The 144179-nt window shown below is 31.0% G+C and overlaps 11 protein-coding genes across 29 annotated transcripts in view; 4 read left to right on the top strand and 7 right to left on the bottom strand.

The window, feature by feature from the left end:
• Positions 1-13453: 13453 nt before the first annotated feature.
• On the bottom strand, positions 13454-16230 carry LOC109791770 (UDP-glucose 6-dehydrogenase 4). The gene is made up of 2 exons (XM_020351119.3): positions 15989-16230; positions 13454-15203 (listed from the first exon to the last, which is right to left on the bottom strand). Exon 2 carries the CDS (start codon positions 15173-15175, stop codon positions 13730-13732), a length of 1446 nt encoding a protein of 481 aa, XP_020206708.1. The 5' UTR covers positions 15176-15203; positions 15989-16230; the 3' UTR covers positions 13454-13729.
• A 24342-nt stretch (positions 16231-40572) lies between these two features.
• LOC109791772 (beta-glucosidase 40) lies at positions 40573-53698 on the bottom strand. Its single transcript, XM_020351121.3, has 13 exons — positions 53546-53698; positions 51132-51198; positions 48969-49027; positions 48445-48520; positions 47257-47328; positions 46769-46856; positions 46395-46650; positions 45802-45917; positions 45399-45622; positions 45249-45280; positions 42524-42626; positions 41816-41924; positions 40573-41715 (listed from the first exon to the last, which is right to left on the bottom strand). The coding sequence occupies exons 1-13, from the start codon at positions 53696-53698 to the stop codon at positions 41541-41543; spliced, it is 1530 nt and encodes a 509-aa protein (XP_020206710.1). The 3' UTR covers positions 40573-41540.
• A 4056-nt stretch (positions 53699-57754) lies between these two features.
• LOC109791771 (Cobalamin biosynthesis CobW-like protein) lies at positions 57755-61657 on the top strand. Its single transcript, XM_020351120.3, has 9 exons — positions 57755-57935; positions 58204-58421; positions 58659-58773; positions 58911-59000; positions 59279-59449; positions 59539-59658; positions 60328-60438; positions 61146-61227; positions 61314-61657. The coding sequence occupies exons 1-9, from the start codon at positions 57807-57809 to the stop codon at positions 61370-61372; spliced, it is 1095 nt and encodes a 364-aa protein (XP_020206709.1). The 5' UTR covers positions 57755-57806; the 3' UTR covers positions 61373-61657.
• Positions 61658-67849: 6192 nt separating this feature from the next.
• LOC109791773 (putative methyltransferase PMT4) lies at positions 67850-72656 on the top strand. 3 transcript variants are annotated; one of them, XM_083066353.1, is made up of 10 exons: positions 67850-67867; positions 68251-69060; positions 69238-69373; positions 69531-69771; positions 69978-70203; positions 70352-70514; positions 70632-70933; positions 71035-71167; positions 71500-71704; positions 72348-72656. In XM_083066353.1, exons 2-9 carry the CDS (start codon positions 68549-68551, stop codon positions 71647-71649), a joined length of 1863 nt encoding a protein of 620 aa, XP_082922479.1. In that variant the 5' UTR covers positions 67850-67867; positions 68251-68548; the 3' UTR covers positions 71650-71704; positions 72348-72656. The 3 variants fall into 3 exon arrangements, with proteins under 3 accessions (XP_082922479.1, XP_082922478.1, XP_082922480.1); XM_083066352.1 differs by lacking the exon at positions 67850-67867 and adding an exon at positions 67884-68042; XM_083066354.1 differs by lacking the exons at positions 67850-67867; positions 71500-71704 and adding an exon at positions 67884-68042.
• A 1635-nt stretch (positions 72657-74291) lies between these two features.
• On the bottom strand, positions 74292-77758 carry LOC145953019 (homeobox-DDT domain protein RLT3). 6 transcript variants are annotated; one of them, XR_014430541.1, is made up of 7 exons: positions 77623-77758; positions 77314-77520; positions 76753-76839; positions 76484-76615; positions 76181-76327; positions 75321-75645; positions 74292-74519 (listed from the first exon to the last, which is right to left on the bottom strand). XR_014430541.1 is itself a non-coding variant. In XM_083066355.1 (7 exons), the coding sequence occupies exons 2-7, from the start codon at positions 77422-77424 to the stop codon at positions 74313-74315; spliced, it is 795 nt and encodes a 264-aa protein (XP_082922481.1). In that variant the 5' UTR covers positions 77425-77520; positions 77623-77758; the 3' UTR covers positions 74292-74312. The 6 variants fall into 6 exon arrangements, 5 of the variants coding, with proteins under 5 accessions (XP_082922481.1, XP_082922482.1, XP_082922484.1 ...); XM_083066355.1 differs by having other exon boundaries at positions 75535-75645; XM_083066356.1 differs by lacking the exon at positions 75321-75645.
• Positions 77623-92769, bottom strand: LOC109800645 (Pentatricopeptide repeat (PPR) superfamily protein). 9 transcript variants are annotated; one of them, XM_083066346.1, is made up of 9 exons: positions 90006-90329; positions 89252-89362; positions 88470-88551; positions 88304-88385; positions 87960-88037; positions 82851-82923; positions 78052-81768; positions 77852-77966; positions 77623-77764 (listed from the first exon to the last, which is right to left on the bottom strand). In XM_083066346.1, exons 7-8 carry the CDS (start codon positions 80195-80197, stop codon positions 77869-77871), a joined length of 2244 nt encoding a protein of 747 aa, XP_082922472.1. In that variant the 5' UTR covers positions 80198-81768; positions 82851-82923; positions 87960-88037; positions 88304-88385; positions 88470-88551; positions 89252-89362; positions 90006-90329; the 3' UTR covers positions 77623-77764; positions 77852-77868. The 9 variants fall into 9 exon arrangements, with proteins under 9 accessions (XP_082922472.1, XP_082922470.1, XP_082922473.1 ...); XM_083066344.1 differs by having other exon boundaries at positions 87960-88017; XM_083066347.1 differs by lacking the exon at positions 82851-82923.
• LOC109800321 (transposon Tf2-1 polyprotein) lies at positions 81697-90827 on the bottom strand. The gene is made up of 7 exons (XM_083067436.1): positions 90822-90827; positions 90611-90670; positions 90161-90331; positions 89252-89362; positions 88646-88656; positions 83329-87661; positions 81697-81768 (listed from the first exon to the last, which is right to left on the bottom strand). Exons 1-7 carry the CDS (start codon positions 90825-90827, stop codon positions 81697-81699), a joined length of 4764 nt encoding a protein of 1587 aa, XP_082923562.1.
• A 14192-nt stretch (positions 92770-106961) lies between the features above and the next one.
• Positions 106962-110516, top strand: LOC109800789 (14-3-3-like protein GF14 iota). The gene is made up of 7 exons (XM_020361664.3): positions 106962-107202; positions 108309-108615; positions 109002-109089; positions 109204-109313; positions 109405-109553; positions 109944-109990; positions 110230-110516. The coding sequence occupies exons 1-7, from the start codon at positions 107130-107132 to the stop codon at positions 110233-110235; spliced, it is 780 nt and encodes a 259-aa protein (XP_020217253.1). The 5' UTR covers positions 106962-107129; the 3' UTR covers positions 110236-110516.
• Positions 110517-117921: 7405 nt separating this feature from the next.
• On the bottom strand, positions 117922-123618 carry LOC109801095 (Tetratricopeptide repeat (TPR)-like superfamily protein). Of its 2 annotated transcripts, none has more exons than XM_020362084.3 (7): positions 122951-123618; positions 121173-121395; positions 120588-121067; positions 119829-120035; positions 118958-119095; positions 118689-118876; positions 117922-118195 (listed from the first exon to the last, which is right to left on the bottom strand). In XM_020362084.3, exons 1-6 carry the CDS (start codon positions 123496-123498, stop codon positions 118691-118693), a joined length of 1782 nt encoding a protein of 593 aa, XP_020217673.1. In that variant the 5' UTR covers positions 123499-123618; the 3' UTR covers positions 117922-118195; positions 118689-118690. The 2 variants fall into 2 exon arrangements, with proteins under 2 accessions (XP_020217673.1, XP_020217672.1); XM_020362083.3 differs by having other exon boundaries at positions 117922-118237; positions 122951-123617.
• Positions 123619-130559: 6941 nt separating this feature from the next.
• Positions 130560-132896, top strand: LOC109800695 (PLASMODESMATA CALLOSE-BINDING PROTEIN 2). The gene is made up of 4 exons (XM_020361526.3): positions 130560-130859; positions 131164-131403; positions 131516-131552; positions 132265-132896. The coding sequence occupies exons 1-4, from the start codon at positions 130808-130810 to the stop codon at positions 132557-132559; spliced, it is 624 nt and encodes a 207-aa protein (XP_020217115.1). The 5' UTR covers positions 130560-130807; the 3' UTR covers positions 132560-132896.
• A 3255-nt stretch (positions 132897-136151) lies between these two features.
• Positions 136152-144179, bottom strand: part of LOC109800921 (alpha/beta hydrolase domain-containing protein VTE7) — an 8255-nt gene continuing 227 nt past the window's right edge. Inside the window, exons 1-10 of one of the 3 annotated variants that reach the window (XM_020361845.3) lie at positions 144012-144179; positions 142548-142642; positions 142363-142460; positions 142212-142261; positions 139913-140008; positions 139705-139794; positions 139150-139242; positions 138079-138174; positions 136986-137051; positions 136152-136790 (exon numbers count right to left, since the gene is read on the bottom strand). The exon at positions 144012-144179 is cut by the window's right edge and continues 210 nt beyond it. In XM_020361845.3, coding sequence (XP_020217434.1) covers positions 136635-136790; positions 136986-137051; positions 138079-138174; positions 139150-139242; positions 139705-139794; positions 139913-140008; positions 142212-142261; positions 142363-142460; positions 142548-142642; positions 144012-144179 — 1008 coding nt within the window. In that variant the 3' untranslated portion in view covers positions 136152-136634. Of the gene's footprint in view, positions 136791-136985; positions 137052-138078; positions 138175-139149; positions 139243-139704; positions 139795-139912; positions 140009-142211; positions 142262-142362; positions 142461-142547; positions 142643-142727; positions 143977-144011 lie in introns of those variants that run through there. The other 2 variants (XM_020361848.3, XM_020361846.3) reach the window with 2 other exon arrangements.

The following is a 144179-nucleotide window of genomic DNA, read 5'->3' as shown; positions in this document are numbered from 1 at the left end:
CTTAACATCACAATTTCAAAGGTCAATTTTATTATTTTTTGTCTCACGTTAAACGTGTAATTTGAGATATTTTTTTCTTATATGATTCCATCTCTCATTTAGAATAGCGATCCTTTCTATAAGTTAGGTAATTCTTCTCATTTTAAGAACATCTATTTACTGACTTTGTATTATAACATTACAAGAGAAAAATAAATATATAAAATAAGTACAACATTTTTAATTCTAAACATCCTTAAAAAATAATATTATTCTATATTTAAATAATATCTTAAAATTTTGAGATTAAAAATTTGAATTGTCATCTCAACAACTCTTTCCTCTATTAAAATATTCGAATTCATTAACTTTTGTTGTCATGGATTTTCGTTACAACCATATTGAATCGTATTTCTAAACATTTGAGTTTCCTTTACCTCTATATCGTGAGTATTTGATGAACTTGCACGATTGTTGGCTACCACCAACAAAATACGTTGCTTGCTTTCCATATCATTAAGAAGACTTTTGACATTACGAACCACCATTAGCTTCATCAAGCTTAAAAACTTGTGTGATAGTTCACCATGCTAAATGAACCATGAGCTTTGATACCATTATCAGGAACAATAGGACTTGTTTTTTTTACGTACAATGATGACATAATACACAAATTAAAACGCCATAAAGAAATAGAGAAATAAAACACAATATGTTCACTACAACATCTTAATGAATGTTTATTATTTTAAATAAATTGTACTACAAGTTTTCTGGTGAAACTTGATAAATCTTTTCAAAAAAAATTTGGTAAAACTTGAGAAACCTTATCTTGATATGACCTTCTCTCTTATTTAGGGTGATGACATCCTATATAGGTTGAGTGATTATTCTTATCTTAAGAACATTTGTTAACATAAAAATTAATTATTAACATTTGCTTATAAATAAATAAAAACATCTATTTATTAACCTTGCATCATAACACTATCACACAGAAAATAAGTATCTAAAGTAAGTACAATAATTTTGACGAATAAAAATAACATTCCCTTTTCAATTTATTCTTTTCTGATGATTGAGTTAATTATGTAACTTATTTTCAATAGTTTGAGAATGAAAAGTCCTATGAGAAATTGACCTCAAATATGTAACAAGAATTTTAATCAATGAAAGAGAATATGTCTAGTAAAGAATAGTATTAAAAAAAATGTATCGTTAGAATTTCTACCTTACAAAATCACACCAGTAATACATGAAAAAGCAAAAGCATATGTTTGTTACTTTAGTTCTACCGTAAGAAGTTAATAGATATTTTTTCTTGCCAAGAAGTTGTTCCAAACATAATAATTGTACTTTTAACATTCATGTATGTTATTAACATGTGAGGAACTTTATCTACCAACCATGATAAAACATATCCACATTGGTCTGACACTCAAAAAAGATACATGGTAGTTACCCTGCCCTACAAAATCTTCCTTGAGAATCCTAAAATCTGTAAGTTAACCTTGCATTTAATGTTCTTTTTCAATGTCACCTTCTTCTTCAATGGTGTTTCCCTGTAATATCAAACACCACCAAGATACTGTTGTCGTCATTCATCATCAACACCACTCTTCATATCATGATCTGCACTAAGCTATTTTCCTCTCAAGCATAAATATACAATTAAATAGTGGCTTTCAATTTCTTTTTTGGTTCAATAAGGAAAATGATGCTGTTAAAAGCTTCCAAAAATCTCTTCTCGAGTTACATTCTTTCTGCCTTCTCCAATTTTTCTATTCTTTTTCTTCTCTTATAATATACATCTTCGAGTCAAAGAATAATCTCGCTTATAATACTATAATTTTATTATAATGAAAGGTGTTTTCCTTTTATATATTTGTTGATTTTATAATAATTATCTTAAAATCTATTCTCATAATAATTTATGATTGATTAAGCATTTTATATCAACTATATGTAATTATTAAACCCTACTTTTGTAAATTTAGATAAGTTCTTTCATTTATATCAAGCACTTAGTTATGAACTTAAGATAAGAAAAAGAAAAAATTAGGGTTAAATATCAACATGGTAGGCATTAGTTAGGACTTCTTTTATCTCACCATGCCTCACTAGATGTGAAGGTATGCAAGCTGCCAAAGAAAAGCTTTGAACCAAGTCTCATAAATTATGATGATGACAAGTCCTCTGTTTTTACCATTCAAACCTTTTTTTATCCAAAATATAAATAAAAAATAATAATTTGGTAAAAGCTACCCTTCACACTCATTGTGTTTAACATCCTAACTTTTAGAGTTTTTTTTTTTTTTCTCTTTTTAAAGCTCAACTTTTGTCCCCAAACAACTATTTTAAAAAAATAAAATTGTCATTCTTTAATTGTTTATTGTGGATCTATTTTAAATACTCTGCTCTTTACTTTTCTTAAAATATCCTTACAACAAATGATAATTTTTAGAATAATATTAAATATAAAAGTATTTTTGTAATTCATCGTGAATGTGTAGTAAGAAAAATAATTGTAACATCAATATTGATCACGCAACAGTGGATCAATTGAGTTGAAAAGTAATGAATTAGCAGTCCTACATAAAAGACCTAAAAGAATTACTTGAATGATATTTCACTACATAGTTTTGAACAAATTATCCGAGAAATTGTATGTATGTGTATCATGCTCCTAAATTTTAGTGTTCAAACTTCAAATGTTTCTGTCAAATTAGAAACCGACAAATATAAAGTCTGGCCATTCTGAACACTATATTGTGCAACAATGCCAAATGCATAATTTATACAGTAAATTTGTAATATAAAACAAAGGCAAATTTTTTACACATCATGGCTTTCCTAGATTCTCAATTCAGCTATTTTTTTAATACAGAACTAACTTTCTATTCAGCGACAATTTTTCTTTTCATAGATGGAGAAAAATTTTAAAGACTTAAAACCAAGTAAAATTTGCTTAAAAATTAAAAATGAAGATTGATATAAAGCTCAGGACTAAAAACATTTCATTTTAATTAATTTTCTAATCAAACTTTGATCAAATTTCTTCATACAAGATTAGATAAGATACCTATGACAAGTAAGAAATATATGCAACTGATTTTTTATTTGGGTGAAATGAAAGGGCTAGAGCCCAATAAATTACATGGAATACCAATTGAAGAACTAGCAGAATCTACCAGAGGGCATAGGAGGCACGTTATGAAATTCATGTACCCCTAATGTAAGGATATGACCTAAAATTTGCCAACTTATCCTAAAAAATATAAGAAGCTGAAATAAAGAATGAGATTTGTCTCTGAAAATATTCACAAGAGGAAGAAAATAAAAGTAAAAAAAAAATTATCTATAACTACAATTAACTAATATTGAAGTTAAAAATAAATCTTTAGAAAAGTTGGTATGAGAATTTTTACAAATTAACTTATGCATGAATTAATTATAATTTATAAATAAATAAATAAAGAAAAAGTTAATTTCTTTTTTTTCTTATTTTTTTTTTATATATATACAAGTATTTTTCTAGAAAAATTTATCTACGTACTAAATATAACAGATCAGTGGAAATAGCACACTTGAAATGAAATTGCACAAACACTCCGAGCAATGGTTAAAGCATGAATATTCCAATCATTCTTATTGTATCTTCTAATTTCCATGCATGAATTCCACTCCAACCAAGGTTGCAAATCTTTTGCAAATGAATCACTTGTGGTTTGAAAAGGAAGAAATGAACTTTTCCCAAATGATAGTTGCCCCTACACAATGCCTGGGCCCATGTATATAATTCAGAGGCAGCCCTATAGATACTCAAGAGTAGCTATCATATGCCTCTTGAATCTCTCCACGTTAATAAGCAAAACCCCTTTTGCAACCTTCCACATAAACTTGCATGTTCTTTGTCCAAGTCCAAATCAAGATAGCAAAGTTATTCATATCTAAAATGATATTTTGTTAATTTCGTAAGTAGAATCTTAATTCTTCATATTATATATATATATATATATATAAGAGGGTTCAAACGACACCGATGTAACTTTTAATAAGTGTTACATCGCTCAATAACTTTAAATTAAATGTAAATTGTAAATTCAACCGTTAGATTGAAATTTCTTTACTCTTAGATCATATATAACAAATTTTATATTAATCCAAGATGATTTGATACTTCATTCTTATAAAACAAAATTAACGTAATATATTTATTTTCAAATATACTAAAATATGAACACTTTAATTACCCTCAAGTTGTTGTTCAATTTTAACAAAATTTGATATACATATATAAAGTGATATGAATTTTCAATCTAACGGTTAGATTTACAAAATTCACATTTAATTTAAAGTTATTGAGCGGTGTAACACTTAGTAAAAGTTACACCGGTGTCATTTGAATCCTCCTCATATATATATATATATATATATATATATAGAGAGAGAGAGAGAGAGAGAGAGAGAGAAAGGGAGGAGAAATTCGTTTACTCTAGAAGTAAGTTTACCTAAACTTATTTCATTCAATAACTCATATTTTATATTAAATATCAACAATTCAATCGTTGAATTTAAAGTTTTTAATGCATATAGATCAAACTTATAAATTTTTAAAAATTTTGAAATCTATTTAATATTTCGTTTCATTAATTTAAATTAACGGATAATCATAAAAACATGTTATCCGTTAATTTGAATTAATGAAATAAAGTGTCAAATGATTTTTAAATTTTTTAAAAATTTACAAATTTGATCTGTGAATTAAGAACTTTAAATTCAATAGTTGGATCGTTGAAATTTAATATATAGAGCATGAATTATTGAACGGAGTAAACAAATCTTTCCTCATATATATATATATTTATATTAATTTATCGTTAATCTGAATTTTAAAATATTTATGAAATGTATAGATACTTGCAAGTTGTGCATAATATTGTATACCATGAGTTCTCACATCATATCTTTACATTGATATAATATTATCTATTTTAAACTTGAATTCTCATGGATATGTTTTTGGTCATACACCTTTTATAAGAGCACAAAGTCTCCATTATTACGAAGTCTTCTAGGTTCCAAAAGAAAATTCATGAGAGTACGTAAAGTGAATAATATCACGTCAATGTGGATATATGTGTTTGACAACTCCAAGCTCACAATAACAAATAATATTAGAGTCAATGGTTCAACCACATCACTAACTCATGGGAGTCTGATGGTATTGGAAGTGGCTCCAAACATAGGATTATTTGTATTGAAAATCTTTCTAATAATGAGTCTATGTATGGAGAGTCTTCCTAATGATAGCTCCAGACATATACCATTATCATGAGCTAACAGTATATGATGTGTTGTTATCATTAGGTGATTTACTTAATTTATTGTTGCATGTGTTGCTTTTTGTTGCAAATGTGTTGTGTATTATGTATATATAAGGTTTGTTGTAATGCATATAGGTGGTTTTCCAATTTTCAAGTGCTTGGGGCAATTTCATGATTTGGATTGTGTAGAAATCACAATCATGTTGGGCATGCCTTCATGGTGTCGAGTGCAGTTAGAGGCCTCTGTCTCGATCACACCAGGTGGAGGATCGGTTGCATCGAGTGTGAGGTGAGAGACTCGTCTTAGGTTGAGATAGTGTTGGGCATAGTTTGAATGGCATCGGGCATGCAAGTAAAGGAAAGTCTCTGACTTAGTGATGTTGGACGATGTTGAGGTGATGTCAAGTGTGAGTTAGGTAGAGACTCTCTACCTGATATAAGACCTGGTGTTGGTTTTGCCACATTAGACACGAGGTCCCAGGGAATCTGTAACGCCTAGTCGTATTAATATTAATCTCAGTAATATACGTATATATATATATAAATAATATTTCTAGCTAGAAAACACATGTATAGTAATAATATTATACATCATATCATACCATAAATATTTACCACTACGTGCGTAGTTGCTTACTTTTACATATATATTACATATTATTGAAAACATTTACAATACGTGCCTATTTACATATCATAGTTTCTTTTTCTACTCCTATTATAATATTTACATGGGTGGTTGAAACAAATTTACAATAGGATTCACATGATTTGCTGGAGGTAAGTAAAAAGTAACAACTATGGGTCCATCTATCACGGTTGGAATTTCTTGATTTGGAGAAAAAGTGAATGAAGATACAGTTACTCCATTAAAAGCAACTGAGTTGGCTACAGCATCAACACTCCATGTTGTGCCAGAGAAGACTGCAGAAATTACTGATGGAAAAGGAGCTGGAATTGCTGGAACATCCATCTATATTTATTTAATTAGTTTTATGATTATATTACACAAGAAACATAAGGAGTGAGAACAATTTTCAAATAAATATTTATAAAATCACATAACATGCGTAGCAATAATTAATACTAAAAAAAATATTAATGATAATTAACATTAAAATTTGAATTATACTTGTAGTGACTAGTCAGGATAAATGAGCATTATTATAATATCTACCAACAAAAGGATATTTCACCTTAACCAACAATAAGATATTTCACCTTCATTCTTTACTCATTTAAATCCCCAAGGTCAAACCTCCAGCTACAAATAATTCAAATTTTATCTTGCCATAGAATAATATTTATCTTCATAAATACATGAAGAAATACCAACAAGACGAGTCAAAGATATAAAAATTATATTATAGTTGATGATAAAATATATTTACGTAAAAAGAATATATTAAAAGTATCAGTCATATAAATAAAAATGACAATCATTATAAAATAATTAAACAACATAAAATATGAACACCTTAATAATTATTATGAAAAAAAAAAATCATAGATTAAGCAAATAAATGAGGTTAGGAACACCTCACTAACTAAATATACATAAAATATAACATAAATAAATAAATATAGTAGTATATAAAATTTTAAAAAGATAAAGTTCTCCTCCCGCTTACCTTAGTAGAGATATAAAATTCTTTCTAAAATAGTGTCTTTCTTTTTCACGTACTTCTCTTTTTACGTTCTCGCTTCCTTTCACAATGCTCGAACGTTTCAATAGTTACTCCTATTTATAGAGGTGTAATACCCCCTGGATTACGTAAGATCATGCGTAACCTCTGTGCTGTTCAATAATTACTCTACACATTTATACATTATGCATTATCTACTGCTGTACTTATTTATATTCATATTTATCTTATTCATCATTTCACTGCCCTCATATTCTTATTTATTTATTCCTATTCACATGTCACATACACGTATACCATTCTCCACCCATCTTTCACTGCACACATATTACACGTACACCATTCATATTATCTACACCTAAGCACATACGTCATACGTAATACCTCACTTTCATTATTTAATTATACAAATATATTTAATTACTTATTAAAATATATAAGTTATTATATACATTATAATAGATAGTTTTTTATATAATTATAATATTATAAATATTTATAATATTATTGGATGTCATATATATATATATATATATATATATATTTATATATATGTTTATTTAAATATAATTATATATATATTTATTTATTTATTTATTTATTTATTTATATATACATGATGATTAAAATATTATTCTAAAAATGTGAACTATAACTATAATATAGCCAATTTTATTTATTTTAAATAAGGTAACTAAAATTTAAAAGAAATATTATTTTTTAAAAATATATATATATATATAATATTAAATTGAGAATGTTATATCATAAATTTAGAATATTACAGAATCTCCACCTCAATCACATCATGCACAATTTGGATGGCATCGAGCGAGAGCGAGACAAAGAGCTTCTTGCCTCATTGGCACTAGGCATGAGGTATGTTGCACCCAGGCACGAGATGTTTGAATGATAAAGGGTGTTTTGGTGAATTTGTATGATCAACATGAGTAAATTATCATATTTTATTGCATGTTGTATGGTGTATGATGATTGTTCTACATATGTTGATTGAATATGACATATGGGGATGATTGTATGGTGTTGGATGATGGTGAGCATATGTATGTTATATAATTGTATGATGTATAAGTTGGAGAGCAATGATATGCTATGTATGGATGATGTTGTTGTTGATCTCTATATGCATTGACTGGATGTGATGTATATAGTTAATGTATGCATGAGGTGTGGATGTTGTTAATGCGGTATGACATTAAAGCATGTTGGCTACCTTAGAACTTGAGGAGAGGAAATTGTTTTGAAAACTAAAGATCCCACATAGGGAATCTTGGAGTAGTGCTCGGGCAAGCCACTGTTGGAAAACTCTCCTTGAGTAGGTGTGACTCTTGGAGTGGGTTTTTAAAGTGTGTTGAATCTCCTCTAGGTCCTTAGTTAGTGGTTGAGTAAGGTAGAGGTCAAAGGCTACAACCCTTAACCAAGTACCAGGAAAGGTTTCGTGGTTCCTTGAGGATAATCAGTGGGCGAATTTCATGTTACTTGGTAATGCATGCTAAGGTTGTGGTAAGCCTATACCCAGTTGTACTATTCTTAATGGTGAAATTGGACTTTCCTAATGTAAGTGATAAAACCCAAGAAATTAGAGGAGGGATTGGTATCCCATTTTGTTGTGATTGAGCCAACGCTTCAAGCGTAAAAACGATTGGGTTGGTTTGGTAGGTTGGAAATCACTTAGATTGTTCATGTTGTTAGGAGATCTCCATAGGTGAATGTGTGACGATGCATTGGTTGATGTATTTGCATATGATGAGTGTCAAGGTGTGTGTTCATATGCATGGTTGATGTCTTGTGTAACATGATTTTGGGTGAGATACATATTTGTTTGAAGTGATGTAGCCTTCATGTATGGTTGTGGTGTGATGTTGTATATTATAAAATTATTTTCTATACTTACATATATTTGAACTCTAGCTTACCCTTTGTTTTCATTGTGATTTGGACTACAATGATTATGTTATATGGCAGTAGATTAGGATTAGGCTTGAGGAATTGTTGTTGACAGGTGGTGTGATCTTTTGTTGATGGCGGGACTACTACATTTAACTTGTATAGTTGTGTTCGACCGGCACCAGGACATAAGATTATTTTAGAATTACTATATACTTTTGTATATATCTTGTTTATATTAGTGTAAGTGTTTTACTTTTATATTCACATATATATATATATATATATATATATATATATATATATATATGTCTGTGTGTGTGTGTGTGTGTGTGTGTGTCTCTGTATAACATGTTCTCTCATTTTATCTTCAATGCTCTAGTTTCCACTACTAGTGGTAGGGATTCCGTTGAATGTAGCGGTTATGACAAGTCGTTACATACTCAACTCAAAACATTAACATAAGAAGCATCTATCATCATGATCCGACATTTTATATAAACTAAACTAAGATTTTCATTCATCAAAGCCACACTCGATGCTATTTAGTCAACGTCCAGCGTTGAGGAGGCAGAGAGTCTTTGGCTCGTCGTCCACACCCAACACCATTTCACTTACACTCAGTATGAACGTGACAAGGTGTGTCTAAGTACCCCATGTTGAGCATCGAAAAATTCATGCCTGATGTCATTTAGGCAAAAAACCTATACTTGACCCATACTCGGTAATACAAATCTATGCTTAGTGTTGTCTAGAAAAAGAGCTAGTGACCTAATAATGCTCAATGCCGCTCATCTTAGGCCAATGTCACCAAGTTCGAGAGCTCAGAATAAATCATGTTTGACACCATTCAATCCACACTCAATGTGGACAAGTCAGAGAGCTCTTAATTGACTCACCCTTGGTACTACCAATCTTGTGCCTAACATTAATGAGATAGAGAGCTATTGCTTTGTCTAATAGTTGATGCCATGAAATTGCCCTCCCGACGTGATGGCAATTTTGCACTTAGTAGAATCACAATTTGGCTCCCATCACCTAAATATCGGCCTCAACTGTAATATTCTAAATTTCTGATACAATATTATAATATTCTCAATTTTATTATTATTATCGTATTCTTAAAATAGTTGTTTAAATTTTTACTTACCATATTTTAAAACAAATAGAGATTAAGTACAAATTTTTTATATAATTTTAATATATTAAAATTTTTATTACAATATTTTCAATGAACTAAAATTGAATTATATAATATTTAATTACATTATAAAAATTTTAAAATCTTATTCATAATATTTTTCAGAATAATATTTTAATTATGTTAAATGTTTGATATAAGTAATAATAATAATAATAATAATAATAATAATAATTTTATTTTAAAAAAAGCTGCAACAGATAAAATCTGTTGCATTGTGCGAACCTTATCCTCTAATTGGTGTTTATCTCTTAGTAACTAGAAATATAATGGTATAATTGAGATCAAATGAAAAAGGGAAAAAAGTTTTTATTAAAAATTAATTAGGTAATCATTACAAAATTTGCCTATAAATAGGCCAAAAGGGGGACCATCAGTAAGAAAAGAGAGAGAGAGAGTTTTGATAAGAAAGAAAAGAAAAAAGAAAGAGAGAATAGGAAAGTGAGAAGAAAAAAATTTAGCCGTTAACTCTCGATAATTCTACATTTCTAAGGTAAGGGGGAAGAGACTTTTATCTTTTTAGATTTTATGTACTATTATATTTGTTTATTTTATGTAATATTTATGTATTTTTACTTAGTGAGGTGTCTTTACCCTCATTTACTTATTTAATCTATAATACCTTTTACTCTAAATAATTAATGAGGTGTTTCTAGTTTATGTTATTTAATTATTTTATGATGTTTATAACTATCATTTACTGGATTAATATTCTTTAATACATCCCATTTTGTAAACTGTTATAATAAAATCTAAATAATTAAAAATATTTTAATTTATTTAACTTAATTATTTTCTTTCTCTAACTATAATCTAGTATTGTTAAATTTTTCTTAATCTTATCTTATATCATTATTCATTATAAAGATAGTGTTAATCTATGGTCATAAGAATAAAAATTTGAATTAATTTGTAGTTGAATGTTTGACTCTGGGGATTTAAATGAGTAAAGAACTTAAGGTAAAATATCATTTTGTTATTTTGATATTATGATAATGTTTATTTATCCTGACTAGTCACTACTAAAATAATTCAAATTTTTATTATAACAAGAAGGACTAATATATTCACTTAATATTGGTTAAAAATATTTCTATGTATTTTATTTAATTACTGATAATTATTGGATAATTGTTCTCACTCCTTATTTTTCTTTGTTTTAAAATTAAATACCATATCCTTTTATAGTTGTCATTTCTACTGTCTTTCCTGGAGAGAATTGGAATGTGGTTTCCTAGAGAGAATTGGAATGTGAATGTTGTTTACAATTCTGTCATGTTTCAAGACATAGGATTATCTTCATTTATTTATTTTTTTCTGGCCAAGAATATCCATTGATAGGCCTATTATAGTAACTTTCTTTTTACCACTCGCCAACCATGTTAATCCAATTGTAAATTTATTTCCATCACCAATGTAAATATTAAAGTAGAAGTAGAAAATATATAGTATGTAGATAAGTATGTTATTGTAAATATTTTAGAATGGTATGTGATGTAAACATGAGCTAACTATATATATATAAGTTCACAAAATCTTCTTTGTCTTTATGTAAAATATTATTAATGTTATAATTTTGTTAATAATTTATAAGAAATATATATTTCGTATTAAATTTAAGAACTGTAAAAATAGGTGTTACATCAACCCAGCATACAACATAAGGAAACATAACTACACATCACTACTAGTTCCATTTCAGCAATATAATCAATATGCAATCATTAAAAGGGTCAAAGATCACCATTTTCTTCTGAGAGAGCATAAACATCCAAAACTCAAAACTCAACTTCATTTCACCTCTCAATTCAAGATAAAGTTATAAAATGATGAATTCAAGCAGAGAAACAATAGCAACAATTCAAAAATTATCAAACAATAAACTTCCCTTAACTCCAATCACAAGGGAAAAGGTAGAAGATGGAAGAAAGTCTAACAACGCCAAACTCTTGTGCGACAACTTCTTACTCTGATTTTTAGCTTTAGAAGCTTTGAATCTTGATGTAGCTATTCAATTACTCTAGGGAAAGATTCTATAACACTCTTGTGGAATTAGAAGAAGAAAATTTTTTTCGCTCTAAGACTTCTCCCTCTAACTTCTTTCTAATTTTCTTAAGAAAATAAATTTATAAAGTTTAATTAACTTTAACCTAAGATCTAAACAATCCTTAAACATCTAAACTCATAAAAAAAATTTAATTTTTGAAATTTTATAACAATTAAATAATAATCACAATCAATTAAATTAGTAAAATTAACGAATTTCAATGAAATTTCAGTGTTACAAGAAGTTAACTTTTGCTTATTATTTCTTTCATCTTCTCTTTAATTAAAAGAATTCATTATCTGAATTTTTTAAAAAATAAATCATACATTTTAAGACCAGCAAAGAAATGAGCAAATGAAGAAACTCTTTATTCTAAAGAAAAGAAAAGGACAAAATATCTCCCATCATTTCCCTAAGATATTTTTAAAGTACTCGTTGTGTAATAAAAATAAAACTAAAACTAAAGAGTTTCTATGAAAGGAATGTATGGGAAAAAAGAGGGTACGGTGACTCTGAAATTCACGACATTCCTCAATCATCACAACGAAAATATTATAAAAACCCACAAGCCACACGTGGTCTATTAATATAATTTAGTTTCTAGAGATTCATCTCTCTATAGCTCCCAACGACAAAAACCTGATCTAGACAACATTTTTCATTTCTCAAGAGAATTTTATTGATATAATGTTAGAATATAAGAGTAATAACGAAAAGCCAAACGAATGTAAAATGGTTATATTACCGCCATGTTTGAAACTGCAAAAGCTAGAATATATAGGTTATATTTGAATAATGTTTTTAATAAATGTTTATAAAAAGCATAAGATAATAAAATAAATCAAGCTTTTCTATGCACTAAAGTTAATTTACACATAAGTTAATTTATAAAATTTTTCTCGTTTAACTTCTTTAAAATTAATTTTAATTTATAAAAAATAGTTCATTTATCCCTTCAATATTTCTTAAGAAATTTATCCAAATAATCATAGGTTATGATAAAGACTCAATTATCACGGAAGACTAGTGTTACTACAAAAACTACAAGTTTAAAAATTAAGAAGTTTGTACTGGAGCATAAAAAATTGTGTTCATTTTGTGCAACTAAACATGATATACAAATACAATGTGTAACATATATATGCAACAAGTATAATGTTCTTAATAAATTTCTACCAAGCTTTTCTTACCTTGGATAGATTCTTTATTTATGCACTACTACGTCTTTCGAAGCAAGAGGATGTTCAGAAGTATTTGAGTGTGAATATTAAATAGATAGAAAAAACGAAGGCAGAGAGAGTGAATAAAAAAACATTGTAGTCCATAGAAAGTAACAAAAGGAACATAAAAGAAATGATATCCGTCGTATAAAATTTCCCTCAGTACTCATTTATTACATTAAACCAGGTCAACAAATAAGGATTCTTAGCGAGCTAAAGACAACACTTAGGCAATGAAGCTCTCTAACTTGGGATAAAACCTGATCAAATAAAAGTAACATTTAAAAGAAAACAGCAACAGAAATCTAAACTATATTAAGAATAGCATGATAATATATGAGGATGGGTGCATTCTCTCTGAAAAACCAACAAATTCAACTCTAGCTTGTGCTTCTTTTCCTTTATGCCACTGCAGGCATGTCCTTGAGCCATGCATCTAGAGGCTTGCCAATGGAGTAAACAATGAAACCAATTTCCCTCAGCTTTTTAACATCCACAACATTGCGGCCATCAAAAACGAATGCAGGCTTCTGCATGTTGTCATAAACCTTTTTGTAATCAAGGTTCTTGAACTCATCCCACTCAGTCATAATGCAAATACCATGTGCATCCTTGATTGCCTCATATGCATCCCAAACCACAGATATTTGTTGCTTGTTGGAAGTTGGACTCAATGGCTGAAGATGTGCAGGGTGGTCCCAATCAAACTTCTTCATTGCAAGATCCCTCAAGATTTGATCTTCAGAAACCTGAGGATCATATATGCTCAACTTAGCCTTGTCCCCCAAAAGCCCCTTGCACACATCAATTGCTGGGGTTTCCCTAGTGTCACCAGTGTCCTTCTTGAAAGCAAACCCCAGAATTGCAATCTTCTTCCCTGAGACTGTGTTGAACATGGACGACACCACCCGGTTCACAAACCGGTTTTTCTGGTAGTCATTCACCTTGATCACCTGTTTCCAGTAATTGGCCACCTCAGGAAGGCCATTGCACTCACAGATATAGACCAGGTTCAATATGTCCTTCTGGAAGCATGATCCACCAAAACCAACACTAGCATTCAAGAACTTTGGTCCAATTCTTGAGTCTGTGCCAATTGAGTGGGAAACCTGTGAGACATCAGCACCAGTTGCCTCACAAAGTGCTGACATGGCATTCACAGAGGAGATCCTCTGAGCCAAGAAAGCATTGGCAGCAAGCTTTGAGAGTTCAGCAGACCACAAATTGGTGCAAAGGATTCTGTCCACAGGAACCCAATGAGCATAAACATCTCTCAAAGCATGAATAGCCTTTTGACCCTCTGGGGTTTCCCTGCCTCCAATGAGGACTCTATCAGGCTTAAACAAATCTGCAATTGCTGTACCCTCAGCAAGGAACTCTGGGTTTGATAGAATTGTGAAATTGATGCCCTTCCTATTGTGAGTCAGAATCCTCTCAATTGCCTCGGCTGTTTTCACCGGCACCGTTGATTTCTCAACCACGATCTTGTCTGACTTGGAAACATCAGCGATCATCCTGGCAGCACTCTCCCAGTATGTTAGATCGGCAGCCTTGCCGGCTCCAAGGCCCTGAGTCTTTGTCGGCGTGTTCACCGACACAAAGACTATGTCAGCCTCGGCAACATGCTTCTCCACATCAGTGCTGAAGAACAGATTCTTCCCCCTACACTGCTTCACCACATCATCAAGGCCAGGCTCGTATATAGGGAGGTGGTCACTGTTCCACGCACTGATTCGCGGCGTGGAAATGTCCACCACAGCCACCTCAATCTCAGGACACTTCAAGGCAATCACGGCCATGGTTGGACCACCAACATAGCCAGCTCCAATGCAGCAAATCTTCACCATATTTTTTTTTTAATTTCTCACAAGCACCCTGCGTCACACAAAATTCCCAAACTCAAAACAACACATAAACAACGCATATTGCCAAATTCAATCTCAAAACATTCGTTACCACTACCAGTCAACAACGCAACCAACCACACCACACCATTTTTTTTATCCATCACAATTTCAATGAATACATCAGATTTCAAACATAAGATCCCAAGACCCCAAGCATTCTGCTCCAACTCAACTACTAGACCCACCTTAGTAGTTACCATACCATACCAAGATCCAAACCTAAAAAATCAAAAACACCACACAAAAATCCATCCAAAGTCCTCACATACATAACATTACACAACACGCGAATTTTGAGAAATCACAAGTATAATCACCGCAGAAAAAGATCTATAATTTTCAACAAAAAAAAAAGAATCATGGAAAGGCAAACAGATCCAGATAATATTAGCAAGGAAAATACAAATGGCTAAATATAAATTATTGAAACACTAGTTCAGACAAGCACACACAAAACATACGAAACAATAGACAAATCACGTAAGCCGAATCCCCGCATAATAAATTCAGGCACCAGATCTAACAGCATGATTCACACGAAAGCAGCCAAAACAAGAGATCCACCCACTCAGAGTCCGCAAACAAACATGCAGGAATGATAAAAAAAAAATAATAATAATAATAAATAAAAAAAAAGACCCAGAAGGGGAAAGCGAAGGAGAAGGACGAAAGGTAAAATGGGTAAGCAGAAAAAAGAAAAATTGAAAGGGGGAAAGGGCAGAAGAAGAGAAAGAGAGTGTTTGTGAAATTTACCTGGTTAGAGAGATTGAGGGGAAGAGAGAGAGATCTGAGAGGAATGAGAGAAGAGAAGGGACTTATATAGAGAAAGAGAGAGAGAGGGAACGTAGCAATAGCATTCACAAACAATCACAATTCACAAGGCAGTGAGTGACCAAGATCTAACCCGCCCCATAGACCATAGTTTCCGTGACAAAACCATTACATTACTACCGCCACACTGCCATTGTGCCTTACACGTTTTCCCTTTTCACTTTTTTTTTGCTTACCCGCTAATTATTTCTTTCTTTTTTCTTACCACTATTTCTTCCTAAACTTCATCGCTCACCTTTCCCTTTATGCTTCTTTTTAACCTTTTATTTTTCGTTTCTAAATTCATTTCCAATCTCAATAAATATTAAATACCTATGTGGGCCCTAAACTTTGCTTTTACAAAATAAGATTTTATCTTCTTCTTTAAAATAATTAATTTTATATCGATATATAAAAGGAAAACCTTCTTTTAACTGTTTTATTTTTTTCTATTTTAAGTTGAATTATTATACCTTTTAATTCTTTTAAGAAAAATTAGAAAGTTTAAATCTTTTTAATATCTTTTCTCTAGCTATTAGTAACATTTTTACACTCTTTTAATAACTAACCAATACCTACTTTATTATTTTTTATTTTTAAAAATTAAAAGGCAATAAATATTTCTTTCCCTACATGATATATAGACATTATTTCTCACATTTAACTTTTTAAGTAATTATATTATATTCTAGATAAAATAAGAAATGAAAAGTTAGTCAAAGAAATAATTATAATTATATATATATATATATAATCCAAAAAATAATATATTTTTACAAATAAAAGTTATATTCTAATAAAATAAATAAATATATTTAAGTTATCATATGTATAAAATATTAATTTAAAAAAGGTGTTTATTTATTTGATATTTATCAAATTTTTGAAGGAGATTAGTTCTCATATGTGATAAAGAATATTTCTTAATAATGAATTAATTTTTTAAAAAAGTTTATAAAATTTACAGCATATATGTTACCTTTTGTGCTTTTTATTTATGTATACATTGATTAAAAAAAAATTAAAATAGTAAAGATTGTAAGATTGTATATGTTGATTAAAAAATCAAAATGGGAAAGATTGAAAGATTTATGTTCTATTTAGAGTTTTTATTATAAAATATATTTTGAAATAAATTATCATCTAAAATATTATATTAGATATTGAAAATATGTTTATATTATAAATAAATTAAACTTAATTTTTCATTTAATATATTTATTTTTATATTTTTATTAGTATTAAATTATTATAAAGTATATTTTTAGGATTTGTACTTCTAACCAAACATTTAAAAAATGTCTTTGATAGATAAATAAGTTATATTTAAGATATGTATTTTAAAAAAAGGTTTGGTTCAAACATACTAAATTATAATATAACATAGTTTGACTGAAGTTATTTTCATCCTTAATCGTAATCATAAATATAAAAGCTTGTAAAAAATAATTATGATAAAATATTTATACTTTTAAAAGTTATATATAAAATTTTTAATACTATAAATATATAAATAATTATTACTTTTACTATCTGAAATTTTTAGATCCGTCACTGTCATATTATTAGTATATTCTTTTTTTATTGGATCATATTTGTTTGTTGGTAACATCAATTGTCTCATGACGAAGACTTAGGTAAATTGAATCATAATCGATACACATGGTGCTTGGACTGCTACACTTAAAGTAGAAAAAGTTGCATCCTAACTAGCTTATGGCCTAATAATAAGTGCTCGTGTGTTCCATTTTCAGTGAGAACAATTGTTAAGGGGGAGATTATTTGTTGAGTAACATTAATTATCCCGTGACAGAAACTTAGGTGAGTCGAGTCACAAGCAAGACACGTAGTGTTTGGCTTTTGCCCTAATGATAAGCATTCATAATGTTCTTTTCTTTGCAATGTTTTGTTGAGAATTTAATTTTAATATCGTTTCAAGTTAGAAAATTTTACACTTTTATCTAATTACATATTTATAGATAATTAATCACATTAAATACTATAATGATAAATAATTAAATTATAATCACTTCTTCTCACGGTAAAGCTTTAACATTTAAAAAATGTTGTAAGAAGAAATGATATTTTTTCACTTTTTAATATATTATTAATTAAAAAATTATAACTTATCTTTTCATAAATTATTTAATTATCACAATTAAAAATAATGATAGCAGTGACTAATTTTCTCATTACGTTGGAGACACCTCAAATGGTGGGATAGTTGGCCTCAAGATTTAACGCGGCTACATACACAAGGCATGACTCGAACCCCTGATCTTGCTTAAGCGTGAATCAATCTCTACCGCTAAACCACACGCTTGGGGTTATTAAAAATAATGTGTTTATTGATGAAATGAATTATTTTAATAAAATTTTAACAAAAAGTGATACATTTATAGTATTTCTTAATCTATGTATAAAAATATTAAAATATAATCATTAAGAGACAGAGATAATAATATAATAATATTTATTGTGAAAATGATTACGTATTAAATTATTTTCAATAAACTTCCGTTATATTTCATATGATTTAATATATTTTTAGTATTTAAAGCACTACTGTTTTTGTTTTAGTTTTATAAAAATATTTATTTTAATTTCTATATTTAAAAAATGTTGTAACTTTAGTTTTCCGCATTGATTTAAGACACAATTTTGTTTGTAAGTTTGAAAAATTAAAAATGAATAAAATTTTATAAAATTCAAAACTAAAAGATATCATATTTTTAAAGGAATAAAAACTTATTTAAAACTCCTATATCTATAAAAAATATATATATATAAAAACAATAGTATATTTTTATGTACACAACTTTTTTGGAGTATCTTATTCTTTTAATAATTACTTTACATTATTTTTCTAATTATCTTTATTTTTAAATTTTTATTCTTTTTTTACTCTTACATGAATCTCTGATTAACTACTCATTTTGATTATCTCTTTTACTTTTTTAATAATAAAATACGGAATATCTCTTTATCACTATATATTATGATATAAAATTGATTGCCTTTAATTTTTCACGTAAATTATGGACATCTCATTGCATTTAAGTATTTGTAATTAACCAAATATGATATGAGTTCATTGGCATTAGCAATAGCAAGTAGTAAATCCTTGCTCTGTCAAAAATATATTCCATGCATTCAATATTTACTTAAAAGAGGAATCTATATAGTTATATAAAAAATATTCCTTTTTGTAACGCTTCGATCTCCATTTTTATCATGTTTTATTTTATTCATATGTTTAAACTATTCTTCTCTCTCAATGTACTTTCTTTTTTTCTTCGAATCACTTATTTATTTTAAGACTTAAGTAACCACTTTATGATTTATTTTTATTTATTTTAAAAAAATAAATAGTTACAAAGTGTCTCTTTCTTCTTAGTAATAATAATATATAAAAAGAAAAACATCAATTCATGCTTCTTTCTTTATGTAAAGAAATACAGTACAGTTCGTATTAAATGGATTTCATTTCTTTTTTGCATTAAAATCAACTGGTAAAAATCAATATTACATAAACTATTTACAGCGGAATGTCTTTTAAAGTTAATATTATTTATTCTTACCAAGAACAAAAAATGTATAAGCTTTTATATGTTTTTTTTTTTAATGAAACTTTGAACTTGAGAAAAGTGAGTATAATCACATTCACATGACACATGGAAAGAGAAATTGAGTACCGTGGAAGGTAGTTGTGCACAACCAAAATGACAGTTGCAAACCCATGTACAAGCAACGTTGCTAGTTTAAATTTAATAATAAAAGAAAATAAACCCAAAGATTGTTACGTTATTATATTATTCATTATACTTTGTACCCTATAGTCTACAATATTTATAAAAGAATGCGACTTTACACACTTATATATATATATATATATATATATATATATAATTCTAACATGAAATAGTATAAAATGTGATATATGGATGAAATATTAATTTTTTATTATTGAATTTAATAATATAACTTGTTTCGAGTTCTAAAGAGGATTCTGATGTGGAGAGTGAGATCATTGATCTTGAGGGCATTGTTGGTAAAGCTCCTTCACAGAAGTTGGTGACTAATAGAGAGGAGAGTAATGGGAAGGGTCACTTAACATGAGTATATTTGGTATTGCAAAATTAGGAATAATTTATATTATTTAAAACTATTAAATATAAGGACTATTTTGTAATTATAAACAAGTTACAGAACTTACTACTCATCAATATATGTATAGGACAAAAAACATAAAAACAATTCCTACTCATCAACTAGAAAACATAAATCTCCTTGCGAGGTTACATACATATATATATATATATATATATATATATATATATATATATATATATGAGGGGATTATAATAACACCGGTGTAACTTTTACTAAGTGTTACACTACTCAATAACTTTATATTAAATGCGAATTTTGTAAATCCAACCGTTAGATTGAAAGTTCATATCACTTAGATTATATATACAAAATTTAATATTAATCCAAGATGATTTGATACTTCATTTTTATAAAAACAAAATTGACGTAATATATTCATTTCAAAATATACTAAAATATGAACACTTTGATCACCTTCAAATTATTGTTCAATTTTAACAAAATTTGATATACACATATAAAGTGATATGAACTTTCAATTTAACAGTTGGATTTACAAAATTCACATTTAATATAAAGTTATTGAGTGGTGTAGCACTTGGTAAAAGTTATACCGGCGTAATTATAACCCATATATATATATATATATATTACACAAATAAACAATTGTATGAAAAATATTTGTAATTGTCAGTCAAACATACATACAACAATTATGCTACATCGGAGTAACATCACCAAAACTAGGTTATCACCAAGATGACCTTCTCCAGGCTAACCAAACAACCTATTAATCTTGTCATCCTCTCATATTAAGTATGATCATTACAGTTTCAACTACAAGGGAAAGAAAGGATAAACTTGTGAAATATACAACTTAACAGTTCAATAGCAATTAATTGAAGAAAACATCAACTGAAATCACTCACCGATGATTTAAAGAAAACAACTGAGTTTTATCAACTAGTAGTTGATCATCATACAAACACCTTCAAATACATCTCAACACTTTCACAACTTTCAACATTTCAAATACAAGTCACACAATGGAGCAATTTAGAAATCATCATTAATAATTGCTAAACAACTTAACAACAAATGTGACATCACGCATAACATCTATTAGAAATCTCCTATAAATTAGAAACAACAGTTGATGTAAATCAAAAACAACGACTGGCACTACGGTCTGAAATAATGGCTAGCATAGAGCTAGAAACAACAATTAGCATAAGCTAGATCAACTTTAGTTTCACCATTTAAACTAGAAAATTTTCTTACTAATGTCAAGGTAGAATAGCTAGGGCATGAGCCTATCATGACCTTGACATGCTTAAAATAAGCCACCTATGGGATTAACCCACCAGTTATCCTCTAAATACTATGCATCATTTCAATAATCGAGTAAGGATTTTAACCTTCGACATCATACCTTACTCAATAGGTCACTTCAACTACAATAAGAATCGACCAAACCTCCATATTGTTCCACATAAGTCCTAGATGAGACACCTTAAACTAATTGACCATTCAAGAGCCACCTCACTCACAAAAGGTTTTCAACTTTGGCCTTTTTGAGTGCCACAATTGATATCCATACAATCTGATATGAAAACTTTTGAAAGCAATTATTTCTTTCCTCTAGTCTTTATGCATCTCAATAGAGATATGTATCACAACACCATATGTCTAAACAACTCAACACCAAATCAATTATCAACACAATTCCAACTGAAACGTACATCACCATCTCACATGTTTAAAATACTTAATCAACTCAATTTAATCATCATCTCAACACCTTATTATACATCATAGATCAATGCATAATGAATCATAAACCATGCAATATCATATGATAAGTAAGACAATATTACACGTCATATGACCTTCAAGACTTAGTCAAATATCACTAAGTTTCATCATACAACTCATGTTCGACGCTATTCTTTGTGTTAACACAAATCCACATGCGCCTGGCGTGGATGAGGTAGAGAGCCTTTGAGTCTCTCACATCTAGCATGATAAAACCCACGCCCAACCTCATTTCAAGTAAAGACGATTCTCTTTCCTCACTAACTTCACTCCATTGGTTATCAACATCACTCCATTAGTGCGACAGTGCTTTACGTCACTCAAGAAGAAAGCTCTCTCTTAGTCACCCTGGGCACCACACAACTACGGTTCGGTGTCACCAAGTTAGAGACAAATCTCTCACCTCACACCCCCAGTGTCATTCAAACCACGTCTAGTGTGACTAAGTCAGAAGTTTTTCTCTCACCTCACACTTGATGTCACCAATCTCATGTCTGACATAAGTGAGACAAAAGATCCCTAATTTGAGCCATGTCCAACGCAATGGTGATTTCTACACATAGCAAAATCACAAATTGGCTCAAAACTTGCAATCAAACCAAGCCCAACAACATGCAATCAAACAAATAACACACATACATAAAAAAAAAACCAAAACTAGCTTAAACAACACATGCAACCATCAAACACCAAATTCACCATCATCATTATGAGACACCTTTGAAAATCATTACTCAAACAATTCCATTGAATCATGAATTCACTCGGTACAACCACCATTACATAAGAATATTGGCATGTTTCAACATCTAGAAATCAATAAGTTCATTCCACAAAGTTTTCCTTACCTCTAGTCGATCAATCGAGAATTAGAGAAAGAGAAGAAAACTCTACACAACTCCGACTCATTCTTATTCCGAAAGCTCAAAATCTCCAACAATCACCTTGATTCAGCTATTGTCAAGGAAGAAGGAAGGTTTTCAATAGAACAAGATGAAGAGAATTTCTTTGGGTTTCAAAGAACTTCTCTCTAACTTTTTCTCTAATTTTTCTTAAAACTTGAACGTATAGGGTTCATGTATTAAAAAAAACTTATATACTATTCTTTAAATTGAACCAATTTAATTCTATATGAGAAAATCTCATAGACAACTCAACTCTTTAAGATCCGTAACTCTTAAAACCCTAAAACATCATTTATAACAATCAATTCAACATTTTAATCATATAACCCATAATTAAATAAAACACATAAAGAAATACAAATGTTACAAGATGAATGCCCGTCCAGCGCCGTGAAGGTGTGTCTGACATAAATTCATATAGTGGCACTCCAACTTCGGAAATTTGCACAAAGACATGCAATTTCAACAGCACCAATCACATGCAATCCATATACTCCAACAAAAATACCTCATACAATCCAAAAGTACCTTCAAAATCAACATGCATTCATCAAATGCACCAAAATCACCAAAATCTCGTTTTAGCTCGAAAATGCTAAAAACCCCAATCCAACAGGAAAATCCTCAAATCATGCATCAATTGAGTCTCTAAACTCACATGAAACCAATCAACAACATCCTAGCTTCTCTCACCAAGATTGGCTCAAAATCAACTAAGAAAAGAAAAAAGGAGAAGAATTCTCGAAGCTCGACCTATGAACTCCAATCAGTCAAAATCAAGCTTCATAGCCTGAATTCAAAGAAAAGACAGAAGGGATTAGTGATATAGAGAAGAATAAGAATCAAACAGAGAAATTTGAGAAAGAAAAGAGTTCACAGACCTAGAATCATTCTCTCTAAAACTTCTCTATAAGTTTTCTTAAGAATGAGCTTATGAGACTCTATTCTTAAAAAAAATCTTATATACTCTTCTCTCTAACTTCTATTAAATCCTAAACAATTAACTTACAACGTACAATGTTACTATTTGTAATAAATTTTAATCGATAGTAAAAAAAGTCTTAGAAATCCTTTCTTTCAAAAACAAAATAAAATTAAGTGGTCCTCGTATACCTACATTATGCTAAAGATGACATGTTTTATGATAATTAATCAATTATTTTAGTTTGAAGCAATTAATTAATTCATTTGACGAATTAACTTACTATATACTTGACTAATAAAAATATATTTGAATATATTATTTATAAAATTTGTAAATAAATAAAAATTATGTATAATTACATATTTTTCTTCATATTTCATGGTGTTTGATCATTTTTTTTTATAAATTGCATCAGAAAATTAATCATTTATTTTTGTAATAAAGGTTATCAATGTAAGCAATTCGTCACTTGCGATCTTTAACAAATAATAAGTACTCCATGTGTTCTCTTTATGAGCAAAAAAAAAATGCTAATTTTATACATATTAAAATAATTAGTTATTTACTTTTAATTTTACTATTCTCATAACTTTTTTCTCAAATTATCTTTGTCATAAATGTAAAAAAAAAAAATAGTGCAATTAAAAATTTATATATTAAATTAAGGAGAAATATTTTAGAGAATATCATTAAATGAAGTAAAAATAATTAATTTTATTTATATTTAAAAAAAAACTTGTTTGTCTTTTTTTTTACTTATAATAAAGAATAAAGAGATGTAAAAAGGATATAGATTCAATCTTTGATATAGACATGAAATTGTGATAAAAATATCAAATTACACTAATAAAAGCCAACAATATCAGAAAAAGTTATAGTTTATTATTAAAAAAAGACAATTAAATTACTGATTTAATTTATTACTTGATTAATTGAGGTGTTTTGTTTATGAAAATTGTTAATATAATAATCTTCTAACGAATATATTTAGCATAATTAGTAATGCACTACAAAAAATAAGGTAATTATTGGGGGTTATTTTCTGGCGGTCTCAATAAACCGCCAGAAAATGTTAACTTTATGAAACCAATATTAATCGTCACAAGTTATCACATTTTCTAGCGGTTTGAAACCGTCAATATTCAATTCCTTTTTAATCTTGTCACCGTCAGCTATCTTCCACGTGACGAATGTGTTCCTTTGATTAAATTAAAAATTAAAAGAAAACTAATAAGTTAATTTGAAAGAAAATTAATATAAAAAAAATTCCTTAAAAAATTATTTACCCTATAACGAAATTAAAACACATTTTGTGAACCTACACACATTCCATTTTCCACTGAGAAATCGCTAACGAGACATGATGAAAAATATTTGAAGCTCGCTTGTAAAACTCATACGCGTAGTTTCTGGTCATTCCATTTTCAATATTCATGTGTGCATTTGTTCAAAAATTCATTGAAAGTGAATTTTCAAATTTCTAATTGGATTGAGTTTGCTCTGTTTTCATTGATTTCATTTTGTGCAGGTTTTAAATTTTTTACAGATCCTATTAATATTTTCAAAGCTTTATTTAGGTTCAATAACAAATGCTTCTGCACTTGCAGGAATCCAATTAGCATCAAGAGCGGGATCGTGGCTGCGTAGGGCACCGACGATGTCTGGAACAGCGTCGTTGTCAAACTCGGCACCGACGCACTGTACCCCATCGCGAGAGGGGTGCAATCGACGGCGGTGGCGGTTGTCGTCGATGGCGTCATGGTTGGAGATGCTGTTATGACGAAGCAGGCGCTGAAACGCCACATACCAATGTGAGGAAGCACTTTATGTGAGCTCTTAATATTTTTTTTTGTTGTGTTACTATCAATTTTGAGCAATTGTTGGTGTATATATAACTTATAAGAACTGTTGTTGCAAACAATTGATTTTTATTATTACGCATATTTTTCTAGTTTGATAATGGCTAACCTTTCAAACGTAATTTGTCGAATCATCTTGCATGAATAATTGGGACAACTTCAGTGCTGGATATATAGTATTTAGTATATGAAATTTTGTTCCTCTATCACTGCATAGAAATGGAAGATTGTGTAAATGAGGTCACAGAAGATGTTGTGGTACATGGTTTGACAAAAGTGGAGTGGTTAGTTAACTTTCCATTGTTATATTTGTGTTCTTAGAAGTTAGAATTAATGAATTCAAGGAATTTGTGTTGTGGACTACACTATGTTCTATGATATTAGACTTTGCGTTTAAAAAATAAACACTTTGCAGCAAGTTCAATCCCTAAAAGGATTCATTGTTTGTCTTTGCGTTTGACTGGAGTATTTGTCAAATGCTCATGCCAGTAAACAACTGCCTCCTCCAGAGTTACTACCCACACTGTCGGACAACTCTTACCATAATTTTATTGTTTCAACTGATAACATCTTGGTTGCTTCAGTAGTTGTTACTTCTACTGGGCAGTCATCTCAGAAACCTGAGAATATAGTCTTCCATGTCATCATTGACAAAAAAAATTACGCTGGTATCACTCATGGTTTACACTAAATCCTGCCTCTCCTACTATAGTTCAAGTTAAAGGCATTTCCTAGTTTGACTGGTTGACTAGAGAAAATGTTCCAGTGCTTGAAGCCGTAGAAAATCAAAATGGGATCAAGAATTACTACCATAGGAATCATTTTTCTGAAACCAATCTCAATGATACCAATCCACGTCAATTTGCCTCCGCGTTGCAGGCTAAAAGTCCAAAGTATATATCTTTACTCAATTATCTTTGCATTTACATACCTGGGGTAAGTTGGATTCAATAATTATCGCTCATTGTCTTCTTTCTCAATCTGTTTGTTCTCTTTCTCTAAATATTGGTAAAATTAAAATTTTTCAAGTGATAATTCACCAAAAAAAATGGGAATAATACATTTTTATTAGGTTTGGCAAAGAATCTTGTATTGTATGTGATTTTTATATTTTATAGTGTATAGTGAGTGAATGAAACTTGAAATGAATGATTGACCTAAGACCTTAGAACATGGCTTCTATACTGGCCCAGTCCAAGCTAAATATTATCTGTTAATAGATTCTACATTTTAAGCTCATAAAAGCTTCTTAACTGAATTTGTAGTGGCAAAAGTGGCTTATAAGATCTATGAGTTCTCACAAATTACAATAATTAAAGAAAGTGGTGTTTTATGGAATATTTACATTGTTTTATTAGCATTTAGCACTTATGTACCAATCTTATGAGCCAATTTGACATAGAAACATTTTACATTTTGAAGAAATTTTTCCTTCTCTTGTTTGTGCTGATTATGTTTGCCCCAATATTATTACTAATTTAATGCTTTCCCCGTCTCTGTTTCTTGCATCATTGCATGAAGATTTATATTTATGGCATGTGCTGGCATAAATTGCAAGTGGTTTCTCTTTTACACTCTGATCTTAGATTCTGTTTTCATGCATTTCTTTAGGATATAGAGTACCTAAGATTGTATGCTTCATAGCCAGAAGTGTATCGTGTTCTTTTTGAAGTCTTTGGAATGGATCCAGATGCCGAGGATTGCCAGCCCAAATTGCGAAGGCAACTTGAAGATATAGATCATGTATCTGCCAAATTTGAAGGCAAGATAAGCTGGCAAGATATGGTTGCATATAAGGCAAGCTCCTCACATCTTCTGTTATTGTATTATTTGTATCAGAAAAGCTAGCGCATGAAGAACCAAGTATTATGGACTATGGTTGTCAAACTTAACTTGTTTCATTATAACTTCAAAATCATTATTTTGCTCTATAATTTACATGTGTTATTATTTGGAGAAAAGCAATGATGTTACTTCCTTTAACATTATTTTATTTGATGTACTTCCTTTTCTCAATATTTAACAAGATGTGGTGTGCCTCTTTTTGGTTAACAAGTATCATGTACATGGAAATGGTTTGATTGAATTTCCATTACCATTCAATGAAATCTGTGAAAGTATCATGTTTATGTTTCTCCTTTAAATACTTTTTATTTTTTTTAAACATTTTATGTATGAAATATTTTCTTGTTTGTGTTGAGAAAAATATAAAACTGTCCAAGTGCTTTTAAAATAATTTTCAATCTATTTTTAAAATAATAAAAATGCATTAGTTGATGATTTAAAACTGGCAGAAAATGTGAGAAAAAAAAATAATTTTGTGGCCGTTAAAAACACCCAGAAATGTTAAATTAAGAAAAACTTAGATGAATTTTGTGGCGGTTTTAAACCGCCACAAAATGTAAAATGAGTGACATTAAGATGCATTTTGTGGCAGTTTTAAACTGCCACAAAGTGATTGAATTTTCTAGCGCCCAAAACCAGCGTTTACAATATATACGCCACAAACCGTTTTTGGCGACCGTAGACCTGGCGGTCGTTGATGACGCCGGTAATGCAATGTGTGGCGGTTTTTAACCGCCCAAAACTCCCAAAATAACCGCCACAAATCACATATTTTTTTGTAGTGATGTATTAGTTACTTATAGTTTTTTTACTTGAATCAATTAATTAAATTATAAGTGTGTATTTATAACCAATTCCAGAATATAAATTATCATTGTCTTTCCAGTTTCCACATCCAACACAAACAATAAATAACAATTTCCCTATCAATGACATGTATAAATTTTAGGTGTGCATCTACACATTCTCCAAATGAATTAATTAATTACACATCTAATTTGGTGTTCGCATCATCTAGATTCTAGAGTTCGTTTGATTTGAGTGGTTCCTAAGACATGGATCAATTCTCTCTACAATAAAGTCGCTACAAAGCATCATAAATTTCAAGTGGTTAATTCATTATAAAGGAAATAATGTAACTCTAAGCAAGTGTTTTAATTTTGACCAAATATTATGACCTCTCCAATTCTAAAATATGAAACATGTGAATAAATTAAAAGCTCTCGATGATGCTGTTGTGTCATTATTCTAACTATACCGGCTAATTGAATTTTTTTTTATATATAAAAAGGTATATTTTTTTATTTGGTTGGTTTAGTGATAGATCTACACACTCCATCATTTTAATTAAATAATTAATATATATTTAAAAATATTATATTTTGTATTCGTCATTTTATATATTGAATCTATTTGATAATTTTTTTATATTTATATCTTTCTTTTATATATGATAATGCTTATTATTAATTTTTATTTACAAAAAAAAACAGTTTCACTAATCTAGGATCTTGGATCCGTCACTTCATTAATCTAATAGAAATAAAGTAATATTTTTAATTGTGGTATCATATTCAAGATGGAAATAAAACTTTGATATTTAATTAAAAGATACAAGTATCGAATAACTATATATTAAAAAATAATAAAACTATAAAAGTTTGTTATTTAATTTTGGTATATGAAAAATAATTTTGAGAGAGATAAAACTCATTTTCATGATTTTATGGTTTCAAAGGAATTAGTCTTCGACTGTAAATTGAAAGATATTTTTAATAATAAAAAATCTTATATGTTTCCTAAAGAAATTAAAGAAAAAGGTAGTCTCGTATTTGTGGACCGGTTTTTATTTTTATTTTATCAAGATTGTTTCTATAGGAATTGCTTTTTTAAAATAATTTTTTGAGTAATATTTGTGTTTAATTTAACTTATTTTTAAACTTACACCAAAAAAAACTTATTTTTAAACAATAATTGCTTCTTCTATTAACTTAATTTGTGAGAGAACTTTTATTTATTTATTTGTATATAATTAATATTTTTCTATGTTAAACTAAATAATCTTACACATGATTAATGAATTATAACTCAATTGATTGAGTAGAATATGTGAGTTGTTGTAAATATCTTAATATAAGATTTAATTTATATAAATAAAAAATCTAATACATAAAATGAAGGCTATATGCATATAAACTAAGTTGAAAGTTGAAAATATTGATATTTAAAACTACATTGATTGAAAAATAAAATAAAATAAGCATCAATGAATATGCGCATATCTTGTTTTGAAGTAAAGCTGCTGGCCAACAACTCATTCACGGAAATGGTCTCTGGAATCGCCTTTTCTTCTTTTATACTCTTCCTAAATCACATTCATTAGGTCATTATTTGTTTATAGAAATCGTAGAAAATAATATATCATAAGGTATATTAATTATATATAATACATCTTAAAGTTACACATCTTGATTGCTATAGAAGACCCTTTTGGTTCGTGCAAGAGCTCGTGTTCCAACTAATAATGTAGGTAGTTGTTCATGTTAGTAATGATAATGATTACATAGATTCATACTTAAGAACAATCTTGTCAAGGATCAAATATCTAATAGTTTAATAGTGTAAGTCCTAGGTAGGACCTCAATATGTACTTTATATTTTTACGCACCACATTATATCATTACTTAAAAAAAAACACTTCTATATATAAGGGATTTTTTTACTCTAGGAGTAAGTTTATCTAAACTTACTCTATTCATTAACTCATGTTCTACATCAAAGTTCAACGATCCAACTGTTCAATTTCAAGTTCTTAATGCATAGATCAAATCTGCAAATTTTTAGAAAATTTGAAAATTATTTGATACTTCGTTTCATTAATTCAAATTGACAAGTAATCATAAAATCATTTTATAAATTGATTCAAATTAATTAAACGAAGTATCAAATGATTTTCAAATTTTCTAAAAATTTACAGATTTGATCTATGCATTAAGAACTTGAAATTGAACGGTTGGATCGTTGAAATTTGATGTAGAACATGAGTTATTGAACTGAGTAAGTCTACGAAGACCTACTCTTGGAGTAAAAGGATCCCTCCTCATATATATATTCTACATCAAATTTTAATGATCTAACTGTTGAATTTAAAATTCTTAATGCATAGATCCAATCTACAATTTAAAAAAAATGAAAATCATTTAATACTTCGTTTCATTAATTTAAATTAATGTATAAAATAATTTTATGATTATATGAAGTATCAAATAGTTTTCAAATTTTTTAAAAATTTGCAAACTTGATTTGGGCATTAATAACTTTAAATTCAACGATTGAATCGTTAAGATTTGATATAAAACACAAGTTATTGAACGAAATAAGTTTAAGTAGACTTACTCTTGAAATAAACGGGTCCCTCCTCTCTCTCTCTCTCTCTCTCTATATATATATATCTCTATATATATATATATATATATATATAGAGAGAGAGAGAGAGAGAGGGGTTACAATAACACCGGTGCAACTTTTACTAAGTATTAAACCACTCAATAACTTTATATTAAATGTGAATTTTGTAAATTTAACCGTTAGATTAAAAGTTCATATCACTTTATATGTTTGTATCAAATTTTGTTAAAATTGAACAACAACTTGAAGGTAATCAAAGTGTTCATATTTTAATATATTTTAAAATATATATTATATTATTTTGTTTTATAAGAATGAAATATCAAATCATCTTGGATTAATATAAAATTTTGTATATATGATCTAAGAGTAAAGAACTTTCAATCTAAAAGTTAGATTTATAAAATTCATATTTAATATAAAATTATTGAACGATGTAATTATAACCTCCTCATAATATATATATATATATATATATATATATATATATATATATATATATTAATGATTTATCATTAGATTAACTTTTCTTGGTAACTTGCTAAAAGTATTTTTTTTTCTTCTTCTTTTAGAGAACTTGCTAAAAGTATGGAACATCGTATTAATTAGAGATTTTTATTAATATAAAAAATTGATATATACTTTTTAAAAAAAATAATATTAGTTTAATATATGATATTATTAATATATTTTAATATACGATATACTTATATTAATAGTTTAATTTTAATTAAATAAATGTTATATCAATAAATATAAGTTAATAAATAATTTATGCATGAAAAATATAAAATAATAAAAATACATTATCTCAAACATCTTTTTTTCCAACACTCAAATATCAACTGATATTTTAATTACATATTTTTTCATAAATCTAGCGATTCATTTAATATAAGTACGTCTCTCTTAATTTAGTATTTGTCCTCATCAAAATTTGTAATTTTTAATAAATGTTAGCTATAATTAAAAAAAAATGTTGGAGACAATATACAATAGTAATGAGATAAATAAATACATTATTTACATAATTAAAGAATTAATAAAATAATAAAAAAATTAAATTTCTGTGATAAATTAAGTTATAACATTAGATTAAAAAAATGAGCCTATAACATTTTCTGTATAATTTATCAACACATTTAATTATATTTTGTATTATTGAATGCAGCATCATTAAAAAATAGAAATATATTCAATATATTATCTTTAATATATTTTATTTAAAACCATAACTTCATTTAAAGGTTAAAGAATCATATTTATGATTTTAATAAACAAATAACGTATCTTACTAAAGAATTCCATCTATATATGAATCGTTTATAATAAATTATAAATTATTAAGAATATTATTTTTCAACATATTCGTTTATATGAATTTAATTAAAATGGATTAACAAGGTAAATACTTTTTATAGTGTTGTCTAATAAGGAATTGTGAAGCTATAATAAAGTCCTTGGCTATTCATATAAAAGATTATTTCTAATTAATTGACATTATAAGAATTTTATACCTATAATATTTGTAAATTAAACTCTAGCTTTATATAATTATTAAAATTATATTATTTCCATATTTATAATTATTTATTATCGTGTGTGGGGAGTGTTGTTGAGAGGTTTCAAGAGTTAAGAAACTCTTAAAGAGTTTTTAATTAGGTGTTTAAAGGGTTTTTATGGATAAAGGTATAGTTTGACCTTAAGAGAAGAAATATATAAGGTTTATTTTGATATTTAAACCTCATAAGCTCATTCATTAAAGATATAAAGAAGGACTGTAAAACTCAATCATCATTTCTTCTTTCTAGACTCCCCGGGTCTGTAGAAGATCTTTATTGAGCATCTAGTTGGTGATTCAAGGTTGTTGGAGTCGAGAATCAACATTGGTGCCAAGTCTTGGAGTTTCTCAAGGCTCGGCTTCTACTACTAATACTTCTTCTTCTTTTTAGATTCTTTGAGGGAGTAGAAGATCTTTGTTGGGCATCTAGTTAGTGATTCAAGGTTGTTGGAGTTGAGAATTAGTGCTGATGCGAAGTCTCAAAGTTGTTGGTAGTATGTAGATATGGATTGTTGCATTGCATGCTTGTTTGTCTGATTTTTAGGTGAAAGGAAAGAAAATTCATGATCCACTGAGTGTAGAACTCATCATTATCTCGAACGTGCCTTTACGGAACCAAACATGGCTAAAATCAGTGGGCCTCTATCTTGCTCATGTCGAACTCGAGATTGGTGGCATCGAATGTGAGAAGGGAGATAACCTATAACTTGGTCACGTTGGGCCTGGTTTGAATGGTGTCATATGTGAGGTGAGAGAATTGACTTTGTCTAAATTGACACCAGGTGTTAAAGGAGTGACGTTGGGCATGAGGAGAGAGAACCATCTCTACTTGAAATGAGTTCGGTGTGGATTTTTCTACACCAGTCGTGAGGGCCTAGGAGTTCTCTACCTCATCTGCACCAAGTGTGGATTGAACGATGTCAGGAGTGGGCGAGGCATAGTTCTCCCTACCTCAATTGCATCAATTGTAAGGTGGATAACACCGAGCACAGTTTACTTTGGAGAATCCTGTTGTTTGATTAATTATATGATGAATATGAATAAGTTAGATGAATATATTGCATGTTGTATGTTGGTGGATGCTGTTGGATTTATGTATATTGATCTGAGATAATATATATAGATGTTTATGATTATTAAGCTATTGAGGTGTTGATGTTAATAATATTTTAGGTATTTAGGCATGATGTGTTGAATAATTGTTGAGCTATTGAAGTGTTGATGTTAGGAATGCTATAGGCATTTAGGCATGTTAATCGACTTAGGATTAGAGAAGAGAGTGTTTTCGAAAGTTGGATATCCCATAGTGTGGATATTGGTGTGGTATTCTATGAGTCTAGTTGTTGGGAAACCCTCCTTAAGTAAACGTTGTCTCTTATAATGGATTGTTGAGTCTCTTTTAGATCCTTAATCGATGTTTGAGTAAGGTTTGAGTCAATGGCTAAAACCCTTAATTGATTACTAGAGATGAGCGTGGTATATCACGAGAATAGTTAATGGGCTAAAACCATAGATGACTTGGTTAATGCATGCTGAGGTCGTAGTATGCTTATACCCAAGCTATGTTATATCTAACATTGGTATTGAAATTTTCTAGTTTAAGTGACGATATCCAAGAAATCATGTGTATGGATTTGTATCCCAATTGATTGTTGATATAATAGATGTAAAAAGATCGGTTGGTTTGATAGAGTTAAGTTACTTAGACTGCTCAGCTTGATTATAAGAGATCTTCGTAGGTGAATGCAAGACGACACATTAGCTGAGGTGTTATGCATATGATGTGGGATGATTTGGTGTTGCTCATAAGCTTGGTTGAGGTTGTTGTTGAATGACATTGGTGTGGTAAATTATGAACTTTCATATGTTGTTGAGTTACTTACTTTTGTAATATTGTTGAATGTCATGTTGAGTCATTTCGTATGTTGGTGTGGATAGTACAGTTGTGTTAGTTTTGTACTTGTTTATGTTCATTCTTTTAAATACTAGCTTATCCTTGCATGTTTTCTAATGGTTGAACTACGATGATCATATTTACATGGGAGTACAGTACAGTTAGGTTGGAGGCTTTTGGGATGTTGAGAGTCATGCATGTTGTTGGTGTGTAGCTTGATGCTACTTTTGGTGGCCTTGTTGTAGTTATTTGATCGACAACCTAGACTTGTATATTATAATTTTAAATTAATATATATATATATATATATATATATATATATATATATATTTATAGTAATTCAAGTGTAGTTGTAAAATTTTATTATATATATATATATTATCATTGTGTTTTTCAAGAACTATACATATGAACCTTAGACAATTGTTTATTTTCGTTACTAGGTAGTTGAATTGTTAAGTATAAAGATCATAACGAATCATTACACATATAAGATATTATAACTAATTTTATGTATTTATTTTAATTATTGAAACCAAAACTACATTTGTCCTTTTTTAATAATTAGAGGGTATAATTTCATACCTTCACATTAGTTTATCTAAAGAATAAAATTATACTTTTAATTACGAGTTTATATCAAGGAAGAAACCAAACATCAATGATTAAAAAACACAAACGTTAAATCGGTTGTGTTAATAATTTTCTAGTCCATGTTTGATAAAAAAAATGACTATATGTTTCAAAATTTCAATATATAAATTAATCTATTAAGTGTATTTAATATTTTTTGAATGCCTTTTTATATTTAACAAATTCTATCTTACGCTGTCAAAAGAAAACAAATTCCATCTTATAGAGGATGGAAAATGACTGAAATGATACACATGCATATCACAAACTCCTTAATTACATAACTAAGAGTAAATGAGAAACTACAACCGTGTAAAGCAATCAACAAGCTAGGTGATCATTTTCTCCTCCAATCATTAATTTATTGTTCTGTGGCTATTGAATGTGAGAGCTTCACTTTTTTGTTTTTGTTTTTTTTGAAAATGTAAAATTTCATTTAACAAGTAAATACCCTTTTAGTCACAAGGAGTGGTCAAATGAGCTTACAATATTATCAGTAAAGATTAGAGCATTTATAATACAAAGCAAAACATAATGAATAATATAGAAAAAGAACCTCACCCCAAATATTGCAAAAAGATAAGCTATTAGAGATTAAAATTTCCTTATCCTTAGCAGACTTTTGATACAATAATTTGGTTGCATAATCCACTCATAAAAAAATAAAGTTGAATTTTTGTAGAAACCTCAGATCCATGATCAAGATTTTTGCAAAGTATCTTGCCACACTAACTCCACATGGAATAATCTTCCTTTTAAACACTTTTTTGTTATGTTCTGTTATTTTTCTGCTTATATAAATATAAAAAAATAAGCAAAATAAGAAGAAAGGTTCACTTTGTATTGTTTTCGAATTCTATGGTTTTAGAATTGTCAGAATATTTGGATGTTTAATGCAGTACTGCCTAATGACTCATTTGTATTATGTACATGTGTTGAATATTTGCATGGTTTAGTGACATACCCACGAAACCTAAAATCAAGTCGCAAAACACGCGGTGCTCCGCTGACTGAGTTCAATAACAAACAGTAACGATTTCAGGAGACTTACGGTTAGAATGTTACTAACTGTTTATATTTGGATGTGTGGGACTTTAAGGCATACCGGAATAAGTCCCCAGTCCTAGCGCTAATGTTCCTATTGTAAGTCCGCTGTCATTGTTAGGGTCAACGTATCCGAGGTATTGTCCGTTTTGGCGGACGTTGGGCCGTCACGGTTTTGTCCTTGAAAAGGCGTCCGCTGTCATTGTTAGGGTCAACGTATCCGAGGTATTGTCCGCTTTGGCGGACGTTGGGCCGTCACGGTTTTGTCCTTGAAAAGGCGTCTCAGTGGATTAAGGAGGAAAAGTGTTTATAAACTACTCTTAGCCTCGACTCCTAAGCGATGTGGGACTTTTAGGCATACTGGAACAAACATTAATACTAAAATTAAAAAAAGTCCATGTCATTTTGAGTCTTTAAATTTGACAAAGTTATCATAAAAATCATTACATTCAAGATATTATACAATTTTGTACTCATTAGATTGCCACAATTTTAATTTTGAAAATATATTTTAATATGTTATGGAATAATAACATGTACATGATCTTAAGTTCGAAACTGAATCCTAATTTCAATGATAAAAATAAAATAGTATATTAAATAAAAGTTAATGAAATAGTTATTAATTTTTAATTATATTATATGTACAAAATATATACTAACTTTACCAAAGCTTAACTAACCATTTTCAGTGAAATCTTATTATAATTTTTATTATTCACAATTAAAGTATTTGTTCGTACTAAGAAATTATTAAAAAATAGTTTGGTAGAAATTCAAAGACTTGGGTAGAAAAGAGAAAAAAAGGGTTTTTCATCTTTCTCTTTCTCTATATCTTTGCTCATCCATTTATTCCGTAAGTGTTGGCTAGATTAACGTAATGCTAACAAGTCATGTGAGGTTGGTGATGTATCACTTAACCATTGCAAAGACCTCTTTTCATGGAATATGCCACTACCCTTTTTTGACCCTTTTTGTTTTTTCTACTCAATGTGACCTCTTGGAAAGTTTCTAAGAAACGTAAAGAGCCTAAACTCAAGTTTAATTTCCAATCTTTTAGTCAAACCAATTAAATAATTCCATAAATAAAATGATTCCGCTATTTAAACCAATTCAAGGAAAACCCAACCCGTTGACCTTATCATTTTCCTCTTGTGCATGTCTACGTATACTTTGAGTTCCAATTGACACATTACATATCCACACTCCCAACCAAATTGTTTCAAACCTTGCTCGCGCAATGATAGTGAGGATAGAACTTTGGGATTCATACAATTTATCAAAACTCTTTATTATTAGATTAACTCTAATCATAAATAAAAGAATAAAAAAAAGTCATATGACCTCCCTCAAACAAGTTGTTTAACTTCGTTCATACCGTTAGAAAAACTTTTAACACAAGAAAATTTTATAGTTAGATTCATTGCCTCTTATTATTAAATATTTATTTAAGATTTTGAGTCGATTGTCTGATTGACTATCAATTATGATATGATTAATGAGTGTTAACGGTTCACACACATGTCTTTTCATTAATATGATATTTGTCTATTTTGAACTTAAGTTTTTATAATTTTTGTTTTTGATTATTTCTCAAAAGATTTTATACTATTAATGACGGTCTATATTTTATAAATTTTATTTCTCATCATCTTCTAATGATATTAAACTTGGTTTGTATCCAACAATAAATACATTATAAATATGTATAGGCCATAGCTTGGTAATAAAGTAACTAGCCCTTGTGTGCCCTAGCTTGACATCCCCATTTCATGTCCCCATGCTTAAATCTTAGCTTGAACCTATATAATATTGAGTTACGATTTTTCTAATTTTCTCGGCACCAAGTTTCGTTTGTTTGTTGATTGATTGTGACATAACATTGTTGTATGGTTTGGCAAAAACATTTACCAAAGTAAACTAAATCATACCTAATGATTTTAATCACTTTGAAGTCCTTTTTCCTTTTCAAATCCGAGCTAAACCGGCACTTGTTTGTTCACCCTTTTTCCACTTGAAGTTTCACTTGGATTTTAGTCAAATGAAGGTACAATATTATTGAGCCAAATGGTTGGTGTGTCATTTCACGTTTCGTAAATTAAAGGAAAAAACGTAGACAAAAGCACGAGATTTGCTGCGTTTGAGAAACATGACATGCTTGTATCTTAAGGGAACCATAGGTTGTTTTCTGATCAATATTAGATGTAATAGAGTACAAATTAAAGTGCGTTAGTATAGCTAATTTATCACGTCATGAATGCATAACAAATGGAAAACCCTTATTAATTGTCCACTTTTAATTTTGACCCACTAATTTATTATTTATGATTCTTTGAGAAAAAATAAGTATTTCTCCTATTTGTTTTGTAGATTGACATTGACTTCCCTGTATTTTATTTTATGGTGACATAAGAGAAAGTATGGTTATAAATGAAATGGAGAAAAATCAGATGTCAAACATGATAGCCATTTTGTGTGATAAAAGTTGTTGAAATTTTCCATTTGGAGACACGGATTTTGAGTTTCAAACTTGATGAGATAAGGAGACTTTTTATGCTCCTGCGTTTTGAAAAGAAATTCCCTAATTAAATTGGTTAATAGAAAGAAGAAAAGAAACTTTCTTTCTTTGAAGTGAAAAAAATTCAGAATCAAATAGTTGTTACTTTTTGTAGAAAGTGAGATATTTCAATCCGTAAAATAAATAAGAGATAAAAAAACTCATGGTTATTTGTTAGTCAAAATTAATTTAAAATAGATAATTAATAAAATTTAACCTATGCAATATAGAAAATTTGAAGGAAAAATTATTGTAATCCCCTACACAAATAGGCTTCAATGAAAGAATAACGTAATTAATTAGGTGATGCTTATTTCAAAGTTTTTCATAGTATAAGAAAAACATAAGCAACCAAGTTATCTCGAAAAAGTTACCCGCAGAGGAATATTTTTAAATGTAAATAAAATTTAAAATATATATTGATTGTATAAAAATTGATAAAAATATTATTAATATTTTTATAATAATAGTGAAATTATATATTTTAAGACATAATTAACATAATAAGAAACGTGTTAATTATAACTAATGAAGATTTCAGCTTATGTATTGTATATATAATAATAAATTAAAAACACAAAATTTTAAAATTAATAGACAAATTATATAAATTATTTAAATATATGCACATAATCTTTATGTTTACCGTTTTTTTTCCCATCATATTATAGGTATATAAAGTATCAATTTGTTTTATCTATGACTAATTTGCATTGAGAAATATAAACAGTCTCATTGATTTGTTACCAATAGAATGTATCAAATTTAAAATATAAAATCAATTCAAATTAGGATTAAATATAGGTAATTATTATTGGATATTATATTGAATTAAAATTTTAATTCATACACATTATACGATATTTCATTTTAATCCTTAAATAAAACACTCTTACATTTTGATCCCTACTTAAAAAACATTTAAGAATTGGTTCTAGCATTTGTCAATATATTCGTATTATATTTTTTATTTAATAAAAAAAAACATAACTTTTTTTTCACCTGTCTATTTCTATAGAAACATTACATTTTATCATTATACATAACATTTTTTTTTATCAGTTTATACATGATTCTTTTACAATTTATATCCTATAAGAAAATTTTATTTGTTAGTTCTTATATTTGACACACCTTTTTCTTGCTTTGGACAGAAAAATAAAACATTTAAATACCATTATAAGTATAACTTTGATAAATAGTTATCAGTGTGTTGGCATTAAATTAAATTGGAGTGTTTCTTTCTTAATTTTGGACCAGGTGGGTATTAAGGTAAATCCATTTTGGGCCTAAACATGCATATTTAGAATTTTGGGTCTGATTGGTTGTGTGGATCAAGCATGTTTCAGCATTGTTGCATATAATTAGAGGATTTGGTTTGGCTTTTTGCTGCTATATAGACTAAAAATTGCTAATAATGAAGAGGCCACAGTTGCTCATGATGGATTTATACAAACTAGACATGTTTCTGTAGTAGAATGGTCGGTTTTCAAGAGAAAAATCAATTTGATTCAATTATTTTGATTTTCTTAATTTATTATTCAATTATTTTGGTTCAACTAAATTCACTATCATCCGATTCAATTTAAAACTGAATCGAATTTTAAGTTTATTTTTAGTTTTTTTTCCAGATAAAGTATTAAATAAATAGTGAGACATATATTAAACATAATTAAAATATCAAATTTCTCATCTATAAATTATTATATAGCCAATAAGAGTATAACTATTTAAATATAGACAATTGAAAACAAATTTATCCAACATTATAATGGGTATTTTAATTTGTAAATTTCACATGCTAATATTTATTATATATAAAATTTATAATGAATTATATATAAATAATATTATATTTGAATATATAAATTATGTTTGAATTTATATAAAATTATTTTGAAATTTGAGATAAATAATTTATATAATAACACAATATTATTAAGCAAATGAGGTTGATACAAATAGTTAAGATTTTGGACCAAACTTTCATCTTCCTTATGGTGGGATTCAAATCCCCTTGATGTCACTTTCCTACCTAAATTTGACCATGTGCCTCGGTTGGCAACCCTAGCATCCCATTAGCACCCTATTATCTAGTATTTTGAGTGTCTTCATTTTTCTACTATTTTATTTCACAAAAAAAATTATTTTTAATTATTGATAATTCATTTTAATTCTTGTTCATTAGGTCAACTCTTATAAAAATAAAGTGATACTTTTAGTTGCAACTCTATATCCTAAATAGGAATTAAAACCCTATTTCTTGATTAAGAAAGGAGCATAAGTGTCAAATTAGTTGAATTCACAATTTTTAATATTGTTAGCATTTATTATAGGTGTTTATTACATATACCTTTATTCAAATAGTTAATATTTAATTAAATAGTTTTTAAAGATAAATAAAAATTATGTGATAATTTAAAAAAACTATAAAAAAAATTAAAATGTAAAAATATGAGTGATATCATAAATTTATAAATAAAAATATACGCGTATAAATAAATTCGGTTTGGATTGGAGTAGATAAATTTTCAAAATCAAATCCAAAATCTGATCTAATTTTATTATTATTATTTAGTTTTTGGGGTTTTCAGTTTCAATTTTTGATTTTTTTTTTTTGATCAATTATTTTAATGGATTGATCGGTTTATTAACACCCTAAATGGAAACATGGGGGAATGATTTTTGGGTAATGGGCTAATACTTTTCTTTCAAATGTAAAGTATAAATAAATAGGGGAAATTGGAAAGACCCATTTGTAAGAGGTCCAATACGATCAATGACAAAAACAAAACTCTCATACGAGTTAACCCAATAGAAAGACTTTTGTTTCAATTTCTTTAGGCCCATTATTACAAAGAAGTCATCACAAACTCTAGGAATCAAAGATCATGTTACATTCCCCATTTCCTATTACATGTAAACCATGTTTGTCATCAAGTTGAATTCAAAAACTTCTTGAACCATTCAACAGAATGTTTTGGGTATCTCTTCAAGTTGTCTTTGTAATCAATGAAATATAGACCAAATCTTGAAGTGAATCCAGATTGCCATTCCCAATTGTCTAGTAGTGACCACACAAAGTAGCCTGTTACGTTGCATCCATCTTCACTGTGAGCAATCACATTAAAACTCTATTAGCTTGATAAATTATAGTAAATATTAACCTATGGTACTAAAATATATACAAAGAATAAAAGATGTTACGTACATAATGGATGCTCGTAAGTTAGTTAAATAATCATTGTGGTATTTAATTCTTTTCTCATCCTTCAAAGCATCTTTGATGGAGATAGATGGATCATTTGGATCATCCATACCTGTGTTAAGTGAGAAAGTGTGAGTATGTGATTGATTAAATAAAAGGGTATGATACATGATCAAATTCATTTTACATTATGGGATGTAGAAATTATGTATATATATACTATATTTCAAAGTAAATAAAATGGTATAAAAAAAACTTGATTCAACTGACAAATAGATGAACCAACCTAATGGTGATTCTAGCTAAGCGACATTTTAAATCAATCATGCATTCAAACTAGTCCAACCCAATTTTGTTTAATCAAGTAACCTTTATATTTCTTATCTTCACCCTTAGTTGTAAACGTGCTTATTTTTAGAAGTCAAACAAATTGTATAGTAGAAAAAGAAGTGGCAGCATAGAGGAAAATCTTATTATAGGACAAAGAAAGTATTTTTTTTACTTATTAATTTTTGTAGATCTATATAAAATAACTATCACAACACTTATTATAGGACAAAGAGAGTATAATAAAACCAATTATGCCTCGATGCATGCTTTTCTACATATATATTATATTACGTCTAAAATGTAATTTTTTTATAGTAGCTACAAATGCAACTTTTGAGGGTTAAGGTAAACTAAAATTTGCTCTATAGTTTTTATAATTACCATTTTCTGTGACAATGATCAGAGGATTTCCATACTTATGTTTGATATAATTCATTGTGTTTCTCATCCCGTGTGGTACTATATACAACCATATAGAATTTGCCTGCAAGTCATAATTCAAATTTCATTACCATGATTGATAAATATTAGAGTTTAAATTGTCTAATTATGTAATTTTGATGAAGATAAACAGTTGATTTTGATGAATTAAAAATAAACTACTTATGTAACTTTACTAAGTCACTACTAGAAAAATGTTATTTTCTTGCAAGAAAATATTAGTAGAAATTTTTTGTGATTTTTCCTGTAAAAAGTATTTGCAAAAATTTTTTGCGAAAAATAATTTACAAATATTCCTTACAAATTTTTATGAAAAATAATCTACAAGAAATTTTTGTAAATTTTGCTACAATTTTAATGATTATAGAAATTTTTTTCCATGGTAAAAATTTTATTTTGTTTCTTGCAGATTTTCTTGCAAAAAAAAAATAGCAAGTAATGTTTATTAAATGGTAGAAAAATTTTGCAGGTAACTTTTCTTGCAGATTTTTCTGCCAATTTTAATCCGCAGGAAAAATTAAAAAAATATTTAAATTTATAAGTTTAATATTTTAAAAAAACTTCAAGTCCCACATCGATTGAAAATAAAACAATTAAAGAGTATATAAGTTGGGACAACACTTAACTTACAAGTTGATTTGTATGGTTGAGTGTTAGGCTTATACTCTACAATCTTAGAATTTAAAAGATTATGTATCACATGTTGGAAGCGTGGAAACAAATGTTTCAGATGAATTCATTGTGAACATTTAAAAGTTGAAGAATTATTGATATAATTTATAGTAATATCTTAAATTTTTTTCGTAAAAAATATTCCTGCAGAATTTATTGCGAAAAAATTCACAGGAAACTTTCTTGCGAATTTTTTTTTTAAAGAAACTTTCCTGCAAATTTTTTTCGTAAGAAATTTCGCAGGAAAATTTCTTGCGAATTTTAAAATTCGCAAAAACATATTATCCACGAAGGTATTACCTGCAGATAAAATTTCGCAGAAAAATTTGTAGGAACATTTCCTGCGAATTTTTTTAAAAAATTTACAGGAAAAATCGCATGTAATAAGAAAAATTATAGTAGTAAGTCTACATAAGTTACAACGGTTTGATATTTATATTTTTCAAATAATTTGAAAGTATAAAGTGGATAATATCATCATAAGAAATGTTACATATAATAATGTATAAAAAATATTATTATAAATACAATATATATAAACATAAATCTATTTAATATATATTTACATAATAATTTTAATATTAATTTTGAATGAGATTCGACAATATGTATTATATGTTATTATAGTTTATACTTACACTTTTTAACAATATATTAACATAAATTGTATCTATAATGTAGGTAAAAGTAATTTTTAATGACAAATAATGTGTTCTTATTGAATATGTGTCATGCATGACAATTTTTTTTTTGTAGTGAATAAAGTGTTTGATATTTAATCCTTTTAAATAATTTGAAAGAAAATCGATCAATTGAATATCAAGATTTTAAGAATATGTCTCAATCTATTTTAAGTCAAATTTAGTAAATAAATAATACTTCTCAATTTTAAACTTGACATGTAAAAAGGAGACATCACAAAAAAAGTATTTTGTTTAAAGTATCTTTTATCTAAGCTAATTAATAAACTTCCTAACAAAGTACATTGCTATCTTTATTTCTTGACCTAGTTAAAATAATTTTTCTATTTGGAAATATGATCTTGTTAATATGCATTAAATTCATAGAGTTTATGTTCAAATTTTAAGATGTTACACCTCTCAAAAATATGCAATGAATCTCAAAAAATTGTTGCTGGAAATTATAAAATCATATACATTAATTCTTCTGTTTTTATTCTTTCATTTTTGTATAAATATTTTGAGAGTGAGTTTTAATTATGATTATATAAATTATAACATCTTAAAAGATTGCATTTTGTTTCCTGGGTAACAGGGATTGTGTGAAGGTTGAAAAAAGAGACTTATATTAAAGACTAAATTTTATTTTAATTGAAAGATGTCTATAAAAGAATACTTGAGAATTAAGGATATTTCTTTGTAACTCAAATCATCAACAAAGTGAAAAATTTTAACAATATATAAAAAGAATTTATCTCAAAACTTTTGTCTAAATTTTCAAACAATTGATCATGTTTTAATCGATTCTTTTGTGTAGTTTTGTTTTTATAGTGTTTGTGAAAAAAAAATAAAGTCTATATGATTAAAAAATATCAATATAAAACAATTCAATCTATCTTCTTATATTTTATAATTTTACTTTTTAATAAATAAAAAATACTTTTATACCAATACCAAGTATTGGCTACTCAAAGAGAATATCACATTTATGACTCATTCAATTCATATAAACCTAATACAAATAAAATAACATAAAATTGAAGACAAAACATAAACTTTTTATTTATAAGGTATGGAAGCGGTTAGAACACTATGCACAGAGTATTATATTGGAATTTTATTGTTGTCATTTAAATTATAATTTCTATTAATAAAAAAGAAAACATGAATCTTTGATATAACTTATTAGGGTTGTTGTTTTTGTTCTATTGTTGTTGCCTTCCTTCATTATTAATAGTAAAAGGTCATTTGTGAGTCAAATAACATCACATTAACTTAAAGCATAAAAATATATTCTCACTTATAAAGATTACCTTATCTCCTATAACATTGGTACCATTAAATGCTGAAAGGAGTAAAAACCACAAACAAAACAATCTTCAATTAGGTGCATTAATCAAACACTAGTTCAAATAACATATAAAATTAAAGGGATGGATTAATAAGCTTTAGTTTTAACTTACGAAGAGTAAAGGCACCAGAGTCTGCAATGTAGTCATTAAGTAAAACTCCAAGAATATTAGAAGTATTGTGCATTGCATAAAATGTAGTGTAGTGATTGATGCCCACAAAATCTAGTGAACCTTTAAGAAGACTAGCTTGAGATTTAGAAAATTTTGGTAGCCTTTTCCCAACTCTACTTCTCATGGAGGTTGGATAATCTCCAAAAACCAATGGGTCTAGAAACCTAAGAAGAATTCAACCACTTAGAGTTATATATGAAAGGCCTTAAGATCAAGTGTCAACAAAAGCAAAATCAAGAATATACCTTAAAAAATGTTATTTTGAAATATATTTTTTCTTCTAAAAGTTATTTAATCTACACTAAATAATATAAAAATGTATGAGGTTTTGCAAAATATTTACCAGCCCAATTGAAAATCTAAAGCTCGTTGAGTTGCTTGAATGTCTTCTTCTAAATTTGTTGCTGACTCAAACCAAATCACATCTAGAGATATCCCAATAGACCCACCTTGTATTTTCTATAGAAGAATATCATTAGTTAGTATTGTACATTAAATATGAAGAAAATACAAACATGAAAATTTACATTAATTTGCACATACCTAAAAGGATAATGTAATGTTTTGTTTTAAATTTTCTTAATTAGTTTTGTGAAGAAAACAATGAAAATAATAAAAATATAAATTTTAAAAATAAGAATAAAATTGAAAATAAGATTTAACATAAATATATTTGTAATTTTATAAATAAAAATATATTAAAAATAAATATTTTATTATTTCATGAATCTTCAAAATGTATTGATAGCCCAATTTGAAATTTTAAATTTTACAAATATTTTTTCTATTTGATAAATTTCATTCTTCTCGTTGCATTTTTAACAATGCCTCAATTATATTATAATTATAAAATCCAAATTAATTAAATTCATCACTCTCTTCATTTCATTCTCTAAATATTTATTATATTTGAGTTTTTTTTCTTTTTTACTTTACCTTGTATTTTTTCCTATAAGTATCTACTACTATTGCATGAGAATTAAGGACATTATGAGCCACGATGTAGGGTTCAGTAGCAGAGTTCCCATTCCTACATAACTGATGAAGTAGAATAGAGCATCTTCCAGGAGCCTCAAATCCAAGATCATATCCCATCATAGCAAATGTATGAGGTTCATTAAAAGTGATCCAATGTTTCACTCTATCTCCAAAATTTTTAAAGCATATTTCAGCATACGTTGCAAAGTCTTTTCTGTTGATACATATATATGAAAGAAAAAAAATCAAATATCACTTCTATGTATTACTATAATCATAATAACACTGTGAAGTTAAAGATAAGTTAATAATATGTAAATTAAACTTCATACATAATCATAGGACTAAGCCATCCCTTATACTTCTTTTCCAAGGCTTGGGGTAGGTCCCAGTGGTAGAGAGTCACATATGGTTCAATTCCTACAAATATGTATATATTATGGTTCATAACAATTAGACTCTCAAAAGGTGTACATGTATGTATACAAATAAATCCATATTTTCAATATAATAATGATATGCTCACTCCTACTAATATTGTATTCTGATATCAATTTTTCTTTATGTATTTTTTTTAAGGAGTGACAAAGATCTTTGGATCTTCAATTAATATATCAGTAATATGTTTAGTATAGATTATGAAAGAATCCTTTGACAGCATGTTTTGGACATATATAGGTAAAGTAAGCATAGATTATGCAAGAGTCATTTGACAACATGTTTTGGACATATACAGGTAAAGCACATATGTATGAATTAATACGTATTAACTTCTAAAAAAATATTATTAGTGATCATATATTAAAACAAAAAATATTACCTTTGGCTAATAAAGAATTGATGAGTTTGTTGTAATGATCTATTCCAGCTTGGTTAATTTCACCAGATCCATCTGACACATTAAAATCTATAATTAGAATGTTTCTTTATTATGTTTTTGTTTGAATTCAATGCTTAGAATAATCATAATTTCAAGGTTAATGACAAATATTAAACTTAAACAATTTAACATTGTATAATAGCAAAATAAAATATTTGCTTAAGTGTTAATTGAAGATGGAAATGGTAACATGATTGATAAAGGAATGAGAATGAGAAATGTTTTTCCTTGTTATAATTTTTCCATTTGATTCTTTCACTAGAGAAGTTTTTGTTGGCATTGATGGATGTATAGGAATGATTGTAGGCCAATTTTTACTTATGCATCTTGATGCATTGACTCATGACTTTGTATTTTGGGGAGTTAGCTAGTGGGTTGAGTACATATCTTTTTGGATTTAGGCGGTTTTACTTATGGAGATCCTTGTTTTACTTTGTGTAAAACTTTTGTATAATTTCTTTCTTTTATTTTATTAATATATGAGATGTTCTTTTAAAAAAAAACATGATTTTTTATTTCATGAATGATAGACTTAAAATATAAATAAATCTCAACTATATCTTAACTCAAATTTAATGAATGGTAAATATAAGTAAGTCGTAACTAATCACACATGCACACACTAAATATAGAGAGGAGAAATATTCTACTAGACTCAAATATAAATAAATTTTAATTTTTACCTTGTTCAATGACATCATCTCTAAAATATATTCCATTTTTATTTTTAATAACAAGTTCAATGAATAACAGTTTAGTAAAAAAAAATAAGTGAGATTATTAAAAATAAATGATGTTAACTAACATTTTAATAAACATATAACTTAGTTAATTTTGTTATATATATATATATATATATATATATATATATATATATATATATATATATATCCTACCTTGTATAAAGAAAATGATCACATTTGGTGTCCACATTTTTTGACAATTTTACATTTATAACTATCTTTTATAAATTACAAAAAAAAAAAAAAATTATTAATTTCATTCTATAATATCAGGCATTTATTGTTTTTCATTTTTTCACGAAGACAAAAAAAAAAAAAGTATTTTCTACGCTAGTAATGTATAACATAAATATTAAATAATTAGTATGCTTGTACTAAGTCTTACCCGGTAAAATTCGAGACCAAGAAATTGAAAACCTATATGCATCCATTCCCATGTCTTTCATGAGTTGTACATCTTCCTAATAACAAAACGATCCAAAATTTACAAGTAAAATATGTTAAACAAATATTAATTAAAAATATAGTTGAGATGCATGAATTCCTTTGATGTTGTTTTAGCTCCTTTATTGAGGGATCTAGAGTTTAGAATAGTGACTTCTACAATATAGTTATGTCTAGGGTCAATTATGACATTTAGTCTAACTAAATTGGTAAATTTATATGTTGATTCTTTTATAACATTAGATTTTCTTAAATATCAATATGGAAATAACAAGATACAAAATGTAAACTTAGTCATGTTTTTGTTTTTCTTATAAACATAGTATATGTAATATTTTAACAATCAATAATTAATTTAAGACTAGACTTAGTCATGTTTGAAGTGATTATGATTAAAATTATTTTTTAAAAAAAACTACATAATATTACATAGTAATTTAACCACCAACTAACTCATATTCTTACTTCATAACGATGATATTGATCCACTGCAACATCAGCATTGCTTCCATCCAGTATCTTTCCTGTAACAAATGCAAGAGAAATTTTAATAACAATATATAGGACACTTGTGCTTCCTACCTTTGAAATTAGTTGCATTTACAACTTTGTTACTATATCTTTCAAATTAAAATTAAATACTGATATTGTTTAAACATAAAAAATATATTTTATTATCTTATTGCACCATTTTCTTATTACTTTTTTATTCCTTTTCATAGGTTCACAAATTTTTATTCATATGATTTTTTTAATAAAAAAATATTTTATTAATTTGATCGTTATAACAATAAAATGATATGTACTTCTGGTCATTACTTCATCCTCAAGTCAAAAATTGAATTTCAATTTTTAGTTAAAAAAATATAAATGTTGGACTATTTATACTAACTAACTTTGGTGATTCAAGTGTTTTAAAACAGTATTAAAAATTAGTTCAGACCGATCGATTTAATCGAGAATCGACGGTCCAACAAGTTTGAGTCTCTTTTTTGATTGTTTGTATACTTGACTTAACTAGTTAGCTGGTCAAACCATCAAACCAATGAGTTATGGTTAGACTAGTTCATCAATTTTAAAACTTCTTTTTTTTTTTTTAGTAAAATATAGTAAAAATTATCATAATGTTAAATTAAAAGTTTTTAATGTATACATCAAATTTATAAAAAAAAATATATATATAAAAAATATTTGATACTTAGTTTCATTAATTCAAATTAACGTATAAAATATTTTTATGATTATTTATTGCTTTGCATCAAGTAATGGAGTATCAAATAGTTTTTAAATTTTTAATATGCATTAATAACTTTTAATTTAATGGTTAAATCATTAAAATTTGATATAAAATATGAGTTATTGAGTGAAATAAGTCTAGATAGACTTATTATTAGATTAAGTAGATCCCTCCTCATATATATATATATATATATATATATATATATATATATATGAGGAGAGATTCGTTTCTTCTATGAGTAAGTCTATCTAGACTTATTCCATTTAATAATTTATGTTCTACATCAAATTTCAACGATCTAATTGTTGAATTTAAAGTTCTTGATGCATAAATCAAGTATGCAAATTTTTTAAAAAAATTGAAAATCATTTGATACTTCATTTCATTAATTCAAATTGACAAATAATCATAAAATCATTTTATACATTAATTTAAATAATGAAACGAAGTATCAAATAGTGTTCAATTTTTTTTAAAATTTACATATTTGATCTATGCATTAAAAACTTTAAATTCAATAGTTGGATTGTTAAAATTTGATATAGATCATGAGTTATTGAATAGAGTAAGTCTAGATAGACTTATTATTAGAGTAAATGAATATCTCCTTCTCTTTATATATATATATATATATATATATATATATATATATATATATATATATATAATATATGAAGAGAGTTCAAACAATATTAGTATAACTTTTACTAAGTATTATATTGCTCAATAACTTTATATTAAATGTGAATTTTGTAAATCCAACCATTGAATCATAACTTCACATCACTTTATATTTTATTATATTTTGAAATGTATATATTACATTAATTTTGTTTTATAAGAATGAAGTATCAAATCATCTAGAATTAATATAAAATTTTGTATATATGATCTAAGAGTAAAGAACTTTCAATCTAACAGTTGATTATAAAATTCACATTTAATATAAAGTTATTGAGCGGTGTAATACCTATAGTAAAAGTTACACTTAAGGGTGTAATCAACATACCCTATTGTTATGTAATTAACTTAAACAATTCACATGGTATGTTTTTATTTTAAAATTATATATTAATCTATGTGATTTAATCCTTTTATGATTTTGTTGCGTGTCTGTATTTTATTGATTCTAATTTTTTTAAAACTTCTTTAATACATAATATGAATTTAATTAAAATTTATAAATAAGGTATATATATAACATGATTTTTTAAAAAATAAATTTAAAAGAGATTAATATATGTTCAGTGACCCACCAATTTAATCCTTAACTCACTAATCTAGGATTTTGATCGATTTAATAATTAATCTAATTTTTAAAATATCGATTTAAATATACATTAGAAAATTTGATATTTTTTACTCAGAGTCTTGTTATAATAACTTACCTGGTGTGTGAGAAAAAGTATCCCACACAGATGGCCCTCTTCCATCTTCTTTGACTGCCCCTTCATACTATTACAAAATCAAACAATATTATTAATTCAACCTAAATGTAAAAATATGTAAAATAATAATAATAATACTTTATGCAAATAATTATAACATTTTGATTTTAATTTCAAAACTTGAAACTCGCACTATACAAAAATAATACTATAAGTGTTTGACCTGACATCATTAATGCAAAACAAAATTTGGGATAGGGTTGTTTGTCCCCTAATTCTTCCTTTTTTCTTTTGGGCCCTTTTGTCCCCATTTCTTCCGGTTAAGTAATTGACTTAGGTTCATGATATATACACCTCCTTTTTTTTATAAGTACATCTCCTTTTAAAAAAATCATTAAAATTTTAAAATATTCTTAATTTTTTGTTTTAAATTTTTTAATTTTATATCCACAACATTTAATTTATTACTTTTTTTTTCACACATCTTTCCTCCTTTTTTCAATTTTTACATGCATCCCCTTATTTTTCCTTTACTTCACCTATTTTAGTAACATGTGAAAATTGAAAGAGAAAAAAAAAAGTGTGTAAATAAAAAGAAGAAAGTAGCAAATTAAAAGTTGAAAGTGTAAAATTAAATTCTTTTAAAAAAATTATAATATTTTATAAATTTTTTTTTAAAAAAGAAGTATACTTATAAAAAAAAAGAGGTGTATATATCATGAGCCATTGACTTAAGCTTACTAGCTCGGGCTTGGCCCGTTAAAGCTCAATCGTTAATGGACCCTTTTTTTGTCACAATTGGACTGAATTAAAAAAGAAACATGGGTTGAAATTTGGCTGAGATATACACCTCCTTTTTATATAAGTACACCTTCTTTATTTTTTTTAAAAAAATTATAAAACATTATAGTTTAATTTTTTTAATTTTTCTAATTTTACACCTCTAATCTTCAATTTTTTACTTTTTTCTTCTTCTTCATAATTTTTTTTTCTTTCAATTTTTACATGTTACCAAAATAGGTGGGGTGAAAGAAAGGTAAGGAGGTGCATGTAAAAATTGAAAAAAAAAAAAAAAGAAGATGTGTGAACAAAAATACTAAATTAAATGTTGTGGATGTAAAATTAAAAAATTAAAAATTAAAAGTTAAGAATATTTTAGAAATTTAATTATTTTTTCTAAAAAATGAGGTGTACTTATAAAAAAAAGGGGAGTGTATATATCATGAACCTTGAAATTTTCTTTATTGAATCATGAATATTCGTATTTATACTACGACTATACGTATGTTTGGACATAATTATTGACATCATGTTTTGTGGACAAAAACAACTTTAGACCTTATACATATTTCATTATCATTAAGCTGATAAAAGATGACTCAAAATTAATAAACTTTTAATATATCTTTTGTAATATTAATTCAGAAAAAAAATTCAAATATAATTCAAAGAAATAATTATAAAAGTATATAAATTTGTTATATATAATTATAAAAATTTACACCGTCAATATATTTTTAATTAAATTCTTACTTATATACACACATTTTTGTGTGTTTAAAAACTTACTTAATTAATGTAGTTTTTAATTGAATTTTATTTAAAAATAATTTTTCTCTAAAAGTCAAACTAAATGTAAACAAGTGATTCAAATTTAATTAGAAGTAAAAAATATTGGTATTAAAAATATAGTTATTTAAAATTTGGTAATGAGAGTTTTACCTCCCTTATTAATTCTGTCTAGCTAGAACCGAAGTGGAGTAGGTTAAAATAAAATGGAAAGAAAAGTATCTTAGTAATTAATAATAATAATAATAATAATAAATAGACTAAATTAAATTAATTAGATAAAATTAGGAATAAAAGAGTAATTTAACTTTATGTTTATATTAAAAATTTGATTCTTAATTTTGAATGAAAGAATTTGTATTCAAGTGTTTTAACAGTTTTTCTTAAAAAGAATTTTGTTTGGAGTAGTTATTACAACTCTGTCAAGTCATGTGTCTTATTCTAATCTCATAAAATGATCATTCATTTTTTTTTTTTATAACTTTTTAGTTTTTTTCAAATAGACTTATTTATTTTTTATTTTAATCCGATTTAATAATTAGTTCAAAAGAAATTTGTCTCAGCTATTTTAAATTATTCTCTTTCTTATCTTTATAAATACACTTATTTTTTTTCAATTGTTTGTCCCTTTCAATCGATCATTTTCTTCCATAAATTAAATTTTAATATTTTAAAATAAATCATTATGTCACAAAATAACTTATTTATCGTAAATTTAAAATATAATATACAAAATATTTATAATAAAATTTAATTATAGAAAATAAATATTTATCTTATAATTAAAATACTTAGAAGTAGAGTTAATGTGAATATTAAAGAGAAAGATACTAAAGTAAAGTAACCTGAAAAGCTGAAGCAGCAGTGCCAAAAACAAAACCCTTTGGAAAGCTATGCCTATTGATGAGTGACACTGAGATGCATATTTGAGTATGAAAAATCACATTCACAACCACTCTTATTGCTATTGCAATAATAATGCTTCTTCTCAACACCATGGTTTCTATTATGAGCCAACTAATTTATACTCATTCTTTCTTTATATACTAAATTAACTTGTCTCATATTGCTTTGCCGCCCTATATATTCCCTCTTAACTATTTCCCCAACATAACCCACCTTAGTGTCTTGTATAATATATTCACTATGTCATAAAAATATTACATCCCACAACAATAATCTCTTCTTGGAATGACCTTCTTATTCGTGCATTGTTTGCATCGATCCAATGCAATAAACTCGTAAATGCATTTTTGTGAAAGAAAAAACAAAAAGGCTATGTACTGTTTGTATAAAACAATTTTAGATTGTTATCAAATTATAAAACATCATGTATGACATGTTTATTGATTGGTCAATAGTGAATTTTTTTTTTACATTGACAATGCATAATGTAACACGAGGCTTGGAGGGTTCCATGAGTTTATTCTTGAAATAGTGAAGTTAGAGTAAGAGAAGCTGACTTTTTGCTCTTTATTTCTAAGATCTTCTTTCTTCTTGGTATAGTTGATTAGTGTCTAAGGAGGGTCTAGGGTGTAGGTGAAGTTTTTATGACTCAAGCTTGGATTCGTGCGAAGCATCTTCTTCCTTTTCTCCTTAACAAATTTTGATCCTCCAAAGAAGTAAGGGAAGTTTGCATTGTTCCTATGCTGCAATTGAAGTTGTTAAGTTGAGGTTGATGTTGGTTCAATTGTTAAGTTATTTAGTTATTTATAGTAGAAAGTTGTAAAGATGTATGTTACGTAAAATGGTAAAGTTGTGAACATGTGGTTAAGATACATGTCTAAATTGAGATACATAGATGCTAGAGGTGAATTAAGTTGTTTCCCTCTAGGGTCTATGTGCTTTTGGTATAATAGTAGTTAAACCATATCTTAGTTGAATGATTAATTGGGTAAAGTACGAAGTCAACGGTTAAAATCTTTGACCTAGTATCAGAGGATTGTGGTATTTAGAGGGTAGCCTATGGGCTAATCTCATAGGTGTCTTAGTTAAACTAGCTAATATCGTGATAAACTCATACTCAAATTGTTCTACCTTGATATAGTACTATATTTCCTTGTTTAAGTGACAAAACTTGAGAAATCAACTAAGTTTTCTATATTTGGCTCTCTGTGAGGCCTAATGTTGTACTATATCTGACTTAGTTGAGATGGATCTAACGCTTGGTTCGGTAGAGATAAGTCACTTAAATTGTTCATCTATGTTTTAAAAGATCTCCTTAGTTGACATATGTGACGATACATTAGTTGCTAATATTATACATTAAGATGTTAATTATAATAAAGTTGATAAATGTTGAATAAGTTATTAAGTGTGAGTTGTACTATTATTGATACATGTGTTTTGTTGCCTTTGTCATACTTTTGTATGATATTTTTACTGTAAGTTTACCCTTCGTTTTCTTGTGGTGGGACTATGATGATCATACTTGATATATAAGAAGGAAAAGATTAAGTGGTTAGCATGCGAGATGATAGCTATTTGATATAACTCTTTTGGTGGAGTCATATTTTGAAACCCTCAACTGACAGTGTAGAGCACATTTCATAGTTGTCTAGTTATGATGTATATAGTATATGTACTAGATTTTATATGTTGTGTATATTCCATATATTTTACTTTATGCATGTTTTTTATTTTATTTAATGTCGATTTTCTATAGTAAATGCAGTGATTTATCAGATAATTATGCATAACCATTATTTATATTTAGTAGTTGATTTTATTTTATATAAAATTACAAAGGAAGAAAAATATTTGTGAAAAATAGTATGCCAAAAAAAAAGAACTTACTGAAGACACGAAAAAAAAAACCAATTACATTTTTTTAGTGACAATTAAATTTGAAAGAATCCTTCTAAATCCATTTTTAATTAAACAGTTTTTTATACAAAATAATTTAATCTAATTTAAACATTCACGTAAATTGTGAAGTTGCTTAGTTTTTTTTAATTTAAAGTATAATTTATTCCTTCGTTATAAACTACATTATTTTTTATTTATTATTCTTATAATATTTATTTAACTGTTAACCCCTACTCATTTATTTATTCAACTAGTTTGAGTTTTGTTTATTATAACTATAACTATAACTATATATATATATATATATATATATATATATATATATATATATATATATATATATTCACAACCACGGATTTATTATTATTATTTTTATTTATCTATTACCACATATATCTTATATGAGAGAAAATTTTGTTCGAATCGTTAAGACCATTATGAGAAGTAAAGCTTATCTTCCGATACAACTGTATATTCAGAATTTAAATTTGATACCAACAATGTCAATCAGTTCATTTTTAATGACAAAGCATATAATTAATCTAATAGGTTAATTTTCTTAGTAATTTTTTCGTAATTTTTTTAAGGAATGAGTAATTATGTCATAGTTGTCTTAAGGTGTCATGACAACCAACATTGGTTAGCAGTGCTATCGATTGTATTTCTTAAACAAATTGTTTAGGAATTTTAATTTTAACTATAAATATAAAATAAATTATGTTAAAAGAAAATATAGTCTCATGGTTCTAAGTGAAAATTAGTCAACAATAAATACTTTATAATAATATTACAATTTCTAAAAAAAAACCACAAAAATTGTCATGACAAAAATCGAAGCTAAATTCAAAAACTTTATGGATGGTTACTAAACTTTATAAACCCTAAATATATTATACTTGGGGTGGGGTTACTATAAAGGCTCTTGTACTTCCAAAGTTAGTATTTTGTCCCATATGAAATTGATCCAAGAAAAAATTATATATAAATTCAGTATAAAACCGGTGCATTGGGTAAATCATAAATGATATTTTAAAAAAAATTATATGATTAAAATTTTAATCAAAATATACTAATTCAATAACAATTTATTATGTATATAATAAGTTTAGTAATTTTTATAATTATTATTTTAAAAATCATATTAAGATTTTTAAGTTTTAATGTTGGTTAAAATAAATATTCTATGTTAATCATGAACACCCAATATAAAATGTGTCTCTACTATGTTGAGTATCACACCTGTCATAACAGGAGTACAAAATTTGGTATAAACTTATTTTTGTCTATAACTTTGGAGGCATGTTTATCTATATTTTGCATCTCTCCATAGTAGTATTGTTATTGCTAAAGTCTAAAATACTACTTAATTCATCCTCTATTCTCTTCATCTTTCTCTTTATATATATAAAAACAATTGGCTCATGGTTTCAAATTATCTATTATCAGATCAAGTACATAAAATTGCATACAATTCTAAAACTATTTAGTAGTTCATCATATTATTTTATTTAATGTATAAAATGATATTCAAAATACATGCAAAATTTTATGTTAAATAACATGTCTAGAAAACACCAAATCAATTAAAATTTAATATGCATAATCATAAGTTAATATCATTAAATATATTAGTTATATTAATTAAATTTATATTTTATAAAAAATATTAAATATGACATTTTATTAATTTGATAACATGATGTCAACAAATCCTAACTCATAGTGAGTCAGTTGAAATTTAATATATAATATAAGTTATTAAATGATATAATTTTTCCAAAAACACTAAAGAGTAATTTGATTCCATGTGTGGGAGGATGTGGATGTACACATATGTGTATATTATAATACATGAGAGCGTATATCATGAGAATGACATTTTTAATATATATTTTTAAAAAAATATTATTTTTTAACAATATTTGATCACAATATAAATTATTTTTTATAAATTTAAAATATAAATTATATATTAAAAATAATTAGTTATTATAGATTTTAATTATAATATTTTATATTTAAAATGATTTTTTTTATAAAAAAATAATTTACTTATTATAAATCCATACCAAGATATTAAAACTACCGCAACACTAATAATAAATGTAAAAACTTAAAGAAGTTTTATGGATTCTAACAACTAAAATTTGTGATATAAATATTTTAAAGATTGTAAAAACATATTCAACCCTTTTTAAATAGTCACTCAAATATGATAATTGATGAGGAATATAAATTCCGAATTTCTCTGAAACCCAAATATTCTTACAATTTCATTTACAGCACAAACTGTTGAAGATGGAGCACGACGAAGATGGAGAGCCACCTCTTGCTGTTCAGATTCAAGGGAATGATGAATCCATTTCTCACCAATCTTCTGTTGGGGTCACTCTCATAACCGGTTATCTTGGTGCGGGCAAGTCCACTGTAAGCTTTTTAAACCCTTTTTCATTTCTATGCCATCGTGTCAAACAGTCCATCATTTTTCTGCTCATGATTCTCTCTAAATTTTCCATTTTTCTTATTTTTGGCCAATTGGGTAGTTTAAAGTTGTGTGCTTTTTCACTTTGGTAGCGTTGTTGTTGTTGTTGCTGCTGCTTGTTTGAACTAGTTTTTTGTAATGGTGGTGGTGTTTTAGTGATTTGCGGTGTGGAATTGTGATCTTGTAAGTTGTAACTGAGGCATTGGCTTTCAGCTGGTGAATCATATTTTGAATTCGCAACATGGGAAGAGGATTGCAGTCATATTGAATGAGTTTGGTGAGGAAATTGGCGTGGAAAGAGCGATGATCAATGAAGGGGATAAAGGTGCACTGGTTGAAGAATGGGTTGAGCTTGCCAATGGGTGTATATGTTGCACAGTCAAGCATAGTTTGGTTCAAGCACTTGAGCAGCTTGTTCAGAGAAAGGAAAGGTAAAAACAAGAAAACACTTTAAATTTTGTGGTCAATTTGAGGCATGGAAAGTTGAAGCAACATACTTGTGACACTTAATGTTGCAGTTCACTTTCATCTAGCCCAACTTTCATTTTATCATGAATTGATGTCGTGTCAATAAAGTGTGTCTTTAGGCACATTTTTGGCACAATTATCATGAAATGCGACATATTTTAGCACAATTAAATAGCTTTTTATGTGTTGTGTGTCTTTAGGCTTGACCATATATTGCTGGAAACCACTGGACTGGCAAATCCAGCTCCTTTGGCATCTGTTCTTTGGTTAGATGAACAGTTGGAATCAGAAGTGAAGCTTGATTCTATCGTCACAGTGAGTATATTTTTTGGGTGAAACTTTTGTGGCTCTTCTACTTATATGATGATATAGATGTTGTTTCTTTCCTTGGTATATAAGAGCATAGCTTGTGAATCATGGCCACTTTTCTGATTGAGTTTCTGCTCAAGTAGGTGGTGGATGCTAAAAATCTGCGCTTCCAGCTTGATGAGCATCGTGGCTCATCTTCATTTCCAGAAGCATATTTTCAGATAGCATTTGCGGTAATTGTTTATTACATTAACTGGATATTGGATTATCAGTTGTTATTGATAACATGTTTCTGCCAGAATTTCAAAGACTGACGAAAAAGGGATAAAAATAGAGGGAACAGTAAAAATATATTGCACCACTGAGACTCTTAGTAATTGTTATGTATAACACTGAGCTTATACCCTTATTTATATTGATAATTTTGTCAGGTATTAGCGTAGCACAACTAGTACAAGCAGTTAGTGGAATTGGATGCTGAAGAGCTAATAATTTTTTCTGTTTGTTTCAGGACATTATAATTCTTAACAAGGTTGATTTGGTATCTGCAGAGAGCTCTGGAGCCCTGAAGGAACTTGAGGAGGAAATACATAACATAAACTCTCTTGCAGAGATAATTCATTCTGTCCGATGTGAAATTGACTTGTCTAAGATATTGAACCGCCAAGCTTATGATACTGCAGTAAATCATACATATTTTTGCTCTTAAAGCATAGTTTTTCTTCCCACTTCCATGTGACAACTACTTACCTTTGTTGTCTCTCTTTTCAGCGTGCCACACATTTAGAGACATTGTTAGAAGAAAGTCGTTCTTTGTCTACCAAAAAGGTTCATGATAGTGGCGTGAGAACCATATGCATTTGTGAGACACAGACGATTGATATTGATAAGGTATATATACATACATACATGTATGAGACACATCAATGATATTTATTTTTGTGTGTGTGAGAGCAACAGGAACAAGTATTGGCCATTAAATCTTTATTATGAGTGATTAAGTTTAAATTGTAAAAATCATGTATTTTTTGGGATGATCATGTGAAACTATTAATCTCAATCATCCATTTGTAGTTGTTTGGTCAAGATTTGTTTCTCTCACTAGTCAAAATAACTTTTTCATTAGATACATCCTCACACATATAGTTTTCCTTTTTTCTATAGCTTTGAGTTGAGTATCATCGTAGTTTATTCTACAACTAGCAGTTGCATTATGTGCTTGTTTGTGATAGCATAAATTTAGAAAACTGCTATTTTTTGAAGTTCTCTCATAAAGCTAGCAAAGTTAAGCGATTATTTCTTCAAAGTGGAAAACTGAACAAGACAGTGTTTCCCTCTTTATATGTCCACTAGCTCCATCAAAGGCTTCCAGGCATAAATATGCAGCCGGAGTTCTCAGTTTTCCTCCACTTAATCTCAGTCCATTGTTCGTTTCTGTATTGCAACAGTGAAAATTGTCTTTTGTTAATTCACCTTTTCTCAAGTCAGTGTTTTGGATACACCTTTATGTGTCTTGTATTCATATATTTATATATTGTTTACAAATTATAACCATGACAGACTCGAATATGGCTCGAGGAAATTCTCTGGGAGAAGAAATATGATATGGATGTATACCGTTGCAAAGGAGTGTTAAGTGTTCAAAATTCTGATCAACTGCATACATTGCAGGTAAATTATACTTGACACCATTAAGATTTTTCCACTGGTTTTCTTGTGCTGCTACAATGTGTAAGATTTGGGCATTTAAAATTTTGTTTATATTTTATAACTAAGTGTACCATTTCATTCACTATTACTTTTTGATACAATATTTAGTATATAAAACACCACTTCCATGTTTTAAACTGACAAGTAAACTTTGACACATCACCAACTACCAATCTAGGATGCCATCTACCTCAATCCCTTATTTGTAGATTCTGCAAAAGTTAACTCACTTATTGTTCTGGTCTGGTAGACTGGTACCAACTACTAATGCAGGTTGATTTTAATTTGTCATAGTATTAAGGAAAGTTTCACATCCAAAACTAAATTGCTAACTCCTGGATTTACATATTTGAATTTGAAAAAAAAAAAAAAAATCTGTGAGAGAAAATAAGTTGAATTTTATTTATATTTTGCAATTGTCTAGATTCTGAAACACCAGATCCTAACCTGATTAAGAGGGTTTGTATTGTCCATAACTGCCTTTGAAGATTTGATAGTTAATTTATTTAATATCATTATAGACTTGTATCTGATATTTTAATTATGAGATGGTTATGCAGAATTTGGCATGGTAATGGAGTTACTTTGTCTAATTTGTTCTTCTATTTGTTTGTTTATTTAGTTATGATGTATTATTGTGAAATAATTTATTAATGAAAATCTTGCAGGCAGTGAGAGAACTCTATGAAATTGTTCCAGCTAGGATGTGGGAAAAGGAAGAGAAGCGCATAAATAAGATAGTCTTTATTGGTAAGTAAGTTGATGAACTTTTAATTTGAGGAGTGAAAAAGGCCTTCTTCAACTTATTAACATATCATTTGTTTTGTGATTGACAGGTCATAATCTGAAAGAAGATATTCTAATTAACTCCTTTAGAGATTGTGCAACCTGCTAAGCTGTTTTGCTCCCTTTCTGTGGGTATTAGTTCAATAATCAATTGTTTGCTCATGATTTTTAGTTTCAACTAAATCACAGTATTTTTGGATCATAGGAGTTTTTTAAATCATAGGCCAGGTTCTGGAGTGTTATCTTGCTCTCTATTCATAAAGAGTTTTAGTTAACTAATATTCATAGAGACTTCTAGGACAAATTCACAATAACTAATATATAGATTTTAAGAAAAAATGCTTGTCTTTATTTTCTTTTTGAATTATAAAAATACTATCTTGTTTTTACTCTATTTCATTTTTTTTATAAATTTATATAATAAACAAGAGAATTGCTATCTTAAAGCTTTTCTATTTTTTTTTTATTTAAGATATATATATATATATATATATATATATATATATATATATATTTATATAAAGTAGTGTAAAATAAACACTCCGTGCCTCCGAGGGATTTTTTAAAATACAAAAACAATTGCTTGAATCAATCTTACTTTCTTCATCAACTTTGAAAGAAAATAAGAAATAAAAATAATAAAATGTTACAAAATAGTTGGTGGTTTATAAGAAGTGAGTAATTTGAGAGTAGTTATGTGAATAAAAATGTCATAAAAAATGTGTATACGAAATATTGTGTTGTTTTTATATATTATTATAGATTAAAATGACAAAACATAGGTATATTTCATTAGGTGTGCATGTGCGGTTGGTGTAGGTCTTCAATCAAAGTTGTAGTTTTATTTTGGTATTATTCATTTGTATTTAATATAAGTCTCATTAATATACATTTGTATATATTATCGATATAAAATTTCAACTTTAATGGAAGAATAACATTAATCACACTTAAGAAATTGTAAGTTTTATTTATTTAATGAGAGCGATATTATTAGGAGCAATTTACTTAAGCATTTTTAAGAGTTTATTTTAGAGATGATATATTTAGAAATTTTTCTTAACTTCTTAATTCTTTTAATTTATTTTGTTCATTTGAATTTCAATGTTTTTTTATAAAAGAAATTATATTACTTGAAAATAATCTTGTATCAATATAAATTAATTACCATAAATTAAAAATGTAATTTTTATGTGCAAAAATAACTTTATTATAAATTTTGATTACAATGTAATTTAAACATTATAAAGTATTTATTATGAATTTTACTTATATAAAATAAATATTTATTTTGTGCATTATATAATCTAAAATGTTAATAAAAAATAAAAATATAAAATACAATCCAAATGGCCCCTAGACTTAGTTGAATCCTCCATAATTTATATAAAAAATGTTTAAAAGCTATTAAAGGATGACCAAAAATATAGAACATTTAACCATAACTTTATTTAATCAGTTTTTTTTTTTAAATGGTTAATTAAATTTGGTTATAATTTTTAACTATTTTATGTTTTAATTTAAAATTTGGTTAGTTATTTTTTAAAAATAGTTGAATATGGTTAGATATCTATTTCATAATGAATTAACTAAATTGGTTATAAAATTTAACTACTTTAATCATGTACAACTTGGACAAATGTATCTTTTAACCCCAACTCACAATTTTTACTCGATCATCATTGATGCATCTTTGGCTTAACTTCATTTGGAGTATCTTCAACTTGGTCTCATAGAGCATTTTTGTTGGTTATCTTTAATTAGGTCTTAATTAGAACATTTTTAACTTAACTCCAAATGAAACATCTTCAACTCAATTTTGACTGAAGCATCTTTGACCAGAGCTCAAGTTAAATTTTAGAAAAATCTTTTTTGTTTAAATTTTAAAAATTGCTCTCAGGCTATAACGAATTACATAATCAATTTTGACTGTAATTAGTTATATAACTACTTCTTCCTTGTATTTGTATCGTGCACCACCCCTTCTTCTTTTTAAAGTCATTGTGTTTTCTGAACCCCACTTAATAGCAACAATTTGGATTTGGCGAATCTTAGCTTTTAGATTCTACAATGAACAACCACTACCTACAACATGAAGTGAGAATCAAGTAATGCACCTATACAACAGTACCAAGCACCACTTTTACTTTATGTCACACGCACCGTTCAAAATAGTTTAATCAAATTTAAACATCTTTAACTTTCACAAATCTAACTCTTAAGGGTACACCAACCTTTAGTTAAATGAGGAGTCACATAATAACATAAAGTATGTTCAAAGTACAAAGTACATCACTTGAATCTCTAACGATCTTGAAGTCATATGAATTATTGTTAAGGTAGTGTTATACTAGATCATTTAGTTTAACTTATTTTGGAAAAAAAAAAAAAAAGAATAGTTGTTTTTGATTGACACAGAATAATAATAACTATCTCGTGCTATTGGGGAAGTTTCATGAAGCTTGTTTGCCAATCTCTTATTCTTGTATTTGTAAAAGTAAATAAATCAAACAATGATCATATAAATAGCCTCTAGCATTTGTTGAAATAAAAGTAGCCAATTGTTGGCAAAAGTAATAATACTAGTCATCAAGAATATCTTTTTTTTTTATTACTTTTTTTCCCTTCTTTCTTTTCTCTTTTCATTCCTAAATCAAACATTTCATTAATAATTAATTAAAAGAAGCATTTGGTGGGTGCTATTTTATTTGTTAATTTGCAAAAGTGGTTGCCCCTTTTTGTTTGAAAAAGAGAGAAGTGAAAATGTGAATAAATTGTTGAACAAAAGGCAATATTTTTCCCTGTGAATAAAATTAGTTATTATCTTTTAATCTCAATTCATAATCACATTCTTTTTATATGCAAGATTTAAATTTAAAATATTGATTAAAAATTAAGTCTAATTTCACTCAAACATATTACATATTGATAATATAATCTTCTTTAACAATATCATATGTATATTTCAGTTAAAAGATAAAAGAAAGTTTTGAATATATTTTTAATCCTTACAAAATTGCTAAGTTTTGATTTTAGTTCTTGTAAAAAAAATTTCTTTCTTTTTCATTCATATAAAATTCATAACTATATTTTTAGTCTCTATTATTTTTAAATACTTATTATTAGAAGGTCAAATGGTCATATTTGATGCACTCATAAATGCCTATGATACTTTATTAATATATGACATCTTTAAATTTTTTTTAATAGATTTTTAAAATAATTGCTATTTATATATTTTAAAATAAATAAAAATAGTAACTTTAGATTTTAGAGAGATAGAAATCAAAGAAAAATATTTTACAAAACCAAAATCAATTTATGCCCATCTTATAGGGATCAAAAATTATATTTACAAATTTATAAGATAAAAAATAAAATAAAAATTTACAATAACCAAAATCAAATTTTATTTATTTTCTAAGTAAAAGCGTATTTAAGTCTAAAAAAACACTACGATTTTAATAACATAACGTAACAAGAAGGCGAAAGGTCAAATTTACACATTTTAATCAAATTACAAAGAGTATAGTGCCATTTATATATAAAAAAGTTCCCACGAATTTAAATCAATTCAAACGATAGTCTTAGAGTTGATAATTCATTACGTTTGATTTTCCTTCAAACTAAAATTTTCAAACATGCAAATAAAAAATAGTGATTAATTATTTTCTAACAAGCATAAGTTAGAATGACAAATGAATACACAAGAATTTGAAATAGGAGCATGTCCATTAAGGTGAGATGTAACTATTCCAAATAAGGATAATGAGTCATATTTTATTGACTAGGTGAAAAAGGAAGAAAATGGGTGAAATGTGAGGATCCAATGTATGTGATTGGATGACATAAAGTGATTGTCCCCATTTAAGCCAACATGTACACATATTTTTTATTAAGTGTCCGTTACTTGATCACCAAATGCACTAAAATCAAGACACCATTGTATTTGTTGCCATACCATGCCAACTTGGTTTTTATGTACCATTCATGTTTAATACCATAGCTAGGAAGGCTTTGTCGTTACCCCCACTTTGTAAGTATTTTAAAATTTAAAATATGGCTTTTGAAAAATCAACATAATTTTATTACAACTTTATAAAGTATTTTTTTAATTATGTTATTAATGTAAATTATTGAGTAATTTTAGTAATAATTAGCATTTATTAAAAAAATGTGGCTATTTACTTATAATTTTTTTTTGAATCATTAGAATTTACTTAATAGTGGAAGTTGATCTAATATATGTAAAGTTCTATGTTTCAACTTTATAATTATCTTTATAGTTCCTTTGAATAAAAGAAAAATCTGTTTTCTTAATCATGTTTTATTTTATTCGCAAATTTCTAATGAAGACTTTGTTTAAGAAATTCAAGCACAATTATATATAAATTAATAACTTGTTGATATTTCAAAGTGTTTATTATCTCTTAATTGTTGTTCAAATAGTATTTATTATCTTTTAATTGTTGTTTAAATATTTGAAGAATTGTTTTTGTTTCTTCTCAAAGATAGTGTGATACGTGTGATCAATATAAAAAAAATAATTATGGTTAGTGATAAAGTTGAGAGGCCGTTTACAAAAAAATATATATGAAAATTTAAGGAAAAAGAAAAAAATTTATATACTATAACTATTTTAACAAATATTATAAAAGTCAACGAAATAACTATATATGATGATTTTTATAATATTCGTTAAAATAGTCTTATAATATATAATTTTTTGTAATGTCATTATATATGATTCATTTTTTTTTTGTATATTAAACTCTTTTTTGTCATGTTGGTTAACATAAATGGTGATGAATTTGAATACTTATTATGGTGTACCCTATGGTGTACACTTATTATGACTTCGTATACCGATAAAAAGCGGAATGTAATACTTAGTTTGAGGATTCTTATCATGTCATTTGTTTCTTGCCTAATAATTAAGGGATGTCATTTCTTATTTACTATTTTGAATGATAAAAAAATTAAACTCTTTTAAGTAACAAAAACAAAATTAAACCTTATATTATTTATGCTACTCCTAGAATTTTATCATTTTTTTTGTCTGTAGATATAGTCTAGGCAGTATCCTAAAGTTAACAATTAAAAATTAATTTGTATTTACAAAACATAGTTTCTAATGGTTAAGCATTATTTTAACACAAACAAAAGTAATTTTATCAATGAAACAAAAAATAATCGGTAATAAAAAATTAAATGAATTTAATATAAAAACTATAATTAATAATGTATAGTTAAATTAATGAAAAGTGCATAGTGAATATGCTTAATTAAATTACTCTTTCAGTCATATATTTTCTTAATTAGTTGAATTTGATTTATCTATTGAATAAAAATTAATGTTAGTCCTAATTAAAAAAAAATATATCATATTACATCATTTTTAAAATTTAAATGAATAAATTAAAAATTTTAATGATAAAGAAACCAAATTAAACTAATTATATAAAATAAAGATCAAAAGAGTAATTTAGCTTAAAAATAGATAAACAAATTATTAAATTGAAAAGTGCATATTTTTTTATTCATCAAAATTACAGTAATGACATCATGGTTAAAATTAGGACCTTGTACATACTATTTGGTTCTTTAATTTTTTAAAATGTTCCATATTGCCTTTCCATCTAAATTAACATAAACATTAATGAAATCAAATAAAAAGGCAATATTGAACATTTTTAAAAAATAAAATAGAGAACTAAATTGACCATTTTAAAAATAATGGGATAATTAAACATTTTAAAAATAGTGGATTCAAATTGAACATATTAAAAAAAGAGTGACCAAACTGATTAAAATTACCTTTAATCTTAATTATAAGTAACAAATTAATTTTTTTTGTCCTAATTATAAGTAAGAATTATTAATTTTTAAAGTTGTTCAAGGTCAAACTTCTTTTATAAATTTTATTTCCTATGTATTCACTTATAACTATCATTAAATATGTCAATCATTTAAAGTAAAGGGTGTATTTGAAATAAAACTTAAATTTGTGATAGAAATAATTAAAAATAACATATTAATTACTTTTCTTAATCTTAATTTATTCTATATTACTTATAATTACAATAAAATATAGTAATTAACAAAATAGGTAAAAAAAATTCAAAATTGATCTAGTTAAAAAATAATGTTAGATAAATTATTATTCAAATTAATCCATTTGTTTTTAGAATATTTAATTTGAATTATTTTTTTAAAATATTCAATTTGGTCATTTACCTTTAAAAAATGTTTGACATTATCTTTTCGTCCAATTTCATTAATATCAATTTAGACAGAAGAATAATATTAAATATTCTTTAAAATTAAAAAATTAAATTAAACTATTTAATAATAACGAGAATAAATTAAATTTTGAAATAAAAAAAGACAAAAAAACATAATTTTACTAATTTTTAATATAACTATTATGATTATTTAATAAATAAAAATATCTTCAAAATTCATTTTACCTTAAAATATTAAGTTATTTTGATTAACAAATCCAATACGTCACTTTTAAAAAAAAAGATATATATGTAATGTGTTCCCAAACGTTGAAGGTACGCAGTGGGAGAAAACAATCATTAAAGAGCAATTATTCGTTGTTCGTTTTCGTTTACCCAAAACATTTAAGAATGTTTATTGTTTTATTACTCTTATGAATCATTGTTGCTATATAAATGCCATAAGTTTGCAAACATGACATCACAACAAAACTCCACTCACTTCCCAATTGCTCTATCAATCTCACTCTCTTCTTAACTAACTCAACTTCCTTGGTACCAACCAAAACCCTGATTCTCCATTTCCCTCTCTCTTTTATGTTTCTCCTGTTATTTTGCACTTAATTAACACCTTTGATTTGATCTGTGTTGGTATTCAATTTTTGTTTTTTTTTCTTGTATGGATTTGTTCCCTGTTTGGTTGCTGGAAAATGAGAAATGGGTACATTGATTGATGGGGTGAATCTCTTGAATTGCGTTGCAGGTGATCTGATTGGTTCTGTGGGAATTGCGCTGGATTCAAAATTGGAACTTTTTTCCATCTCTCTTTTGCAGCATATTTGGGGGTTTGGGTGAATCCATTGAGATTCCTTTGTTATTGGGGAAACAATGTGAGCTATTGTTTCGATGCTTTCAGGGACAGTGAGGGTTTCATAGAATCCTGTGTTATGTTATGATAGGTTGTGGGTTTTCACTTTGCTTGCTGCTCTTGGAATTCTGGGTTGGAGGAATTTAGTGTGGGTTTTGAATCTGTTTGTCAAAGGTAGTTCAAGGATTTGGACATGAGAAGCTCCTGGTTCAATAAATTGTCAATAATTATTGGCCCTAAACCCCCTGTGAACTGGTTATTCTTGTGCCTAATCAGCCTGCTTGTGCTGATTGTTGTTCTAGGTTCATCTTCTTCTAATACTGTTGATACGGCACCTCATATTCCGGTGTCTCTTATATACACAAACTATAGGAGAATTAAGGAGCAAGCGGCGGTTGATTATTTAGAGTTAAGGTCTGTGGCTCGGGGTGTGCCTAGACAAAGAGAATTTGACCTTTGTGGCAAGGAAAGCGAGAATTTTGTGCCTTGTTACAATGTTTCAGCCAATTTGTTGGCAGGGTTTAAAGAAGGAGAGGAGTTTGACCGGCATTGTGAACTGCTAGTTGAAGCAGAGAGGTGTTTGGTTCGCCCTCCTAAGGAATATAAAATTCCCTTGCAATGGCCAACTGGAAGGGATATTATATGGAGTGGAAATGTGAAGATAACCAAAAACCAATTTCTTTCATCTGGAAGTATGACCAAAAGGTACTTCTTTCTCTATGTTAATTGATAGAGTGGAGTTGACCCTCCTTTGGCTATAATAGTGTTTAGACTATAACATTTGACTGCTTAAAGAAAAGTACTACAGCTTTTGGGAGGAGTTAATTGATTCATTATTAATACGGTTTTTCTATTTCTATAATTTTGCAATGAATTATCTAGGTTAATGTTTCTAGAAGAGAACCAAATTGCTTTCCATTTAGAGGAGGGACTGATCTATGATGGTGTGAAAGATTACTCTCGCCAACTTGCAGAGATGATAGGGTTGGGAAGTGACAATGAGCTTCCTCAAGCTGGGGTAGGTCTTCCATTAATCATCACTCACAAGTTCTTCTTCCATTTATCATCTCTTTTTGTATATTGTCTAGTAAAGTCTCGTTTTTGATTTTCGTTAAGAATTTTTGTTTTTGTTGCATAATATATGTGACTGCTCTATGTTTATCACTTTATGGCAGGTTCACAATATACTAGACATTAATTGTGGATTTGGTAGCTTTGCAGCCCATTTGGCATCACTGAATATAATGACAGTTTGTGTTGCTTCATATGAGGCAACAGGTAGCCAGGTTCAGTTGGCCCTTGAGAGAGGCATTCCTGCTGTGATTGGTAACTTCATTTCAAGACAGCTTCCATATCCTTCATTATCATATGACATGGTTCATTGTGCTCAATGTGGCATCATTTGGGATGGAAAAGGTAATCATATTATTGTTAATGGGTATTAATGAATCGTCTTTGCTTCCTAGGTAGTAGTAGACTTCTCTGGATTTTTTGTTTAGGTGTTCTCTGTTAATGAGCATTAATGAATCATATGACATGATTTTCTGCCCTATACCATAGCTACTAACATTTATCTTCTTTATGAACTTCTTTTTGCTCTCTAACATTTACATGTTCAACAGATGGAATGTTTCTTATAGAAGTTGACCGTGTTCTTAAACCTGGAGGATACTTTGTGTTAACCTCGCCCACAAGCAGGTCACAGGGAAGTTCATCACAGATGAAAAGGAAGAACATGTTGTTGCCAATGGAAGAGCTGACCCAGCAACTGTGTTGGACTCTTCTAGCTCAGCAAGATGAGACATTCATCTGGCAGAAGACTGCTGATGTTAATTGTTATGCATCTCGGTAAGGGTAGTTGATAATCTTGTATATAGGCTGTTTATTTGACATTACTAATATCAACTATTAGCTCTGCAAAAGGCTTGCTACATGGTTCTCTTGAAGTAGTATACATCCATAATTCTTTTAGTGACATTGTTCCCTTTCACTGTAGAAAGAAGCATGCTATACCGCTGTGCAAAGAAGATGATGATGCTCAGTCATATTATCATCCTCTTCAACAATGTATAAGTGGAACCTCTAGTAAGCGCTGGATTGCAATACAGAACAGATCCTCTGGATCTGAATTGGGTTCAGCTGAGCTTAAAATTCATGGAAAGTATTGTTTGTAAATGCTTTCAGATTATTTTCTTTATCTCTTTCTAACCTTCATTCCCATTTTGTACTGCTTTTGCCTTTTCATTGACATCTTTCTGATCTCTATTAGAGCAGGAGTTCAGCCTGAAGATTTTTTTGAAGACCTACAGTTCTGGAGATCAGTTCTCAAGAACTATTGGTCTTTGCTTACACCTCTAATTTTCTCCGATCATCCAAAGAGACCAGGAGATGAAGATCCATTACCTCCATTTAACATGATAAGAAATGTGATGGATATGAATACTAAATATGGGGGCCTGAACAGTGCCCTTCTGGAAGAGAAAAAATCAGTTTGGGTCATGAATGTTGTTCCTGCTACAGCTTCTAATTCACTTCCTCTTATACTAGATAGAGGTTTTGCTGGTGTCATGCATGACTGGTAAGTTGCTTTTTGTTCTTGGTCTAGGCAAGTTGTGGTGGTGACTCTCGTGAAATAAATGGTTTTGGTTAATATTTGTGATCTGGTGAATGATCTTCTAGGTGTGAACCTTTCCCCACTTACCCCCGAACATATGATATGCTTCATGCAAATGGACTTCTTTCTCATCTCACTTCAGAGAGGTGCAACATGATGAACTTATTCTTGGAGATGGACAGAATACTGCGTCCAGAGGTACACTGGCCCCCTTATATTTATTGTCATGATTAGTGCTGGAATGATCAATGTGACGACTTGATTTTTCTATTATACATAAGTCGAACATTACATTTATTAGCAGAACAATTAATGGCACCTTTGTTCCCGTCTCTCAAATATTTTTTTGACATCTCCAGAATGGTGAAATTTTTATTTATTTATTTATTTGAATCTAGTCATGCAACCTCACCTATTGGTATGATGCACAGTCTTGTGTTCTTTTTTCTTTTGAAAATACAAGCTATTGTCTTGTCTGTGTCAATGATCTATGAAGCCTAATACGGACATAACGTTACATGGCTTGGTAGGGATGGGTCATTTTTTCTGATAACATGGGAGCTATAGATATGGCTCGCACACTTGCTGCACAAGTACGTTGGGAAGCAAGGGTAATTGACCTTCAAAATGGAAGTGATCAGCGGCTTCTTGTTTGCCAGAAACCATTTCTGAAAAAATGATTGGATTGGCTCTATTGTGTCTCACCCTGGTGAATGAACACGTCGATTTGCTTTGGTAATTATTACGATCCATCTCTTATCCTTAGGCTCATTATTAGTATTGATATTTCTTTATTTATCTTTTAATATTAATAGATAAATATAGATAATATCTTATATAGGTAAGTTCTAGAATGGAGTTGTTATGAATCTGTTTGTGTTTCTCTATGAATATATTGTATACCTCTATCAATGGTATCAATGAAGAATCACAAATTGTTATTTTTACTCCTTTTAGTTGTAGAATTAGGAGTAGACGTAGTGATAAAGTAGTTATCTTTCACCTATCAATGTTGCTTTCATCAGCGACTCTCCTCTCACACACAAGCAATTATTGGATGCTGTAAAACGCTAGTGTTGGTCATGTAGGACCTGGGATCTGCATTGGTCTTGATGTGTACTATACTAGTGTTATGGTTTTGTCAAACTAAGCTTGATTATGTTGCTTCCAAAATTGTGGGGAGGGATGGAATCTAAGAATCCATGATAACTTTGCAAGCAGCACTGCTACGTTTGGATTGTAATACTGATGGTTAAACTGAAAACCTGCCAAAAAATAGATATCCAAAATTTATGCTAATTGAATTCTCTTAAATCGTATCAGAATGTATTGCAGCTTATCTGCTCACTGAACTGCAACTTTTTTGTTTCAATTTCAGGGAATGGATTGTTCAGGAGGCACAAGTTGTATATACTACTCGGAGCCCTCACGTTTTTTCCATCTTTTTGCGCAATTGGGTCAGGGATTGTGGAAGCTGTAGATTGTGGAAGTTCACGTTGAAGTTAGCTCCAATTCATATTTTTTGTCAGAGGTGTTTGTAGTAATTCATTCATTTATATCTTCTTGTCTGCAATTTTTTACTTAATGATTTATTTATTGATCATTGGACGTAAATGCCTTATTGTTGAACAATCACACTGATTTTTATAAGAAAGAATATATGGATGGCCACGAAATTTAAAATGAACTTGAGATTGTAAGAGCCAATGTTCAACTTATGCAGAGCAATTCTTTTTTCTGTTGCCGGATGGATATATAGAGCAATTCCTAGAAGTATTTACCATAAGGTATATAGATCATTAGATTTAATCACATTTTTTTCTCCCAAAATTACAGTCATGAATTTTATCCTTAAAAGAATTTTGGTCTCAAATTTACAAAATATTGCAAATTTTGTCCCCACATACTTGAATCACTACAAAACTATCTTAATTATGGTGGTTTAAGTGTGTAGGTCAAAATTCACAGCATTCTATAAATTGGAGGGTAAAATTCATGAAAGGTCTGAGTATAATATGCTGAGATTATTTAACTATTGGGATGGGAGAACCTCAATCACTTTAATCCTAAACTTTTCTAAATTCTTATTTAGTTATTAACTTGACAAAGATATTCACTTTAACTTTCTTTTTGTCCTGCCACTGTCATGGACTCGCTCATATTCCGGCCCACTAAATTAAAGGCTAATTTTACTTACAGACTCGTTCATATTCTAGTGCACTAAATTAAAGACTAATTTTGCTTATAGTGCTATTTATTTTAACCGTTTATGCTACCACAGATGAGGTGGGAAAATTAAAATAAATAACTGTGTGATGTTAGAGAATAAAAGAAGATTTGGAAAATCAACAATTAAAGTGATTAATACTTAAAAATTTTAAGGAATACTTTAGAGGTTTATTGTAATGATGCACTTATCACCAACGATAATTTTACACATACTAAAATATAGTTGCTGGTAGGCCACTTCTAATTTAAATTCTCTACGAGTTTCACGACGCATCCGATTATTAACATCCATTTCATAACCCATTTTAGGTGTCAATGACCAGTCAAGCTTGATGTTTTCTCAAACTTTTCATATTTACCTTCGTCAATTTAATTCATTCCAAAATATATATTTCACTCATAAAGCATATGTTTGCTGTAACCCATGGTGGTTCAACTTTTTAAATCAATTATAATAATTGCAAAAAAAAAAAAAAAAGACTTCAAACTATGAGTTGTATACATAAATTAGGCCTGAGCACGGGTCGGGTTCGGACGAATTCGGGTTGAAAATATTAACTCCAATCTAAACCGATAAAAAAAAAAAAAAAGAGGCCCATTTTCGACCATGAACAGTGTTTCGGGTTTGTCGGGTTCGGGTTTGTCGGGTTCGGGTTTTCGGGTCTTGGGTTAGTTGGATCGGGTTAGTCGGATTGGGCCATATTGGGCCCAATATTTTTATTTGTTATTTTTTTCAAAATCTAAACAACTATTTAACTAATTTGGGCTGGACCTACATTTTTTTTTCTTTTTTCTCAACTATTTAAACCAGTAGAGTTGGGCCTTATTTTTGTTATAATCTTTTTTCAGGTTTTTGTTTTTTCAGTTTCAAATAGTCAATTGAAACAAGAGTACTCAACTAGTTCTAAAAGTACAGAAGAGAAAAAATTGACTACAACTATTAACATTAAAAATATTTCCATTTCATGTTTTAAAAGTCAAATTAAACATTAAATAGTTTAGATTGAATTCAAATCCTTAATAAGAGAAATAGTGATGATTTCCAAAAATATATGGACAGAGTCAACGAAAACTATAGTAGGAACAGAGGATAAAAATAAAGCAAACCATAAATTCATAAACTAATAAATCCAATAAGCTGATACAATCTTGAAGATGGAAAATTTGCAAATGGAAAATTTGCAGTTACAGTTTGCAATGTTGCTTTGGGAATGTCTAGTAATTCTTGTACATTGAAGATTCCCCTTTTGCTAAGTGAACTTATGAGATCTGTATTCATGCATGGCAGCATCCATAAGGAAGAGTCCTTGTCCATCCCAATCTAAATCATGAAAAAAGTTATGCTGCACTTAGTTCTAAGTAAAGCAGCAAGGAAATAATCAGTAACTTTAAAATTATATGATATATGGATCATGTGATACAAATTACATTATAAATCAAAATCATTGAAAGGGCATGAAAAGTGAGTACACATTAGCCTTTCCATCAACCAGGCAAAGCACTAGAGCCTGTCCAGACAAATTGTTGAATGACAAATCACTAGAGCCAGATTAAAACAATAAGCATCCATATAATCATGAATCTGTAAAACTTACAAGGAAAATAAATTTTACTCTCCCATTTAACAGATTGTATGTGATATACCATTGCACAAACCAGCATTGAACTTAGAAAAATATCAACAGCTCTACATTAATGAAAGTAAAGATTTAGACTTGTTCGAAGAAGAAACTTTAATTAAACTGAATCCTGAAACCAGACTTTGTAATACATGTTACTGTCTCTATAACAACTGGTGCAAGAATCACAATAGCCTTATGGTTTAATTAAGTTTCTTTATGCACTGACAAACATTATTTCATTCTCTTGCCATAATGCATGTCGCCTCTTCTCAAAGAATTTCTACAACATGGAATTCAACCAAGGTGAATGGTCTACAATACCAGCACAAAAACAACATAGATTCGACAACACTGATCATCATTTGGTTTGCACTTGCAGACTGAATATGAAAATATGAAGTGAAACAAGCATCGAATGATCTACACCAAAGCTAAATGGTTTCAACTTTATCAAAATTTACAACACATTCATCTTTATGATGAATATCTCTCTTCCTCACCTCTAAGCAGTCAATGACGGCCAATTGGTGCACCAAAGCTAAATGGTTTCAACTTTATCAAAATTTACAACACATTCATCTTTATGATGAATATCTCTCTTCCTCACCTCTAAGCAGTCAATGACGGCCAATTGGTGCACCAAAGCTAAATGGTTTCAACTTTATCAAAATTTACAACACATTCATCTTTATGATGAATATCTCTCTTCCTCACCTCTAAGCAGTCAATGACGGCCAATTGGTGCTGTTCTGCAATATGTGGACTCAACTTTATCAACCGACCAAGGGCATCAATGCCCATGTACTTCAAATTATGACTGTCACTCTGCCCACATAACAACAACAACAAACAAACAAACATGCATCAAACAATAGCCAAATCCAAAAAATGCATGTTTGGATTCACATCAGTGGAAGCAACAATTAGTTGCTTTAGCATCAATTTTGATTTGATTCTTGCTAAAACGTGGATCATGAATGCGGAACCAAACATGCACTAACACTCACAGTTCAAAAAGATGTTCAAGCTTCCCAAATTCATTTGGAATTTTACCCACTAGGAGATTGTCATTCAATTGTGTGAAAAGTTATACTCGGTGAATACATACAGAAAACACAGGAAAATGGTGATACGGGTCATGTGGGTCAACTCATAGGTAGCTCAGTTTTGACATATTGCCAAGTTCAGGAGGTATTGGACCAGTGAGCATGTTTCCATGAAGGTACCTAATTAAATGAATAAATCAGGCAATAAGAAAAATAACAAAAGCATTATTACACAGTACAAAGTTAGACTCACAGTTTGCCAGTGAAAGTCAGATTGCCAGATCTAGAATAGGCATGTTTGGACTTTGAAATACCTTGCTAAGGACCTCTCTACGTAAGGAACCTTGTTTTGAACCAAAACCAAATCCAGAAGCAACCAGCACCTGACGGAGTATTTCAATCCAAGTAAGAGAATTTAGAGATCTTCTCCAGAAGTCCAGGGAATATTCTTGATTTTCGACCTGCCAAATCATTATTAAAATTAACACAGAATTAGTACTTTAGCTAAAATAGATAAATGTTAAATCGCTAGTCATTCCTATATTAAATATAGAAAACAAGCAGTATGTAATAATTCACAACCTCGAAACAGGGGGTAAGGAAACTCAGTAACTCACCGAGTGAAGCAATGCAAGAAAGTTACATGATTTATTTAAATGAGGTGAAAACTCATCAGTAAGCTCCACTTCAATGTCAGATAGAAGAAGTGTGAGAAGGGCAACATGAATCTTGCCAAGTAACATTGAGTCCTGGAAAACACATGCAGTAAAGTGAGAGACATGTTGGATGCTACTTACAATTTGACACGACTCTGATAAGATTAAAATTAAACAGAAAAACAGAAATGAATCCAAGATATAAGCATGAGTCAAAGATGACAAATTACCTTATCATGAAATGCTTGAACAAACTCATCAAGAGTGAAGGGACAAATATCAACAATCATGGCATATGTATAAATGAAATGGAAAACCTGCCAAAATAAAGTTAGTTCTTCATCAATTTAATGTTCTTTGCCATTAAAAAAGAGGTTCAATAGAATGGGAAATAAGGCAAGATAGTAACTTCAGTACAGCTTGACAATTATGATGTTTGCTAATTTAAGAAAGAACTGTGTCACATAAAAAAATTAATCCAGCAGTGTAACTGACAAAATCCAAACATCAAAAATAATTCATCCAAGTTAAAACAAAAAACCATCACGATCTTTCCGACAAATAGCAAGGTTCAAGATTTTCCTTCACTTTTACATTATATAACCTATTATATTATATTCATCCTATGTTTAAAATCCAGAAGCGTAAACAAAATACAAAGAGAAGAAAGAATGTTGACCTTCTAGCCTTAAGTATTATGTTATAACAATAATGGTAGGGAGGGATAAAAAAGAGGAGTCATGGTCTCATATAGCACAGAAGTGAGTACAGTAACAGGAAGCAAGCAAAACCTCCTCCCATGGCTGGTTCAATGCTCCCCAGCATAAGAAATTCCAGGCATGGCTAGTTTTTAGTGGCAGGTGGAAAACATAGCATGTGATCCTAGAAGTGAAATTCCTCATTTCTCTTCATTTCTGATCAATAACCTTGTAACTTTTTAGGTGGAAAACAAAAACTGTTGGGCAAGACCAGGAGCACTAGGTGTAATAGCAAAATACCTGAAAAAAATAGACATTTATGTACACATCAGCAAAATCATATTTATAAAATTTTGTTGCTATTTTTAAAAACACAATTGAAAAAACTATTTAAAAAGTTACCTAAAAAAGACCCAAGTTGCAAATAAACATTAACATTGATAGCAAAATAAGTGTCATAGGGATCATTTATGACAAATTCTCCAAAAGGAACAACAATAGCCATGTCTATAACAAATGGCTTCAAAATAGCAAAAAGGTCAATCTGAAAAAGAAAAAAAAAATTAGCAAGAAACATAAAAAGCATAAATTACTAAATAAAATATAAAAAAAGTTCATTTAAATTACAAACATCTTAAGTATGACCAATCACAGCAATGGCTGTGATTGAGATGATGGACCAACTATGACACTCGATCCATCTCCTCCTTGAACTTCATTAACACTTCCCAAAATTACCTGAAACTCTACAATAGATTTAAAAATAAGATAGTTAACTCATGTACAACACAAATATTAAATAATTTTCATAGCAAAAGAATATTATGATACCTGTAACAATCTTTTCTGAAATTTCAAACTCTTCATTGATATTAAGATCTTTGAACTGGGTTGTAGTTGACCTCACCCAATTTTGAGCACAAATTAGTGCCTCTGCCATTTGTGGGTTTAAAGAGCTTCTAAAAGCATCTAAAACTCTACCCCCTGTACTAAATGCACTTTCCGAAGCAACTGTAGAAACTGGGGTGGCTAAAACATCTCTAACCATTTTTGATAGTATAGGAAACCTTGAAGAATTTTGTTTCCACCAAACAAGAATGTCAAATGTGTCATCAGCATCTATACAAGTTTCATTTAAATACCTTTCAAGTTCATTTTTTCTATCAATAGAATTTTTTTCCCTCAAGTGCTTCTTAAAAGCATCTTTCCTAGCCAAATATGATGGATTTTCAACAAAGACAGAAGTTTCACTATGAGAAACAGAAAATGCTGAATCTTGAGAGGATTGTGCAGATTCATTTTGTTTCTCATAATCTGTCTTGTACCAATTATACATGTGGAACAAATTTTCTTTCAAAGAAGTGGACAAATTTTCAGCAAAATTTGCATCATCTGAATACATTTCTTTAAATGACCAATCCACAAATTCAAATTTGTAACGAGGGTCAAAAATAACTCCAAAATACAGCAGTTGATTGATGTTATTTATATCACCCCAATATTTGTCATACTTTTGCTTCATATTAAAACCCATCATGGCCAAAATAGTGTTCAGATTCATAGCTGATTGCTTAAGTTCAAAATAAATGGATGACAGTTGATGAAATGCAACATGTAAGCTGACATGTGATGATGTAGAGAAAACCTTAGTGGCCTCATAGAAAATTTTCAAAAATTTTAAAAATGCTCGAACATTCTCCCAATCAATTGTAGTTGGGGGACCAGCTATCCCAAAAACCTCTAGATAACTTGAGTCTTCAAACTCAAGCTTTTCAAAGGCAACTTGAAATTTTTCAGCAGCATCTAACATCATATATGTGGAATTCCATCTTGTGGGAACATCAAGACATAACAATTTTTTACATTCAATTTTTGAAAATTCAACACACTCTTTGAACTTAGCCAATCTTTGGGGTGAAGACCTTACAAATCTAACAGCTGTCCGAATATTTGCAATTGAATTGTGCACATCTTTTAAACCATCATTCACTACTAGATTTAGTATATGGGCACAACACCTCATATGAAAAAATTGACCATCCATTACTAATCCTCCCATATTCTTGAATCTTTTTTTCAAATATGTTACAGCCACATCATTGGCTGAAGCATTGTCAACTGTAATTGTAGACACATTTCTCAAACCCCATTCCTTTAATACCTCCTCAACTTTCTTTCCTATGGTCTCCCCTTTGTGGTTAGGAACTATTGAGAAACTAATGATTCTTTTCTGATATTTCCAATCATTATCTATAAAATGTGTTGTGAGTGCCAAATAGTTTAAATTTTGAATAGACGTCCAACAGTCAGTAGTGAGAGCTACCCTAGCACAATTTGACTTAAAGAAAGCCTTTAGCTTATGCTTTTCATCCATATAAAATTGAAAACAAAGCCTTGCTATTGTATGTCTTGATGGTACAATAAATTGTGGTTGTAACTGTCTACAAAAGTGCTTAAAACCCTCACCCTCAACCACCCTAAAAGGTTGTTCATCTAAAATAATAAAGACAATTAATGCCCTCCTACAAGCTTCAACATTGTATCTTTGGCTTACAACTGTCAAACCGCTCACATCTCTCTTCAAGGTAAGGGATGTTTGGTTGGGGTCATTAATAATAGCATTTGGATATTTAGGACATTTTCCTATGTGGTTAAGTAAACTTGATGTGCCATGTATCTTTGGATCACACCTATATCGTTTACCACAATGATTACATTCAGCCATTTTCTCCTTAGATTCATTTTCAGATATTGTTTTGAAATGTTCCCAAACTATAGAGGTTTTTTGAGACCCACTTGCATTTAATTTCCTCTTTCTTGTATTAATTGGGAGGGTAGCAGTAGGATTAGTTTCTACAGCTTCAGCTATAACTGTTGGTTGTCCAATAGGTTGTGCACCACCACCATCACCTCTTGATGCTGCTGGTTCAGTCATGGTGGGATTTGCAACCTCTTCGAATTGACTAGACTGCTCCATTACTGTATAATGAAGTCATAGGTAATTTTTAAGTGTTTATGGTATTTTAACAACTTTTAATTTGTTATTTTAGAGTTATAAACTTGAATTCATGATTTAAAATGTCATACAGTATTAGCAAAAACAAAAAAAAATACATAAAATAGATATAAACTAATGTAAACAATTACAAAATTTTTAATTTAACTAAATAAGTGAAACACGTGTTTATAAATAAATAAGTTTAACACAAATAGTTAACATAAGAATTTTCAAAATAAAACACAAATCAATTATTAAAAAAAATCATAACATGATAAACAGTAAGTACCTGAATCTTTTAAATTTAAGATTTTTATCTTCTTTTTATGTTTTTCTTTCTTTTGTGCCTTGTGAGTGTTGAGTAATGCATCAGAAATTGTAAAAATGCTTTTATTTTGCCTATGCTTAACAGAAATAATGAATGAAACTGTTTCTATTGTTGATTAGTAATCTCAAGAAACATCAAATAATAATAGGAGCAGGAAACTCAGATTCAGATTTTAGGATTGTTTAACTGGTAACCATACCATAATTAATTCCTTTGCAAGTGAAGAAACTAGCAAACTCTCATATGAAATATAGAATTCCAAAAAACTAGTCATAATTAGCTTCATATCATGAGCAAACATTAAATTGCAATATTTTTTTGCTTCCTTTTTAGGTGCATACATGTAGAGTCATATGTTGCAAAGGTACTAGTTTGATGTTTGAATAAATATGTCAAAACAGGGGCAACTTTACTAACCAAAAGTACCGAGGGGACAGAAAATTGCGTAGAAAGGTTCAAAAGTGTAAACAAACTTTGCCATTATGATGAAGAAGCTTGAAATAATGAACATTAGATGTAGGTCAGTTACAAAATCAGATATACAAACACACAAGAATATAATAGAACTACGACGGCGCCTTCAGATTGGTCAGTTACAAAAGAAAATATCAGTGCAAACAAAAATACTGTATGAACTATTGAAGATTTAATAATGATACAGGAGAGGAAGAAAACGAACAAACCTGTTCTTCGCGATGTTAGAAGGAGACAAGCAGATTGGCAGTAGACAGAGAGGAGTATCCAGTGGCAGAAGGAGATGAATGAACCGTGCTAGGGTTCACATGACTACTCTCGCGGCGTTAGGATTTGTAGTTTGTGTGAGCGGCGGCGGCTAGGTTTTCTGAGCACAAGAGAAGGTTTCGTCTTTCGTGAGCAGCGGCTAGGGTTTAGTTTTCCTCTCTCTCGCTCGCGATGCTAAAAGAATAAATATACACCTTTTAAGTGTTTTGGGTCGGTCGGGTATGGATATCCACGGTTTCAAATTTTTAATCCGAACCCGACCAACAAAACCCATAATAACCCGACTCTAACCAACCCGAAAAACCGAAAAACCGCAAAAAACCGGCCGCATAAAGAAACTTAGATGCGGACAGTTCGGATTCGGTCGGAGCCGGAATTTATGCTCACGCCTAACATAAATACACAAAATTCAATATCTAACAACAGCAATTGGAGGGTCTTCAAGGTGCTTTAGGGACTTGTGAAGCAGCTTGGTTATCACCTGTAAATTTTAAAGAAAAATTAGATGAGTTTATAAGTGAAAAAACGACATACTAGAACTGAGGCAATGCATATTAAAGCATGAAAACAAAGTGATTTAAATATTCACTCTTAAATATACAAGCTCATAAGTGTTCATACAGAATTTAAAGGGTGGCCCATGGATTCTCATACATAAACTCTCAAGTGGAATACTTGATAATTTTCACATGCTTCCAAAATGTCCAATCCAAGATAGATATTTTTGAAACGATTATCCAAATCTGGCCTAATGAACTTTTCTAAATTCTTATTTAGGTTTCTATTCTAAAGGTTAGTTTCCATCTCCTAGCAGCTTGAACTTCTTTCCAATGACATCCATACTACATTTTTAGGCTTTGATTTTCTTGTTATTCGGTAAAATTGTGGAATATTGTTGTTAAGTTATAATGTGTCACAAAGACGTGAAACTCTCGAAACTAATCTCAAAATTCTTGATTAATTTATCGACTATTTTGGACTTAATTATCATACAAATATGAAATATGTATTTATATGATAATTCACACCCATGTTTAATTTATATTTATTTGGTTGAAAGACAATTTATAAATCATAGTTTTATGTCTTTATCAAATCAAGAATAGAAGAACGTCATAATTTTGATATCTAGTAAGATTCTATTAATGTATTTTATGAGCATTAAAAGTAGTTATATTTATTTACATGAGATAAATGATATTTTGTTTTTTTTTATTAATTTAATATTTTATAGTCACTGTTTTATCATGTGATAAATCTCCCCCCCCCACCTCCCAAATATTTTTTTCTGGTTCACCCTTGGTCTCCATGATAGTCGATTATTTATAGGAGTGCTCATAAGTCATAAGTCATAACCGTAACTATATAATGATCGTATAGTAGTTGGATTTTACAACCATAACTTTTTTTCACAATTGGTTTCAGTTTTCTAAAACCGATTTTGACTTTTACAAAATCAATTATATATCCAAAAAGGCAAAAACTAGTTCGAATATATAATTCATTAAAGCCTGAAACCAATTTTTTAAATTTAAACAAAAAAGGAATTTTAAAAAATTTAACCTGAGCTTTAGTCAAAGAAGCATCAGCCGAAACTGAGTTGAAGATGTTTCAAAGTTGAGTTAAAGATTGAGACCTAGCCCAAGATAACCAAAGATGCACTATGTTAGAAAAATTCTTAGAACTAGGAATTGTAACAATTCGAAGAACAAGAGTGAATAGGGATACCTATATGAGAAAGGAATCCGAAGAGTGTACTGTTATTGAATGAATTTGATATAGAAGGATTACAAGAATACATGCCTAATCCCTCTGTCCTGACAGCTATTTAAACTCCAACAATTCTAACAACTAACTAACTTGCTGACTCAGCAAGGATACAAGTCCAAATTTATTATTCTAAAAAATTCTTCGTAACAATGCCTTCCTCTTGGAAACATCCTTGACCTCAAGGATGAAACGATGGATACTTTTTTTTAAGATCATAGTAAAATTCCCACGTAGAGTCTTCTGGTAGTTTATGCTTCCATTTAACTAGTACTTTGGTTACAGCTACTCCCTTCCTTTTTACTGTCATCCTGTCCAATATCAATTCAGGTTCCTTTTCATAAAATGCATCTTCAGCTTGGAATGGTAAATTTGATGATGCTGTTGTATTACCAATATGTTTCTTAAGCTGAGAAACATGAAATACATTGTGCACTTTTGACTGTGGAGGTAATTCTAATTTATAAGCCACTTCTCCAATTCGATCCAGTACCCTATAAGGGCCAAAAAATTTAGGACTTAATTTAGCGTTGCTCCTATAAGCCACTGACACTTGTCTATATGGATGCAGTTTCACATAGACCAAATCCCCTATCTGATATTGCTTATCCCTCCTATGTTGGTCAGCAAGTTGCTTCATTCTCTCCTGAGCTCTTTTCAAGTGAAATTTGAGCAATTTAAGCATCTCTTCCCTTTTTGATAAACTCCTATCAACCAACTCAATCTTGGATTCACCTGGTAAGTAAGGAAGATAAGCTGGAGGTGGTTGACCATACATGATTTCATATGGAGTAGCTTTAATGGCTGTGTGGTAAGTGGTATTGTACCACCATTCAGCTAAAGGCAGCCATTTACTCCACTGATGGGGAGTATCTGCACACATGCACCTTAGATAAGTTTCCAAACACTTGTTCACTATCTCGCTTTGACCGTCCGTTTGAGGATGGTAGCTTGAAGAAAGCTGAACCTGAATGCCTTGAAATGCCATAAATTCCTGCCAGAAACTGCTAACAAATACTGGATCTCTATCACTAGTTATTGAGCTTGGGCAACCATGCAACTTAAAGACATGATCCATGAAAGTTTGGGCTACATCACTGGCTGTATAAGGATGTGATAATGCCATAAAATGAGCAGATTTGCTCAATCTGTCAACCACTACAAATATCACTTGTTTTCCATAAGAACTCGGTAAACCTTCAATAAAGTCCATATTAATGTGCTGCCAAATTTGTTCAGGAATTGGAAGGGGTTGCAGCAGTCCAGGCGATGCAATAGTCACACTCTTGCATTTTTGACAAGTGGTACACTTAGATACAAAAGTCTTAACATCTGATGACATACCCTTCCAATACACCACTGACTTGACTCTTTGCATAGTAGCACCAATACCAGAATGACCTCCAATAGCAGAACAATGTAGCCAATTTAAAAGATCGTTTCTGAGCTTCGCATCCTTTCCCACTACTAATTTACCCTTTCTCCTCAATTCTCCTGAATGCCAAGTATGATGTTTGTGGGAGGCAGCATTAATTTGCAATTCACTAATTAATTTTTGGATATTAACATCAATCACCCATGAATTCTTAATCCTGTCCACCAAATCAGATTGTAATTGATGAGTAGTCAGATTTTTGCATTCCACATAATCCTCCTCATGCTCGATTCTGGATAAAGCATCAGCTGCAACATTTTCATGACCATGTTTGTATTCAATGGAGAAATCAAATTCCATTAGCTTAACTAACCACTTCTGCTGGAAAACAGTGGTCAATCTTTGATCCAATAAGTATTTTAAACTGTAATGATCAGTTTTAACAACAAAATGTCTGTTGAGAAGATAATGTCTCCACCTTTGTACCGCAAATACTACAGCCAGTAGTTCCTTTTCATAAGTAGATAAAGATTGCTGCTGTTGGTTTAATACTCTACTGATGTAAGCGATGGGATGATGATCCTGCATAAGTACTGCTCCAATACCGAAACCAGAAGCATCTACCTCCACAATGAAAACCTTATTCCAGTCGGGTAAAGCCAAAACAGGTGTATTACTTAATAAATCTTTAAGCTGCTGAAATGCCACCTTGGCCTCTTGAGTCCAAACAAAATTATCTTTCTTTAACATATCACTTAAGGGTTTCGCCACAACACCAAAACCCTTCACAAATCTTCTATAATAACCAGCTAACCCCAAAAAACCTCGTAGTTGTTTGATAGTTAGTGGTAGTGGCCAATTCCTCATAGCTTCCACCTTGCTAGGGTCTGTGGACACACCTTTCTCACTAATGAAATGCCCCAAATATTCTACTTTATTGACAGCAAAGAAACATTTAGACTTCCTAGCAAACAAAGAATTATTCCTCAGAGTAATAAAAACCTGTCTTAGATGAATAACATGGTCATCCAAGCTGCCACTGTAAACAAGTATATCATCAAAAAATACTAAAAGAAACTTCCTGAGAAACTGCTGAAATATTGTATTCATAAGACCTTGAAATGTAGCAGGTGCATTAGTCAGGCCAAAAGGCATGACAACATACTCATAATGTCCTCCATGAGTTCTGAAAGCTGTTTTATGAACATCCTTCGGATCCATTCTGACTTGATTATACCCGGCTCTTAAATCTATCTTGGAAAAAATTGAAGATCCTTGCAACTCATCCATTAAATCTTCCACCAATGGTATTGGAAACTTGTTTTTCACCGTATTTCTGTTTAGATCCCTATAGTCAATACAGAGTCTCCATGATCCATCTTTCTTTCCCACCAACACTACCGGACTCGCATAGGGACTACTACTATTTTGTATCACTCCCGACTTTAAGTATTCTTGTACTAACTTGTCAATCACATCCTTTTGGTGCTTGGCATATCTATAAGGTCTCTTATTAACTGGATTAGCTCCTTGTACAAGTGGTATTTTATGATCATGTTCATGTCTAAAAGGGGGCAGCTGCTCAGGTTCCTCAAAAATATCTGAGAATTCCTCCAAAATCTGAACTATTATTGCTGGTAACCCAGGTTGATCTGCATGAGTTGTTAGAGATTGCAGCAATCCTCCATCCTCTGTACATAACTGCATCATTGAAAAATATACTCCTTCCTCCAAAGTTTTACCAATCTGCTGCCTTTTTACTGTCTTAATACCGCTAGATGTAGCCCCTCTTAATACATGCTTCTTGCCCTGAACTTTAAATTCCATAGTCAACTTATCAAAATTCCAAGTGATGTTACCCAGTTTGATCAGCCATTCCACACCTAATACAAGGTCACAACAGCCTAATGGAATCAATAACATATCTGAAGTAAATGTAGTTCTCTGAATTGTCCAAGTGAAGTTTCTCACAATAGAAGAAATTCTCAATTTGTTACCATCTGCTACTGTTACATTCACAGGATCCATGTTCTCAATCTTACATCCAAACTTCTTAGCCACCTGTATATCCAGAAAATTATGCGTGCTGCCACTATCAATCAAAATATGCAGAGGAGATTTTTTATGATACCCATTGACCCTCATTGTTCTGAAATTGGCAATGCCCGTTAATGCGTTGACTGAAATTTGAGGTTCCTCCACCGTTGTTACCTCTTCACTCACATCTTCACTAACCTCCTCCTCATCCAGAACCTCCATGACATGCACCTGCAACCTCTTATGTGTTAAACTGTGTTCAGGAGAATATGGTTCATCACAAAAATAACAAAGACCCTTGGCCCTCCGCTCATTCATGTAAGCCGGTGTTAAGCTTTTGCCAGGTCTCACCTTATCCTTACTCTTATCACTCCCCAAATTCAAGGAACCAAATTTATCTGCAATTACTGGTCTAGAACCAAGCACCCCTTTCTGTGACCGCGAACTAACAAAATTCAATGCTTGTGGAACATTAGCAGCTTCATACAATCTTGCCAATTTAAAGGCCTTACTCACCGTGGTCGGTTGAAACATCCGCACCACCATTTGTATATCATGTTTCAATCCGCCTAAGAAACAACTCAACATATAATCCTCAGACAAATTCAGACGAGTAATAATGGCATCAAACTCCTCGTAAAATTCAACCACGGATTTCTTCTGCCTCAAACGCATCAATTCAGCCATAGGATCGTCACAAACTTCTCCAAACCGTTCAAGAACCAATTTCTTGTATGCAACCCAAGGAAGATTAGAACAATTGGTAGTTTTATCCATGGTCGTGTGCCATTGCAACGCACGGCCCTCCATGTGAACCACCGCAAGTTTAACCCGCACAACATCGGGGGTATTGTCAATAAGGAAGAAATTATCACATTGATAAAGCCATTGACTCACATTGTCGCCATTAAAACGAGGAAAATCTATGCGGGCTAGTCGTGTACCACAAGAATAAGAAGAAGAGGGACCGTGAGAAATGTGAGACCCCGAGCCCGGACTATGATTCTGCGTTAACAAATCTTGCATAGTTTCCTTTAAAGAATCTGCCAGGGTTCGTTGAATGGAACCTGCAACTTCAACCAATCGAGCCTCCAATCGCGCTGAGACTCGCTCCTCCATGTCTTTCAACGCTTGAGCGTCCATCGCCCCACGGGTTGCGCCAGCCATGATCAACACTCCGAATGAACCGTACAGACTGATACCAATTGTTAGAAAAATTCTTAGAACTAGGAATTGTAACAATTCGAAGAACAAGAGTGAATAGGGATACCTATATGAGAAAGGAATCCGAAGAGTGTACTGTTATTGAATGAATTTGATATAGAAGGATTACAAGAATACATGCCTAATCCCTCTGTCCTGACAGCTATTTAAACTCCAACAATTCTAACAACTAACTAACTTGCTGACTCAGCAAGGATACAAGTCCAAATTTATTATTCTAAAAAATTCTTCGTAACACACTAGTTAAAGATAGACTGGCCAATACAAACCTAAAGATATTCCAACTGAGGCCGAGTCAAAGATGCTCCAATTGAAGCTAAGCCAAAGCTGCATTGCATCAATCAAGACTGAGCTAAAAATGTGAGTTGAGGTTAAAGATGCATCGTAATTTAAAAAAGAAAATAAAGAGAAGCATTTTCTTAAGGTCTATTAGTTATTGTGAATTTCTCCTACAAGTCTGGATGAATATTAGTTAACTAAAACTCTTTATGAATAGAGAGCAAGATGACACTTTAGAACCTGGTCTACGATTTAAAACAGTCCTAAGATCCAAAAACACTAATTTAGTTGAAACTAAAAATCATTAGCAAACAATTGATTATTGAACTATTACCTACAGAAAGGGAGCAAATACAGCTTGGCAGGTTGCACGATCTCTAAAGGAGTTTATTAGATATCTTCTTTCAGATTATGACCTGTCAATCACAAAACAAATGAATATGTTAACAAGTCGAAGAAGGCCTTTTCTCACTCCTCGAATTAAAAGTTCATCAACTTACCAAAAAGACTATCTTATTTATGCGCTTCTCTTCCTTTTCACAACATCCGAGCTGGAACAATCTCATATACTTCTCTCACTGCCTGCAACATTTTCATTAATAAATTATTTCACAATAATACATCATAAATAAATAAACAAACAAATAGAACCAATTAGACAAAGTAACTCCATTACCATGCCAAATTCTGCATAACCATCTCATAATCAAAATATCAGATACAAGTCTATGATGATATTAAATAAATTAATTATCAAATCTTCAAAGGCAGTTATGAACAATACAAACCCTCTTATCAGGTTAGGATCTGGTGTTTCAGAATCTAGACAACTGCAAAATATATATTAAATTCACCTTATTTTTCTCTCACAATGATGCTTTTTTTTTCTCTTTCAAACTCAAATATGTAAATCCAGGAGTTAGCAATTTAGTTTTGGATGTGAAACTTTCCTTAATACTATGACAAATTAAAATCAACCTGCATTAGTAGTTGGTACCAGACCAGAACAATAAGTGAGTTAACTTTTGCAGAATCTACAAATAAGGGATTGAGGTAGATGGCATCCTAGATTGGTAGTTGGTGATGTGTCAAAGTTTAATTGTCAGTTTAAAACATGGAAGTGGTGTTTTATATACTAAATATTGTATCAAACAGTAATTGAGAATGAAATGGTACACTTAGTTATAAAATATAAACAAAATTTTAAATGCCCAAATCTTACACATTGTAGCAGCACAAGAAAACCAGTGGAAAAATCCTAACGGTGTCAAGTATAATTTACCTGCAATGTATGCAGTTGATCAGAATTTTGAACACTTAACACTCCTTTGCATCGGTAAACATCCATATCACATTTCTTCTCCCAGAGAATCTCCTCTAGCCACGTTCGAGTCTGTCACGATTGTAAACAATATACAAAAATATAAATACTAGACACATAAAGGTTTATCCAAAACACTGACTTGAAAAAAAGTGAATTCAACAAAAGACAATTTTCACAGTTGCATTACAGAAACGAACACGGACTAAAGATTAAGTGAAGCAAAAATGACTACACCAGCTGCATAATTTATGCCTGGAAGAATTCGATGGGGCTAGTTGACAAATAAAGAGGGAAACATTGTTTTGATCAGTTTTCCACTTTGAAGAAATAATCTCTTAACTTTACTAGCTTTTTGAGATAACTTTGTAAAATAAACGGTTATTTTCTAAATTTATGCTATTACAAACAAGAACATAACGCAACTACTAATTTTAGAATAAATATGATGATACTCAACTAGAAGCTATAGAAAAAAGGAAAACTATATATGTGCGAGGATCTATCTAGTGCATCAAATCTTCACCATCAATACATGGACGATTGAGATTAATAGTTTGTAACATGATAATCGCAAAAAATACATGATTTTTATAATTTAAACTTAATCACTCATGATAAGGTTTAATGGTCAATATTTGTTCCTCTCACTCACACACACAACAAAAAATCTTCTCATTTGACATGTCTCACGCATATATGTATGTATATATACCTTATTAATAATATCAATCGTCTTTGTCTCACAAATGCATATGGTTCTCATGCCGCTATCATGAACCTTTTTGGTAGACAAAGAACGACTTTCTTCTAACAATGGATCTAAATGTGTGGCACGCTGAAAAGAGAGACAACAAAGGTATAATTTACTGCAGTATCATAAGCTTGGCGGTTCAATATCTTAGACAAGTCAACTTGACATCGGACAGAATGAATTATTTCTGCAAGAGAGTTAATGCTATGTATTTCCTCCTGAAGTTCCTCCAGAGCTCCAGATCTCTCTGCAGATACCAAATCAACCTTGTTAAGATTTATAATGTCCTGAAACAAACAGCAAAAATTATTAGCTCTTCTGAACCTGATTCCTCTAAATGCATGTACTAGCTGTGCTACGCTAATACCTGACTAAATTATTAATATAAATAGGGGTATAAGGACAGTGTTATACATAACAATTACTTAGAGTCTCATTCATGCAATATATTTTCTAATGTTCCCTCTATTTTTTTCCCTTTTTCATCAATCTTTGAAATTCTGGCAGTAACATGTTATCAATAAGAACCAATAATCCAATATCCAGTTAATGTAATAAACAATTACAGCAAATGCTATCTGAAAATATGCTTCAGGAAATGAAGATGAGCCACGATGCTCATGAAGCTGGAAGCCCAAATTTTTAGCATATAAGTAAAAGGGCCACAAAAGTTAAAAAGATAAGAGACAAGTGCTATACCATATCCGACCTCAGTTTCCAAGAACTATTTCTTAGACACAAAAATGACAATTTTGCTGGAGACAATAACTAAAACACCTTCATTTTGTTTGATACGGAATAATACAACTATATGCAAATGTATTTATCTCGGAAACACGGTAGATGTCTCATAAACAAAATAAAAGAATAACAACAACAAAGAAAGTATGCAAATGATCCTCAGAAACAATAAATGGCACATGAATCATGTGTCCTTGCATGGCCAGACTTCTCCACTGTTGCCAGGTTTAAAAATGTTGGGAGATTTCATCAATCTCCTGCTTCATTTCCAATAAACTCTGGTTTTTGACGTAAACTTACACAGTCTATAGATTTACACAGCCTGAGTATCTTGAGTTATTGGAGTTCTATTCCTTCTTCTATCTCTAGTAGCCATCTTCTGCCCATATCTCTCAAGTATGTCTGCCAAATCAACCAACCCCACCTCTCTCAACTTCTTCCCCACCTCCTCAAACATATGCACACCTTCCTCATTTGAAAAGTAGTGCAAAAACTTATTGTAATCAAACCTCGGCACCTCCATTCCCCTGTTCATCACCCTCTCCACATACTTATTAGCTTCCCTCGACCTCCCTGCCTTCACCATACCCCCAACAAAAATAGTGTCAAAATTAACAAGCGGATCAGGCCCCTTCCTCCCCCTCCTTCCCAAATGCCCTTGCAGCAGCATCACATAGGTGTGCATAGTCGGTTCACAACCTCTCCTAATCATCTCCCTAAACACCTGAGTCGCCTCACCCGCCCTTCTCAGCCTCAGAAGCCCCTTCATCAACCCATGATACACGCTCAAATCCGGCACAGCAATCCCCTCAACAACCCCGTAAGCCTCTCTAACTCTCCGCCTCACCAAAAGTCCATACACAACATCCCCCAAAATCGAATTCTCAACTCGAACACCCCTCTCGCGCATTTCATCAAACACCTCACGAGCGTGGGACATCATCCCCTTCTTGCACAACCACCTAATCACCAACCCATAAGTGGAACCCCCAAGCTCATCCATCCTCTTGAACCTCATAGTCTCAAAGAGCCTCAAAGCCTCGCCATACTGATTTACCTTGAAGAAAGTCTCCATCATTGCCTCAACAGCCTCAACATGAGGCTGAAACCCCTCATCCTCCATCAAGTTCCAAATCTTGGAAGCCTCAACCAAATCACCCTTTTCACAAAAACCCTTCACCAAGTGCTTATAAGTGACCCCATCAAGCCTAACACACTCCCTCAGCTTGAAAGCAACAAACTTTGCCTCATCAACAAGCTTGGACTTACACATTGCCTCAACCACCATGTTCAAAGTCCCTAAATTGTACTCACACCCATTGGAATTCATCAAGTGGAAAAACTCCACACACTTTTTAAGCTCCCTGGCGCCCCCAAGAGTCCTCAACGCGATGAGGAAGGTCTTTGGATTGACGAAACGACGACGCGCCATGTCGTTGAGAAGGTCCCAGAAGAGGTCGATGTTGCGGGATTGGCCTATAACGTGGAGCGTTTTGTTGAAGGAGATAGGGGTGTGGTTGAAGTGAGGGAGGGAGCGCGTGTAGAGGAAGAAGCGGTAAACGGGTCGCCATGAATAGGGGAACTTGTTGCAGACTTGAAGGAAGAACTCGTGGGTGAGTTGGAACTCGCACGAGGCGAGTTTGGAGGCGAGGCGTGACTCGGGCGAGTTCTGCTGCTGGTACAGGATGGTGCAGACGCGGAGGAGGTGGTCGGGGTTCACCGGAGAAACGGGGTGGCGGTGGTGGTGGCAGCGGCGGAGGGATTGGGCGGAGAATGTGAGCGTGAATGTTCGCCGGAGAAGAAACATTTAATTTTGGTGGTAATGCTTGTAAAACATTTCTACCAGCCTTTATTCTATTGATTCATGGACTTTGGTTTTAGGTTCCAAATACTTGTTGGTTTGCATGCATGTCGCTAGTTATGAGCTTCTAACCTTGTTGAGGTTGTGATTCCAAGCTTGTGCCCAGAGATCACTTTACTATGGTAAGTTTGCATTTATTTTTCCATTTCATTTTTTTTTTCTGTTGCTTTCCTTTTTTTTTTTTTTGATAATTTGTTGCTCGATTCATGTCTTGTTTTGTATTATTATTCCTTTTGTGATGTTTTGTTACAATCTATGAACACTCATTTTTTGGGACGATCTATTATTCCTAAATTTATAAGAAAATAAAACCTTTTTTTTTTTTTTTTTTTTTTTGTATATAACTAAGAGTTAATCACCTATACACTGTTAGTGTAAAGTTTTTTTACACTGGCAACCAATCATATCTTTTAATAGTGTCATGTCAGTTGCTTATTTAATGAAATAATAATAAAATAAACAACTTTAAAAATTTTACATTGGTAGTGTATGAATGATTAACTCTATAACTAATTATTTTTTTTATAACATTATACTTGAAATAACCTTGTAAATAAATCTTAATATCTCTTTTATAATAGAACTGTACTATTCATACTGCGTAACCGAGCTTCGAGCTCGACACCACAACGCATGTCGACCTCGGACGCGCACCGCGTGGCATCAGCTCGACATTTAAGTGAATCATAACTGATTCCCGAGGATCTCGCCCCAGACGAGGTCCGTTATCTAATCATATTACATCTTATCTCAGGCCAAGGCCCAAAACAACCCTAAGTCACACCAAGGTACGTGCATTACATATACGAGACTAATACTCACACAAACACTAACTTTAGCATCGGAGTCTCTTTTGCAGGTACCACCCCCATCTTGGAGCATCAAGCGTACCAGCGAAGGAGGCTCACCAATCTTACTCGGAGGATCATCTCTACAACAGATTTCCGGTAAGAACATTTGGCGCCCACCGTGGGGCCGATCAAGACAGCTCTTATCGGCCACGCTCATGGTATTCACCAGAAGCCATAGTAGACGCACGGCAGACGATCCAGATCGTCCACCTACCACGCGTAGTAGAGCAGCAATAAGGAGGCTGATTGATCAGGTCGAACTGACGCGACAACAGCACGACGCCGATATGCAGGACATGCGTGCCAAGCACGAAACCAACCTAGCCGCAGTATGGGCCGCTAATGAAGCTGACCTAGCGGCTCTGCGCGAAAAACAAGAGGATTTGCGCTCAACTCCAGCGGCGACACTCTGATCATCCCCCCGGCTCTCAACTCCAACCCGGTGGAGCAATACGAGCCAAGGAAAGCCAGGAAACAGGGTCAACTCCCCTACAGGGAATAATCAGTACGATCGCAAGAGGTTTCGCAGGAGGGGGCGCCAGCAGCTCGGCCCGAAAAAAACACCTGCGCAACGTCAACCACACACACTTAACCACCTCGGCTTCGCACCAGAGCTCGCCGACGATCACTTTCACCGACGACGACTATGCTGGGATCAATCCCAACCAGGATGATCCCATGGTCATAGTTGTGGCGCTAGCTAATTGGGAGGTTCACAAGACACTGATCGACCAAGGGAGCTCGACTGACATCCTATATTGGCCAACGTTCCTCAGGTTAGACGTCCCTCACTCTCTCATACAACCTCACATAGGGCCCCTAGTCGGTTTTGTAGGAAGAAGCGTTTACACTCGGGGGTAAGTGGACCTACTGACGACTTTCGGAGCACCTCCGGCCACAAGGCGAGTCATGGTTCGATACCTCCTCGTGGAAGCCGACACCTCCTACAACATAATCATCGGGAGGCCGACTTTGAACCAACTCAGTGCAGTAGTGTCCACCCCACACCTCACCATGAAATTCCCAGGGCATGATGGGAAGATCATCTCCGTCAAGGCAAACCAGAAGACGGCACGACATTGCTACACCGAAAGCCTGAAAGTCACCTCATTCGGTGAACAGTGCAAGAACGACCCTCCCACCGTGGCTCACACCGATCACGAAGAAATCGCCGATCTCGATCCAAGATCCAACTCTCACGACGAATGGCCTAGCCCCGTCGACGAGCTTGACGACCTCCAGATCGGGGAACTCCCCGGGCAATCCACAAAGATCAGCAGACAATTGACTCCAGAATTACGACAGCAGCTCGAAGCAGAAATCCTCAGAAACGCTGACCTCTTCGCCTGGTCCAGCGCCGACATGCCAGGCATAGATGTTGATTTCATCTGCCACAGGCTAGTAATACACAAGGAGGCAAAACCAGTCGCCTAGAGGAAAAGGAAGGTCGGCGGCGAAAGGCGAGAGGCCATCATCACCGAAACACAGAAACTACTGAATGTTGGCTTTATCCGTGAGGTCAGGTACACCACATGGCTGGCGAACGTAGTCTTGGTAAAGAAGAACTCGGGGAAGTGGCGTATGTGCGTCGACTATACTGATCTGAACAAAGCATGCCCCAAGGACTCATACCCCTTGCCGAGCATTGACAGGTTGGTCGATGGAGCCTCCGGACACGCCCTCCTCAGTTTCCTCGATGCCTACTCAGGGTACAATCAGTTAATGATGTACCCGCCTGACGAAGTACATACATCCTTCATCACCGACCACGCCAACTACTGCTATCGGGTGATGCCCTTCGGCCTCAAAAATGCAGGCGCAACCTACCAGCGACTGATGGATAAGTTTTTCCACCAACAGATCGGGAGGAACATGGAAGTTTACGTCGACGACATGGTAGGCAAGACTACCTCGGCGATTGACCATGCTGCCGACCTTGCCGAAGTATTCGCCCAGGTCAGAAAGCACAACATGCGCCTCAACCCGGAGAAATGTGTCTTCGACGTCCAGGGAGGCAAATTCTTCAGTTTCATGATCACCAGCAGAGGAATTGAGGCCAACCCTGAGAAGTGTCAAGCGATCATCCAGATGCAGAGCCCACAAACGGTGAAAGAGGTCCAACGCCTAACTGGACGATTGGTCTCATTATCCCGTTTTATCCCCAGACTCGCGGAAAAGGCAGGACCCATCTTCACCCTGCTGCGAAAACCCAAAGATTTCCGGTGGACGGATCAGTGCGAAGAAGCTTTTCGAAGCTTCAAAACCTTCCTCACAACCCCACCGATCTTACAGAGGCCGGATCACAAAGCTGACCTCCTTCTTTACTTGGCCGTAACAGAAGGCGCTATTAGCGCAGTAATAGTACAAGAGCACCAGAAAGCGCAGACACCAATCTACTTCATCAGCCGAGTCCTCCAAGATGCGGAGAAGCGATATCAGATGATCGAGAAGCTAGCACTAGCACTTGTCACCGCAGCTCGACGTCTCCGACCCTACTTCCAAAGCCACCAGGTGGTAGTCAAAACTGACTATCCCATCAAGAAAATTCTGCGAAAGCTTGAGCTCGCCGGATGGATGATTGCGTGGTCAGTAGAATTATCTGAGTTCGGCATCTAGTACGAAAGTCACGGACCCCTGAAAGCCCAATGCCTGGCCGACTTCGTAGCCGAGCTCACGCCTACTTCTACCGAGGAACCTCAGGTATGGACTTTACATGTTGACGGATCCTCCAACTCTAAGGGTGATGGTGCAGGCATCATATTGGAAGGACCAAACCAAGTCACCCTGGAGCAATCCCTCAAATTTGGCTTCAAAATGACCAACAACCAGGCGGAGTACGAGGCACTTCTCGCTGGACTAAGGCTAGTTAGCGACCTCGGAGCTCGAAAGATGAGTTGCAACAGCGACTCAAAACTCATGGTGGAGCAGCTCAGCGGGATGTACCAGGCAAAAGACACCCTACTGCAGCGGTACTTTCACACTACGTCCCACCAAATCTTGTCCTTCGACGAATTCACCATAAAGCACGTGCCACGAGAACAAAATGCTCGCGCCGACCTCCTGTCAAAGCTCGCCAGCACCAAAAGGCCTAGACAGCACCGAACCACTTATCCGAGGTCGAATTCGAACCTTGATGAAACACATATCACTCCAAATCTGAGGTCAAGCACGAACCACTTATCCGAGGTCGAATGCAAACCTTGATGAAACACATATCACTCCAAATCTGAGGTCGAGCACGAACCACTTATCCGAGGTCAAATGCGAACCTTGATGAAACACATATCACTTCAAATCTGAGGTCGAGCACGAACCACTTATCCGAGGTCGAATGCGAACCTTGATAAAACACATATCACTCCAAATCTGAGGTCAAGCACGAACCACTTACCCGAGGTCGAATTCGAACCTTGATGGAACACATATTACTATAAATTAGAGGTCGAGCACAAACCCTAATACGTTAATCCGAGGTCAAATTCGAACCTCGGCAGGATTAAGGTCAAGTTTGAACCTTCACAAAAATCTACGGTCAAGTTTGAACCATCACGAACAGCTAAGGTCGAGTTCGAACCTCAGTTTTATTACAGTAAAATTTAAACCTTCACGTAAAAAAAAAAAAAATATATATATATATATATATATATACGAGCAAAGTTCCCAGGATTTAACACTTGAGTTCAAAACAGAAATAAATTACGATTACAAAATTGGCCTACACAGAGGCATTCTCGCTGGAGCTATCCTCAACGTCATCCTCCTTGACCATCTTCCCAAAGCGAATGACCTTCTCCACATGCATGCCGGAGAAGTCAAACCCTGGCGCAAGGAGCTTGGCCTGACGAGCAGCCTTGAGGAAGCCCCTCTTATGCTCCACCATGATGGAGTGCTCGACCACCTCAAGTCTCCTCTGCAACGCCGCCTTCTCGGCCTCCAACGACGAAAGGTATACTCTCTGGGCAGCAATCTCCTGCTCTTTGCTACCAATAATGACCTCATCACGGAGACGCTCCTCGATTACCGACACCAGCTCGCCCTTCAAAAATGCGACTTCATCTTCCAGAGAGCGAACCTGTTCCCGAGAAGACACTACCTCGCCCCGGGACGAGGTAACAAACCCCTGCAGCTCACCCACCTGAGAAGCATACTCTTCGTTGGAGCGAAGGGCGATCTCCAAGGACTTCTGGGCCCTGGTAAGGCCCCCCCTCGCCACCTGGAGCTCGGCTCCCTGCATCTTCGCTTCACCGAGGGCGGCAGTCAGAACCCCGTTCTCCTCCTTCACGACTTTATTTTCATCTTTCAGAGGCTGAACAAGGCTCCTCAGCTTCGCCATGTCCTCCTGCTGCCTCGACCACTTGTGTTTCCAGTAATCCACAATGGTCGTTCCTCGCTGAAGGAAGATTTGGGCGGCATCAAAACTTCCCATTGGCCCGGCCGACTCGATCATCGCCTGATCAGCCGTGCTCAACGACCCCTTCAGAAAAAACTTCTTCGGAGTCACCGCAGCGCTCCACAGAGAGTCGACCTCCTCCGACGCACTCAAGTGCTCCAGCCGCATGGGCGCGCCCTCTTGCGCATAGTGATACCCAAGGTACGGCCGCTTCGGCCTCGGCACCGGACCAGGGGTAGGGAGCCCGGAGCTCAACCCCCTACGGACCTCGGCGGAAGTAGGCGCAGATACCCCAGTGTCGCTCCCCGCCTGCAAAAAGTAAGGACACTCTTCTAAGAACAAAAGTAAATAGAAGGGTAAAACGCCAAATACCACAGAAGGGCCAACGACTTACCTCGCCAACCGGAGCAACAAGTACTGCACCCCGGATCACTTCCTCGGCGGCATCCCCTGCCTATAGAAAACAACCTCAAGTCAAAAAAAAAACAACATAAAATAAAGAAAATAGAAACAAGACTAAGAAAAGAAAAATACTCACCATGGCAACCCGCTCAACAGCATGAGCCGGAACCTCGCTGGGTTGAACAACTGGCTCAGCAGCCGACGCCACCTCTTCGGCAGCCACACGATCGATCCCCTCCGACGGCGGACTCCCAGCAAGGTCCACCACCCCAGCTTCAACGGGAGGCAACCTCCCCTATCTCATGAGGGGCAGAGGTCCCCCGATCTCTCTCCCACCCCTCTTTCGTTTTTGGTTGATTTTCAGAGGGGAAACCTCCTCCTCTGGAGGCTCGAAAACCCTGAGCTCGGTCACGTTAAAGCAGGGCTTCAGCTCAAGCCACAAGTCTTTTCCTATAAGGCCTACAGACAGAAAATAAGGCACATCAGCAAAGAAGAATTACACAAACCTCAACAAACTACCAAGATGCAAAATACTCACCCTCCAGGACCCTCTCCTTGTGCGCCGAGTTCGCAAGTAACAAGATCGACTTGCAATCCAACAGGCGAGGCAAAGCCTAGAGATTCTTAACGACGGCAGCCTCCGAAGCCGTCAACTCCAAAGGGTTCACCCCGTGAAACCTAGACGGTTTAGGGCACCAGTAAAAGGGGAACTTCGGCAGTCCACCAAAGTAGAAATCCCCATCCTCCAAAGGGTCGACGTCCACGAGGAGTACCCGGAAAAACTCAGATTTGAAATTCTTATAAGATTGGGAGTAAAGAGTGAATAAACCCCCTTCTTTACTCCCGTTCAAAGAAAGAATGCCATACGGCGAAACGCCCAACTTCAACTGGTAGAAATGAAGGAAAACGCGAAGGGACAACTCCAGCCCTAGGACCGCACACAGGACCTGAAACGCCCTCAAAAAACCCCAGCTATTGGGGTGCAGCTGGCTAGGGGCCGCGTTGATGTAGTTCAAGAAATCACACTCAAACTGAGTGAAAGGAAGACAAACGCCCAGGTCCCTGAAGAAACTCTGATAAACATAAAAGTGGGGGGGATCGGTTGACTTCCCCATGAACACACCCTCACTAGCCGGACAGGGCTCGAGCCGAATCATCCGGGAAATGGTGGGGTCGCAAATCCGGTGCATCTCCCAAACCGCATCGACCTCCTGGCGCGACCTGAACACACTTCGGATGCCCCCCATCTCGCGCTTGACCCAGTCGTAACCAGGAACACCCAGCTCCAGGTCCTTAGGCGGGGGCGGGTCTTTCCTCTCGGCGACGCCCTTCCCGGTAGCCACCGCCTTGTCGCGCGCCTTGCCTCTAGCAGGCGCAGAAGAACCGGCGCCACGACTACCAGCCATCAAGAAGACTCGAAGAAAGACTGTGAAAACGAAGACGAAAGACGAACGGAAGCGAGAAAGCTAGGAACGAGAAGGCATAGAGGACTATCGTACCCAAGAAGCCAAAGAGTAGAAGAAAGTGGAGTGAATGGGAAGAGACGCGGGAGAGAAAAAGAAAAGGGCTTTTTCCCACATTTCAAAACCGCCACGCCACGTGTCGGCCAGGGGACACGCATGACAACACAATTAATTACAAGACCATCATTACATAACCGTCATTTCCCATAACGCGCCACTTGCACGTTTCTGGGAAATGAACAGTCGCGACACATTGCTACCACAACGAGCAAACGTACGCGAAAGGTCACCTCCCCCCAGCGAGCTCGGCCTTAACTCCTCGACCTACGGTCTTCGGAGCTCGGGGGGCTAGTGTACTATCCGTACTGCGTAACCGAGCTCCGAGCTCGGCACCATAACGCAAGTCGACCTCGGACACGCACCGCGTGGCATCAGCTCGACATTTAAGTGAATCATAACTGATTCCCGAGGATCTCGCCCCAGACGAGGTCCGTTATCTAATCATATTACATCTTATCTCAGGCCCAAGGCCCAAAGCAACCCTAAGTCACACCAAGGTACGTGCATTACATATACGAGACTAATACTCACACAAACACTAACTTTAGCATCGGAGTCTCTTTTGCAGGTACCACCCCCATCTTGGAGCATCAAGCGTACCAGCGAAGGAGGCTCACCAATCTTACTCGGAGGATCATCTCTACAGCAGATTTCCGGTAAGAACAAGAACAATGAGTAACGACAACAGAAAAGGCAACTCAGAGACTTATGCTACAGATAATGAAGGTGTTAAGGCAAAGGTTGCATGGGATGTCAAGGCAACTAAAATTTATATTAAAGTATGTTTGGAGCAAGTGTATAAAAGAGAACGAAATGGAACTACCCTTACCAAGAAAGGGTGGAAAGTTGTTGAATCTAAATTCAATGCTAAAACTGGAAGAAAATATGGCAAGAGTCAATTCAAAAACAAATGGGATAACCTTAAGGAAGAATGGTCAATATGGTACAAATTGTTTGGGAAAGAGATTGGACTAGGATAGGATAATTTGAGAAATACAATGGATGCATCAAATGAGTGGTGGGATAAAAAGTAAATGGTACAAAGTCTCTTAACAAGAAGTTAGAAAAATTATTTTGATTTTGTGTAATATATTATTTTGATTACTTGTAAACATGCAGGAGAACCCATTACACGGGAAATTCATATATTAAGGACTTGTTTTTGCTCATGGGCTAAGTACATTGTTCAGTAATGTGGTGGCTACTGGAAAATTCAATTGGACGCCTTCTTCTGGGATACTACCAAATGGATTAAATGGAGATAATAATATATATTGTCCATAGTTTGATATTGTCAATATAGACTTAGAGGACGGTTCAGGGGATTGTGAAGATGTACTTCCTAGAGCTTGAGTAAGCTTATATTTGGGAAATGTCAATTTAAGCACTGCTCAAGGAAATAATAGTGAAAAGAGCACTGGAAAGAGGAAGATGATTGGAAATGAAAGCATGAAGGTGAAAACTCCTGCTTAAAAAAAATAGTTGTTGCAATCGGTAGAAAAGCATCTGCTTTTGAGTCACGTTCAACTGCTTTAAACACACTAGTAGTTAGTGGCACATCTATTGCTGAAGTAATGGATGAAATCAACATAATGGAAGCTATTACAAATGATGAGGATTGGCACGCTCGGTGTAACCAACTTACGTTGTCCAAACCTGTTAAGGAAATGTTTGTTGCATTAAAGGGATGTGAGAAAAGACTATTGGGTTGGCTAAAGTTTGCTGCTTATAATGCATTATCATCTTTAAAAAGTTAGACTATTAGGTGTTGGGCTGATTCTATTTATATTTAAAAGAAATTAAAATCCTATATGACTTGTATTTTGATATGATGGAAATTAGGATTATGTAAACTTTATTTTGAATATGTAATGACTTATATTATCCAACCTATATTTAGTAGAAGTTAAAATCCTATACATATTTTCCTTGTTTGTCTTTCTTCCCTTCTAGATTTGACTTACTACCTTGGCATGATAATAAAATAAAATTTTTGGGTCTGTTTCTTTTGGTGAATTCCTAAGGCAACACTCTTTTTCTGCTACAATAGTGAGAGGTGCCATGAATCAGATTTGGGATAATGTATATAAATAATAAGAAAAGGTTTCCAAATAAAATGCTTTCATTTAAAACAACATAAACATTTCAAGTCAAGTGCCTCAACGATAAAAACTCACATTTGCTTTACTTTATCCCAAAAGGTACTAAAAATAAATAATGAATCATAACATAAACTAAACTAAACGGAAATAAAGTGGCTCTTGAAAGGTCAATACAAATAGAAAGCTACATAAAAAGGTTTCTAACATACGGAAAATAAATCTAGCATGATAATCAAAAGCATAATTAATTAGTTTTATAATCACATCATATTAATGCCCAACCCAAGGGATATATAAACAAGGTTCAAGCCTCATCATCAATACCAACATCCTATTAATCGATCTATTTTTTATAAAGTTGATTAGCTCAATTTTTTAAAAATATGGATCATTTTTTTTTAAACTGAATTGGTCTGGTACAATGTGGTTATTCATTTTATATTCATACATAGATCAATTGTTTTTAAAAAATCGAATCAAACCAATCCATTTTGTAAAGATGAACTAGATAAACAAACCAATTTTATAAAGTGAATTGATTTAGTTTTTTTCTTAAAAGGATCCGATTTTTTAATTGTATTTTCTAATACAAATAATTTGAAATTTAAGATTATTCTAATGTTAATTAATTTATAATTGTATAATTATGTGTATTTTATATTATGTTTAAGGTCTTATTAATTATAATAATATTATTATTTTAAATAATCTTATTACTATATATTTATTTCAATCCTAATTATTGTAAAAGTCATATGAGTTCTATATATACTATAAATAAAAATAATGGTGATAAAGCTATTACATTGATTTGAATCAAGTGTCTACATAAAATATGTTTGTAATTAGCTAATATTGCATTATTTTAGTAGAAACATTAAAAAGATAGGTTAGGGGTAGATTAGGGATATCACTTTATTATAAGATATATATATATATATATATATATATATATATATATATATATTTATTTATTTATTTATTTATTTTGTTTAAATTAGTTATTACCCAAAATTAAGATTATTTATTTAATCTATAATAAATATTATATATAAAACATTTTTTAATTATTAAATGGGGTGACTTGAGTTTTTCTTAACTCATTTTACTAATTGGGACGGGGTGGGTTGACTTGCTTTTTGGCAAGTCAAGGACGAGTTAGGCACATTGATCAGTTTTGTCATCTCTACTTCCAATAACTGTATTTTATTCATAAGAATTATTCAAGATATTACTTATAAATTATTAATATTATAAATATAATCATTTTTTATCTAAAGCATAGTTATAAAATAATAAAATATATTCATCATTTCACATTTTTAAATTACAAAATATTTAAATTTAAGATAAATTAAATTATTTCGAATTTAAAAAAAAATCTCATATAATTTTATAATTTATTAAATAAAATAAGAAATATTCATAAAACTATATCTAACTTGAACACTTACATTTTTTTTCTATTTTTTATTTTAAAACAATTAGCTATGTTATTTTAATATATAAAATTAATTGTACAAACAAATATATTTTTAACATATGAATAAACGAGAGTAATTCGTGCAAATGCATGAGTTTCTTTCTAGTTATAGTATAAAACTCATAACATTAACGATTCATAACACACCATAGGATAATTATCAAATGCAAGATGCACCGACACTTTTAGTTCTAAATGCATGTGGCACAACAAGACTCAACTTTATACAATAATATCTCATCACTAAAATCAATTTTATACACATGATGCATATTACACAACAAGACTCAACACAAGCATACAATATTGCATGTTCACTTTCATAGTGTTCCATAGTATCACTTTATCCCGACTAAGCACGTATGCCTAGACTTCACCACACTTGTTGTAATCACATGTTTCATAAAATAGAAAATCACAATATTGCTAGTTGTTATAGTACTCTTAACCTCATTCGACATTTCCTTAGACACAATTATCATAATACAACCTCAAAGACTCATTAGTTTGACTCACCTCACAAAAATAACTCCTTTCACGCACAAAGTCACACTTGACGAGGCTCACCTCATGCCTAGCACCATCCCACAAAAGAGCAACCTTTGCTCTCTAAAGGTCTCTTGCTCGACATGGTCATACCCACACTCAACGTCATAGCCATTGGGAGTCCCTAGAGCTCTCTCGCTCAACATGACCAACATCATGCTCGATGGTTGAGCTACAAATAGCAACTTGTGATCTTTAAAGCCTTCACACTCGACATGACCTCTTTAGCTCTTGACATCAACGTCCCCACGCCTGACACAATAGTAGTTTCACGCCCTCTTGCAGAAACTACAAAAATTGCCCAAATCACCAATTTTCATTCTTAATTCATTTTCAATTATTAGTTATATCAGTCAATCTTTGTTATGCACTATAAAATTGGGGTTTCCATAATAACCTAAGGGTTATCTACAAGAAATAAAATCAATATCCAAAACAATCAATCACACAATATAGAGCACATACTAGCAACCAAAATAGTAAATCCAAGACAAACTATTGAAAGTAAACAAAACACAAGCAATTAAGGGGACTCTTAAGGTCCATTGCACAACAACAAAGAACAACCAAACAACGAGATTAAGGATCAATACCGCTACTCAATAGTTATCCCACACCCATGAGCGAAATAGCTCACTCCTCTTTACCTCGATAAACATCTGACGAGGAAAGGGATCTTCAAGGTAGTTCCTTCTTGCAACTCCAACAATATTCTCTGAAAGTGTCTTTGAGATTAGAGAAAAAAAAAACAAGAAGTGTATAACATAGAAGTGAAAAATGATGGGTTAACCTCCCTAACTTAACCATAGCTTTTCGGGTTAAAGAAACTAATATATAGGGTCAAAATATTTTTTTGTTAATTAGAATAAACATAATCCCAAAATAAAACATTCTATACATGCAATTATATTTTCACAAAATCGTTCTTAATTTTTATAAAAAATCATTTAATTAATTTTCAAAAGTACATAATATTATTTAGGAAACTAGGGTGTTACAATTTTCTCATGTTAAAAACAAGTCCTTATTTTAATATTAAATAATACTAATTACATGTTCTGTCCCATAATAACAACACTTTTAACATTTAGAAAATGTCTCAAAATGAATGATATTTTAACTTCTCACATTTCAATGTAATATTAATTATTTTTTTCTCTAGTTTATCCCTTCATAAATTATTCAATTACCACAATTAAAAGAAACGTGTTTATTAAGAAAATGAGTTATTTTAGTAAAATTATATAAAACAAAAATGATACATTTATTGTTATCCTTAATCTGAATGTAAAAACCTTAAACTGCAGTTATTGTGAAATGGATGAAATATATTTCAAGAAATCAATCTTTTATTTGTTTTGGTCATTTTTATAAGACTCAATTAGCTAATTTATTATGAGGAATTGTTCGTTAATTAGCTAATAACGATAAGTTTATCTTAAATTTATATATTTTTTTCATTTAAAACTACCTTTAACATTAACAAGATTCTTACTCTACCATTTACCAACTATTTATTGAATTAAGAGAAAATAATTTTTTAAGAGTATTTATTGAAAAAATATTAATGCAAGAGACATTTTAGGTTGATTTTTTTTTGTCCATGGACATGATTTATGTATTGTTCCAAAGTTGACAACTAATAACAAAATAACCTTTTTATTTGAGTCTTATAAAATAAAAGGCCAAATACATTTTAAAAAGCACTCTAAAAGTAAAAGAAAAATTGCACTCATACTTTTTTATTAGTAGAAATTACAATGATGTCAACAAGGTTCAAACTTATGACCATGTACATATTATTTCAATTCCTCCATTCATATACACAGGCTTTGCATAACAACGAAAAAAAAAAATATGATACCAAATTATCAAATAATTGCTTATATTTTAAAAACTATTTCAAGAAATTAATAAAAGTGAACAACTTTTTCTTAAAAATAATTGAAATTAGTTTTTAAATTAAATTAAATTAAATTAACGTTCATTTAGGATTCCTAATAGTGAGAATTGAAATAATATGCACAAAATCAAAATCATAGGTTGGAATCTTATTATTATCCTTATAACAGTTTATTGATAAATAAAAAAACTTATGTTCAATTAGAAAATGATTACAATTCAACGGGAAATCATCGTTCATAACTAAAATAATTATTATAAGTTCGATATGTATAAAGGAAAAAGACAAATGTTTGAATCTTCGATAAATGAACCTTCACCAATGGTTCGACACTCTCAATAGTAGAATCCCTTGCTCCTAGTTTGGTTCCCTCCATAGTCGAACCCCTTGTTCATGTTTCGGCTTCAATATTTGAACCACACAACCGATGCTTTGAATCCAAGCAATCGAACCCACATTTAAGATGATCAAATAGTCAAAGCCCCCCTCATCAACACAATTGAAAAAATTGGATAATCAAGACCATCAACACACTCGACTATCATTAGAGATCTATTACCTAATTGGTAATAGGAGATAAATGCTTGTAAATTCAAGATTCATCATGATATGTCTAAATAGAATGACAAATATTGAGATAAAATTACTATCCGCTAATTTATTATTGACATTTATTGCTTTAAGTCAAAATGTCTCTTATATATATACTCATTCTTTGGATCAATTGTTAATTATTTACATGTTAAAAAAAGTTAAGAGCGCAAAAAATAACATGAGAAAATTACCCCAAATTATAAGATAAGTACATATAGAAATATTAATATAAAAATTAATTATAAATTTAACAAAAACATCATGCGAATATTTTTCTTTAATTTAAAATAGTGCATAAATTATAAAAAAAAATAAAACATATATATTTTTTAACCAATGTTGTAAAGATAGTGTATTAAAGGAAAAATAGAAGTAATGTTCTAAAAACACACAATGAAATGAAAGGAAAGAAAGAAAAGGCAACGCAGGCATGCATTTAATAAAATAGAGAAAAGCATTTTGATTTTTGTGAGAGTGGATCCCGATTTGCGCGGTTCCTCTTTGAAACGAAGATATCCAACGGTTGAGAATTGGGTCTCCGTTTGACCCACAGAACATGTTCCATCTTTAACCACTATATAACATTTTCCTTTCTTCCATTGCATTGCATTGCATTGCATTACCATTCATTTCGTTTCCCTTCTTCGCCCCCTTTTCTGTTTGCGTCGTTCTGATCTCTCTCTGCCACCATGTCCGCTGAGAAAGAGAGAGACACCCAGGTTTACTTGGCCAAGCTTGCCGAACAGGCCGAGAGATATGAAGGTTTTCTTTTTAATCTCTCTCTTTTTTCCTTCTTTGTTGGATCTTTTTCGGGCTTCTCTTGGATTGGGGATGTAAAAGATTTCATTTTGAGAAGTGGGGTTTGATTTATTTTATTTTATTTTATTTTGTGGATCGGATTGTTTTCCCCGTGTTGGCCCTCTTTTTTTGTTGATTGGTGTTTTGTTTGGATTGTTAGATTTGACTTGTGATTGTTTTTTTGGTGTGGCATTGTTGTGGATTTGACATGGATTTGATGTTTTGATTTGGGGGGGATTAAGAGGGGAAAAGGCAGGGTTGTTTGGTTTTTCTTTTGAAAAAAATGCTAGTTTTCACAATGTAAGTAGAGGTTGAAGATGAAAACAGAAGAAGATGATGAGAAAATATCTCAAGCTGTTTTTGGTTTTTAGAATACTTATTTTGAAGCAATTTTTCAAAAGTTGATAGATTTTGGATGAAAAATTGATTGTTGGGTAGTGTGAAATTGTTTTAGATTTTGGATGAGAATTTGATTGTTGAGAAGTGTGGAATTGTTTTAGAAAATAGTTTTTAAAATAAAATAAAATAAAATTGAGAAGGGAATCAAATGGGCCCTAAGTTACCAATGTGTTGTCATGGGGCCTATGAGTGAGACTGTTTAACTCGTGATTCATTTTGTCGTGAGAGTGAATCAGAGAATGAAACGCTGTCTTTTTCTTTTTGCTCTTGAACCTGTTCACCTCTATTTGATAAATTGTATTTGGCATTGCTACCCTTTTAATGGCAAGAGTAGGATATGAATATGCTTCATTTTATTTCTTTTACCTTTTGAGAATCATCTTGTCTGATTAGGTGAAGATTAATTTGTTGAAGTTTATTTAGTTAATTTTGTCTGACTTTGGACCTGGGAAGAGAAAGCCTGTTTTATGCTCATAATTTACATCATGTGAGCTTAATTTTGTGCGTTTAAAAAAAATGTTGTTGCATAATGCATAGTGTTTACAAAATACAGAAAAATAATGTTTTCATCTATGTAGTCAATTTCACCTGGTGGGGAAAGGCTTGGTTGCTGTTGTTTTTGTTGAATCAAGATTATGATATCCATCTGAAACCTAATATTTATCATGCAGAAATGGTTGAGTGCATGAAGAAAGTAGCAAAACTTGATCTTGATCTAACTGTGGAAGAAAGGAACCTCCTCTCAGTGGGATACAAAAATGTCATTGGAGCACGAAGGGCCTCTTGGCGCATCATGTCCTCAATTGAGCAGAAGGAAGAGTCTAAGGGAAATGAGCACAATGTTAAACTCATCAAGAGTTACTGCCAAAAGGTTGAGGAGGAACTCTCCAAAATTTGTGGTGACATTCTGACTATTATTGAGCAGCACCTGATCCCCTCTTCCACATCAGCAGAAGCTAATGTTTTCTACTATAAGATGTGAGTCATATTGCTACACTACTGTTCTACTTGCTTGATTAACTTCATTCCTTTTCAATGTAGCTAAACCCATTTTCTCTGTTGAATAATTTCTTCCATTCTGCAGATATAATTGTCTTTTCCAATAAAAGTCAAAACATCAGGATAAATATGGGAAGCACAGAATATGTATAAATATAATGATTTGAATACTTTTTCTTTGTGGTTCATGTACCGTTTGTCCACATGATGGGTGGAGCACCCTTAGCTTGAGTTATTCTGGGCTCTACAGAGACTCCAATGCTATTAATGAGTCATTGATTTGTGTGTTTAAGTTCCACTCATCATTATGGTTACCGCATACTTTGCTTTGCTATCCTTAATTTCCTTATGCTCCTTTGATTCAGGAAAGGTGATTATTTTCGGTATCTTGCCGAGTTCAAGACTGACCAAGAAAGGAAAGAGGCTGCTGAGAATTCACTGAAAGGATACGAGGTATGTGTTTGATCTCTTGTATTTCAGCACTGAACTAGTTCATAAATGTATTTTTTTATTTATGTTGTACATTCTACTGTCATCTGATTTACACATTTTTTTTTTAATTATTAGGCTGCTTCAGCCACTGCCAACACAGATCTTCCATCAACACATCCAATCCGTCTTGGACTTGCTCTCAATTTCTCTGTCTTTTATTATGAGATAATGAACTCTCCTGAAAGGTAAGTTACTGGTTCTCTCATTCTACATGAGACCATTGAATTGTTTTTGATGCCACAGCTCATCTGAATGTCATTACTGAAAAACTTACAGGGCCTGCCATTTGGCTAAACAAGCTTTTGATGAGGCAATTGCGGAGTTGGACACTCTGAGTGAAGAGTCATACAAGGATAGCACTTTGATCATGCAGTTGTTGAGAGACAACCTGACCCTGTGGACCTCAGATTTGCCAGAGGATGGAGGTACTGGAAATGGTTGAAGTTTGATATAAAATTCATTTGGCTGCGTAAATCAATATTACTAGTACCATGTGTTGCTGAATAATGATGTCCAAAGCATTCAAGTGGCTGATGTACAATTTGTACAATATCATTGAAACAGTTACTTTCACTTACTTTCACGTACTTTGTGCCCCTCTTGAGTCTCAACCTTGTCAGAAATCAAATTAGGATGAATAGAAAGAAGGGAAAAAAAACTGCATACTCTTGGATTTATTATCATGAAGATCAAAGTCATTGTTTCTTGAGTGGTCTCTTCAGCTGAATCACTCATAGTTAATTGTATAATTATGTTTCTTGATATTTGGTTTATACTATAGTTGGAACTACTCTAAAGTTGATACTCACATGCAGGTGAGGACGGCATAAAAGCTGAAGAAGCCAAACCTACTGAGCCTGAGGTGTGTGCATAATAGTTTTTTTTTTTTGGCTATGTTTACATGATTTTTTGTGAAATGTGTGAAGAGACTTTAATATTGTAGTAGTTAAGTTTTAATAATCAATAATGTAGAAAATAACTGAATTTGTGTACAAAAATATCACAATATTTCCACTTTGTGGTTTCAAGTATTTGTGCAAGAAGCATTTTCTGAAACCAAATGTCCTTATTCTTTATTCTGACATTCTTCTACTTATGCAGAATTGATCATGATTCGGTAGTCAGAAATCTAAGGTACTCTCAAAGAGGGCATTTTTCAGCTTTTCTTGCAATGGATTTGGACCAGACAATACCAACTGTGCCCATTTCATAATTCTTGTGATCTCTTAATATCCCCTTCCCAAGCCAGAAGATCTGCCCCTGTTCTTTCTTTTTCCTTCAAACTTTTTTTCCCTTTCTTTTTATTGCCTTATCTGTTTCAAGTAAAGTGGTCAGTTGAAGCAATGAACAATTTACATTTACCTTATAAGCATCTCATTCCTTCGTTATCTGTGTTTGGATTTATTTTACTTTGTTGCCTATGTACTTCTAGATGTACAAAACATACAACAACCGTTTAGAAATTGTGCTGTCTCCTGATCTGAAGAAGATTGCACCTTGAAAATCAATCTCAGGTCCCAATAAGTAGTTTTGTTCATACAAATTAAACGGATTAATAAACAATCTAGACACATTAATAAACAATACAAACGAATACTCAACAAAATTAAATGTTGGGTAAGTTCCAAATGTAAGTGTACAAAAAGGTTCGATGATAGAAAATGTGCACTGAGTAAGGTCTAAGCAATAACGTAACACGATAATGGCTGAATAAAAGTAAATAAGGATCAAAAGTAAGTATGCAACGAGCAAAATTCAATAAAGTAAATAAGTATGCATGGAGCAAAATGCTGAAGTATGAAGATAAATATGCATAAAATAAAGAAGTGCTTAAGTTTTGGCACATTTCAAAAATAATTTCGAGAATTGATGATAATATTTTGACACTAAATGGTTACAACTTGGACCAGGAAGCGTCGTCCACGAAACGTGACCCTTTCAAACTTTTATCACTTGCTTCTATTAAGCCACAAATTCAATGGTTTACAAAAATAATTCTGGTCAAGTATATCTTTTCATAAGAATTTTGCAAATAAGTCAACAGTAGAAGAAACTGGAACTAATTCTTAGCCATTCTTTATCACCTTGCAGCTGCATCTGCAGAATCTAAATCTAATTAAGCTAGAATTTATTTATTTTTCTTAATAAACAAGGACTATAATCATCTACTAAAAGTGAAGATTAAAAACAGTTATTCACTATATATATTTTTTATAATACATATTTGATTAAATTGATAAATGATAGACAAATTTAGAAACTACGGTTATGATGTTTGTTTAATTCAGGTATAAATTGATAGGTGTTTGATAATTCTAATTTCTTCTTTGGTTGCCTTATACCACAAACCACCGACGGGTGACACATACTCTTGTTTACTAATTTATGGTCAATAATAGATATACTTGATCAGAATTATGTTATAGAAAGTGAAATTTTTTTTTATCACTTTCGAAATTTAAGTTCTGAAATGTAATAATAAAATTTCGACAGTTAAAAAAAAAAAGATTAAAAAAAATGAAGAAGTAAATAACAATTCCGAAGCATGAAATGAACAAACTTCAATAAAAGTATATCTATAACATTATATAAAAGGAATACAAATATAGATAACTGCCATTTGGTCTCCACTTTTATTTATGATCTTTTTATCCTTAATAATACAATCAATTATTTTGTCTCTATATATAATTTTGAAATCCTTTATTCTTCACCAAACACTCTTTTAACCACATTATTTAAGTAACCGCCACTTTTACTCATTTTAACCGCATACATCTAAGCAACAGTATTTATTAGTCTCATTCTCACAATCCCGTCTTTCTTACTTCCTCTCTTTTTTGTTAAACCAACTTCATATCACTGCAAAATCTATTCTCCATTTTACAGTACATTTCCTTTATATTTTGTTTCCTTTGATGTTCATTGTTGCTAATTGTAAAGTAGCATTCCATTTTTTCAACATCAAGTGTTTATTTCCTTTATATTTTGTTTCCTTTGATTTTCAATGTTGCTTATTGTAAAGTAACATTCCATTTTTTCAACACTGAGTGTTTATCATATACGTAGATTATTCTGCCTCAATTTATTTTTTTAATGAATCAAATTAGTTTTAATGACATACAGATTTAAAACTGTGTAATAAATTTAAAAGACGACATCCGACACTGTTTGGGTTTTTTTTTCCCTTCCTTTTCTTCTTTCTTTAAATAACATGTGATTGTGCGACTTATAAAAGTTTTGCACCATGGAGACATGTCCAAAACAACAAAAAGGTTCAATTGTAGTTTCAAAGTTTTTTGTTTTGTGATATTATTTGTTTCCAGATTTTTTTTTATTTGTAGTTAGATTTGCGATTTCAACGGATTTTGTTTTATTATTTCTTTTCATATTTTTTCAACAATATTTTTTTAAATAAATTCTACATTAAATTACTAACTATAGTATTTTTCAACTAAGTTATTTAATTTTAGTTTTTACAATGATTTTTTATATTTTTACAATGAATTTAAATTTATTCAACTTATTAAACATCTAAATTTAAGATATCCCTATTTTTCAAATTCATTTCTTTTATATAAAACTGCATAAATATAAATTGTTGTTTCAATAATTTTCAAATTCATTTTTAAACATTTAAATATATAATCATATTTTATCATAAATTAAATTTTAAAATTAGCCTAATTTTGAATTTTGAAATTTATATAATTTTTATGGGTTTTTTAATTACAAAAATTCAAATAACTAAATTTATATAATTTTTATTTGAAAATTTGATTTCTTTTCAGTTTTTTTCCAAAAAAAAATTATTAAAAAATTTACAATAAATTAGTACGTTTAGTCATTTTTTAATCTAAATCATGTTTACTCATTTTAAAAAAATTCAACTTAAACTTATTTATGACTTAACTAAAGATAAAAGAAATACAAAAGTTTTGTTCTCCACTTTAAAAAACAACCTCCATGTATTTGTTATTGATGGTTATCCAATTTAACACTTTTGTTGGTTTTTACAATAAAAATAAGACATAATTTATGTGAGACCCCACCTCCGTTTTCCCTTTTCTTCCCCAACCTTCATCACTTTCACTCATTCCTCTCTTATCTCACTCTCAATCTTCACTCTTTTCACTTGGACCTTCCTTTTGGCTATTACTAGGTGGTGGAGCCGAGTGAAGTGGGTTGCTAGCTGGTGTTGGAATTCTCTCTTCTCCTTTCTCGTGTTCAAGCTCCCTTTGTATTTCTCTTTGGTTTCTTCCCGACGCTCGGATCTTCGCACCGAGGTAAGGGAAGCTAGGTTTTTCGCTGTTTTTGGATGTAATGGAGTTCTAGGAGCTCATTAGCTGTTGATGTTGGAGGATTTTTGCTGAGAATGATGAAATTAAGGGTTTCGGGGTTTTTGGGTCTTTGAGAAAATTTTTGAGAAATTCTTGTTTTGTGGTTGCATGTGGAAAATGTAGCGTTTTTATTGATCTTTGATGAAAATGGGAACTTTTGGCTGGATTGCATGTTGGTTTTCTGTTAAGTTTTGCAGGATTTGGGCAATTTTCGAACTTGGGGAAGTTGCTGCTGAGTTTCGCGCTGGGCGCTGTTCTTCGCATCGGGCGCGTGACCACCAGGGGACTCTATTTAGGCAAGCCCGTCAGGCGCAAAGCTGTGTGCGCCGGGCGAGCTTGCAAATGGGAGTCTCTGGTTGGCCCACGCCGGGCGTGACTTGAGCTGCGCCGGGCGCGATATCAATGGTGACATACTTTGGGTGTTTTGGTGCCATGCTAGGCGCGCGTTTGGACTCGCTGAGCGCGGAGGCTCCTTTGGAGTCTTTGCCAAGAGGGCGCTGGGCGCAATGCGAATTGCGCTGGGCGCGAGACCTTGTTAGGTCTCTGCCTTCCCCACACTGGGCGCGGGTTAGGCCACGCCGGGCGCGTGAGACTCCTTAGAGTCTCTGCCTGGGCTTGCGCTGGGCGCAATTAATATTGCGCCAGGCGCGTGAGAGCTTTGAGCTCTCTGGCTGGGTCACGCCGGGCGCAAGTACCCTTGCACCGGGCGCGCTGGCCCCTGGTGCTCTCTGGTTGTGCCACGCCGGGCGCGACCATGAGTGCGTCGGGTGCGTATGATGATGATGATTTATATATCAATAGCTGTTAAACCTTGCTGAAATCTTAGATAGATGATGTTTAATGCTGAGTTAAGCTGAAAATTGTTGTTAAGCTGAAATAGATGAATATAGCTATGCTGAACTGGGTTGTTATTGATGATTTTAAATGTTGTATTACATGATATTGCGGTGCTCTAGAATGATGAGCTGAGTTGTGAGTAGTAGGCTGTGTTGAATACTACTTAGCCGTGTTGTATGCTGATTTGCTGTGTTGTGTTGTATATTGATGTGCTGTGCTGTGAGCTGTTTAGCTGTATGCTGTGTATGACAACTATGGTGGTGCTGTTTTAGCCGCTATGTCAGTGCTGTTATAGCCACTATTGTGGTGCTGTTTTAGCCGCTATGTCGGTGCTGTTATAGACACTATTGTGGTGCTATTATAACCGCTATGTTGGTGCTGCTGTTAGCCACTATTGTGGTGCTATTATAGCCGCTGAGCGGTGCTGATATTGCTGAATTGCTGTGGTGTAATATAAGCCGTGCGGATGTGCTGATAGCTGTAGATGTTTTCTATTCATATATTTATATATGTATGTTGATTTCTTTACACTAGCTTACCCTTTGTTGTCTCCATAATGTTTGGACTGCAATGATCATACTATGTATGGGAGCAGAGCAGGGATAGGTTGGTGGCTGATGGTGAGTCTGTAGCTGACAGACGAAGCTGATCTGATTTGGATCTTTTTGTTGTTTTAGTTACCGAGTAGAGTAACTTTGTTGTATTTTGTTGTATACTCTAACTTTAGTCGGATTAGGACCTTGTATATATATATATATATATATATATATATATATATATATATATATATATATATATATATATATATATATATATATATATATATATATTCTAGATCCTATATTATATACTTGTTCTATCTGTCTGGTGTTTCCGGTGTGTTATGCCGCGTGTAGTGACTAGCTAGGTCGTTACAATTTAAAACAGAAAAATTATTGACAAGGATGGAGCAAAGCAACCCTTGCTGTTAATGACAAATCGAATATGCATTCCAATTACATCACAGTAGTAGTACTTTCCATTTTCATTCGAATTAAATCTTAGATATAAGGTTTCCAACCTCTCCATTTACTCTTAAATAATATATATATATATATATATATATATATATATATATATATATATATAACTATTATAAAGAGAATATAAGAGATGTAACCGCTTTTTAGTCTCTATTTTTTAATGGACCATTATATCCCTAGATATAAAAAAATCTTAAATTTTTCTTAAATAATTATACACAACTTTCTAATATTTTATTAGTGAATAACTCTTAGAGGCACGAAGTGCCTCTACCCTTCTAATTGTACAAGATATATATATATATATATATATATATATATATATATATATATATATATATATATATATATATATAAGGTATATATGCAACACATAAGCCCTAAATGTAAATGAGCTTCGACTTTTTGCACAACCTAATTTCATCTTCCTCTCCTCAACTTCTTGACGTTTATATTTTTTTTACCAAATTATCCTTGACAGAAACATGTTTCTATCGTGTATATAACACAATGAAAATATATTTGTTTTGTAATGTGAACTAATTGAGGTGTCGGTTCACACAAAAAAGTTTTCTTTATGTATTGGGAATTGATAATTCATTAGTTTATCTATATTTATATATAAAAGTAGTTTTTTTTGTTTTTAATTATATAATTTTTGAATTGTTTTACTTTTAAAAAAAATTAAATAATAAAAAATAATATTAAAAATTAATTATTCTCTCAAATCTTAGACTCAAATTCGAGATCTTAAAATTTAAGAACTAGACACAATAATAATTAATTTAATAGACATTAATAATTTTTAAATAATTTTAAATAAATATAAAAATACAAAATACCTCGACCTACTAATAAATAATACATAAAAAAATATATTTATTGTGTATTATCATGCAATATACAAAGAGAACAATTGTATTGTGTATTGTAATACAATACACTAAAAATGTATTTTTGTGGTGTATGGTTAGTGACACTCCTAATAGCATGTGTATATTGCACTAATTATGCAGCATCTTGTTATTTCAATTTCTTTCCTTATTGATTTAATTAAATCTGAAAAGCTAAGTATTTTAAATATTAAAGAGAGTTGTCTTTAGTCTAATAACTAATATTACCCATTATATTTCCTCCTATTAGATGCTAAAAGTTTTATTAGAGGTCTTTATCAAAAATAAAAATGTCAGTTTTATATTAAATTTGAGAGTAAATTACTTATACTCTAACAACGTGGCGTACCAGGTGTGAGAAGTGTGGGGATGGGAAGGACATACAGTGAATGGTGAAGAAAGCGACTGGAGTGAGAGGACTGAATTCAAAGTAAAAGGGTGAAAAGTATTATGCCTAGTGTTTGTGAATATCAATCCATAAAGTAAATATAACGTGAGTAAAGTTTAACAAAAGTTTGTATGTAACAATGGCAAAGCCCTAAAATTTCAATATGCGTCAAGCAATTTCCAAAAATTAATTTTGCATCGAATAAAACCCATAAGTTGATTTTACAAGTGTATCTTAGAAACAAAGTATGGCCTAGAAATTTAAATATTAAATTGATGGGTATGACAAAAAGAAAATTGGCTTTACAGGTGTTCTAAAACTTCATATTACAAGAAATTAGTCTAATGGTTAAAATCAGACACGAATATTTAATACATCAAACTTGATCTTTAATGGTTGAGTTTAACAATGATAAGATTTTCAACATTGCTTTAAGTTGGCCTATTTTGCTAGATAAATTTGCTCTAACGTGATGGAGAGAATTGCTCGAGTGAGATTACATGGTTGTATATGTATTAAACTTTAAAATCATTGAAGGGATGATGACATTTAGATAGGGAAGCAAGGAATCAAAAGGGTGGTATAATAGTAGTTACAAATTACAAAATAATATATAAAAAAAAGTGTAAAAATTGACAACAGATTTTGCTGATAAAAGTGTATGCCAAAGCATTAAATCGAGCATGCCTTCTATGTATTTTCGCAAATTATCCATATGTTGTCACGACCCTAATTCAATTATGTCAGGTACACATACTATTATTCATAAAAGTGTAGCTTACTGTATCTTTATTTCTAACCTTCCAAAACTTAAAGATCACATAACTAAAAAAGAACAGCATTACCATTTCAATTTTAATTATTCATGTAAATTCTATAGATGAGAGTTTATTCCATTTTAATGATTAAAAAAACGTTTTGGGAAAAAAATTATCCCACTCTTAAGTTCAATGTCATTACTTTTTGCAAAGACTTTATTTATAAATCCCTCAAGTAGAAGGAGCCCATCATTTTGTTTTGATGAATTTACAACCAAAAGTATATTTAATCAATCGCATCCAAACAACTGAAGTTCAGTGTTTTTAGGTGAATATTTCCAAACACATCACATCCTTTGAACATATTTACATTAACAACTCTTATTTGACAAATTATCGAAACGAGCGTTTCGTTGAAAATGTTTCCATTATTTGCAGTAGAATTTAATACAACCACAGCACCATAAAAGAAGTTTCCAAATCCTTGCGCCTTCTAGTCGTTGCCAACACCAGGTTGTTAAAAATAGATAGTGCCAAAAAAACAGGACAAGAAAGTAAGCATGAGAAGTGTAACCTTGATTCCATCCTCTACTAAAATTGGATCAGTACTACAATTATTTCGAATAACTTTGCTGAAAAATTCACTGCTTTGGACTTTCACAAGAAAGTTAATTCCATCTTCAACACCCTCCCCCGCTTCATAAACACATAAATACAAAAATAAAGATTGCACGAAGCTGTGCTTGTATCATCCTGACCCGGCAACCTGAGCGGCATCCACTAATATACAGAGCGATTTCCTTGGAAATGGATGCAATAAAAGATATGCCTAATAATTCAAACAATTCATTTGGACATCAAAACAATGCACCTGTCAAAATGAACTACATATCAATATGATGAGTGGCTTTAGTACTAAACACCATTCAACTTCAAGAATATCCAGGGGGCAAGATAAATCCTCCAAATAAAATGAAACATGAGGTAAAACAAACAAAAACAATTGAAGGCACTCCCCTTTAAAAGTCATACCCGCAATGCATTTGTGTGAAAGACACAACACTCAACCAAAATGTCTCTACAACATTCCCAAAGTCTATATTTTCTTCACTTTTAATTACAAACATACCATATTATTTTCACTTAGTTTCCTATTTCCAAGAGTTTCGAAAGATTAAAAAATAAGTAATTTTTATACAGGAAACAAAGTGAAAAAAGTGACATTTTTATAATTAAAAATGAAATGATAATAAATAAATAAAAAGACTTCTTCTACCTAAATTTTTCCAAATAAAAATTATCTTAGAAGTATCACAACTTACCATCAAGCATAACCCAGACTGTAATTAAGATTAAACAGAATGTCTCGCCGGGATTCTGCACCCATTCTATAATTCAGAGAATTGGCCAGTGATTGCACTCGGTCATCACTTTCATAGTCCATTTCTCGCATGCATCGCCGTCTGACCTTTTTTAGCATCTCTTTTGATGGTTCAAATCCAGCAGCTCTCTGCCAAAGTATTTGATATACATCAATGACCTTTGCTGGCCAAATATACTTTTTTAAAGAAAAAAAGAACAATGCAGTTACCATATCATCAATCACTGCCAGGGCAGATTTTACATCACGGTTAATCAGGTGGGCATCAACAAGCAGAGAGTAAGATTTGGCATTAGGCTTGAGACCCAAACTGACTAAGTGCTCAAACACCCTTGAAGCTTCATGGGTCTGCCACAAGATGACAAAAGATATAAGAGGGTTTTTCTTTGTTTGACATGACACGTAATACCTTGCTGTAGTGCATAATAATTAAACAGCAAAAGAACAATCAAAAGGAAAGGTGTCCACCCCTACATCAACTTCAAACCAGGCATGTGCATCATTTCCTAGCATCCCATGCAATCACAGAAACAATTGAAATGACGAAGCTAGATTGAGCGCATCTATATACTCCTTCTGTCCCCATATATTTTAACTAATTCAAAGGAATTAAGAAAGTTGGATAATTTAGTTAGTGACATTAAATTTGTTAATAATTTATATTATTTTCCCAAAATTACCATTCAGATTATTAGGACTCACCATCTCACTCTTTCTACTTTCCACCTAATTACTTTCCTCCCTAATTGATTAATGTGTGGAGAGAGAATAGCAGTTATGCAATTTATTTTTATTGATTCGTGGCTAGTCATCTTCCCCAATCCTCGTTCAAGATAGTAGTTTGTCTTATTAATTTACAGCATTTATCAATTATTGGCTAAAAAATGTAAAGCAACTAAGGATATTTTGGTGAAAAAAAAAATAATTAATACAAGAGACAACCAATATAAACTAACAAACAAATTTCTCGAAAGGTTCCTATATACAGGGACAGGGCTTTCCAAGGATGGGGCAGTGCAAGAAGTGGAGAGTACGGGAAAAACTATACATAAAGAGGAAGGTTTAGAGAATGAATCATCACCTTCTTGAGCTTTCCAAAGGCATGCATCAGTCCATTGTATGAATGAATATCAGGGCTCAACCCAAAAGTAGATCCAATTGATTCAAAAGTTTGGTAAGCTCTATCAAGATCCCATATGTTTGCACATCCTAAAATGATGCAATTTAGTGCAGCAAGAGATTTATAAGGTCGCTCTGCACGATTTAAATTCTCCAGTTGAAAATAAACCTAAATAGAACATAGCATGATTAGATAAAGTTGCAAATGAATACCCCATAATTAAAAAACAAATAGATCATGACAGCAATTTATGTTGTATGCATGCCAACAGCCGCAAATAGGTAGTACAAATGCAACATATGCCATAGCAACATGGAATCTTTTTTAAATAGTTATAGGGTTTGTGTGTTTAAATTTTTTTCTTATAAAAACGCTTTTTTTAAATAAAATAAGCACTTTTTTATTTTTTGGAATGTTTCTCTAAACTTTTTTTTAAAATAAGCAGTTTTCTGCCTTTTTTTTAGAAGCAACTCCTATTTGTTTTTTAAAGAAATTTTTTTAAATCACTTGTTTAGAAACATTTTTTTAAGTTTAAACAAATGGGCCCATATTTAGAATAATACATATATATTATGTAAAGAATGAAAAAATGTCCAACCAATTCCCAATAGAAAACCTGTAAAGTGAATAAAAACTATAAACATCATGACAGGATTGGATTAGTAACAAATCCTAAATATTAATTAATTAATATTTTATTCAACAGAAAGAAAGACATACATTATCTAGAGTCTCAAAACCCTTCTTGGAGCATGCCACAACCAATGGATGTAATGAGGTAAATGGGCAGAACAAGTCTTCAGCTTCTTGACTGGAGTCTCCATAAACTGACTCATATTCATTCAGAGTACCAAAAGCCTTTTGTAGATTCCCCAATGATGCAAGGGCATATATCTTTCCGAGATATGACTCTGGATTAGGAGTTTTCTTTTTACGCAAGGAACGGTCCAAAACAGCCCATGATGCCACTAACAGCTCGGAATTATAGGTTCTACCAGCAGTCAAAATAGCAGACAGAACTAAACCTTCATCTACAGAAATAAACATAGGGGGTTTTTCACGTTCACCCCTTACAATCAATCTAGCCATAAACTCCAGGCCATAAAAAGCTAACTTGCTATTATCCTCTTGAGTTGCAATTTCAACAATAAAATTGCACCAGTCCCACTGGGGGCAAAGAGCTTTGTTTTGATCAGTTGTCTGGATCACCAATGAGATTTGTGAACATTAATACAAGAAACATCAAGTTACTAGTATATCTGCTTCAGAAAAATATATTAAGCATCAACAAGACTAATTACTCACCCTGCACCTTTCAATTATTGTCACCAACGTATCAAGCCTTCCCTTATTGACACATCTCCGCACACAGGCCATAAATATCTTCATTGACAACACACAACCAGATTTCAAAGCTAAATCTATATATTTGAATGCAGTATCGAACTGGTCTGTGGAAAAGAGCATTGCAATGACCAATTCATATGATTCGTCATCAGGTTGAGCTTCATTTCCTGTCTGCAGCATCCTGATAACAACAAAGCAAAGCTTGATCAATAAAGAAGCAACTGTGCTCAATTTACTCATACAAATACTACAAACAAATGGTGTGTAAAAACTAATTAGAGAGTAATTTTGACAGTGGTTTGTCTCATTGGTATGCTTATTAGCACTTCAACTTTTTGTTCAATAATGTAAGAGAGGATATGATGCAAGAGCAAGGCCCCATCCAGCATGAGCATGAGAGAAGGAAAAGTCCGTAAAAAGTACAGATTCAGCCTTCTCAACAGCCTAGCCGTTAGGAGTGGGCTCCCCTCTAATCAAATGACATAAAGCCCATTTTGTCTACCTTCTTGTGCGTATGGATTGTTATTTCAAACTCGATGAGATTGACATTGAAGCTAGAATATTGTATTAGCAGGGAATTAGACACAAAGCTCCAACTTTTAAATTAGCGTTTCTTCACAGTTTGGCTCTTAAAAAGAGTGGGCTCTTTGCTACATCAAGGTCAACAAGAAAATGCAACAGGCATGAACTAACAAGGAACAATTACAATTTTGAGATTCCTAACCAAAAAATAATTATTCCAATAACAATCAACTAAACAAGTACTTTAACAAGAAAATAAATATAGTTAATACATTAACAGTTCTTCTTGTATAGGTAAAAGGGAAATGATTTTACATGCAATTCCAAAACAGTAGTTTTCCTATAACATGAATAGCATTTCACACATGCCCTAGCATATATGCAGACAACCTTTCTTAATAAGACCAGAGGGATCTTAAAAGGGGTATCTCAAATACAGAGTTTAGATAAACTTTTCCTAGAAAAAATATTAGCTTATGCATAAGCTAGGTCCATAAAATGATTTCAGCTTATGGAGAAGTTCAATGCATTTTACCATCTTATTTTCTTCTCCTGTAACTGCTTATGAAAAATTTAATCTAAATAAGGCCAAAGCTCCCACCATTCTTAGGAATAGGAAGGTTCCTTTCCCACATTGTCAGAGACACCGCAGCTCATTCATTATTTTCAAAATTTTCATCCCAAAGAAAGAGGCATTCGTACGGTAATCCAAAGTATTCTACCATTTCCAACAGTAGAGCTTAATTTCACGTAATACTAATAGTAGACCTCAAAGAAAAGTAAAATTTAGGATTTAACTCCTCTAAGGGCATGTTTGGATAAACTCCTCTATAAGCATCCTAGGAAGAAAAAAAAAAAAAAAAAAAAAAAGTCAAAAATTAGTTTTTCCATTCCATAAGCTAAAACCAGCTTATCCATAAGTTAAAAATAAGATTTCGGAGAAACTAACACAAGAGAGCTTCTACTAACTAATTAGCTCATACATAAGCTAAAACTTCAACAAGCTATTTCATTTTACCTCTCGTGGAAGTGTTTTGGGAAAAGTTTAAAGTTTACCCAAACAGACCCTAAAGCAAGCAAATATGTAAAGAGAGATCGCAAATCTCCACTGGCATTGGTTTAAAACTAAGCATCGTATCACTATCTAAGAATTTGAAGTCAACGGTCAACATATTGGAGGAACATTAGTTAGTGATAAATGAAGGCGATCGAACCGTTGGAGGAGCTTATCAGCGGCGAGGGTTTCGTTGGCCTGGCACATGGCCTTGAGGACGAGGTTATACGACGCCGTATTGGGGGCAACACCGAATTGGGGCATCTGGGCGAGGATATCAAGGAGGTCAGCGGCGGAGGCACCGAGCATGAGGTTGGCCCTGAGGTAGTGGTTGAAGAGGCCAACATCGGGGCTATTGGGCTTGCCGTGCTTGTCGAGGGAGTGGACCCAGGCCTGGAAGTGGTCCCTCACTTGGGCCCAGTCCTGGGAGGCGATGGAGTTGGCGAAGGTGTCGAGGAGGGTGCGGGAGTCGGAGTCGTCGCGGCGGTGGGAGCCGAGGGGGGCGAGGGCGTTGGAGCCGGCGGAGGGGATTGGGTTGCGCCAGTTCTGGTGGTAGAGAGGGCTTCCGGTGGCGGGGTTGGGAGGGAGCGGGGTGGGGTCCGCTAGCTGGGGCTCCTGCGAGAGGGAGGGGAATGTGGTGATGGTTTTGAGGAGAGAGGGGTGCTTGGGGAAGAGGGAGCGCGTGCGGAGGAGGATTTGCGATGCCATTGATGGAGTGAGAGAAAATGGGTTTAGCGCATTTAGGGTTTTACTTTTACCAATACCAGATTTGGGTTCGGGGAAGGGGATACATCATAGATCATACTCATACATTACAGATCCTAATTTTCCATTTTTCTTTCTTTTTCTGTTGCTGCCTGTCGATTCGCTCGAACGTCGACGTAAAGATTCATTGGGCCTAAAGTGTTGGGCTGGGCTCGGATGGGCCGGGCCAGACCGGACATCTCTTTGTCATTGGTCCAACCTGACTATGTGTCCATAATTATCTATGAATTTATAGTTAAATATTAATTTTAAACTTAAATAAATTTTTAATTTCCTAAAATAGGGAGTTGATAATTTTAGTCCTTTTTTTTTTAATTTTTTTCATTTATGTAACTGTAAAAAAAAAAATTTGTTTCATTTTCGTCTTTACTGTTAGATTAACCGTTAACTCTAATAGAAAAAAGTGAAAAAAAACTGTAGGGAACAAAATAGAAAAAGGACTAAAATGAAATTAAGAAAAACTTGTATTTAAGTTAAACTTATAAAGTTTAAACTTTAATTTTTATTTATTCATAGTAATAATTTTAGTTTTTAATGATCATATAAAAACATCAAACCTTAAATATAAATCTTCACAAAAAGTTATCTAGTAAAATTGTAATCATTTTTGAGTTATGGTGGAAATATAACAAATGGAAAATAGCAAAAGTAAAACATAAAATATAACAGAAATGTTAAAATGGGTGATAACGTATAGGCATAAAATAATAGAATTTTTTTTCTTAATGTAATATATTAGAGATGTGGATGTGATGTAAAAAAATATATTAATGTAATTTTGTTCATTTTTTCTTAATTTTTTATTATTATTTCATACTCGTGTGTTATGATTCGTTTTATTATTTTTATCTTATTTTATATTTAAAATTTTAAATTTATTTGTTATATTTACTTTTTTATATTTGTAAAGATGATTGTATCATATATGACTTTTATGAAGTTATGTGTTTAATTTTGATAATTTTTTTATTGGCCACCAATGCATTTGTTATGGTTATTTTTTTATATTTCATATTAGTATATTGATTTTATATAAAGATTTAAATTTTATGAATTTGATTCAAATAAATATTTAGTTCCTGAAAAATAAAGATGATTTCGTCAATGCTTTTCATCCTTCCAAATTTTATTTTTATTTTTATACTTTCAAATTTTAGTTATTTTCATTTTTGTCCTTTTTATTTTGGCTACTAATATTTTTTTGTTTTCTTTTTTGATTTTATAATTTTTTGACCTTTTTTTCGTTAGGTTTAGTGGTAAAATCTAATGATAAGGAAAATTTGAAACAATTTTTTTTAAAGATCTAAAAGCAAAATCTATTTTATAAAAACTAAAAAGTTATGTAAAGCCTTTATTTAATTAAATATACAATATTAAATTTTAACATTAACAAATTTAATAATATAAAATTAACATAATTATTTTAATGTGCATTCTGATAGCCCAAACCGTAAAATAATTTAGATAATAAAAGTATATTACGATGAACCATGTGAAACTTCTACCTCCTATGTATATATGCTATTGCCTTCATTAGCCGTACACACTTGTTTTTTAGCAATTCATTCTACCAATGTCACCAAATACCATAAGAGTTACTAGTAACACTATTTAATTATTAGGATTGGTCCAACAACAAAGAATTGATAAATATATGAAAAATTAAGTAAATATTATTTTTTTTATTATTAATGAGTATTTTTTATTGAACACAAGAATAATCTTTTTTCGGAGTTTGACAGACACTAAATAGGTGAAGATCTCTTTTCAATTTAATTTTTTTTTTTATATTTGCAAGAGTCATGATTCGAATCCTACCCACTTGATTAAGCAAACACTATCTAATTACTAAGATTGGAACAACAATAAAGAGTAAAATAGATAAGTATATGAAAATTAAATTGAGTATCATTATCTTTGTTAGGATGTATTAAAGGGAGTATTCCTAACACATGTCTACATTGATATAATATTGTTCATTTTAGACATAAATCTTTCAAAATGCTTCATACAAAGAAAACATGTATGTGTTTTATAAACTCATGATTCTTCACTTTTTTTTAATAATGTAGGACTTTGATCTCACATTCAACACTCTTAATTATAATATTTTCTATTGATAAAAAAAATTAGACATTCGACCCTTCCTTCTTTATAACTTTACATGTACATAAACACTTTATAGTAATTTTTCTTATTAACTTAATAATTTATCATCGGTTTAGCACACAGCATAAAAAAAGGAGCCGTTTTCAAACATGATATTGAACAAGCATGGATGTGGACGAGAATAAAGGTGGAGAGATGAAAAATAGAAGCGTAGAAAAGTGGCAACTTTTGTTAAGGGCTTTTCAATAGAAGGATAGACTTTTACTCGTTGGAGTGGATGGTGAAGCCTTCATCAATTCATATACCCTTTTTATTAAACCAATTAAGCACTTTAGAGACACATAATTAAGTGATCCAAAAGCAACCATAAAATTCCAAGGAATGCTTCCTTGACCCTCGTCACAAAAAGGAGAAAATTCCTTATTCCTTTTTCAAGTCCATAACACACTCATAACAGTCTATAACGAATCCACTATCTTATTATTGCTAATAATCAACAACATCAAAAAGCATGTAACACCGACTTGATAAGTTTTTGCTTTTCAATTACATGTTTTTTTTCTCTTTCTAAAAACTTATTTTGGTCTCTTATAATAATTGTTTGTTTCAATTTAGTCCCACTTTTATTTTTTGTCTCAATTTAGTCCTTAATAAATTAATTGGTTGTAATGTCGGATTTCCGTCCAAATTATTTAGACGAAGTTAACTGTTGGCCACGTAAATGCTACGTGGAAGCTACGTAGATGTCAAATTTTGTCATACATCTGGAACCAGAACGGCCTGTTATGAAACCGGAACGGCCCGTTCCGGTTGCACTCATAGTGTGTAAATTTTGCATCTGAAACAACCTGTTCTAGATGCATTATTTAACACCAACGCGTGGAATAGAACGGACCGTTCTAAAACCAGAACGAGTCGTTATGACTTCCAAAATGGGCCGTTCTGAATTCAGAATGGGCCGTTCCAGAACGTCAACCAACATAGTGCACCAGTGTGGTTCAAAAATCGAAAGCAAATCATTTACACATATATTCTAATATATATATATATATTTAAATTATCGTATGTATAAAATATAAATTTCGAGGAGTTATTCATTTATCTTATATTTGTCAAACTTTTGTACTTTCTATTTATTGTTTATGTTGATAAAAAAAATTAAAATTGTAAAAAAATAACTATAATATATATTTATACTTTTAAAAATTATATATAAAATTTTTAATATTATAAATATATGAATAAGTATTGCCCTTACGATATAATTTTTTTGGATATAAGGCTTTCTGGAACCAGAACGGCCCGTTCCGGTTTCACTCCTAGTGTGTTAATTTTGCATCCGGAACGGCCCGTTCTGGATGCAAAATTAATACACCAAAAGTGAAGCTAGAATGGGCTGTTCCGGTTTTAGAATGGGTCGTTTTGGTTCCAGATGCATGACAAAAATTTGACATCCACATGGCATCTATGTAGCTTCCACGTGGCATCCATGTAGTATCCACATGGCCAACAGTTAACTCCGTCTAAATAATTTGAACGAACGTCCGACATTGCAACCAATTAATTTATTAGAGACTAAATTGAGACCAAAAATAAAAGTGAGACTAAATTGAAACAAATAATTATTATAAAAGACCAAAACAGGTTTTTAGCTTTTTTTTTTACCATATTTCTTCATATGTTTTTATTCTAAAATGAAAACAATGGTAGTTCCCCACCCCAAGTTTTATGTTACTTCAGTTTTTTTGTTCAAAATAATTTTAAGGTTACATGTTATTAAATGTTGAAAATTAATTTATTTTGAGATATTAAAATCTAAACCTATATAATCAAGTTAAATTGGATAAACATTTAAACACTATGTTGAGTGGATAAATAAAATTGACTTAATAGTGAGAGATTAGAATAGAACGCACATAATACTGAGTTTAAATATAAATTATGATGAATAAGAAAGATACTAAGTTGAGTTAAAAATGGGAAGAGTGGAGAGCATAGGATTTACAAGCTAATAACTAAATTTCTATTTTTAGATATATATTTTTTTAGGCAATTTAATTAATAATATTAAATTTGTTCATGTAAATTTTTAAAAAACATTTTTAGAAGAGAAAAATATGAAATAATTTTTTCAATAAACTAATTTTTTCTCATGCATAAATTAATTTGTAAAAGCTTTTTTTATCAGTTTTTCCAAAAATTTGTTTTTTAACTTATGAATATACCAGATTAAAATATACTTTTATTTCTTTTATAATATCAAATCTGCAATTTTATTTCTATTATCATATTACTATCAATTAATTGTTAAAAATGTAATGTTCGTCACAATCTAACATTAAGTAAATGACACAATAATTAATATTTAATAATATTTAAGTCAAATAAACTCTTAATTATCATTTTCATCCTTTTTATATCTTATTTATCATTTTTATATAACAAAAATAAGAACTAAAAGTAAAATTTAGCTCAAATAAAATTAAATTTTAATTTTTATGTCATCTATTTAATATTAAATAATGACTAACTTTATAATTCTAATAATTAATACATACACATTCAATTAAGGAACCAAAATTACGGATTTTTATAAAATCGAAAACTAAAATTGTGAAATTAAAAATATAAAAACTAAAATTTGATATTATAAAGGACTAAAAGTGTAATTTATCCAATAAACTTATTTTAACTCAGACTTTTGTTAAATACACTTTTGTCAATTAATAATAAACTTTTCATATCATTTATTTCCTTATTTATTTTCAAAATACTCTTTTCTAAAAAATATATTTTCGAAAGAAAAAATATATTTTTGGACAATACTTTTTTGAAGGTAAAAATATATGTCCATAAAGTACATTCTAAAACATAAATAAATTTACTCTTTGAAAAAAGTATTTTCTAAAAGTATATTCCGGAAAGTAATTTTTTAAAAAATATAGTTTTTTTGGACTAAATCTCCTATTATTAGGAGTTAATGTAGCTATTTGACAATGTAACTTTTTCTTATTTTTATTCAATTAAATTTTTTATTCAGTTGACTACTATTATTTTTGTTCTTAATGTATGTTTTGATTTGAGCTTTTTTTTGCATAATCCCGTATAAATAATCAAGGTTCGAGAACTTTTTGGAAACTATGATCAAAATAACATTAGTAAAGCTTATTATGAGGAATAACATAAGAATTTTAATGTAGGTTAATTAACTTCAATAAACAATTGAAATTTTATTAAAGAATCTAAATTCTCTTATTTAAAAGATTAGGATTAAAATATTTTTATCGATAATTTGGTAATTACTAAAATTAAATAATAAGAAGTTCAATGAAATTAATCACTATCACTTTTCATAAAAAATTTTTACCTACTTTTGAGCCCTAAATTACATCGTTATTTTTTATAGCATTTTTCAAGCAATTATATATATATATATATATATATATATATATATATATATATATATATATATATCCTCCTTTAGAGATGATTTTATTGAAAGTATGTTTAATTATTAAATGTGAATACCTCTCGAGTCTTAACCAATATTTTAACTTTGCAAATTTCGATTAAGTCACCATCTTAATATAACAAGTTACTTGCAGCTCACTTGATCAATATTAAATGAAGAACTTATACATTAAGCTTTTATGGCTACTAAGCTTATGTTAAATTTTCCTAATATCTTATTACTGAACACAAATTAATTAGTATGAATATGTTATATTTTAATTATTGGTATTGGATAATATACAACTTAATCAATGTTTTCGTAAATAGTCTTGAATGGTAAGTTCCACCAATAAAATAATATCTCTTAAAATGAAGAATCTAATGATAAAAATGTAGGACTCACCTCAAATTACAAATTTAACTTTATTTTTATTTATTTTCATAAAATCTAATCTATTATACATATTAAGGATAAAAATATATTTATAAAAAAAAAATTTCTTTCTCTCATATTTCTCACAATCCAAACATCTTGAAAAATCTATCCACTTTTTAACAATTTTTTCTTCAATCATACTTTTTTCTTTTATACTTATCATCTTATCCAAACAAGTCATTCATATTTTTTACATCTCCTCATTATTTGACATGAAAAACGACACACCATGACATGAGTAAAAACCACGTGTCCAACACACGCAACATCAACTTCAGTTATAAGGGTATGCTGTAATGTAATTCACGTATAAAAAAATGTGTAACCAAAAAGCATTGTTTAAACTAGAAAGCTGAAACAAGTAGCAAGAATAGATATGTTAGAACTTAAAAGAAAACAACGTGGGGGTGAGATTCATCAAGTGCTGCTGAATATAACAACTAGTTCCAACTCAAAACAGGGAATGATAATCAATTGCTGCTACAAGTTCAAAGGGACTTGTAGCTATGGAGTTGGAGGGTTCTAGTGCCAACGCACAACCAGAACAAAAGATCTATGGGAATCTCTCTCATACCTTGGCCCACATAGCACTTGTCCATTTACTAATCCTATTCACAATCAATCACACCAGGGTCAGTTACCCTTATGAGTTTAGGACCGTTTGAAAATGTACACAAAATTAAATACTCACATACATACACGACATACTATTATATAATATAGTATGATGGGAATAATAAATAATAATAAAAGGTTCAGCTTTAATACAATTCCCAAGAGTACTTTACCCTCTCCTTAGTGAAGCATACATTAACATAAAGCTTTTTAATATTTTTTTATACATATAGTTTATCCTGTATTATTAAAAATCAACTGAAGCGTTAGTTCAACTAATGAAAATTAATATCTCATAACAGACTTAAAAAAAAAGGCTTGATTATAAATAACACAAAGTTATTACTACTACTTAGTACCCTATATTATTAATTTACTAAGCTTTATTAATACTTATGTACATAATGTTGAACACATAAAGGGAGCTTGAAAAGTGTACCAGACAGGCTCCCACCACCTCACCTCTTGTCCAGAAATCTCCATTCTCCAAAACTGCTTCCACTCTTCTCATTTTCTCTCTCTCTTTCTTTCTTTCTCTTTGCCTCACACTGGAGAACCCTCTTCAATTCCCTCCACACCCCCATCAGATAAATTTCTCTTATACCCTCTGAATATTCATCATCATCAGCATCATTAATCATGGTTCCTCTGATGTGTTTTGTGCTATTTTTGGCCCTGGCTGGCCACTCAAGTAAGCACCTTGATTTGCTTGTGTTTGTTTCAAGTTTCAAGTTTCATGGTTCAACTTGTGGTTAAATGGGCCTTTTAATCATGACATCCCATATCTGAGATGGGTTCTCATGATTAGTTACTGTTTTTGTTTTGGTTGTGACAAAGATTGAATTTTTAGAATGGATTTTGTTTAAGGAATTTTTTCTATTTTTGTTATGTTTTACTCCAAGCTTTGCATGAAGAAAATATGGTTTTTTTTTTTTTTGTGGACTAACTGTTTCTGTTTCATTTTTTATTTTTTTTCATTTTTTTTTCTCCTATAGGTGCTCTTTACTGTGTATGCAAAGATGGTGTGGGTGATCAAGCTTTGCAGAAAGCAATAGATTATGCATGTGGTGCTGGAGCTGATTGTACCCCTATTCTACAGAATGGAGTCTGTTACCAACCTAACACAGTGAAGGATCACTGCAACTATGCTGTTAATAGCTATTTCCAGAAAAAGGGTCAAATTCAGGGAAGTTGTGATTTTTCTGGTGCTGCTACCCCCAGTCAAACTCCACCTAGTAAGTATCCTGCACTTTCTGATCACCTTCAAATTTCTGGACATCCATGTTGAAATTCCCTTTTGCTCATTTTTTTTTTCTCTCTTCTTGTGCTTGTCTCTCTGATCTGCAGCTTCAGCTTCCACATGTGTTTACCCCTCAAGTCCAAGGTATGTTTCTTGATTATGGATCTTGCTGATTTGTTCAGTTCTCTTTAACTCTAGGATTTTTTATTTATTTTTTAACTAATGGTTAGTTGTTGGATTGGATGCTTCAAAATTGCATTAAACCCTTTTTTTTCCATTTACAGAATATGATGGCGACCTTGCCAATTTTTCTTTTTCTATTATTGTAGTTGGCTTTTCATGAAACCCATTGCCTACTTTCTTTGGTGTTCTAAGATGGCTTTGCTTAGATGCAAAAGCAGTCCATGTTGTATTTTTGTATAACATACTTTTAGTTTAGCCAAAAGGCCATTTTTTTGGGTTCATGTATCCACCACCGCCTGAATCAGATTTACAAACAAGCCATGACATCATGATTGCCCTTTTGAAACATTAGCTGTCATCATTATGATGCTTCACAATTATTTTTGTCCTCTTCATTCCCACATACTTAATCCTAGATCTATAACCATAATATTCAACAAAACTGATATAACCACATCATTGGTGGGAAATATCCACTTGTTTTGCTAGTGATTAATTTCTATGAAGAGAATTTATATGGCCATCTTTAATTAGTCATATTTTTTTCAATTCACAAGGCTCAAATTTGAGATCTATCTGAATGACTGAACCTAGTTTTGGTGGATCTATATTAATATACTATTATAGTCTTAGTGAAGATTGTAAGGTGATTTTATTTGGCTTCCTCTTGCAGCAATTCAGGAACAGGAACCACAACAACCCCAACAACCACTACACCATCAGGCACACCATCCACCTTGACTCCAACCACTCCCACTACTGGTATAACTCCAGGCACTGGCACTGGCACTGGCACAGGCACAACCACAGGCACCACCACTGGTAGTCCTAATATGTTTGGAATGAGTCCAACATCTTCAACTGGAACAGGCTTCAATGACTCTAGCAAAGGGGTGGTTCACTTGAGAGACTCTTGCATGTTCCTAATGTCCCTTGTTCTCACCTTCTGGCTAGTGTCAAGGGTCTAAACTAATGGTACAGTTGTTGTGGGAAAAACTTGTGGATGAGATTTTGCCAACATAGAAGCAATGGGTGTTCATGTAATTTCATCACTTGGAAATCATCCAGAAGCAAACCCCACTTTAGCCTCCTGTTTTTGGTTTTGTTCTGTTCCTCCTAAGAAAAAAAAAAGTTAGGGAATTTGGTTCCTTTTCAGTGGTGAATATTTGATGTATGACTAATGGGGTGGAACCTCATAGGTTCCATTTGTATATTATCTATCACTATGAGAGGCACTATTTTTTTTTTTTTTTTTAACTGAGCCTTGCTACCTTATATTATATGAGATATTTACTTCTTTTTTAATCCATGACCCTTATTATGCTACGCACTTTTCTTTTGTTAAACTATTTTTTCATGCATGTATTGCATTGATTAGCATCATTTTTTTTTATACACATGACATCGTTATCAGCAACCGACATAGCGTAACTTGATATTCCCATGTTTAATTTATTAATCCGTGAGTTCGTTCGTCGTTTTCTCTGTTTTGCCACGATTGAGAGTTGATATAAACAATTCAGAAAAAAGGTGTAGAAAGTGGCGTAAGATTTAAGAATCAGGTCAAATCGGTTAAAATTGAATAAGAATTGGTACAATGAACCATTAGGGTATTTACGGTTTGGCAAATAAATTCTAACAATTTAAAATTGTTTTAAATTTTATAAAATTAGATTTATTTTCTTTTAAAAGATAAATTAATATTTTAGTTTGTGTATTTATATATATAAGTAAAATTTTCTTTTATTTATTTTAAAATGTTAAAATTTAATTTATAAATAAATGAAAAGTGACAATTAGGGTATCTTCTGCTACATGTTGATTTTACTGCTACAAACAGAACCAAATGGTATGAGTGAAAAGTGAAGTTGAACATTTTTCCCTTTCCTTTGTGAGTTATGAATTATGATAATTCATGGTGTGGACCAATTTCTCTTGAATATGATGTGAATGTTCACTAGTGAATGAAAATAATTGGGTTCAACACTTCAACTTCAACGTGCTTGGCCGACATATGGGAAATAAATAATGGTGCATGCTTTTGTAGAGAATCCAAATAGGGGAATTGGAAAAGATTACATTTAAACCACATTTATTTAAGGTAATAATACTAATTGTTGTTAATTATACTTTTATGTTTCACCTAATTTTTAATTAATTTATACATTGACAATTAATATGTATTGTTACTACTGAGTATATATGTAAGAAGGTACACTTGGAAATGTTAAAATTATTAAAAAAAAACAAAAATCTTAATTTATATATAACAACTTTAAATGACTGTTAATAAAAACCAAGATAGTACTTTATATTATTTAATTTAATTATTCTTTTTTATCTTATAATTTTGTATATTTTATATTTTATTCATTATAATTAAAATATATTTTAGTCTCTATATATATTGTTTTAATTTCAGTCCTTATAGTTTTATAAATTTTATTTTATTTTTATTATGATAGGAATAAAAGAAAATAAATCATGTATAGAGATTAAAATAAAATGTTTTTAACTACAAATACATAACTAAATTTATGAAACTATAAAGATAAAAAAAAGTAATTAAATATATATTTAAGAATAAGGTTTTAAAATTGTATAGCTAGAAGCAAGACTTTAGAAAAGAAGGAAACAGAGATTGAAATACTAAATTTATATTAATGTATGTAATTTTGTTTTTAAAAATATCAAATTTGAGATATTCATTATAATTAGAAACTTTGTTCTCATTTTATTTTTCTTCACTTTAAAACTCCACTCTCATACTTGGGAGCTGTTATAGAGAAGGGGGGAAATGGTATTTTTTTTATGTTGATAAATATTCTTTAATTTGATTTTTTACAAATGATATAAATAAATAAATAACATATTCATATAAAATTAATGTGCTACTATTTTATTTTTATATACAATTAACATAAAGTTTCTCTTCTACGCCTTGAAGTACTGCATGATAGTCCTGTTTGAATTCTTTGATGCTGAATTTTGAAGTTGTGATTTTCTTATGTCCAATTAAACATCAACTATATAAAATTATCTGATAAAAAACATTATATTCATTTATTTTTATTTATACACATACAATATTTAATTAAACTACATAAGTACGTAAAAACACACACCTAAGTGTAATTACTTACATTAAAGTAAATTATGACCCAAGCAAACCTTAACAATCAGGAAATTGAGTGAGAATACTATGTCATTAAAAAAGTGAATACTTAGAAAAAAGAAAAGAAAAAAAAAAGAACAATCTTCAAATGTATTATATCTTTCAACTATATTCACTTGCAACAAGACAATCTTAAAACAATTTTAATTTTTCAAAATACCCTTTCATAATTTTTTATATGCTTACTCATAGTCTCATTTATATCAATTTATTATATTATAAAAGATTTTTTTTAATAAAAGCTTATTTAATATTTGATGAATAATTATTAACGATGTTTCTTTATTATATTAACGATTATGTCGTGTATTATAAAATGATTTCTAGGTATTTTTTAAGAAATGTAATAAACAATATGCTTAGGAAAATATTTAAAACAAATAGTCATTTTAAATAAATTGAATGTAGGGGAAAAGAGTTATTTTTTTTTATGGAATAAATGTGATAGAATAGAGAAACCCTTCTAATATTAGTATTTTAAACAGTGCAATACACAAATATATTTATTATATATATATATATATTATATTTGAATATATAATTATATTTAAAAGTTATATAAATATATATTTTAAATATATAAATTATATTTTAGATTTATGATAAATAATTTATATTGTAATACAAAATTATTTTTATTTATTGATAATTTATATTAAAATATTAATATTAAATTTATAAATAATTATGATAAATAAAAAATAAATTGAATAAAAAAATAATAGAATTCTTACAAACTCTCGTTAAAGAAAATTTCTTAAAATACTTTCGTGTAAAATAACAAATTTAATATATAACGATTGATTATAACTTCTTACTAAGAATGAGATTGCTTATCTTTCAACTCATGGAAGCTATTAGTATTACAAAAAGAAAAAGAAAACTATTGTCTACTCCAGGATGCCAAACAAACATGTATAATTATCTGGAGTTCGATACTAGTGCACCAAACACTATTATTTTCATGTCATCCTAGCCAGAGATAATAATTCAATAAGCTAGGGACACAAACCAGACTCAGAAAATTTTATATTGTGTTCTATCACTATCGACAAATAATCATTTTAGCACCGTGGTAAACATAATGATGGGTTGCTTTCAAGGGTGCTGGTACTCCTGTATTTTTTATTACTATAAAAAAACATAGCAATTTACTCTTAACAAATCATGATGATTGATGAAATCACTTGGAAAGATCAAAGATTGCCAACAAGCATCCTATCACTAGGTGGAGTTTGAATACATGGATAAAGTGATTCTATTCTGCTATGCTACTTAAAGATGGCCACCGAAGAATATTATTCATTGAAAACAATTCAATATCAGAAAGGTGAGTGTGTTTCTTTTCTTCTCTCTCAATGAGCTAACAATTAAAGTATAACTCATTAACATTCAAAAGAGCCTATCAAAATATCAAAATATCATATACGGTATAAAGTCTTTTTACATTATTATTCGGTCACAAATCACCATGCAAGGTAAATTTGACTTTGATAAAGTAAAACTTATTAACATTCAAACGAGTGAATCAGTATATAACATGAGAAAGAGACTTATACTATTAGAGAAAATAAGATATGCATTGACGGTATATAAAGTTTTTTAAAACTGTCATCCAGTCACAAATCATTATGTATGGTAAGTTTGTTGATTTTGATGATAACTATTTAAAAATCATACCAATAATGATTTCTAATTGATGGACAGTGTAAAAACTTTTAATGCATACCCATTAAACTTATAATATTAACAATATTAGAGCACTGCAGCAACATTGTTTCAATCTTCCTCTAGAGAAGAAGCATTCCAAAAGCTTAATTACTTCTATCACCTTGGTTTGCCAAATGTGCAAAACAGATTTTCAGCCTTCATACTTGTGCAACACATTGACTTAATTTCTTAGCCTCTCTTTGCACAAATTCAACTATTAATTTGTTAGTAAAATCTGGTCTTTCCAGATGAGGAAGATGTCCACAACTGGGTATTTGGCGTATAATTGCATCAGGTAATTCACAGTGTAGTTGCTGCAAGAGTAGAAGTTCAAAACTCAACTTCAGTTATAGCATTAGCACGGAATATTGTTCCCTAGCAGTCCAATAAAGTGAAACAAAGTGAGAGAATTATGCTTTCTGATAATGACTTTCCAGCATGTCAAATAAGTCTTTATAGGTTTCTAGCTAATCATATTGTATACAAAATAGTGCCACAAGGTAACTAACCACAGCAAATTTATTGCTGATGATGCGGTCATTTTCACCCCATATTATCAGTGTTTTCTGTTTTACCTGTTAAACAAATTCAAAACATCTTATTGAGAAGGAAATCAAGCTTCTGGAAATAAAAAAGGAATCTAAGGGGTGCCTTGGCCTAAATATGACTCAAATATAGACTAGAAACAATATAAGGCAAATAAGGAAATGAAACTATACTCGAGACAAATGGATTTTAATAGTTGTGCATACATGTAGTTGGATCCACATATCCAATGGATTTTTCAATATATGCGTCTGTCGTGCCCATTTTCATTCCCAATAAACAAAGACATAAGTTTTGCTTGTTTTCTTGGCAGAAACAGCTATGTTTAAATCTGGTTTGGCATGAGTGCAACTTTAATAAAAAATTTAGTATCATGCAACCAAATTTCAAAGGTCATCAAAACAATGAAGACAACCTTTCCAAACAATAAGTAGATGTAGCATTTACATCCAACAAAGCTCAAATAATATTGACAATAAATAAATTTGCCTTGTTCTCCATCTATTAATTATTTCTTCTAAAATTTACTGAAAAAACTATGATTGTAAAATTTATCATAAGCATTTTCCTTAAAATATATAAAGAATTTTAAGTAAAAAATTGAAATTATGGTTATGTGGCTTAGCACCATCCTTAATAAGCATTTTGATTTCATCAAGAACAAATGCCAAAAAGAAAAATCAACTCATCTAGGAGATTAAAGAATTAATTACAGTACAAATTGAAGGCATAATATGACTTATGCTCATGAGTTATTATTACATACAAATACAGCTGTTGCTCTTCTGCAAAGTATCCAACAACAAGTGAGCAACAGCCAATCAGCACATGACTTAATAGACAACTAAAAATTAAGAGTGACCCTATAGCAGGTCAGTATAAAAGGCTATAACAATCATCAATGTATCTCATGGAAATATAAGGAGGTGTGAAGAGGATTCACATTTCAAAGTATTCATCTGTTTTTAAAGTATTTCTCTAGTTCAAATGGCAAATGCCATGAGATAACATATAACAAATGCAGCAATCATCAACAACTTGAAAAGCTTCATATACCTTTCCTATCAAAGAAGTAACATTGTAACCACCACTTGTCATAAAATCCACAGTAGCATCATCCCACCAAGGCATTAAACAATGTAAGCGGCCCACCTATACAGACGATATGAAGACTGTTAGCACCCTTCCTCATGACAGGCATGAGATGCATAGACAAGATATGCTCCTAAATGGCTGTATGCCTATAAATGACTATTGAGACGCCAAACATGTAATTCGTGTGAGATATTTCCAAAACATAAACACGTTTCATTTGATTTAATTTATCCAAATTGAAGAGTTATCTTGCTTCATTCAATTAGAAGAGTTGTCCCATTTCAATCCAATGGTTACAAATACAATGCTTCATACAACTTAGTTATAAACATCATTTGAATCTAGGAACATGTTCCTATGGTAATAGACATCAAGTGGAACCATGTGACTAATGGAAATAAGAACACGACTATTCATGGAAATAAGATCATCAACTAAAATGATGTGACTATTCATGAAAGACATGAGATTAGAATAAAGTGACACTACATGAAAGATGTAAATTGGAATGATGTGACTATTTAATTGAATTGATGTGACTCTTCATGAATAGACAAACCGTGCCTACGAAAAAAAATACTCCATATACAAGACTCACTCCATTCATTTAATACACTCATAAATTCATTTACTTTTACCCTTTGAGCGCACAAAAGAACAAAAACAGAATTACCATTTTGTAGACAACATTGTTGTGTTTTAGCTTGAATTTTGAGAATCTAAATCATACTCAAGGGTCTTCATTATATCAAAGGAAATTTGTCATCAACCTAAGCTGTACCTAAGGTTTTGAATTATCTCTTTTTCTTCTAGACGTTAAAGATTTGTTCTTATCAACAATTCCTGTCTAAAGGTATTGTTACAATTGTTTTTCTTGGGTTCTTGTGCATAAGGATAACACAATAGATGTGAAATCTTCAGCTGTTACAATTGTTAGAATTTTCAACAATCCTACAACCAACCTAGTAAAAAGTGCTTGACCGTGTGATGCGGAGTTATGTAAAACAGTAATTCTAGAACCAGGCAACTCACATTAGTCCAATCAAGGCTGGTGCTGAAGGAAATGTTTTTGAAGGTCAACTGGGTGGCATACAAGCGTAATGGAAAGCTCTTCAAAAAATTAACCTGATCCAAGAAAAATGCCAGTGGTGAGTTGTAACTTTCAAAATTAAAGTTCTCAACATCCTCATCTTCTCTTTCTTTTTTCTCCCATAACTGTAGTAGAAGATTCCAAATCCAATGAAGGTCAATTTGCTATATTTATTGGCTTATGAAGTGGAAGGAATAATAACACCAACTGATGTAAACCAAAAGAAAATAAAAAGAAATATTCCATTTCCAAAAGTTAAATGTCATATTAAGAAATTTTATACTTACATGTATCATAAAGACCCAAAATAACCAGCAGAAAAATTCCATTGACTATACTTAAGTGGGGTGATGAATATTTTGAAATAATTTTCTACATAATTGAATATACATATGAACTTATTCAGCAAGGGAAACATTGGATAGAGAGAGATGGGATATGGTGTAATTTTCTTGATAAATGCCAGTAACAATACAGTAAGTTGCAGAGATATTCACCCCGGCATAGGCTACCGCTGCAGGTAAGGTTGCTAGCTTGCCAGTTCCCTTTGCATATACACTAGCACCAATCAGAACAAGCTTCTCCACCTGAAAAGATGAACTGCAAATAAATGACCACACCACACCATAGTCATTTGATGAAGAAATTTTTCGCAAACTGGGTCATGGTGCACATTTAGAAGTTAAATTATTGGACGGCACATACAGCTTCTGGATAATTGACTGCAAAGTCAATGGCAACAGCAGAGCCAAGGCTTGGTCCAACCAATATCATTGGCTTTCTGATGTAGGACTTCCAAAACTGTTATAGATAAATCTAGTTCAGCCTCAACATAGTGTGCAACAATTGGAAGGAAATCAAAACAAACGTGGAAACAAACTAAATAACTATTGAAGACATCCATTTCTTTAGAACATAGTTGATGAACAAGTCAGAGCCTGTAATTTAACTGATCTGTTACTCCAATTCACACAGTATGATAATTAAGGGAAACAATTTACTCAGTGAAGTAGATTCTTCAGAATTATCTACTGTTGGAAAGTTGTATATTACATAACTCAATTCCTAGGGTGCAACTTATATCAGGAAACTTCACTTATGCTATGTTTTGGTGGTGAGGATAGAAGTGGGAGTGTTAAATTATGATGCAAATTCTAGAAAAGAAAAAGAAAATTCTAGAAAACATAAGAAAAGATGTATAAGTCTCTAGAAAAAACTAAAAGAGTGTAGAGACTTTAAGAGTCTAGAAAATTCTAGATATTTCCACCATCATCTAGAAATGGAGCACCATGCCTATAAATAGGCAAATTGGGACTTCATTGTAACAACAACAACAATTACTACTACTACTACTACTCTTTAAATTTAAATAAGTTCCTATTATTCCACCAACTATTCCCTTGACAACTATTAAATACTAACAGGGAGGAATAGGTGAGAAAAGAAGAGAAGAGAAGTAAGAAATAGAGCAGAAATTGAGGTTGTTTGGTTGGAGAGAAGTAGAAGGGAATTGAAGAGAAGATTAATTTTTTTTATTAGATTATATTTGATTAAATATAAAAGGTAAAATGATGTAATAAATTAATTTACATACATGCCTTTACTATTAAGTTTATTATTTCAATAGTTTTTAATTAAATAGGTCCATATAATCTATTATATGGACCTCTAGAGAGTACTAAAATGCATAAATGCATTTGAGAGTCAACATAATCAATTATGCTTACTACATAATCAATTATATGGACATAGAAAGTCACTATAACTTAAAATTTCACATTCGTAATCGATTATGTAATTGTCATAATTGATTATTGTTGTCAATAATGGCATCACAAACCATCAATCTTATGTCTACAAGGATACAAATGTAAAAATTCACTCTTCTCTTCTAATCCACTTATTTCAGCATGTATTAAAAAAGTTGTGAAACCCACCAATTTCATAATCTCCCTTCTCTTCTAATCACCTACACCAAACAAAAGATCCCTTCTCTTCCACACTCTTCCTCACCCTTCCTTCTCCCTTCTTCACTATTCATCTATACCAGGGCCAGCCTTGAGGGTTGGAAAAAAGAGCAACTGCCCTGGGCCCATCATGTGGCAAGGGCCCAAAAGAAAAATACAGCCCTAATTTTTTTATAAAAAAATAATTCTTTAATATTAGTTTTTTAGTTTTTCTTCTCTTATTCAATTTTTAATTAATTAATCACAAATTCCAAATTTTTAAAGGATTAAACATTTAATTTTTACTAAAATATTAAAGAAACTTTCATCATTTTCTAAATTTGTGGTAACAAATATAAATTCTTTTAATATTAAAGACATAAAACTTAAAAGAGAATTACACTTTTTTACATACCAAATTATAAGGGGTCCTTATGATAAATTTTGTGTTTTGTTTTGTTAGTGATGGATAGCACGACAATTTTAGAGAACCTAATTTGTTGATAATAGGAGACAACGTATAAGTTAATTGAAGAAAAAAAATTAATAAATTTTTAAAGATTTGTTAAAATCTTGTGTGTAAAAAAAATGTATTATTATTTTTATTGAAATTGCATATTTATTTATTTTTTATATAATACATATTTAAATTTAAAAATATTTATATAAAGAGAGTCCTTATCTATTGTATCATCCCGAGTCTACAAAATGTCAGGACCAATTCTAATCTAAACCAAACAGACTGTTAATCTCAAATAAGTTTTAAGATAGAATCTTGTCAGAGTTTATTATCCATCTATGTGAATTGACTATTCTGATAGGCATAGCTTGTTCTAGTAGGCAACTATTGAGGGAGTGGGATGTGTTGGAAAGTTGCAAATCATTTGCCTCAATCACTAGGATGCAACTTAATATCTATTATGTAAATTAACTTTTTGTCAATTTCACTTAATAACAAATTACCAAATGGTTTTTACCATCTTTTACTTACTGTGTATCAGGTTTGATTGAAATAAAGCTTGGGGATACAACAGATACATTAATTAATACATTAGTACCTGGTAGAAGTGATCACGCTTTGATACCACATCACAGGGAGGAAGTTTTTCTGATGGAAAGAAAAAGAAAGAGAAGAAAGCATGTTAAAAGTCTAATGAACAAAGGGAGGGGAAGGTAATAACATACAATACACAAAGCAATAAAACAAACCTAAATCAGAGAAACCCCAACCCAGAATGTCAATGGCCCAGGTCTCAAAACCAAATTCCTCAAGCAATGGTAATACATATCTCCATTCTAAACATGAGCTGAATAATAATGCAGCCTGAGATTCAGGGGTAAATTGAGCATAAAATATATATAAACTAAAATTGTCTCTTGCATATTTTGTGCACCTGTCAAAACCATGTAGAAGAACAACTGGAGTTTCCTTGCTCAGCACCAGTGGCTTCACACAACTACTCATGATGGGATTTTCTGAGAACCTAACCTAATTGAGTAATATGACAATAAATCAGACATTTATAAGCTGCAAAACATAAATGTGAGATGGTCCTATGCTTTGCATTGTCTACCATCAAGGGACCATAAGGGATGACTGCAAGCAAGTGCACAATTCAAAACAACTTTTTGCGAGTGAACAAGCTTGGCAGATAAATTGCATCATGGATTGGTGGAACAAACCATAAAACTGACTTCGTTAATGGAGCAATTCTCAAGAGTTCAGTGCCCATAGAAAAAACAATCTCAAATGCATTAAATTAATAATAATAAAATCTGTGACAAAATCACACAATAAATTATGCAAGAAAAGGCACATCTCAGAAGCACAATTATTTTAAATCCCAAGTTTGGTGAAGAACTAAAGGACCCACAACAATTACTTATTGATAAAAAATAATATTCAAAGATTCAAACAACCACAAGACAATAATAATAGATCCTTCCAAATATTTGGGACCAAATGGAAAGATTCAGCCCACCCACAAACCTAACCGATTTCCACCTCTCCAAATCTATAACCCAAACAACTTTTCATTGCAATTTATTCTCAACTAAAGCGAATCCCTTGTCCAAAAAGTTGGCCCAAGCAAATAGAAGCCTTCCAAGTTTCGACACATAAAAATCCAAAACAACGAATTACACAGGTCAACTACTTTTGCTAGCAACACATATATTTAAGTTTTGGAAAAACTTTCGAATTAACATTTATAGAAACAAAAAATATTTTTTTTTTCTTTAGCCTGTTCAAAAGTTAAGATCGGCTCTTGAAAAAGTTAATATACATCAAACCTTCAAATTAATTTATATATAAATTTTCCTAATTTTTTTTAAAAAATACTGCTATAAAGTAATAAATAAAAAATAAATTCACCTTAATTTAAATTAAATCACATCATTTGCTTAAAATTAACTATAAATTAGCCCCTTTTTATAACCATAAAAATGACATCCTGAAACTATAACCAAAACTCCTTTCCAATATTACACAAACTCATCTACCTACAGTATTATTCAACAAGTTCAAACCCCACAAAGTTCCACCTGCTCAACTAGCTCAGAGCATAAAGGATTTCCCAAGAAAAAAAGTTATCCACCAAACAAACGGGTCAGAAGAATTCGAACTCACACTCCTGTTAAAGTTTGGATTACAACCTTAACTACTTTTGTGGGTAATAAACCAGTGTTTGATACATTTTAAACTAATCCATTTCCACTAAGAAGGACCAGAATCTATCCAAACAAGAGATTAATCATTTATGCCAAACTTTCTTACTTGTGCCTCATACCATAAAAAGTCAAAGCGAGAGTAAAAGTGGAAGTGACGTGTGAGACGGCACAAGAAAGAAAAAAGTTACAGGGACTGGTAGCCTCTGAATGCGCATGGCGAGCTTGGTGGCGAAGGGGTCTTGGATGGAGTGAACTTCCCTCGGAAGAAAGGGAGGGAAAGAAGAAGGTTGGGCATGGAGGTTGGCAGTGCATCTGAGAGGCAATGCGACAGAGCCAATGGAGAGAGAGAAAAACAT

Source organism: Cajanus cajan, chromosome 11 (assembly GCF_000230855.2).
Source record: "Cajanus cajan strain Asha chromosome 11, NIPB_CcT2T_4, whole genome shotgun sequence".
In the NCBI taxonomy this organism is placed as follows: Eukaryota; Viridiplantae; Streptophyta; class Magnoliopsida; order Fabales; family Fabaceae; genus Cajanus; species Cajanus cajan.
The sequence above is the reverse complement of the archived record's forward strand: the minus strand, read 5'-3'. Positions and strand labels throughout refer to the sequence as shown.

What these genes read in the sequence shown, in the direction of transcription:
- LOC109791770 (XM_020351119.3), bottom strand. Translation starts at nt 15,175, where the DNA reads ATGGTGAAGATTTGCTGCATTGGAGCTGGCTATGTTGGTGGTCCAACC.
- LOC109791772 (XM_020351121.3), bottom strand. Translation starts at nt 53,698, where the DNA reads ATGGTGTTGAGAAGAAGCATTATTATTGCAATAGCAATAAGAGTGGTT. An exon ending in CCAATGTTATAGGAGATAAG is followed by an intron (nt 42,627 to 45,248) that starts GTAATCTTTATA and finishes TATGACTTGCAG; the next exon opens with GCAAATTCTATATGGTTGTA. An exon ending in GATCATTGTCACAGAAAATG is followed by an intron (nt 41,925 to 42,523) that starts GTAATTATAAAA and finishes CACTTAACACAG; the next exon opens with GTATGGATGATCCAAATGAT.
- LOC109791771 (XM_020351120.3), top strand. Translation starts at nt 57,807, where the DNA reads ATGGAGCACGACGAAGATGGAGAGCCACCTCTTGCTGTTCAGATTCAA. An exon ending in CTTGTTCAGAGAAAGGAAAG is followed by an intron (nt 58,422 to 58,658) that starts GTAAAAACAAGA and finishes GTGTGTCTTTAG; the next exon opens with GCTTGACCATATATTGCTGG. An exon ending in AGACGATTGATATTGATAAG is followed by an intron (nt 59,659 to 60,327) that starts GTATATATACAT and finishes TAACCATGACAG; the next exon opens with ACTCGAATATGGCTCGAGGA.
- LOC109791773 (XM_083066353.1), top strand. Translation starts at nt 68,549, where the DNA reads ATGAGAAGCTCCTGGTTCAATAAATTGTCAATAATTATTGGCCCTAAA. An exon ending in TCTGGAAGTATGACCAAAAG is followed by an intron (nt 69,061 to 69,237) that starts GTACTTCTTTCT and finishes TGAATTATCTAG; the next exon opens with GTTAATGTTTCTAGAAGAGA. An exon ending in CATCATTTGGGATGGAAAAG is followed by an intron (nt 69,772 to 69,977) that starts GTAATCATATTA and finishes CATGTTCAACAG; the next exon opens with ATGGAATGTTTCTTATAGAA.
- LOC145953019 (XM_083066355.1), bottom strand. Translation starts at nt 77,424, where the DNA reads ATGAGGAATTTCACTTCTAGGATCACATGCTATGTTTTCCACCTGCCA. An exon ending in TGAACCAGCCATGGGAGGAG is followed by an intron (nt 76,840 to 77,313) that starts GTTTTGCTTGCT and finishes TTATTTTGGCAG; the next exon opens with GTTTTCCATTTCATTTATAC. An exon ending in CCGTCATTGACTGCTTAGAG is followed by an intron (nt 74,520 to 75,534) that starts GTGAGGAAGAGA and finishes TTCATGATTTAG; the next exon opens with ATTGGGATGGACAAGGACTC.
- LOC109800645 (XM_083066346.1), bottom strand. Translation starts at nt 80,197, where the DNA reads ATGGAGCAGTCTAGTCAATTCGAAGAGGTTGCAAATCCCACCATGACT. An exon ending in TTCAGAAAAGATTGTTACAG is followed by an intron (nt 77,967 to 78,051) that starts GTATCATAATAT and finishes AATCTATTGTAG; the next exon opens with AGTTTCAGGTAATTTTGGGA.
- LOC109800321 (XM_083067436.1), bottom strand. An exon ending in ATTTTCAGATAGCATTTGCT is followed by an intron (nt 90,332 to 90,610) that starts GTAATTGTTTAT and finishes TGTTTGTTTCAG; the next exon opens with GACATTATAAATCTTAACAA. An exon ending in AGGGAGTAGCTGTAACCAAA is followed by an intron (nt 81,769 to 83,328) that starts GTACTAGTTAAA and finishes TAAAATTTACAG; the next exon opens with GTGATAACCAAGCTGCTTCA.
- LOC109800789 (XM_020361664.3), top strand. Translation starts at nt 107,130, where the DNA reads ATGTCCGCTGAGAAAGAGAGAGACACCCAGGTTTACTTGGCCAAGCTT. An exon ending in AATGTTTTCTACTATAAGAT is followed by an intron (nt 108,616 to 109,001) that starts GTGAGTCATATT and finishes CCTTTGATTCAG; the next exon opens with GAAAGGTGATTATTTTCGGT. An exon ending in ATTCACTGAAAGGATACGAG is followed by an intron (nt 109,090 to 109,203) that starts GTATGTGTTTGA and finishes TTTAATTATTAG; the next exon opens with GCTGCTTCAGCCACTGCCAA.
- LOC109801095 (XM_020362084.3), bottom strand. Translation starts at nt 123,498, where the DNA reads ATGGCATCGCAAATCCTCCTCCGCACGCGCTCCCTCTTCCCCAAGCAC. An exon ending in GTTTTGAGACTCTAGATAAT is followed by an intron (nt 120,036 to 120,587) that starts GTATGTCTTTCT and finishes TGTTCTATTTAG; the next exon opens with GTTTATTTTCAACTGGAGAA. An exon ending in CCTTTGGAAAGCTCAAGAAG is followed by an intron (nt 119,096 to 119,828) that starts GTGATGATTCAT and finishes ATCTTGTGGCAG; the next exon opens with ACCCATGAAGCTTCAAGGGT.
- LOC109800695 (XM_020361526.3), top strand. Translation starts at nt 130,808, where the DNA reads ATGGTTCCTCTGATGTGTTTTGTGCTATTTTTGGCCCTGGCTGGCCAC. An exon ending in GGCCCTGGCTGGCCACTCAA is followed by an intron (nt 130,860 to 131,163) that starts GTAAGCACCTTG and finishes TTTCTCCTATAG; the next exon opens with GTGCTCTTTACTGTGTATGC. An exon ending in GTTTACCCCTCAAGTCCAAG is followed by an intron (nt 131,553 to 132,264) that starts GTATGTTTCTTG and finishes TTCCTCTTGCAG; the next exon opens with CAATTCAGGAACAGGAACCA.